General features: G+C 44.8%; 1 long non-coding RNA gene across 1 annotated transcript; it reads left to right on the top strand.

The window, feature by feature from the left end:
• The first annotated feature begins 8,169 nt into the window (after nt 1-8,169).
• On the top strand, nt 8,170-96,184 carry LOC138285592 (uncharacterized). Its single transcript, XR_011201622.1, has 3 exons — nt 8,170-8,237; nt 92,550-92,609; nt 95,395-96,184. It is a non-coding gene; the product is annotated as an uncharacterized lncRNA (long non-coding RNA).
• Nucleotides 96,185-144,179: the final 47,995 nt, after the last annotated feature.

Raw genomic sequence — 144,179 nt, forward strand, 5'->3', positions numbered from 1 at the left:
TCTTTGCGTAGCCATGACCTCTTCGAAGTCAAAAGACATTGTGCCACCAAGGAAATGCTTCCACTGGGGCCAGATCAATGCATCTTTGGCTCGACCTGGCCACCTGTACCACCATACTCACAAAGCTTTCAATCCTCTCTTCGTCCTCATGCGACGCACCCAGCTGTGGTACCGGAGAATGCTGTGACAAGTAATCTGCCGGGTTGTTCACTCCTGGCCGGAAGAGAACGTTAAACTTGTATGGTTGGAGCAGGACAACCTAGGGGGAGCCAGCCATGTGTACCCAGCAAACACCGACACAGGGGGTTTGTGGTCCCTGACCACTTGGAACTCATGTCCATACAGGTAGAGGTGAAAGTGTTGACAGGCCCAACAAATGGCCAGTGCCTCTCTTTCCATCTGTGCGTACCGAGCCTCTACTGCTGACAAGGCCCTGCTTGCATAGGCCACTGGGGCCCACTCTTGATTACGTTGCTCCAAAAGCAAAAGAGCTCCCAGCCCAACGGGGCTGGCATCCACCACCACTTCTGTCTTTCTCTTGGGGTGGAAGCTGGCCATGGTCACTTTATCCAGCAGCGCCTCCTTCACAGCCTAAAAATGCGTTATCAGCTTGTGGGCTCCAGCCCCATTTGGTGTTGACCTGCTTGAGTTGTCTGCCATTGTAGCCAATTGGGGAATAAACCGTCCACAGTAGGTTTGACTTCCATGGCATTTTGCGGAACTGGGGCACTGCGAATAGCATCCACCTTCTTGGGGTCTACTTGCAACCCCTCTCGCGAGAAAATGTATCCGTAAAAGTCAACTAAGTTCTTGTAGAATGCACACTTCTCTCTTTGAAGTGTGAGACCAGCATCAGAAAGTTGCTGGAGGGTGGCTCTCAGTTGGCGATGATGATTCTCAAGGGTCTTTGAAAAAATTAAACTCAGATTAAGCACCCCTTCGAGGCCAGATAGCGTTTCCCTGATGACATTTTGGAAGATCTCGGCGGCAGAGGATACACTGAAACTGAGCCTCTTGTACCGTCTCAACCCTACATAAGTGGAAAAGGTGGTAATATTCCAGCGTTCGGGGTCCAGCTCCAGCTGGTGGTAGCCTGAATCCAAATCTAGCTTCGAAAAACCTTGGGCTCCATTTAAATCTGTAATAATATCATCCATTGAGGGTGTGATGGCACAATCTGGCAATCGCATGTCCACACAGAGGCGAATGGCCCGGGCTGTTTTGGCTTTGGCGTGATCACCAGTAGTGACACCCAGGGGGTGGGCCCAGTGACCTTCTCGATCACCCTTTGATCCTCCAGGGTTTGCAGTTCTTTCTCCACCACAGGCCGGAGATGAAAAGGAACTCTCCGGTGTTGCAGTGCCGTGGGTGTCACAGCTAGGTCAACATGCAGCTTAACCTGCTTACCTTTGAGCTTTCCCAGTCTTACAAACAGCTGTGGGAAGCCATTGAGGATGGACTCTGCATGTGTGTCATAGATCTGGAGAGGAAAGTAAACAAGTTCAAGGTCTTCAGCAGTGTGAAACCCAAGATAGGTATCTAGGTTTCCCTTCACGATGTAAAATTTTGCTTTTGTCCTGTGGTCTTGACTGGCTATTGTCACTTCAATGGTACCTTGTAAAGGGAGAGGATCACGCCACCATAGGTGTAGATTTTCATGTTTCAGGGCGACAATTATGGTTTCGGTGACAGCTGGTGATATAACACACTGTCCATAACATTGACTGATGCGCCTGTGTCAATCAACACAGTCGCATTGTTACCATTGATCTCGCCGCTTTTGCTGTCGCAGTCGGGTGAACAAGATGATGAAGACGTCTTCCTCGTCGTACTTTACAGTCTTGGCACCCACTCCCCCAGCATGTGCATTGTCGTCAGGCCTTACATTCTTCATTGTGTCAGTCTTTCCTTTTGTCTCACGCTGCTTGTGCCGCATCATTCGACACATCTTGGCAAAATGATTCCCTTTCGACACTTATTGCAGCTTTTCCCACTTGCTGGGCAAACGCTGGGTGTCTTGTGTTCATATCCACAGCTGCAAACTCCATCTCCTTGCTTCTGGGCCCTCGGTTTAGCTGGGGGTCGAAATACCTGTTCAAAGCTGCTCCCACTGCATCAAAATCACCAGCTCCTCCTGTTTTGGGAAGTGTTGCAAAAAGCTCATACAGTTCATCACCTCTCATGTGTAGCATGAGGGACCTTCGCACTGCACCATCCCTCTCTCTGGTAGCAGAGAAGTAGTTGTCAAGGTGGCCAAGCCAGTGACCCCATTGTGGCGCCGCCGTGGTGGGATCCGCTAGCTGGCTGAAGGGGGGTAGTGCAGGGAGGCAGAGGCTGCTGCTCTTGATTTTGTTGCAGTAAGCCCATTTTGCTCTCTGAATCTTCTGCACATTGCCTACAGTCTGCACAGATAAATGGTGCCTAGTGGCCTAAACAACTTGAGTCTCTGTGGGTAGATTCCTGTTTGGAAGCAGGTGGTTTCCTGGCTCCTGCTTTACAGTCTTTTTTTTTCAGCTAGTCATTGCTTTCATGAATGCCCCACTATTTTTTTTTTCAGGGTGGAGCTGAGGCCTTACCACGTGGCAGCAGACCTCCAGCACGAGGGACACAGCTTCAGCATGCCGGGTGCACCGGGCCTTCACTGCCTTCTGCTTGACAGGCACTCTCCAAGCAGCCTCCGGGCAGGGTCCTCCACTGCAGCCGTGGAACGACATTGCATGTGCCAGGGCCGGCACGATCAGAACTCCTCGGGCATGCTCTGAGGCAGCCTCTCTCTGGCAGGCTTCCGTACATGCCCCGGAGCAACAGATGGGCGCGGCGACACGCTCCACTGAAAGGAGCGACAGCTCCTCTGACAAACACCTGTACGCGCTGCAGGGTCACTGGTGCACGATCCGCCGGTAGGACGGAGCACAGGTAGGTCACGTTTGGGGCACTGGTGTCACGCGGCCGTGGCAGAGCTTGCGCACTAGGTACATGTTAGGTCCATCACTGCCAGGTCAGCAGCACCGTCCTTATTATATCGGCTCTGCCTTCGGCCCAGCCCCATGCCCTCACTTTGCAACATTGTATAGGAGAGCCCGAGTGGATCTCAACAGTTTGCAGTAAAAACGCCGGTGCTTGCTTGGGTGTATCCACATAGTTTAAGAACTGGAATGAGGAAGGATAAGTGATGTGCTCCGATTCTTTCTTTCTCTTCACAGTCTTTGTGGCGGAGTCACTTCATAGTTTTATCTGATTTGGCACGAGGCACGTGAGTGAGTAGCCATTTTGGAGGCTTTCTCTGGTGAGTTGGGGCAGCTGTTAAATGTGTTTAAGGTAAGAGGGTTGGGACCTTTGTCGGAGGTTCGGCCTGGAATCATTGCTCAAGAAATAACACAAAGAAAGAGAAAAGTATGAATATGTTTATTAGTACAGTCTTGTAAAATATTCTAGTCATGTGCATCCTCATCCTGAGCACTTGAGCTGTAGGCTGCTGTCCAGTTATACACAGTACTACCCTAATATTCTTGTAGTATAATGCAGCGGGAAGCAGAGTTTATCAACTGAAGTTTATTCAAGCCGTAGATGCACACCAACACCTCTGTCTGCCACCCTGGTAATCTCCAACTGCCCCAACACTCCAACCCTTGACATTCCGTCCCATCCCATTCTTTTAATTACAAACATTCCGCTAAGTTCTACATTCTAAGTAAGGAAAGACATTACATGACACATCCTCTCCCCTTAGAAAATAAAGCAAAGCGTAAAACACAAAACAAAAACAAAGAAATTACAAATAAAAACAACTAATTTACAATATAGTCCTTTAAATGCAAAGGTTTCTTAATAATTCTACCCAGTTTGCTCCTGTAAGTTTAATTCCTTTCAGGATTGTCTGGATGGTCCTTGGAAGCTTCCACTTCCTGTGTTGGGCTGTCATATTTAGCCATGGTATCTTCTGACGCAGAATCTGTTCCCAAGATGTTTTCAGCTCCAGAGGAAGTGTCTTCATATACAGTATCTAGCCACAAATTCATAGCTACAGTAGAAGTATTCCCATTCACACCAGTAAAATCACCTATTAACTTCGCACAACGACTCATATGCCACACACGACCATCACTTAATTTGGCAGAATTTTTGTATACTGTTTTAGGTTCCGAAAACTTTGTATCTCCTTTCTTAACTTTACCTGGTAGTTTGACTCGAACAACATCACCCTTCTTCAACCTAATATCCTTTGCACCTTTTTTTTAAATCCACATAGGTTTTATAAAGATCCTATGCTTTTTTAATATTTGCTTTAATCTCAGTAGGTGACCATTCCTTCACTCTAGATTTACTTAACCAACCCCTTATTATCTTTCCTAAATGGAATTCTTCCTCTCATGACAGTAAAAGGAGGGTGGCCTGTTACCGTCGGGGTGGTTCTGTACATCCATATCATTTTCTTAACACTGGTTTTCCAATCAACATTCCTAAACTTACCTAATTGCACTGAATCTTTAATAACTCGGTTAAACCTCTCCACTTCTCCATTCCCACTAGGGTGGTAAACGGAAACCAATGTGTGTTCTATGCCATTTCTCTCTAAAAATTCCCGAATCTCCTCACTCTTAACTTGCACACTATTATCAGTGATTATTTTTCTAGGTAGCCCTTCCCTTTGAAAGAGTTCATCCAAGAATGTTAGAACGTTCCTTGAATTAGCTTTGGAAACAATTTTAATCTCTGGCCATTTTGAGAAGTAATCTACCGCTAAAATAATGTACCACTGTACATTCTCCTCAACGATTGGTCCCATTATATCAAACCTATAACTTTCCAAGCCATCTCAGGGAAAGGTACAGGATGTAAAGTTGGTTTTAAGGTTACCAGAGATTTGTCAGCATTCATGCATAGATCACAACTCCGAACAATCCTCTCGATATTAACATCCATACCGGGCCACCAATAGTTCTCTTTAATTTTCTTTTTAGTCTTGACGATGCCTAAATGTCCTTCATGATTTATTTTAATAATGGAGTCCCTTAATTTCTCAGGTGAACCATTCTATTACCCCTCAACACCTTATCATGGTCTACAGCTAATTCATCACGTAACTCAAAGAAAATTATGAGCTCAGCTGGCATCTTTTTTTTCTCTGGCCAACCTTCTTGAATATATTTCCTTAACGTGGTTAATATGGGGTCATTCAAATTTGTTTCATTCCAAATCTCAGGACTAATGGCCTTCCAATCATAATTCCCGGACCAAGGAACCATGAGCCCCTCATCATCATTCACCAATTCTTGAAGGGGTAGGGGCAATCTGCTCAAACAATCCGCCACCTTATTCTTAACTCCTGGAACATATACTAATTTATATTTGAAGTCCAACAATCTTATGGACATTCTGGCTATTATTGCCGGGGCCTTTAACAATCCTTCCGTAGTCAATACCTTGATTAGAGGTTTATGATCACCTCTATTTTCAATGTGAAAGCTCCACAGAAAATTCCTGAAATGCTCTAGACTCCAAACGACCGCAAGAGTCTCTCTCTCGATAACTGAATACCTTTTTTCTGTGGGAGAAAGTGCTCTAGAGGCAAAAGCTATACTAACCTCCTCGCCAGTGGCACCTTTCTGGCTTAACACAGCACCAATACCTCTATTTGATGCGTCTGTGGTGAGAATAGAAGCAAGATTAGGATAAAATCCTGCCAACGTCTTATCCTCACAAATTTCTTGTTTCATACATTCAAAGTCTTCCTGTAATGCATCTGTCCATACAAACTTACATCTTTCCTTCAACAATTGTCTTAAACTAAACGTTTTCTCTGAGAAGTTCTTAACGAACCTCGCATAGAATTCCGTTAAACCAAGGAATTATCTTAATTCGTCCTTATTGCTAGGAGCCGGGGCACCTCTAATGGCAGACAACAACTCTTTTTTAGGTTTAATCCCACTCGTAGTGATTTCATGACCCAAATAGTTCAAGCATTGAACTCCAAATTTACACTTCGAAAATTCAGCTGTCAGACCTTTCTCTCTTAGGATACTTAACACACAGTTAACTCTCTCATCATGTTGCAACCTGTTCTTTCCCATGATTAAAATGTCATCTTGAAAGACAACCACACCTTCTGTATCCTTGAACAGTTTATGCATCAATTTCTGATAAACTGCTGCAACTGAGGCCAATCCGAAAGGCATACAAACATAACAGAAACAACCCTCTGGGGTCATGAAAGCAGTCAGATTTTTACTATCTTCATGTAATCTAACCTGATGGTAAGCGGATGATAACTCAATGGAAGTGAACCATTTCATGTCCTTTGTCAGGGCAAGCACTTCAGAAATTTTTGCCATAGGAAATCTCTCCACCACTATGTTGTTATTTAAGTACCTCAAGTTGATGCACAAACAAATCTTCCCATTGTCCTTACGTACTGCCACCAATGGGGAGATCCATTCAGAGGCATCCACCTCTTCAATTATACCCCTTCGTAAGAGGGATTCTAATTCTCTATTCTCTTCGTCTCTTATTACCCACGGAATGTCACGCGATTTGTGGACTTTCGGTACCGCATTTTCCTTCAAAACAATTCTATGTGTGAAGTTCTTAAGCGCACCAATATTTTCAGAAAAGAGTTCTGGAAACCCGTTCCTCAATGTGAGACTATAATCTTTGTAGTCACTCACTACCTTAACCTGTTCCATACCATTAGGGTCCAACACAATGTTCAAGGCTCTTTGATCCAACCAACCCAATACCGCTGGGCCTTCTTCGGCAACATATAATTTACCTACGGTTCTCCTGCCCTCAAATTCAAAGACTACTTCTCTAAATCCGATCATAGGAATGGATTCACCTGTGAAACTCTCCGGAGACACATCTGTGGGATTTAAGGTGGATCCAAGAACCTTTTTGAATTTATTCTCCCACAGATTCTTGTTTATAATTGTGTACGGGGAACTGGAGTCTGTTACAATCAGTACATGCACTCCCCCCAAGAGAATTTTGCATACAGGCTTGTTCCTAGATTGCATACTTAAGTGTGAGACACAAGAATTTTCTGTTTTATTTACTTCCTCGCAATCTCCTACAATTGAGGTATCAATATCCCTGTTAATACCTAAGACACACTCATGGACTTTTGAATCAACGCTAGAATCAGAATTGCATTCTGAATCAGATTTACTGATAACTGCCTGCAACCTTCCTGCCTTTCTTACATACCTTGGCAAAATGGCCCTTAATACCACACTTAGCACACTGTTGGTCACGCGCAGGGCATTTCTTGTAAAATGCTAAATTCTACTTACTCCCACAGCGAAAACACTTTCGTTCAATATTCTTTCTTTCAAGTTGCTTTCTTTGTGTTTCTTCCTTATTCTTTTTAAATTTAACCTTGCTAACTACTTCGTTCTGTACCTCTTTTTTTTCACAAGAAATAGCCTTTGCACACTTATTCGAAATTTCAGCTTTTTTGACTAGAGCCACAACTTCCTCCAACTGTGACTCTCCATGTACCCACAATCTCTCTTGAATGTGAGAATTGTTTACATGCATAATAATCTGATCCCTAGATCAATTCATTATGCAACCCACCAAACCTACAGGTAAGTGCCAGGTTATTTAGTTCCGAGACATATTCTTCAATAGATTCTGTTTTCTGTTGTTTCCTACTAAAAAAATTGTATCTGTCAATAGCAATACAGACCGACGTCGAATAATATCTATCAAGGTCTTCTAAGGCATGAGAAAAAACATTTGAGTCCCCATCTTGTTGAACTTTCTTTTCCAATTAGTTATACACCTTAAGACCCATCAGACCCAAGCATTGTAACAAAATCTTCTTCTTTTTAATTTGAGTTATGTCTTCGTCATCAATAGTGTCCAAATAATAAAAAACATATTCTTTCCACTCCAGCCATTTAACGTGTTGATCACCAGTGGAACTCAGAAAAGGTTGTGGAGGAGTAAGGGTAAAGGTTTGAGCAGCACTCTTTTTTTTTTTACCCTGAAGGAAAAATAACAAGACAAATGGAAAAAAACATTTAAAAAAAAACTGTGAAGGAAATCTTTTACAGTGACAAACAGTACATCCAAGATGGCCGCTGAAAAGATACCTCCAGGAGTACTAGTCTACCAAGAGGAAGTAGAACTTAGTACACGCCCTAAACACACACCATGACTGCAAAGAGACCAGAGAGTGTGTGAAGGATACATTGAATAGTCGAGGCGGCACACTGCGCAATGTGCACACGAAGGTAATGTTAAATAAAAATTCTTTATCGACAGAATTTGCCAACGGTAAAAGCCACTTGCCGAAGTCAAGTGTATTACACTAATGATCCAGGACTTAAGCGGAACTTGCGCTTGCAGTAGTAGATGCGAGTGCGATGGCTAGCCTCGCGCCCTTCTTCCGTTACATGGGCGCAAGTGTTGGAGGAGCTGTGGGCGAGCGTGCAGCGGTGCGCAAGAGTGTGAGCCTCGTGCCCCTCTTCACCGCCTCGCACCACTTTAAAGTTCCTTGGGCGCGAGGGCGGCGGTTGATGCCTCGCGCCACTCTAAAGTTCCTTGGGCGCGAGAGCGACGGTTGATGCCTCGCGGCCGTCGCGCTTAGTTTAAACAGGAATAAGGTAAAGCAAAGCGTGAGTGCAACGTCCCCCAAAAATGTCCAAAAGGGGGCAGCGCAAAACAGGCTAGAGCGGCCCTGTGGATGGGCGTCCTAAGGCAGGACAAACCCGGTTATTGGAAGCAGGAGCTGTTGGCGCGCTACTCACTCCGTGTGGCCGAAGAGAAGGAGTTGAATCAGCGAGGGTTTAAGACTTCGAAGATGGTTGAAGTCCTCGTCGTCAATATTCTTGGAGTATAATGCAGCAGGAAGCAGAGTTTATCAACTGAAGTTTATTCAAGCCGTAGATGCACGCCAAAACACCTCCATCTGCCACCCCGTAATCTCCAACTGCCCCAACACTCCAACACTTGACATTCCATCCCATTCTTTTAATTACAAACATTCCTCTAAGCCATGGGTACTCACAAACTTTTTCTTCGGGGGCCAAAATTGCAGTATGGTTTGCGGCCGAGGGCCGCACTGAAGTGACAGCGGGGCGGGGCTTAGAGGGGCCGGGGCTTAGAGGGGGAACAACCACACCACCCCCTTTTTCAAAACAATGCCCCTACCCCAGTAACACACACAGCGCGCACACATACGGCGCCATCTGCTCTCACCCCTACCCCAGTAACACACACAGCGCCATCTGCTCTCACCCCTACCCCAGTAACACACACTACGCCATCTGCACACAGCGCCATCTGCTCCCACTCCTACCCCAGTAATACACACAGCGCCATCTGCTCTCACCCCTACCCCAGTAACACACACTGCGCCATCTGCTCCCACCCCTACCCCAGTAACACACACAGCGCCATCTGCACACAGCGCCATCTGCTCTCACCCCTACCCCAGTAACACACACTGCGCCATCTGCACACAGCGCCATCTGCTCCCACCCCTACCCCAGTAACACACACAGCGCCATCTACTCTCACCCCTACCCCAGTAACACACACTGCGCCATCTGCACACAGCGCCATCTGCTCCCACCCCTACCCCAGTAACACACACTGCGCCATCTGCACACAGCGCCATCTGCTCTCACCCCTACCCCAGTAACACACACAGCGCGCACACACACAGCGCCATCTGCTCTCACCCCTACCCCAGTAACACACACACACAGCGCACACACACAGCGCAATCTGCTCTCACGCCTACCCCAGTAACACACACTACATTAAAAACAAATAAATAAATAACCAAAGAGCCTTACCTGACTCAAAGCACTGTAAAGATGCCACAAATGTGGAACAGCAGGCAGGCAGGCGGGCAGCAGATGTGGAGCCGGTGACAGGAAGCAGACGACCAAAGCCCCATAAAAGCTAGCTGCAAGCGCTGACTTTTATGGGGCTTTGGCTTCCAGGATCATCAGGGCAACGCCATAAACTATGGCCGCCGTATGTAAACATAGAGGAGGGCCGCGGGAGCATGCTCCTGCGGCCCTCTTCTATGTTTACATACGGCTGCCATTATGATGTGGCGTTTGGTGTGCGTCTCGCGGGCCGCCAAGCTAGGTCCGTGGGGCCGCTGGCGGCCCGCGGGCCGTACTTTGAGTACCGTTGCGAGTCTAAGCTCTACATTCTAAGTAAGGAAAGACATTACATAACACCTTTCTTTAGTTTGTAGCACAGCGCACGAGCGAAAACATTTCCTTGTTGCTGTTTATATTGTTACCATGACAAAAGCGGTATTCTTTTGTTGCTCATGGTGAAGTGAATTTCATACGCATTTTTTTATTTATTTCAGTAGCTCCGCCTCGCTCCACTAGTTTCTCTTTAGGTTCTCAAGATATAAAGCATTTGCTGCACTTAAGGCAGGTTTATTAATCAAACAAAAACATTGAAACATAATAGTTATAGCTTTTTATGTTTTTATCTGCGTCCAGCAAATTTCTAATCGCACCTTCATTGCCATCTAGTGGCCATGTCATATTGGTACATCAAACATGTCATTCCAGCGAACCAATCAAGAATGTCACGTGAGGTGACACAATGAAAGATTCTTAACTCTCATATTGCGGGTGTAATCTTCACACAACACCCAAAGGATCGCAGAGTCCATTATCGTCAATTCACCAAAATGCCAGGGGTAGCGGAAGTGATATAGGACACCCATCACACGCCCTTTGTCCTTAAATTTCACTCTCAAACACGTGCTTGTGCGCACACACACAGACACACACTCTCTCATGTAAACACACACACTCACCTGCAAGCACCAACACAATAAACATGTAAAAACATTTTGTAAAATACGAGCTGCCCTTGCGTTCCAGTTGACTTTGCCACTACTGAAGCCAGAGGTCACAAAGGCAGTCTTAGGGGTCGCAAGGGGCAAGACATGGGTCGCAACTGCGACCCCTGGCAACCTCTGAATGACGTCTATGACCGTTTCTCGTCCAGTTGGAGAGATACCTGTGTGCAAGCAGTTAGATAAATTACCATAAATTGTGAAGGCCACAAGGCTCCACAGGAAACAACAAAGAGAGTCGTATTACGTTTCAAAGGATTAAGGAACAAGTTTTGGATAAATTAAGGTAATTCATTGATTAATTATTCAGATTTAAGTATCATCATTGCAGGTGTAAATAGTTCATCAGCTTATATTTCAATATAAGGAAAAATAGAACATTAAGAAGAAATAGAAAAATATGCAGCACATCCAAAAAGTGCGTTCCAGGAAGGAAACCCCTAATCTAAATTAAGCAAAATAGGTAGGGAAAGGGCGTTGGTGTGACGAGTAAAGTGAGATGTCAGCTTCTCACATAGGAATGCTTAACCGTTTAGCCTTGGAGATCGGTAGAGGTGAGAAGGGTCTTCTCAGTTAAAAGTCAGCAAGCATCTCTGTCCCTAGTCTAAGGAACACACACACTATTATTATTCAACAAGACAATAGTTTGCATTATTTCAGCTTGTCTCACTGTGGGGAACCAATCATTTTACTTTGAACGATGGGAGCAAACTCCCCTCTTTCTCAGGGTAACACAATGGTCGATGCATGGCTATGTCCTCGGATTGTTCCTGTGGAGAAACTGTTGGGTACAGTCAGCTCTTCCCACGAGTTGCACTCCCATCCTGGCATCTTTGTCTTCTTCCAGTGATTACCTCACTATCAGTTGTCTAATGCATGTTTTTCAACAAACTTTATTGCGTTTTGTTAAGTGTCTATTATCACATACATGGCAGAAATATTTGGACACATCATATAGCATTGGACAAAAAGAAAAAAGGGAGCACACTGCCTCACACTCCAGCAAAAAGTTAGCCCCAATGCATCATGGTAAATGCAGTCACTTCGTTTTGTGTTGAAAAAGTAATCAAAAGTCTTTCACCTAAGTAGGTGCAGCAAGTGCTGTGTATCTCTGGACACGTGTTTCTAGGTTTAGCCCGTCATCAGCAGAGAGCAGCCAAGTCTGTGGGGTTGCTTGAAATGCCGCCAAAAGTCTTCTCAGGTTTATGTACCACTCACTGGCGCACAGGTGCCTCACCAGAGCTCGTCAGCTCGTTAGCTCAAGGGAGCAGTCATTGGACAAAAAGAAAAAAGGGAGCACACTGCCTCACACTCCAGCAAAAAGTTAGCCCCAGTGCATCATGGTAAATGCAGTCACTTCGTTTTGTGTTGAAAAAGTAATCAAAAGTCTTTCACCTAAGTAGGTGCAGCAAGTGCTGTGTATCTCTGGACACGTGTTTCTAGGTTTAGCCCGTCATCAGCAGAGAGCAGCCAAGTCTGTGGGGTTGCTTGAAATGCCGCCAAAAGTCTTCTCAGGTTTATGTACCACTCACTGGCGCACAGGTGCCTCACCAGAGCTCGTCAGCTCGTTAGCTCAAGGGAGCAGTCATTGGACAAAAAGAAAAAAGGGAGCACACTGCCTCACACTCCAGCAAAAAGTTAGCCCCAATGCATCATGGTAAATGCAGTCACTTCGTTTTGTGTTGAAAAAGTAATCAAAAGTCTTTCACCTAAGTAGGTGCAGCAAGTGCTGTGTATCTCTGGACACGTGTTTCTAGGTTTAGCCCGTCATCAGCAGAGAGCAGCCAAGTCTGTGGGGTTGCTTGAAATGCCGCCAAAAGTCTTCTCAGGTTTATGTACCACTCACTGGCGCACAGGTGCCTCACCAGAGCTCGTCAGCTCGTTAGCTCAAGGGAGCAGTCATTGGACAAAAAGAAAAAAGGGAGCACACTGCCTCACACTCCAGCAAAAAGTTAGCCCCAATGCATCATGGTAAATGCAGTCACTTCGTTTTGTGTTGAAAAAGTAATCAAAAGTCTTTCACCTAAGTAGGTGCAGCAAGTGCTGTGTATCTCTGGACACGTGTTTCTAGGTTTAGCCCGTCATCAGCAGAGAGCAGCCAAGTCTGTGGGGTTGCTTGAAATGCCGCCAAAAGTCTTCTCAGGTTTATGTACCACTCACTGGCGCACAGGTGCCTCACCAGAGCTCGTCAGCTCGTTAGCTCAAGGGAGCAGTCATTGGACAAAAAGAAAAAAGGGAGCACACTGCCTCACACTCCAGCAAAAAGTTAGCCCCAATGCATCATGGTAAATGCAGTCACTTCGTTTTGTGTTGAAAAAGTAATCAAAAGTCTTTCACCTAAGTAGGTGCAGCAAGTGCTGTGTATCTCTGGACACGTGTTTCTAGGTTTAGCCCGTACTCAGCAGAGAGCAGCCAAGTCTGTGGGGTTGCTTGAAATGCCGCCAAAAGTCTTCTCAGGTTTATGTACCACTCACTGGCGCACAGGTGCCTCACCAGAGCTCGTCAGCTCGTTAGCTCAAGGGAGCAGTCATTGGACAAAAAGAAAAAAGGGAGCACACTGCCTCACACTCCAGCAAAAAGTTAGCCCCAATGCATCATGGTAAATGCAGTCACTTCGTTTTGTGTTGAAAAAGTAATCAAAAGTCTTTCACCTAAGTAGGTGCAGCAAGTGCTGTGTATCTCTGGACACGTGTTTCTAGGTTTAGCCCGTCATCAGCAGAGAGCAGCCAAGTCTGTGGGGTTGCTTGAAATGCCGCCAAAAGTCTTCTCAGGTTTATGTACCACTCACTGGCGCACAGGTGCCTCACCAGAGCTCGTCAGCTCGTTAGCTCAAGGGAGCAGTCATTGGACAAATAGAAAAAAGGGAGCACACTGCCTCACACTCCAGCAAAAAGTTAGCCCCAATGCATCATGGTAAATGCAGTCACTTCGTTTTGTGTTGAAAAAGTAATCAAAAGTCTTTCACCTAAGTAGGTGCAGCAAGTGCTGTGTATCTCTGGACACGTGTTTCTAGGTTTAGCCCGTCATCAGCAGAGAGCAGCCAAGTCTGTGGGGTTGCTTGAAATGCCGCCAAAAGTCTTCTCAGGTTTATGTACCACTCACTGGCGCACAGGTGCCTTACCAGAGCTCGTCAGCTCGTTAGCTCAAGGGAGCAGTCATTGGACAAAAAGAAAAAAGGGAGCACACTGCCTCACACTCCAGCAAAAAGTTAGCCCCAATGCATCATGGTAAATGCAGTCACTTCGTTTTGTGTTGAAAAAGTAATCAAAAGTCTTTCACCTAAGTAGGTGCAGCAAGTGCTGTGTATCTCTGGACACGTGTTTCTAGGTTTAGCCCGTCATCAGCAGAGAGCAGCCAAGTCTGTGGGGTTGCTTGAAATGCCGCCAAAAGTCTTCTCAGGTTTATGTACCACTCACTGGCGCACAGGTGCCTCACCAGAGCTCGTCAGCTCGTTAGCTCAAGGGAGCAGTCATTGGACAAAAAGAAAAAAGGGAGCACACTGCCTCACACTCCAGCAAAAAGTTAGCCCCAATGCATCATGGTAAATGCAGTCACTTCGTTTTGTGTTGAAAAAGTAATCAAAAGTCTTTCACCTAAGTAGGTGCAGCAAGTGCTGTGTATCTCTGGACACGTGTTTCTAGGTTTAGCCCGTCATCAGCAGAGAGCAGCCAAGTCTGTGGGGTTGCTTGAAATGCCGCCAAAAGTCTTCTCAGGTTTATGTACCACTCACTGGCGCACAGGTGCCTCACCAGAGCTCGTCAGCTCGTTAGCTCAAGCGAGCAGTCATTGGACAAAAAGAAAAAAGGGAGCACACTGCCTCACACTCCAGCAAAAAGTTAGCCCCAATGCATCATGGTAAATGCAGTCACTTCGTTTTGTGTTGAAAAAGTAATCAAAAGTCTTTCACCTAAGTAGGTGCAGCAAGTGCTGTGTATCTCTGGACACGTGTTTCTAGGTTTAGCCCGTCATCAGCAGAGAGCAGCCAAGTCTGTGGGGTTGCTTGAAATGCCGCCAAAAGTCTTCTCAGGTTTATGTACCACTCACTGGCGCACAGGTGCCTCACCAGAGCTCGTCAGCTCGTTAGCTCAAGGGAGCAGTCATTGGACAAAAAGAAAAAAGGGAGCACACTGCCTCACACTCCAGCAAAAAGTTAGCCCCAATGCATCATGGTAAATGCAGTCACTTCGTTTTGTGTTGAAAAAGTAATCAAAAGTCTTTCACCTAAGTAGGTGCAGCAAGTGCTGTGTATCTCTGGACACGTGTTTCTAGGTTTAGCCCGTCATCAGCAGAGAGCAGCCAAGTCTGTGGGGTTGCTTGAAATGCCGCCAAAAGTCTTCTCAGGTTTATGTACCACTCACTGGCGCACAGGTGCCTCACCAGAGCTCGTCAGCTCGTTAGCTCAAGGGAGCAGTCATTGGACAAAAAGAAAAAAGGGAGCACACTGCCTCACACTCCAGCAAAAAGTTAGCCCCAATGCATCATGGTAAATGCAGTCACTTCGTTTTGTGTTGAAAAAGTAATCAAAAGTCTTTCACCTAAGTAGGTGCAGCAAGTGCTGTGTATCTCTGGACACGTGTTTCTAGGTTTAGCCCGTCATCAGCAGAGAGCAGCCAAGTCTGTGGGGTTGCTTGAAATGCCGCCAAAAGTCTTCTCAGGTTTATGTACCACTCACTGGCGCACAGGTGCCTCACCAGAGCTCGTCAGCTCGTTAGCTCAAGGGAGCAGTCATTGGACAAAAAGAAAAAAGGGAGCACACTGCCTCACACTCCAGCAAAAAGTTAGCCCCAATGCATCATGGTAAATGCAGTCACTTCGTTTTGTGTTGAAAAAGTAATCAAAAGTCTTTCACCTAAGTAGGTGCAGCAAGTGCTGTGTATCTCTGGACACGTGTTTCTAGGTTTAGCCCGTCATCAGCAGAGAGCAGCCAAGTCTGTGGGGTTGCTTGAAATGCCGCCAAAAGTCTTCTCAGGTTTATGTACCACTCACTGGCGCACAGGTGCCTCACCAGAGCTCGTCAGCTCGTTAGCTCAAGGGAGCAGTCATTGGACAAAAAGAAAAAAGGGAGCACACTGCCTCACACTCCAGCAAAAAGTTAGCCCCAATGCATCATGGTAAATGCAGTCACTTCGTTTTGTGTTGAAAAAGTAATCAAAAGTCTTTCACCTAAGTAGGTGCAGCAAGTGCTGTGTATCTCTGGACACGTGTTTCTAGGTTTAGCCCGTCATCAGCAGAGAGCAGCCAAGTCTGTGGGGTTGCTTGAAATGCCGCCAAAAGTCTTCTCAGGTTTATGTACCACTCACTGGCGCACAGGTGCCTCACCAGAGCTCGTCAGCTCGTTAGCTCAAGGGAGCAGTCATTGGACAAAAAGAAAAAAGGGAGCACACTGCCTCACACTCCAGCAAAAAGTTAGCCCCAATGCATCATGGTAAATGCAGTCACTTCGTTTTGTGTTGAAAAAGTAATCAAAAGTCTTTCACCTAAGTAGGTGCAGCAAGTGCTGTGTATCTCTGGACACGTGTTTCTAGGTTTAGCCCGTCATCAGCAGAGAGCAGCCAAGTCTGTGGGGTTGCTTGAAATGCCGCCAAAAGTCTTCTCAGGTTTATGTACCACTCACTGGCGCACAGGTGCCTCACCAGAGCTCGTCAGCTCGTTAGCTCAAGGGAGCAGTCATTGGACAAAAAGAAAAAAGGGAGCACACTGCCTCACACTCCAGCAAAAAGTTAGCCCCAATGCATCATGGTAAATGCAGTCACTTCGTTTTGTGTTGAAAAAGTAATCAAAAGTCTTTCACCTAAGTAGGTGCAGCAAGTGCTGTGTATCTCTGGACACGTGTTTCTAGGTTTAGCCCGTCATCAGCAGAGAGCAGCCAAGTCTGTGGGGTTGCTTGAAATGCCGCCAAAAGTCTTCTCAGGTTTATGTACCACTCACTGGCGCACAGGTGCCTCACCAGAGCTCGTCAGCTCGTTAGCTCAAGGGAGCAGTCATTGGACAAAAAGAAAAAAGGGAGCACACTGCCTCACACTCCAGCAAAAAGTTAGCCCCAATGCATCATGGTAAATGCAGTCACTTCGTTTTGTGTTGAAAAAGTAATCAAAAGTCTTTCACCTAAGTAGGTGCAGCAAGTGCTGTGTATCTCTGGACACGTGTTTCTAGGTTTAGCCCGTCATCAGCAGAGAGCAGCCAAGTCTGTGGGGTTGCTTGAAATGCCGCCAAAAGTCTTCTCAGGTTTATGTACCACTCACTGGCGCACAGGTGCCTCACCAGAGCTCGTCAGCTCGTTAGCTCAAGGGAGCAGTCATTGGACAAAAAGAAAAAAGGGAGCACACTGCCTCACACTCCAGCAAAAAGTTAGCCCCAATGCATCATGGTAAATGCAGTCACTTCGTTTTGTGTTGAAAAAGTAATCAAAAGTCTTTCACCTAAGTAGGTGCAGCAAGTGCTGTGTATCTCTGGACACGTGTTTCTAGGTTTAGCCCGTCATCAGCAGAGAGCAGCCAAGTCTGTGGGGTTGCTTGAAATGCCGCCAAAAGTCTTCTCAGGTTTATGTACCACTCACTGGCGCACAGGTGCCTCACCAGAGCTCGTCCGCTCGTTAGCTCAAGGGAGCAGTCATTGGACAAAAAGAAAAAAGGGAGCACACTGCCTCACACTCCAGCAAAAAGTTAGCCCCAATGCATCATGGTAAATGCAGTCACTTCGTTTTGTGTTGAAAAAGTAATCAAAAGTCTTTCACCTAAGTAGGTGCAGCAAGTGCTGTGTATCTCTGGACACGTGTTTCTAGGTTTAGCCCGTCATCAGCAGAGAGCAGCCAAGTCTGTGGGGTTGCTTGAAATGCCGCCAAAAGTCTTCTCAGGTTTATGTACCACTCACTGGCGCACAGGTGCCTCACCAGAGCTCGTCCGCTCGTTAGCTCAAGGGAGCAGTCATTGGACAAAAAGAAAAAAGGGAGCACACTGCCTCACACTCCAGCAAAAAGTTAGCCCCAATGCATCATGGTAAATGCAGTCACTTCGTTTTGTGTTGAAAAAGTAATCAAAAGTCTTTCACCTAAGTAGGTGCAGCAAGTGCTGTGTATCTCTGGACACGTGTTTCTAGGTTTAGCCCGTCATCAGCAGAGAGCAGCCAAGTCTGTGGGGTTGCTTGAAATGCCGCCAAAAGTCTTCTCAGGTTTATGTACCACTCACTGGCGCACAGGTGCCTCACCAGAGCTCGTCAGCTCGTTAGCTCAAGGGAGCAGTCATTGGACAAAAAGAAAAAAGGGAGCACACTGCCTCACACTCCAGCAAAAAGTTAGCCCCAATGCATCATGGTAAATGCAGTCACTTCGTTTTGTGTTGAAAAAGTAATCAAAAGTCTTTCACCTAAGTAGGTGCAGCAAGTGCTGTGTATCTCTGGACACGTGTTTCTAGGTTTAGCCCGTCATCAGCAGAGAGCAGCCAAGTCTGTGGGGTTGCTTGAAATGCCGCCAAAAGTCTTCTCAGGTTTATGTACCACTCACTGGCGCACAGGTGCCTCACCAGAGCTCGTCAGCTCGTTAGCTCAAGGGAGCAGTCATTGGACAAAAAGAAAAAAGGGAGCACACTGCCTCACACTCCAGCAAAAAGTTAGCCCCAATGCATCATGGTAAATGCAGTCACTTCGTTTTGTGTTGAAAAAGTAATCAAAAGTCTTTCACCTAAGTAGGTGCAGCAAGTGCTGTGTATCTCTGGACACGTGTTTCTAGGTTTAGCCCGTCATCAGCAGAGAGCAGCCAAGTCTGTGGGGTTGCTTGAAATGCCGCCAAAAGTCTTCTCAGGTTTATGTACCACTCACTGGCGCACAGGTGCCTCACCAGAGCTCGTCAGCTCGTTAGCTCAAGGGAGCAGTCATTGGACAAAAAGAAAAAAGGGAGCACACTGCCTCACACTCCAGCAAAAAGTTAGCCCCAATGCATCATGGTAAATGCAGTCACTTCGTTTTGTGTTGAAAAAGTAATCAAAAGTCTTTCACCTAAGTAGGTGCAGCAAGTGCTGTGTATCTCTGGACACGTGTTTCTAGGTTTAGCCCGTCATCAGCAGAGAGCAGCCAAGTCTGTGGGGTTGCTTGAAATGCCGCCAAAAGTCTTCTCAGGTTTATGTACCACTCACTGGCGCACAGGTGCCTCACCAGAGCTCGTCAGCTCGTTAGCTCAAGGGAGCAGTCATTGGACAAAAAGAAAAAAGGGAGCACACTGCCTCACACTCCAGCAAAAAGTTAGCCCCAATGCATCATGGTAAATGCAGTCACTTCGTTTTGTGTTGAAAAAGTAATCAAAAGTCTTTCACCTAAGTAGGTGCAGCAAGTGCTGTGTATCTCTGGACACAGACACACACTCTCTCATGTAAACACACACACTCACCTGCAAGCACCAACACAATAAACATGTAAAAACATTTTGTAAAATACGAGCTGCCCTTGCGTTCCAGTTGACTTTGCCACTACTGAAGCCAGAGGTCACAAAGGCAGTCTTAGGGGTCGCAAGGGGCAAGACATGGGTCGCAACTGCGACCCCTGGCAACCTCTGAATGACGTCTATGACCGTTTCTCGTCCAGTTGGAGAGATACCTGTGTGCAAGCAGTTAGATAAATTACCATAAATTGTGAAGGCCACAAGGCTCCACAGGAAACAACAAAGAGAGTCGTATTACGTTTCAAAGGATTAAGGAACAAGTTTTGGATAAATTAAGGTAATTCATTATTCATTAATTATTCAGATTTAAGTATCATCATTGCAGGTGTAATTAGTTCATCAGCTTATATTTCAATATAAGGAAAAATAGATCATTAAGAAGAAATAGAAAAATATGCAGCACATCCAAAAAGTGCGTTCCAGGAAGGAAACCCCTAATCTAAATTAAGCAAAATAGGTAGGGAAAGGGCGTTGGTGTGACGAGTAAAGTGAGATGTCAGCTTCTCACATAGGAATGCTTAACCGTTTAGCCTTGGAGATCGGTAGAGGTGAGAAGGGTCTTCTCAGTTAAAAGTCAGCAAGCATCTCTGTCCCTAGTCTAAGGAACACACACACTATTATTATTCAACAAGACAATAGTTTGCATTATTTCAGCTTGTCTCACTGTGGGGAACCAATCATTTTACTTTGAACGATGGGAGCAAACTCCCCTCTTTCTCAGGGTAACACAATGGTCGATGCATGGCTATGTCCTCGGATTGTTCCTGTGGAGAAACTGTTGGGTACAGTCAGCTCCTCCCACGAGTTGCACTCCCATCCTGGCATCTTTGTCTTCTTCCAGTGATTACCTCACTATCAGTTGTCTAATGCATGTTTTTCAACAAACTTTATTGCGTTTTGTTAAGTGTCTATTATCACATACATGGCAGAAATATTTGGACACATCATATAGCATATAAGGATGAGATGGTAATTACATCATGTCATAGATATTCCATAGCATACAACATATTTATCATACCACATTTTTCAAATCACTTCAAAATGTGTTTCTATCAGAAATATAGATCACACTTATCAGGTGTTTACAATATATAAACACATTAATAGCAACAAATGGAACAAAAGGAAAGGAAACAAGGAACCACTGATTGAACCCCAAACCTCCTCCTGCAGCCCCAAGCTTTCATTTCAACACTCTGCCTCTGAGGTCTATGTTGTATCTAAGTGGGGAGTTCATATGTACGTACCTCCTGTGCATGAATATATGAGGATAACACTGCGTAGGATTAGATTGTGCTACGGATTAGCAAAATAAGATCAAGAACGTGTATTGGAAAAGTACCATATTGATCAGTGGGACATGAGGCCACAAACATGTTGATGTGTCTGCAACACAGCGATAGGACAAACCTTGCACAGTAGACTCCCTCAATCCGTTGTCTGAAACATAGCAATATGTTATTCATTAGCTAAAGAGGCATCTGGGAAAATACAGCATCTGCAGTGGAAAAACACATAATCGTGCAAAAATAACGAAAGGGAAATGGGCACGCGTCTTAGCCTTAAATGTGTATTACACAACAATAAAAATGGCACTAACAATGCAGCTAACTTAAGTTGCATAGTATGTCAACTCAAATGCTGAATATAATGGCTTAATGTGGTTATCTACTACACCTTATATGAATAATATGCACACAATATGTAAACCACTCTGTGCTAATAATTATGCAAGTGAACATTTGCTCTCTCAATTCTCCCCTCTGATATCCTCAATAGCCATCACATTAAACACAAATGTATCTTCAAGAAACATTTTGGCCCTCATTATGACCCTGGCAATGAGTGATAAAGTTGCAGTAATACTGCTAACAGGCTGGCGGTAATTACCACCAAATTATGACCATGGCGGTGCTTACTCCCATAGACAGCCAATGTATTACACCAACCGCCAGGGTGGAAACAACACTCACCACGACATTAGCCGTCAACAGCCAGGTGGAAGACAAAGTACCACCCACCATATTTTGACACATCAATCCGCCACTTTTTCTGGGGCGGTATTAACGCCATCAAAAGCCTGGCGGAAACGCTTCACAGAAGAGAAAGGACTCACCATCGAAGACACAGGGAAGAACATCGCCGCCATGGAACCAGAACTGCAAGTCTTCCTGATTCTCATCTACGTCATGCTCCACCTGGAACACCAACGCTGACGAAGACGATGACTGTGAGTACAGCCACCTAGCACACAAGGGAGGGAGGCAGGGAAACAAGAGTGACACACACACGCACGACACACACCCGACACACACACGCACGACACACACCTGACACACACACACACCATACACACACACACCATACACACAGCCAGCTGTACACAAAAAACAATGGCACACAATACACGTCACAATAATGCAAGGACAAGAATGCACTAATAAGACTGTATTGATATAAACAGCTACCTAATAATCCAATTGTACGTGAAACCGATATGTACAAATATACACAAAGGGCCACTGCCAAGTCCATTGTACAAAGGGCCCACATGGCCAAAGGGCACAGCCCAAAGCCCAACTCAAATTCTGACTTCATCCAGATAGAACTCTGCAGGGACATCAGTTTGCAAGTGGGAGGCACCTCAGGGGGAAGAGGGGTGGGGGGCACCTCAACCGAATACAGGAATAAGCCCACTGGTTCTGGAGGGTGCTCCATACCCACATCTCTCTGCTGAGGAGTGCAAGGTCACAGTCTCTGGAGTGGGTGACTTTCCCACTGGTTCTGGAGGGGGGTCCTTGCCCATTTGTCAGTGATGGGGAGTGCAAGGCCACAGTCTCTGGAGTGGGTGACTTTCCCACTGGTTCTGGAGCGGGCTCCATGCCATTACTCTGTGCTGGGGAGTGCAAGGCCACATTCTCTCAGGTGGGGAAGAGGCCCACTGCTCCTGGAGGGGACACCTCGTACAGCAGCCCCTGGAGGGTGGTGGTGATGGCTGCACTGTGTCATCTGGAGGTGAGGGCTGAACTGTGGTGGCTGGTGGAGGTGCCTCCTGGGCAGCCTCTGCTGGTGGTGAGGGCTGGACTGTGGTGGTAGGTGAAGGTGCCTCCTGGGCAGCCTCTGCTGGTGGTGAGGGCTGAACTGTGGTGGCAGGTGAAGGTGCCTCCTGGGCATCCTCTGCTGATGGTGAGGGATGCACTTCCTCAGCTGACGGTGGGGACCCCGTGACCACTGGTGGTGGTGGAGGTGTCACCCTGACAGCCTCCGCTGGAGTTGAGGGCTTCTTCCCCTTCATGGCATGAGGCGTGGGATCCTTACCCTTCCTGGCAGGGGTTGAGGTGTTCTTCCCCTCCATGGCAAGTTGTGCGTGTTTCCTAGCCTTCCGGGCAGGAGTCGAGGGCTTTTTCCCCCTCATGGCAGGAGATACAGGCTCCTTACCCTTCATGGCAGGAGGTGTGGGATCCTTCACCTTCTTGGCTGTGGACTGGGATTCTTCACTGACTTGCCACCACGACTAGGTGGTGCCACCACTGTCCGCGTGGACTGTTTGGCTGAGGTGCTCGGCTGGGTCGTTGGGCCCTGCTTCTACAGGCAGGACCAGGGGTGAGGTGGAGGGAAGAGGTCAAGTTGGGCAAGGAAAAGCTTCTTAGGGACGGTGGGGCTGGAGGAGGAATGGGAGTGGAGGTTGAAGGAGTGGTTGTAGGAGGTGTATGTCAGCTGGATTTGGGTGCAGGTGCATGAGCAGTATGCTGATGAGATGGATGGCTGTTTGGTGTGTAAGTGCTTGCATTTTTGTCCTTTGGGGGGGACAGACAGGGTGGGAGAGGACAAAGGGGATGTGTGCATGGATGTTGTGGAGGTGTCTGCTAGTGAGGTGTGTGTGCTGCTTGGTGTGGTGATGCTGGTGGTGGATGTGGATGCAGTGCATACAGGTGTGAGTGTGTACATGATTGTGAGGGAGGTGGAGGAGGAGGAGACAGTGGAGGCAGTGGATGTGGTTGTGTCTCCAACTGTCTGGTGTTTGTGTGAGTGCTTGTGGGAAGAAGTGTGGTGCCTGTGTTTGCCTGTGCCACTCCTGGGTGTTGTCTTGTGTGCATGCTCGTCTGTATGTGTGCCTGGGGATGGGTTGGGGTTGAGAAGACTGGGAAGTGGTAGTTGGAGGGGGGATGGTAGAAACAGGGACAATGGCTGCCATCAGAGAGGGGGCCAGAGCCTGAATCGATCTCTGTTGGGCCGCCAATCCACCCTTGATGCCCTCCAGGAATGCATTGCATTGCTGCATCTGGGATGCCAGCCCCTGGATGCCATTCACAATGGTTGACTGCCCTACAGAATTGGATCTCAGGAGTTCAATAGCCTCCTCACTCAGGGCAGCAGGTCTGACTGGGGCAGGGCCTGAGGTGCCTGGGGCGAAGGAGATGCCCACCCTCCTGGGTGAGCGGGCATGGGCAACTCGCTGGGGGCTACTGGGAGGGCGGTGCTGGTAGGGGTATGACAGCTGTACCTGCAGCTGTGGTAGTCACAGAGGTGTCCGCCACCACCAGGGAGCTTCCATTGGAGGAGGTATCTGAGTCTGTGTTGTCACCTCCTGTTTCCTCCGTGGTGCTCCCCTCACCCTCCGTCCCACTGTTTCCCTCTGCATCGGTGGACTCGGCCTCCTGGGTCCTGTGGGATGCAGCTCCCTCTGTCGCCGGTGCCTCTGCTACTCTGCCAAATTATGCCAATGCACACATGGACAGGATGACCGAAGAAAAAAAGGGGGGAGAGAGAAAAAGGAAACACTGGGTCAATTACTGCACCAGCACCACAGTTGACATACACAGCACCATCACACACAGGGATCAGGCTTCAGCACTATGCATTGCACTGCCAGTGATTTGGGTAGATGCCACAGCAAGATGAGGGCCACACACCACCAATTGCACCCCTCCTGGGACCCACAAAGCCCTGACTGACATGGAATGCTAACACACTAGATTACCTGCTTTTGCCATACACCCATTACCCTAGAGTTGACTCGCACTGCAAAGTCTGGCCTGGCCTTAGGGGCACCCACTAGCTCACATCCACCACCCGAATCCCATGCTACATGCTCATTTTTTTAGTAATGCCCACTGTACTCACCCCTTGTGGCTGCTGTGATTCCGTCAAGCGCCCATCCAGCTCTGGGTAGGCCACCACCAGTATGCGGGCCATCAGGGGGATCAGGTTCTGACGGGCACCCCTTCCTCATTGGGAGGCCATCCCCAGCTGGGCCTCTGCGGTCTTCCGTGCCCAGCGTCTCAGGTCCTCCCACCGTTTCCGACAGTGGGTGCCCCTGCCTGCCATAGACCCCAGGGTCCGCACGTCCTTGGCGATGGCACGCCATAATCCCTTCTTTTCATGGGCACTGGCCTGCAGGGGTGATACAGACTGGAGGACACCATTACACATACAATCCAGCCTGTCACACATGCGGCCCACCAATCCCGTTTCCATCACCATTGGCACACACATCGACTGGCGTACACCATGTACACCCCCACAAGACATTCCCCCCAATGACATGATGCTTGCACACACATCTCCATGCATCCTTCCCACATGCATCGTGCCCAAAGTGTACTCACCTGTTGGTCTGGAGGTCCATACAGCAGTCCGTACTGGGGTAGGACCCCATCCACCAATTGCTCCAACTCCTCCAAAGTTAAGGCAGGGGCCCTTTCCCCGGTCACATGGGCCATGGTAGGTTCAAGACACAGGTCACAGCAGCACACGCAGTGTAGGTGTTCTTCTGTTGAAGGCCAGGAAACAAGTGAGGAATCAGATAGAAAATGGCAGTCACCTCCGCGTGGTGTACACCATTACTGCTGACGCAGATCCCCATTGCCCGCTGTAATCCATAGAGCCCCATATTATCCAATGAGGAATTGCACGGTGCAAGACCGCCTTCCGCCACAATGCCCAACGTCGGCAGAGTTACCTCACTTCCACCTGTCCCTACATACAGGATAGGCGGTCGCCATTTCATGGGGTAGGACAACAGTCATATTGACATTAACTGCATCACAGCCTAGATTTGCACATACCTCGCCATTCACACTGTCTCATCACATAAATGCACTATGCACTATGTACACTGAAGTTGTGTTTCCATTGTTCAAATTGTGACAGCCTATTCACTCTTGTGTCCCTTAGATACCTACCGCTGCAGATGAATAGGAGGTGGAGACATATCCCCGTGTACAGAGCCTTTGTGGACTTGGCTATACTGGAGGACAGGTACATTATACTCACCTATGGAGTGGACAGGGCCACAATAACTGAGCTGTGTGCCCAATTGGAGCCAGACCTGATATCTGCTATCCGTCATCCCACTGGGACACCCCCTCAAGTGCTATCAGTGCTCCATTTCCTGGCAACAGGTTCTTTCCAAGTGACAGTGGGCTTGGCAGCAGGTATGTCACAGCCAATTTTCTCAATCGTGCTGGCAAGAGTTTTGTCTGCCCTGGTAAAACACATGTGCAGCTACATTTCTTTCGCCCAAGGTGGAAGATTTGGTCACAATGAAGGCCGGATTCAATGCAATGGGACACATCCCCAATATTACTGGGGCGATTGACGGAAAAAATATTGCATTTGTCCCCCCCGCCAAAATGAACAGGTGTTCAGGAATCGTAAGAGTTTCCACTCACTGAATGTGAAAATGGTGTGCCTGGAGGATCAGTACATCTCCCATGTCAATGCTAAGTATCCTGGGTCAGTGCATGATGCCTTTGTTCTGAGGAATAGCAGCATCCCAAATGTGATGGCCCAAGTACAGAGGCACAGGGTGTGGCTAACAGGTGAGCCATGGTCCCCACCCACTGTATGTTAGTGTATGCCTTCAGGTGTCATGCCTATAGCATTATGTGAGGCTAAATGTTGCTCCTCAGTACTTGCAGGTGACTCTGGCTACCCAAACCTATCGTGGCTGCTGACCCCTGGGAGGAATGGCAGGACAGGGGCTGAGGAACATTATAATGAGGCACATGGGCGAACCAGAAGGATCATCGAGAGGACCTTCGGCCTCCTGAAGGCCAGGTTCAGGTGCCTCCATCTAACAGGTGGATCCCTGTTCTACTCTCCCGGGATGGTCTGCCAGATAGTAGTGGCATGCTGCATGTTGCACAACCTGGCCCTCAGACAGCATGTACCTTTTCTGCAGGAGGAAGAGACAGGAGATGCCCCTGTGGCAGCAGTAGACCCTGAGGACAGTGAGAATGAACATCAGTTATCCATCAATACTTCCAATGACTCACAGGTCAGAGAGTGCAACTGATCATTCCTCTGACTATTGGTGTATTCTGTGTGGCTGTCGCTTGATGGCATTAATTTCCTTTGCATCTCAACTTACTGTCACCTATGGTTTGTCATTTTACAGATGTTGGTGATATAACAACTGTGTACTGATGTGCTGACTACAGACAGCTACAGGTCATTATTTATATGCTTTCACAGTGTTCAGATCAATTGCACTAGATGTGACTTTTTCCATAAATGCACATTTTCAAAACATAAAATACTAGTAGTCAAGTTGTGTTCAAGGGTGTTTATTGTAGTGCTATGAAATCGAGGGAAAAGTGCAATGGGGTGATGATGGAGGAAGGTCCAGGGTATTGTTCCAGTATGTCTGTAACACAGGTCTAGTGTCCAAGGGGCCATAGGAAGGGGAGCAAAGGCAGTTCAAAGTGGACAAGGTGATGGGGTGGGACACAAGGGGGACAATCAGGAGATTCTCATTTCCTGGCGGTGGTCTTGGCAAGTGTCTCTGGCTTCTGTCTGGTTCGCAGGGAACGTTTGTGGGGTGGTTCACCTTCTGTAGGTGGAGGGGTGCTGGTGGCCTGTGGGTCCTGTGGCGGGGCCTCCTGTCCACTAGCTGCAGCGGAGGTGGAGGGCTGGTCAGTGGACTGGCTAGTGGTAGGGGCCTGCTGCTGTGCTGTTGCCTCCTTCATGATGTTGGCCATGTCTGCCAGCACCCCTACTATGGAGATCAAGGTGGTGTTAACGGCCCACAAGTACTCCCTGATCCCCTGACACTGTCCCTCCTGCAGCCACCTGCTCTCCTGCACGTTGTCAAGGATGTGGCCCATCGTGTCCTGGGAATGTTGGTAGGCTCCCAGGATCTCGGAGAGTGCCTCCTGGAGTCGGTTCCCTGGGTCTGTCCTCCCCCTGGTGCACAGCAGGTCCCCAGTGCCCCTTTTGGCCTGTGCTTCTGTCCCCTGAATGGTGTGCCCACTGACCCCAGGTCCCTGATTGTCTTGGGTATGATGTGTGGCCTGGGGTCCCTGTACAGGTGGGCACACTGCTGATTGGCGTGTCCTGGGGACAGAGGTGTGGGTACGCTGGGTGGGTGCTGTGGTGTTGGATACTGATGGGGGAGGCTATGTGATGGACTGTGAGTGGGCTGGGGTGACCGACTGTCCAGTGATCCCTGATGGGCCAGGTTGTTGGTCCAGATCCTGAAGGCCAGAGTTACTGTCATCACTGGGGGCATCTTCTGTTGGGGGACTGGTTTGTTGTGGCACCTGCTCTCCGCTGACATTGGCTGGGGCACCTGTTGAGATGTAAGTGATGTATTGTGGTTCATGTCTGTGACATATTGTATATCCCTGACTTCCCCTCTATTGTTGTTGTTGCCCTGACAACTTTTTCTTGTGTATGGTGATGTATTGTGTGACTGTTAGTTTCCCTATGCTGTGCATGCTTTGGTTATGGGTGTCCATGCTGAGCTGGGAGGGGTATCCATGCAATCGTATGGCATGCATGGCTTGGTATTGTGGTTAGTCATATGTGTAGGTGCAGTGTGGGATGGAGTGGAGTGATGGGAGTGAGGGTGAGGGGGTGAGATGGCATGCAGGTATGGGGGGTGATAAGTAGTAAATGTTGACTTACCAGTATCCAGTCCTCCAGCTACTCCAGCGAGTCCCTTAGGATGCAGTATTGACAAGACTTTCTCCTCCCATGCTGTGAGCTGTCGGGGAGGAGGTGGGGGTCCACTGCCAGTCCTCTGTATGGTGAGCTGGTGCCTTGCTGCTGTGGAACATACCTTCCCCCGTAGGTCGTTCCACCTCTTCCTGATGTCGTCCCTTGTTCTTGGGTGCTGTCCCCCGGCGTTCACCTGGTCCACAACTCTCCGCCATAGCTCCATCTTCCTTGCAATGGATATTTGCTGTACCTGTGCTCCAAACAGCTGTGGCTCTACCCTGACAATTTCTTTCACCATGACACTTTGCTCCTCATCAGTGAAAAGGGGGTGCATTTGTGGGGACATGGGTGTTGTTTGGCGTGTGTTGGTGAGAGTGTGTTGAGTAATGTGGCGGGGTGTGTGATGTGGGGTGGGTGAGGGATGTATGGGTGTAAGTGGTGTGTGTGTCTAGTTGCCTCTGTGCTGTTTGTGTCAATCTCCTGTCAGTAATTGTTGTTTGTAAAGGGTTGTGGGTACTGTGGGTGTGTGTTTTATAGTGCTGTGGGTGTGTGTGGTGTGTGTGTCTGGGTGTCGGGTGTGTGTTTTTCATATTGGCCAATGTAGTGTTGTTTTGTATGTGCATTCTGAGCGTGGCGGTGTGTACCGCCAATGGTTTACCACCGATGAATGTTCGCCCTGGTGATTCGTGGGTCATAATGTGGTGGGCATTGTTTTGTTGGCGTAACCGTATCGCCACTTTATTACTGACCTATGGGCTGGCGGATTTGTGTATGTGGCAGTATTCTGTCGGATTGGTGTATGTGTGTCATAATATGGCGAACTGATATTTGCCACCACGGCGGTATGTTGGCAGCCATAACTGTGGCGGTAAGCGGGATTTACCGCCAATGTCATAATGAGGGCCTTTATCACTCTGCTGAGCCCTTCATCTTACCCTAAGAATTTTCCAACTCAGTCATCTCTTTGTAAGTTTTACTCTTTTTCTCTTCCATTACTTTTTTCTCCTTCCTTTTCTTTTGTCTGTCTCCCTTTTCCTTTCCTGCTTGTAAACGTCTAACTCTCTTATATAAAGAAAATAAGGAAATTAAATCAAGTACCAATGATATTAGTAGGCCTTAATATGGCACCTAAAAGTCGATTACCAATGCTTCCAAGCCAGCTATATGTAGCAGAAACTATATATAGCAGAAACTCCTTTTCCTTAGGTTCCTGAAACACTAATTGCTTCCAAATCCTCTAATTCAGATATGAGAAATTCATTTTTCACTACTGTGAGGCCTGCTCCTTTCATAGACTAGGATTAGAACTACCCTCATACATTTTTGAGTGGTAGATTCTGATCTGGAAGGAGTGGCCCTGTCATGTATTGCTAGAATGGTAATTGAAAATCCTGCTTACTGGTGAAGTTCGATTTAATATTACTATTTTAGAAATGCCACTTTTAGAAGGTGGGCATTTTTTCTTCACTTACTGCCATCTATGCCTTATAGCCCTGTCGCCAATCCATGTCTAGTCTGTGCTGGTTGAGAGCTCCCCTTGTGCATTCCACCCAGACAGCCATAAACACAGGACATTCAGTCACATCCGCATTCATCTGCTTACTGAATGGGTCTCCCTGGGCAGAAAGAATGGAGGGGCTCTCTCTTACATATCAAAGGCCAGTGGCCTGCCCTCACACAAAGGACTGATAACCCCTTCACAGGGATCCAGGCAGACAGGACTCGGCTGAAAGGGGAACTTGTGCACTTCAACACCACTCTTTGAAGTTTCCCCCACTTCAAAGGCATTTTGGTATATAAACTGGGTCTATGACCCCACCAGATCAGACACTTCAGGATTTACACCTGAACTCTGTCAGAGGAGCTGCCTGGCTGCCCAAAGGACTTATATGGACTGATTTGCTGAGAAGGACTGCTGCCCTGCTGTTGCCCTGATGCCTGCTGGCCTCTGACTGTGCTGGAAGGACTCCGTCTTCCCCAAAAGTGCTCTCCAAGGGCTTGGATTGAACTTGCCTCCTGTTCTGAAGTCTCAGGAACTGAAAATACTTCATCTACTAGTTTTGAACTAGTTCTCCGACTTCAGTGGCGCCCGGACTGAATTCAGGGATGCCAGCACCAATACCGCAGCCTGCTCCAGTCCAGTGGATCTCGCTGCACGCAACAACCGTAGTCTGCAACTCAAGTCTGGCCTTGCCGCAATGCCACTGACGCCTCGTTGTGTTGTTGCAAAACTGTGAAGTCAGCACATTGTGTCTTGACTGACTGGATACATCGACCCTGCCACGTTGCAAGGGACCAATGCCTCACCGCAGATGCTGCACCAGCTCCCCCCTGCAACCAGACGGAACCAATGCCTTTCCTCCCCGGATGCCGTAAAGGGACTGACGCCACACCCACTCAACCAATGCATCATAGGTGTTGTAGTACACTCATTCCCATGCTGTACTTTGTGCCAATAGCCATATTTAGCAAGCAGCTACATCTCCTAAAGCACATACACAATATAACAACGTCACAACATTGTTGTGGCCAAAGCAGTAACATTTATTCATTTTTAAAGTGTGCATACGTGTTCAACAGATCCCAGCCAGTATTTCACAGAACCAGCAGCAGGTAGTGATGTCCAACTGAAGGCAACAACTGCAACATAACCCACCCCATGCACCTCTATCCCAACAGCCTTGAGATGTAGAACCACAGCACTGCTCAGCTTTCGTGAGAGTGATGATGAGCACTCCTCCACCAGGGGCCACATCAGAGCGGACCCTAGGCCCATCAGCCTGTCAACTGTGTCTACTCTTGCAGCTGCCGCAACACCAGGCAGCTATGGTGGCTTGGAGAGGGCGATCATCAGGGCATAGCACCTGCAAAATAAGAAAATTAGCAGGCTAATCAGAGAGCTGCAACGCCTGACAAAAACAGTGTAGAAGTAGGATGAGTGCTGGCACAGTGTGATGGAGCGAAGCACAGGCTGCAGTGCATGCCAAGGCGTACCATCAATATCCAAACGGATATCTCACACTGCTGCCAGGATGTTGCCAGGGGGCTGGTGCAGGTGACATCGGCATTAGAAAGCATTCAGACAGACAACAAATGTTTGCCGCAAAACCCACCCCCACCTGGGAGTGAGGATGGCTCCAGTATGAGTGGTGTGTCTGCTCAGGAGACGTGTATCACTAGGCATGATCCCAAGCTACAGTCAGAATCTGATACAGCCGCAGGACCGGAGAGCATTGTACCTGGCAAGAGAAGCAGAGCAAGGACTTGGAGAAAATAAGCCCACATGGCACATCCCAGTTCCACTACGTGTGGCACAAATGCAACATATTTATTTAACCCCTTGGATGCCCTGGACGGGTCCGCTGCCGTGGCGCTCAGGCGCCAGGGATGTAACCTCCTCGTCCAAGTATAGGCCCATGGGAAGCGCAATTGCTCCCCAAGTGCCTCGTACCCCCCTCCCATGGGCAGGGATGGAAGGGGAATAGCTTATCCTTCCACCCCAGCCCCCCCATCCTCCCAGTGACATCTGATGAGGTCAGCGCGCTGACCTCATCAGAGGTTGCCTCCCATCACGCTGGAAGCATGCTTCCAGCACGATCCGAGGATAAACAGATTAGTTTCTCCTCTGTACAAGGGAGGTCAGAGAGACATGAAAAGGGAAGGAAAGGCTTTTCCTTTCCTTTTCATGTCTCTCTGAGCATTCCTGCAGCACAATCACAGCGATCGTTCCGCAGGAATGCCTACTAGACACCAGGGATTTTGTTTACTTTGTGTAAACAAATGAGGGGAGCGGCCCCTTGGGTAAGGGTCACTCCCCAAGCGGGGGCATTTTATCTAAGGCCATTTCTGCCCCCACCCCCGGGGGCAGATCACCCTTTATTAATTAGGCCGATCTGACCCCGGGGGCAGAAAATTCCCCCCTGGGTCGCGACCCTTGCCAAAGGGGTTGCACCCCTTATAAACATAAATAAAAAAATATATATATCCCTGGTGTCTAATGGCTTCTGCCCTGGTGGCAGATCGGTCTATTTTTACCAGGTCGATTTGCCCCCGGAGGGGCAGAAGCCACTAGACACCAGGGATTTTTTGTTTTGTTTACATTTATAAGGGGAGCGACCCCTTAGGCAAGGGTCGCTCCCCTGGGGGTGGGTGAAATAGTTTTTAGGCCATTTCTGCCCCCTTGGGGGTAGACTGGCCTATTTTTATTAGGCAAATCTGCCCCCAAGGGGGGAAAAACCACTACACACCAGGACTTTTTTTGCAACAATTTAAAAAAAGGGGAGCAACCCCTTAGGCAAAGGTCGCTCCCCTGAGGGGAAAATTTATTTAATGCCATTTCTGCCCCCCTTGGGGAGATATCAGCCTATTTTAGCTGAATTGCCCCCAAGGGGGGGGGGGGGCAGAAACCTCTAGGAACATGGGACTTCTTAAAAATAAAAAAATTCCAGCTGGGGAGCAAACCCTTAGGCAAGGATCGCTCCCCTGGGAAGCAATTTTATTTTAGGCCATTTCTGCCCACCCTTGGGACAGATAGGCCTACTTTTCTTAGGCCAATCTGTCCCCAAGGGGGGCAGAAACCAATAGATACCAGGGATTTTTATTTGAGCCAATTTCACGCAAGGGGAGCAACTCCTTAATGAAGGGTCGCAAATTAATTTTAGGCCATTTCTGCCCTCCTTGGGGCAAATAGGCCTATTTTTGTAAGGCCCCTCTGCCCCTAAGGGGGGGGGGGGCAAAAATCTCACCAGACACTTGGGAAGATTTTTTGTTTTTTTGAAAAGAGGGTGGGGGTATGGCCATACCCACACCCCAAATAAATGGGGACAAAGTTGTTCTGCCCAGGCAGATGGGGCAATTATCCCCATCCACTCCCCGGGGGGCAGAAAGCCTACTAGATGCCAGGGAATTAAAACAGAAAATAGAGGGGTGGTGGCTGCCAACCAGTATGGGCATGTTTGTGCCCCCAACCCAACTAAAGGGGGTAATAGTCTTTCAGCTCTCCCCCCACACACTAAAACATCTTATCCCATGGCAAGCGAGAGGACATTTGAATATTTTGGCTTTTGGTTTCACATTTGGGCCATCAGAGCTTGTCTAACTCTCAAAATCATCCCACTTGGAATGGTGAGGGCTGCACTTTTTGGAGTTTGGGACGCTGCCATGTAGAAAAATCTACAAGACTTAGACACATCTGAAAACTAAACATCTGGATGAGTCCAGGGTGGTGTGCTTCACATGCACCCTGCACCATTTTCTTACCCAAAATGCCCCGCAAACCTCCAACTTTGCTGGAAATCATACATTTTCCCCACATTTTTGTGATGGACTGTCCTGAATCTGCAAGAATCCACAAAATTCCTACCACCCAGCATTGTCGCATCTATACCGATAAAAATTCTGCCCCGCTTGTCAGCCTAAATTTTTTTTTTTCAAACTGCCCTTTTGAAACCGCTTTGGTTCCCCCTCATTTTCGACATGTTTTTGGCTCTTCCCTGACACAGGATCTTGTCCCACCTACACAAGTGAGGTCTTTTTACCAGAAGACTGAGGGGAACGTTGGGTGGTAGGAAATTTGTGCTGGTGTGGCGATCCAACACAGAAATGTGGAAAAAATTTGATTTATTTTTAACTAAATCTGAGGTTTGCTGAGGATTCTGGGTAAGAAAACACTGGGGGATCAACGCAAGTCACACCTCCCTGGGCTCCCTAGGGTGTCTAGTTTTCAGAAATGTTTGGGTTTGGTAGGTTTCCCTATATGGCTGCTGAGCCCAGGACCAAAAACGCAGGTGCCCCCTGCAAAAACAGGTAGTTTTGTATTTGATAATTTTGATGTGTCCACATAGTTTTTTGGGGCATTTCCTTTCGCGGGCACTAGGTCTACCCACCCAAGTGAGGTATCATTTGCTTGGTGGATGGTAATGTGTTGCATCTCTCAGATTCCAGAACTTTCTATCTCCAAAATGTGAGGAAAAGGTGTTTTTTGCCAAACTTTGAGGGTTGCAAAAGATTCTGGGTAACAGAAACTGGTGAGATCCCCACTTGACACCCCCATCTTGGATTCCTCTAGGTGTTTAGTTTTAAAAAACTGCACAGGTTTGGTAGGTTTTCCTAGGTGCTGGCTGAGCTAAAGGCTAAAATCCACAGCTAGGCACTTTGTAAAAGAATGGGTCTGTTTTCTTTGGGAAAATGTGATGTGTCCATTTTGTGTTTTGGGACATTTCCTCTCATGGGCTCTAGGCCTACCCACTCAAGTGAGGTACCATTTTTATTGGGAGATTTGGCGGAACGCTGTGTGGAAGGAAATTTGTGACTCCTCTCAGATTCCAGAACTTTCTGTCACTGAAATGTGTGGAAAATGTGTTTTTCTTTGCCAAATTTTGAGGTTTGCAAAGATTTCTGGGTAACAGAACCTGGTGGGAGCACAACAAGTCACCCCATCCTGGATTTCCTTAGGTGTCTAGTTTTGAAAAATGCATAGGTTTGGTAGGTTTCCCTACGTACCAGCTGAGCTAGAGGCCAAAATCCACAGCTAGACACTTTCCAAAAAACACGAGGGATTTCAGTGTAAAAATATGATTTGTCCATGTTGTGTTTCCTGTTGCGGGCATTAGCCCTACCCACGCAAGTGAGGTACCATTTGTATCGGGAGACTTGGGGGAACACAGAATAGCAGAACAAGTGTTACTGCCCCTTGTCTTTCTCTACATTTTTTCCTTACAAATGTAAGATAGTGTGTAAAAGAGACGTCTATTTGAGAAATGCCCTGTAATTCACATGCTAGTATGGGCACCCCGGAATTCAGAGATGTGCAAATAACCACTGCTTCTCAACACTTTATCTTATGCCCATTTTGGAAATACAAAGGTTTCCATGATGCTATTTTCCCCACTTTATATTTCACCAAATGAATTGCTGTATACCTGGTATACAATAAAAACCCATTGCAAGGAGCAGCTCCTTTATTGGCTCTGGGTATCTAGGGTTCTTGATGAACCTACAAGAACTATATATCCCTGCAACAAGAAGGTTCCAGGAGACGTAACGGTATATGACTTTTGAAAATCTGACATCGCAAGAAAAAGTTACAGAGTAAAACGTGGGGAAAAATGGCTGTTTTTTTTACCTCAATTTCAATATTTCTTTATTTCAGCTGTTATGTTTTGCAGGAAAACCTTGTAGCAGCTACACAAATGACTACTGGCTGAACTTAGAATTGTGTCTACTTTTCAGAAATATTTAGCTGTCTGGGATACAGCGCTGGTTTTAAACCCATTTCTGTCACTAACTGGAAGGAGACTAAAAGCACAAAAAAATTTAAAAATGGGGTATGTCCCAGTAAAATGCCAATTTTTTTTTAAAAATGTGGTTTTCTGATTTAAGTCTGCCTGTTCCTGAAAGCTGGGAAGATGATGACTTTAGCACCACAAATCCTCTGTTGATGCAATTTTTAGGGAAAAAGCACACACTTTCTTCTGCAGCCCTTTTTTCCAATTTCTTTTTTAAAAAATTGAAAGGCTCGCTTTATTTTGGCTAATTTCTTGGTCTCCTCCAAGGGATCCCACAAACTCTGGGTGCCTCTAGAATCCCTTGGATGTTGGGAAAAAAGGATGCAAATTTGGTGTGGGTAGCTTGGGGGACAAAAAGGTATGAGGGCCTAAGCGCAAACTGCCCCAAATAGCCAAAAAAGGGTTGGCACCTGAGGGGGAAAAGGCCTGGCAGCGAAGGGGTTAAACAGGTTTTGTTTTGTTTTGCGTATGTTACCCCCTGAATAAAAGGTGGGCACAAATTGTGCATCAAGCACTGAGGCATGTGTGAGTTGTTTCATTGATACCATAACATGTCATGCCTTACCTCAGAAATAGTTGTTTGTGATTTCTGAGCATCTTGCCCATCCCTCAACCTCATGACTGCGATCCTGTTGTCCATGTTGTGGCTGTTGGTCATCATTAGAGGTTTCATCAGATTCTGGTTCAATGATGACATTGTCTAGTCCACTCCGCATGACTATGTTGTGCAAAATGGCACAGGTCACTATAATTGTATGGCATGTATGTGGCCTGTAGAGAAGTGCACCTCCAGTCTCATGGACGATCCTTAAGTGGGATTTGAGTATGCCAAATAACTGCTCAATAACTGAGCGTATTGCTTTGTGTGCCTGGTTGTACTGTATTTCACTTGGTGTCCGGGCGGCCATGTAAGGTGTGAGGATCAATGGGCATAAGGCATATGCACTGTCCCCTACGGAGCATGAGTGGGGAAACAATGGGTCAGTTGACACATGCACTCCTGGCTAGTGTGTGCCATGAGTATGGGGTACACTTACCAAGCAGGAATCCATATCCAAATTCCCCCTGTGTTAGTCGGTTGTAAATTCCACTGGGGGCAGAACATGAATGAGTCGTGTCCTGCCTGGTTACCTGGCCATAAGGTCTGTGATGACAGAGGAAGCGTCACACGCCACCTGCACATTTAGTGAGGGTGTGCTCTTCCTGTTTCTGTAGGTTTATTCTGATGCTGAAGAGGGGCATATGGTAATATGTGTGCCATCCATGCTGCCAATTACATTGTGGAACTGTGCCATTGTATAGAAATTGAGTTTGTCTGTTGCAATGTTTGGGGGCTATTTTGAAAATAGATGTATTAGTGCAGCTTACCAGCCATTACATCCAGGAATTCATGGCGGAACATTGATAACCCTGCCACTGCTATGACTGACTGGTTGCTCCCTGATGCAAGGAGATGTAGGCAACATAATACCTGCACATGGTGTGGTATGGGGTTGCTGCGCATTGTAGGGGACTATAACTGGGGCTGAATATCAGCTATCAGGTCAAGCATGACCAGGCTAGACAGTCTGTATCTGTCTATTAAATCCTCCTCTGTCAGGTTAAAGAGGGAGACCCTCACCCTAAATAACCTCTCCTGTCTCCTCCTCCTCCTCCTCCTGCCCCTCAGAGCCTACATCCTCATCTGCCTTGCTCAGATGTATAATGCTGCCAATGTGAATGAGCCATATGCATTTTAGGACTTTTTAAAATACTTGGCACATGGTTACCACCTGGGTAATGTTAGTGGTAATTGCATTTCTTGACAGGCCTTTTTTTGTTTAGTCGCAAATTGCGATTTCTTGGTAAATGTGGTTGTGAATCACAAATATGGAAGCAGTAATAGCGATTCCCTATTTTTGTGATTTCCTAAATTTAGTTCCTTCAGCATAGGAATAGCATTTTGTGACTGGTTTTTCTGCATTCGTAAATAAGGAGTGCAAATTTTGTGTTTCTTAACTACCCGAAATTGCAATTTGGTCTGTTAAGAAATGCAAAATTGTTTCATACATCTGGGCTAATATATCTAAAACTAATCGATCTTGCAAAGCCGTAGACCTAATAGCTACCAGTTCTATATATACTGCTAGCAAAGCACCAAATATACTAGCTGCAGATTTGTCCACTACTGTAGAAAGCTTTCTAATCTTCTCATCATTTAAGACTACTCTTACTGAAGAAATAATGGCACCAAGAATACCGTCTTCTAAATGTGAATCATCATTAGTACTAAATCTAAATCTGTGATGTGAGTTCTTCACAAAAGCCTCTAAACTATTCAGGTGATACAGCTTCAAAAATACTAAAGCTTAATAATAGATAAAGTACCAATCAATGCTCAGGGCCTCGTGTCCACACACAAAATATACTCCAGAGATAATAGAATCTTTTCCAATGCGAATGTGAACAGGTCCTCCAGGCACTTCAGATGTGTGCTCACATCCGCTTAGTCCCATGTATTGAGTTCTAGTGTAAGTCCTTCTTTTATAAATTCTTGGGTTTCGTTTCCGTCGTCTATGTTCAATCTAGGATCCACCATGGACTTCATTTAGGGGTCACCATAAGTCACAGCTGTGATCCCTAGCGTGCCTCTTGCAACCTCTGGCACTACCTTTGTGACCCCTGGCCTCAGAAGTGGCACAATCAATGCCAAGAACACAGGGGTGATTCCACATTGTTTTTTCTCTGTCTATTTTGTGGTATACTATTAGTGAATAATATTGCATTATTCACTATTAGTGTAATAAAGAGTGGACCACAAGTCATTGGAATGGGACCTTTGGTGGCAGCTACGGTAAGTAAAAAAATATTTTAAATGTTTGATGTGTCCCTGCTTGTGGGTGGGAGTGTGTTTATGTGAGAAGGAGTATATGTGTGAGCAAATGTGGATGTGTGTGTAAATGTATATGTGTGTGCGAGAGATTCAGTGACATGGAGTGAGTGAGAATGTGTGAGATTGAGTGTCAATAAGTCTGATGAAGTCATAATGAGTGAAAATAAGTGGCTGCCAGTGAGTGAGTAGGAATATGAATCAGATTAAGGGAGTGTTAGTGAGTGTGAGTGAGAATGAATGAATGGTGAATGTGAGTTAGTGAATGTAAGTGTATGTGAATTACAATGTGATATTATGCTTGCAAGTCTGTTATTGGCCTTGGACTACTAAAGGTCATTTTTGTCATATAGAGACGGCCATGATAAAATACCGGTGCTGGCATTCCTGAGGCAGTTCTCAGCATGACAAACACCTGTGAAAAAATTCTAGAACAATAGAGGTAATTCTTGACATAATATAAACACATGGTAAAATCCAGGTAATTGCATACTAGTAGTAATTCATGGACAAATGCACTAAGAAACCCCTTAGTAATGGTCTGGATTTCAAACGTCACTCCCTGACCACAATTCAAAGCAAGTGTTACATTCCAGAATTTTCAAAGATCAAGTCAGCAGAATGACAGATGGTGCCTAAAATAGACCTTTGTGTGATTTGTTGTATTCATGATGCAGATTAGACCTGGCATCCTTGGCGTGGTTTTCCCCTAACATTTTCCCTTCAGGCCTACTGCTGTTGCTGACTTCATTTTTTGCTGGCCTTAAGACTCTGCACAATTTGCGACTGCTATCCAGTGCTAAAGTGTCTGTGATCCTTCCCTAAAACCTGCTAACATTAGCTCATACCTGAATGACATCTTTAAGTTACTTGTAATTTCCTAGTAAAGGGGTGCCACCTGTGCCTAGGGCCTGTAAATTAAATACTACTAGTGGGCCTGCATCAGTGATTTGTGCCATCCAATTAAGTAACACTCTAAACATGTTCCAGGCCTACAACTGCAGAGGCTGTGTGTGCAGTTTTAAACTGCCATTTCTACCTGGCAAAATAAACCTTTTGCCAGACTCAAGCCTTCCTTTTTTTGGTATCTGTAAGTCACTCCAAAAGTAGACCCTCAACAGCTACAAGGGCAGGGTGCAATGTATTTAAAAAGCACGCAGACGAGGGCTTCTTCTGGCTTCAGTGACATCATGTGAGGTCACCTACAGAGGCATGGGCTTTGTGTCATCCTATCCAACATGGGAGAGCTCTCAAGAAAAGTTTCTGTGGAATGCTGGTGCACTGGGGATATTCAAAAGGTGAGGAATCCACGGGTAGATACTGTATCCACCAGAAAGGCCATTACCAATGGTAAGTAACTTGTTTGCCTTCACCCAAAAGGCTGCATATCGCTTGTAGGCAGCCTGGAGCCAGGGCCAGGAAGGCAGGACACCTGTGCACTTCAAAGGCATGCCGCTAGAAGCTTCTCCCCACTTCCAAGGCACAACAGGGTATAAATACTGGACATCAGACACCAACTCCTCAGTACACTTCTGGACCTGTGGATACTCTGCCAGGAAGAAAGACTGCTGTGCTGCTAAAAGAACAACCACTCTGCTGGGCTGCTGTTCTGAAGGAACTGTTTCCCTGCTGTGCTGACCTGTGGTCTGCTGCCCCTTGCCCAGGTAAGAAGGAGTAGACTTGCATCTCTTGAACCCAGAACCTAGAGTGACTGTAAGGGCTAGTTGGCTTGCCTTCTGACCTAAAGCTTCTGGGGCACACCAGGCTTCCATCAATCTTGTCTCTGCACCTGGACTATGCTGTGAGTCTACCCAGCCAAGTTGTGCTACCCCAGTCCTGGGCCCTTGGAAGTGGGCTTAAGGTGCTCTGCCAACCTCTGTGGATCCTCCGGAACCATTACCTCTCCTCAGTTGCGAGGCGCAACTTCTGAGCAGAACTGATGCATCTTCGCTGCTGCATGGATTGAACCTATCACAAATACTCACATTGTTGCCGCAAACGCCTTTGGAACCGCCACTGTCCGAAGCATCCTCCGTGCAGGCCCTAGTATCCCTCATCGACGTCAGCCTCGAAGACAACACCGGACTCCATATCGCAACCTCACAGCTCTTCAGAACCTAAGCATCCCCCAGACTGCGTGCTGCATCCCTAATGCTGGACTTCTCATTGCAGTCCCCGTCGTTGGGATCATTGACGATGATGTAGGCCTTCGCACTGCAGCCTTGCTGCATCTTGGAACCGATGCATCGCTTCCGCAGCACAATGCATCTTTGATGTGGATCCTCACAACTCTCTGGAAACCAGGATTTAAGATATTTTGTTCACCAGGCCTAACTGGGTCTCTGTAGCCGGCCCATGCTCATTCGCGGTTTACCCAAATCTTGAAAATGTATTTCCTTCCCTTTGAAGTCTCTCCCAGGGTTTCAAAATGCCGGATTGCTTGCAATCCGGCTTTTGAAACCCCACTAGACACCAGGGATTTTTCTTTTTTTTTGTGAAGTTGACGTAAGGGAGCGACCCCTTGGGCAAGGGTCGCTCCCAGGGGGGGCATTTTTTCGGGAAGGCCTTTTCTGCCCCCCCCTGGAGACAGATCGGCCTATTATTAGGCTGATCTGCCCCCAGGGGGGGCAGAAACCTCTAGGCACAAGGGATCATTTTTATTTTTTAATTCTTTTTTTTTTTTTTAGGTGGGGAGCGACCCCTTAGGCAAGGGTCGCTCCCCTTGGGGGAAAATTATATTTAGGCCATTTCTGCCCCCCTTGGGGGCAGATTGGCCTATTTTGATGAGGCCAATCTGCCCCCAAGGGGGGGCAGAAACCACTAGACACCAGGGAGTTTTTTCTTTGCATAAATTTCACTCAAGGGGAGCGACCCCTTAGGCAAGGGTCGCTCCCTGGGGGGGGCAAATTTATTTTAGGCCATTTCTGCCCCCCCTGGGGGCAGAAACCTCTAGGCGTCAGGGGAATTATTTTTTTGTTTGTTTGTTTTTTTAGAGATGGGGAGCGACCCATCAGGCAAGGGTCGCTCCCCTGGGGGGCAAATTGTATTTAGGCCATTTCTGCCCCCCTTGGGGGCAGATTGGCCGATTTTAGGTCAATCTGCCCCCAAGGGGGCAGAAACCACTAGGCACCGGGGATTTGTTTTTTGGCGCCAATGTCACGCAGGGGGAGCGACCCCGTAGGCAACGGTCACTCCCGGTGGGTGGTGGTTGGGGGGGCAAATTTATTTTAGGCCATTTCTGCCCCCCCTGGGGGCAGATCGGCCTATTATTAGGCCGATCTGCCCCCAGGGGGGGCAGAAACCTCTAGGCGCCAGGGCAAATTTTTTTTTGTGTTTTTGTTTGTTTGTTTGTTTGTTTTTTTTAGAGATGGGGAGCAACCCATCAGGCAAGGGTCGCTCCCCTGGGGGGCAAATTGTATTTAGACCATTTCTGCCCCCCTTGGGGGCAGATTGGTCGATTTTAGGTCAATCTGCCCCCAAGGGGGCAGAAACCACTAGGCACCGGGGATTTGTTTTTTGGCGCCAATGTCACGCAGGGGGAGCGACCCCGTAGGCAAGGGTCGCTCCCGGGCAGGGGGCTTTGGGGGGGGATTCTGGGTAACAGAACCTGGTCAGAGCCCCACAAGTCACCCCATCTTGGATTCCCCTAGGACTCTAGTTTTCAAAAATGCACAGGTTTGGTAGGTTTCCCTAGGTGCCGGCTGAGCTAGAGGCCAAAATCTACAGGTAGGCACTTTGCAAAAAACACCTCTGTTTTCTTTCAAACATTTGGATGTGTCCAAGTTGCGCTTTGGGGCATTTCCTGTCGTGGGTGCTAGGCCTACCCACACAAGTGAGGTATCATTTTTATCGGGAGACTTGGGGGAACGCTGGGTGGAAGGAAATTTGTGGCTCCTCTCAGATTCCAGAACTTTCTGCCACAGAAATGTGAGGAACATGTGTTTTTTTTAGCCAAATTTTGAAGTTTGCAAAGGATTCTGGGTAACAGAACCTGGTCCGAGCCCCACAAGTCACCCCATCTTGGATTCCCCTAGGTCTCTAGTTTTCAGAAATGCACAGATTTGGTAGGTTTCCCTAGGTGCCGGCTGAGCTAGAGGCCAAAATCTACAGGTAGGCACTTTGCAAAAATCACCTCTGTTTTCTTTAAAAAAAATTGGATGTGTCCACGTTGCGCTTTGGGGCGTTTCCTGTCACGGGCGCTAGGCCTACCCACACATGTGAGGTATCATTTTTATCGGGAGACTTGGGGGAACGCTGGGTGGAAGGAAATTTGTGGCTCCTCTCAGATTCCAGAACTTTCTGCCACAGAATTGTGAGGAACATGTGTTTTTTTTAGCCACATTTTGAGGTTTGCAAAGGATTCTGGGTAACAGAACCTGGTCCGAGCCCCACAAGTCACCCCATCATGGATTGCCCTAGGTCTCTAGTTATCAGAAATGCACAGGTTTGGTAGGTTTCCCTAGGTGCCGGCTGAGCTGGAGGCCAAAATCTACAGGTAGGCACTTTGCAAAAATCACCTCTGTTTTCTTTCAAAAATTTGGATGTGTCCACGTTGCGCTTTGGGGCGTTTCCTGTCGCGGGCGCTAGGCCTACCCACATAAGTGAGGTATCATTTTTATCGGGAGACTTGGGGGAACGCTGGGTGGAAGGAAATTTGTGGCTCCTCTCAGATTCCAGAACTTTCTGCCACAGAAATGTGAGGAACATGTGTTTTTTTAGCCAAATTTTGAGGTTTGCAAAGGATTCTGGGTAACAGAACCTGGTCCGAGCCCCACAAGTCACCCCATCTTGGATTCCCCTAGGTCTCTAGTTTTCAGAAATGCACAGGTTTGGTAAGTTTCCCTAGGTGCCGGCTGAGCTAGAGGCCAAAATCTACAGGTAGGCACTTTGCAAAAATCACCTCTGTTTTCTTTCAAAAAAATTGGATGTGTCCACATTGCGCTTTGGGGCGTTTCCTGTCGCGGGCGCTAGGCCTACCCACACAAGTGAGGTATCATTTTTATTGGGAGACTTGGGGGAACGCTGGGTGGAAGGAAATTTGTGGCTCCTCTCAGATTCCAGAACTTTCTGCCACAGAATTGTGAGGAACATGTGTTTTTTTTGCCAAATTTTGAGGTTTGCAAAGGATTCTGGGTAACAGAACCTGGTCCGAGCCCCACAAGTCACCCCATCATGGATTGCCCTAGGTCTCTAGTTTTCAGAAATGCACAGGTTTGGTAGGTTTCCCTAGGTGCCGGCTGAGCTGGAGGCCAAAATCTACAGGTAGGCACTTTGCAAAAAACACCTCTGTTTTCTTTCAAAAATTTGGATGTGTCCACGTTGCGCTTTGGGGCGTTTCCTGTCGCGGGCGCTAGGCCTACCCACATAAGTGAGGTATCATTTTTATCGGGAGACTTGGGGGAACGCTGGGTGGAAGGATATTTGTGGCTCCTCTCAGATTCCAGAACTTTCTGCCACAGAAATGTGAGGAACATGTGTTTTTTTAGCCAAATTTTGAGGTTTGCAAAGGATTCTGGGTAACAGAACCTGGTCCGAGCCCCACAAGTCACCCCATCTTGGATTCCCCTAGGTCTCTAGTTTTCAGAAATGCACAGGTTTGGTAAGTTTCCCTAGGTGCCGGCTGAGCTAGAGGCCAAAATCTACAGGTAGGCACTTCGCAAAAATCACCTGTTTTCTTTCAAAAAATTGGATGTGTCCACATTGCGCTTTGGGGCGTTTCCTGTCGCGGGCGCTAGGCCTACCCACACAAGTGAGGTATCATTTTTATTGGGAGACTTGGGGGAACGCTGGGTGGAAGGAAATTTGTGGCTCCTCTCAGATTCCAGAACTTTCTGCCACAGAAATGTGAGGAACATGTGTTCTTTTTTGCCAAATTTTGAGGTTTGCAAAGGATTCTGGGTAACAGAACCTGGTCCGAGCCCCACAAGTCACCCCATCTTGGATTCCCCTAGGTCTCTAGTTTTCAGAAATGCACAGGTTTGGTAGGTTTCCCTAGGTGCCGGCTGAGCTAGAGGCCAAAATCTACAGGTAGGCACTTTGCAAAAAACACCTCTGTTTTCTTTCAAAAATGTGGATGTGTCCAAGTTGCGCTTTGGGGCATTTCCTGTCGCGGGCGCTAGGCCTACCCACACAGGTGAGGTATCATTTTTATCGGGAGACTTGGGGGAACGCTGGGTGGAAGGAAATTTGTGGCTCCTCTCAGATTCCAGAACTTTCTGCCACAGAAATGTGAGGAATATGTGTTTTTTTAGCCAAATTTTGAGGTTTGCAAAGGATTCTGGGTAACAGAACATGGTCCGAGCCCCACAAGTCACCCCATCATGGATTCCCCTAGGTCTCTAGTTTTCAGAAATGCACAGGTTTGGTAGGTTTCCCTAGGTGCCGGCTGAGCTAGAGGCCAAAATCTACAGGTAGGCACTTCGCAAAAAACACCTCTGTTTTCTTTCCAAAATTTGGATGTGTCCACGTTGCGCTTTGGGGCATTTCCTGTCGCGGGCGCTAGGCCTACCCACACAAGTGAGGTATCATATTTATCGGGAGACTTGGGGGAACGCTGGGTGGAAGGAAATATGTGGCTCCTCTCAGATTCCAGAACTTTCTGCCACAGAAATGTGAGGAACATGTGTTTTTTTTAGCCAAATTTTGAGGTTTGCAAAGGATTCTGGGTAACAGAACCTGGTCCGAGCCCCACAAGTCACCCCATCTTGGATTCCCCTAGGTCTCTAGTTTTCAGAAATGCACAGGTTTGGTAGGTTTCTCTAGGTGCCGGCTGAGCTAGAGGCCACAATCTACAGGTAGGCACTTTGCAAAAAACACCTCTGTTTTCTTTCAAAAATTTGGATGTGTCCACGTTGCACTTTGGGGCATTTCCTGTCGCTGGCGCTAGGCCTACCCACACAGTGAGGTATCATTTTTATCGGGAGACTCGGGGGAACGCTGGGTGGAAGGAAATTTGTGGCTCCTCTCAGATTCCAGAACTTTCTGCCACAGAAATATAAGGAACATGTGTTTTTTAACCAAATTTTGAGGTTTGCAAAGGATTCTGGGTAACAGAACCTGGTCCGAGCCCCACAAGTCACTCCATCTTGGATTCCCCTAGGTCTCTAGTTTTCAGAAATGCACAGCTTTGGTAGGTTTCCCTAGGTGCCGGCTGAGCTAGAGGCCAAAATCTACAGGTAGGCACTTCCCAAAAATCACCTCTGTTTTCTTTAAAAAAATTGGATGTGTCCATGTTGCGCTTTGGGGCGTTTCGTGTCGCGGGCGCTAGGCCTACCCACACAAGTGAGGTATCATTTTTATCAGGAGGCTTGGGGGAACATAGATTAGCAAAACAAGTGTTATTGCCCCTTGTCTTTCTCTACATTTTTTCCTTCCAAATATAGGAGAGTGTGTAAAAAAGACATCTATTTGAGAAATGCCCTGTATTTCACATGCTAGTATGGTCACCCCGGAATTCAGAGATGTGCAAATAACCACTGCTCCTCAACACCTTATCTTGTGCCCTTTTTGGAAATACAAAGGTTTTCTTGATAGCAATTTTTTACTCTTTATATTTCAGCAAATGAATTGCTGTATACCCGGTATAGAATGAAAATGCACTGCAGGGTGCAGCTCATTTATTGGCTCTGGGTTCCTCGGGTTCTTGATGAACCTACAAGCCCTATATATCCCCGCAACCAGAGGAGTCCAGCAGACGTAACAGTATATTGCTTTCGATAATCTGACATTGCAGGGAAAAGTTACAGAGTAAAACGTAGAGAAAAATTGATGTTTTTTTCACCTCAATTTCAATATTTTTCTTTTTCAGTTATTGTTTTCTGTAGAAAACCCTTGTAGGATCTACGCAAATGACCCCTTGCTGAATTCAGAATTTTGTCTACCTTTCAGAAATGTTTAGGTTTCTGGGATCCAGCATTGGTTTCATGCCCATTTCTGTCACTGACTGGAAGGAGGCTGAAAGCACAAATAATTGCAAAAATGGGGTATGTCCCAGTAAAATGCCAAAATTGTGTTAAAAAATTGGGTTTTCTGATTCAAGTCTGCCTGTTCCTGAAATCTGGGAAGCTGCTGAGTTTAGCACCGCAAACCCTTTGTTGATGCCATTTTCAGGGGAAAAACCACAAGCCTTCTTCTGCAGCCACTTTTTCCAATTTCTTTGAAAAAAACGAAATTTTCAATGTATTTTGGCTAATTTCTTGGCCTCCTTCAGGGGAACCCACAAAGTCTTGGTACCTCTAGAATCCCTAGGATATTGGAAAAAAAGGACGCAAATTTGGCTTGGTTAGCTTATGTGGACAAAGAGTTATGAGGGCCTAAGCGCGAACTGCCCCAAATAGGCAAAAAAAGGCCTGGCACAGGAGGGGGAAAAGGCCTGGCAGCGAAGGGGTTAAATAACTCTGATTCTACTAATTAGAATTTTGTCATTTTTGCCTTGTTTTATTTATTAAGGAAAGTTCTATTTCTCTAACTTGTTGTGGGACCCTTTTTTGTGGTATTTTCACTTCATTACTGTTTGAAGTGTTGTACAAATACTTTACACAATGCCTCTAGGTTAAACCTGATCGCTCTGTGCCAAGCTACCAGATGGTTGAGCACAGGTTAATTTAGGATTGGCTTGTCCCTAACTCTGGCAAGCATTGTGGTTGCTGCTTGGTCACGGCTCACACCTCAGTCATCAGGGTTAAAGTCATATGACATGTTTTCCAGGACAAATCATGGTAAAATGTCATATGACGTCACATCCTTTGATGTTATTAAGTTCCAAGTGTATGCAAAGTCACTTCCACTACCTCTGGCATTTTGGTGAATCGACTGCCATGGGATACACCAATTTTTCTTTAAACTCATCTTCCTCCATTTTCCACATATTCTTTAAAACATCTTCCTTTTCTTCTTCTGGTATGAAATACATGAGCTCTCCTTTCCTTTAACGCTTGTGTGACTTTCTTTTCTAGTGGGTTTATGGAACATGTCAAATTGCATTCATATAGCTTAACAGTGTCTATTCTAGTAGGGGACCTAAAGAAATTCCAAGCTGTTTCCACACCCTCAGCTTGTGGGTGAAGAATCATTCTCTTATGAAGGGAACTTCTGGTAGTGTAAAATCATAATTGGAAAAAAATACTCAAATGTTTCTGCCTATAGAATAAACCAAGCAACATGTCAAAGGTGATTCCAAAGGCCATTGGAATATGATGATAGGTTACGTCCTCAACAGCTGATGCAGGTAGGTGGACACAAACACATCAATCCTTAGCATCTAGGGCATGTGTGTATTCCTGCACTAATCTAGAATAAACATTTGATGTGAAATCCCACTCTGAAGTATCTATATTTGAAGCATTACGTTTTATCTGATCTATTGCAGGTGTAGGAGTAGACTGAAGGGTACCTATCGCAGGAGTAATACTCATACTAACTAAAAGTGCTATTATTGCTGGCACGACATCTAATAGTGTCAGAGCAATTAGTATCCTTTACCTAGTCTTGGTAACAAAACACATGTTTCTCTACAGTCAGACCTGAAGAAGAATATAGCAGCAAGAAGACTTGTAATATTCTGTGATTTGTTCTAATTGTGTGAAAGGAGCAAAATTCAAAGTTGTTAATTTGTGGTTATTTCATTCAGCTTATATACATCAGTCTTTGTGTGGCATCCCTAACCCTACTCCATTATCTTCTAGAATGGCAACCCTGCTCTGCTACTGCAGCCTTGGCCCTATGGAATCTTTATTCTTTAGAGGATACATAATCATTCCCACTCCTTTAGGCTATGCATTTAACTACAGCCACTTCTCGGGCAACTGTAAAGCCTCTAACAGGCGATCACGTATTCCCCATTCTGGATGGTTGATGAGGATGAAGCCATGATTCCCCTCTGTGACCACAACTGTCCAAAGTCATGAACCACACCAAAGCCATATTGACTGTCAGTAAATATTGTCACCCTTAGTTGGTCTGAAAGATAACAAGCTCTGGTAATAGTGGCCAGTTCTTCTACTTGAGTAGAGATGAAGTTTTGGAGCCATGAGGCCTCCACCACTTCCTTAACCATGCAGATAGCATAAGCTGCTCTCAAATTCTCTGTGTTATCGCTTAAACATGAGCCGTCAACAAACATTACATAGCCAGGCTTACTAAGGTGTTCATCTTTAATATCATGTTTTTGCAGGGTGCATAAATCTGTGACATCGAGACAGTCATTCTCAATCGCTTCATCATCAATTTCATTTTCAGGTAATGGTAACAATGTAGCTGGGTTAAGGGTCTGACACCTCTTCAAAGTAACATTTTCAGCAGTCAGAATTAATTGCTAATTCTTCATGAGCCTGCTACTAGTCAGGTATTGAGTTTTAGAGAGGGTAAGCAAAATCTTCATCATGTGTGGGATGATCACTGGAAGAGGATGTCCTAACACTTTACGTTCGCTTCTGTCAATACTGACTCCAAACACCGCAACTGATATTAGGCAGTCAGGCAGTCCTGCGGCTATAGGTTCAAGGGTGTTTGAAAAGTAAGCCACCGGTCATTGAGAGTCTCCTTGAAGTTGAGGAAGCACTGAGAGAGCCCAGCCATCCTCTCACTGCAAAACAGAGTAAACATTTTACTTTAATCAGATATTCCTAGTGCAGTGGCACCACAGAGACTTTCTCTCAGCTTTAAGAATGCTTTTAAACAATAGTTGTCCCATGGTAGTGGATCAGACACATCTTTGTGTGTTAGCCTCAGTAAATGTTTGGCCATCAGTAAAAAGTTGGGGGATCTACTGTCTACAGTAGCCCACCATTCTCAGAAACATTCTGACTTCTCTCTGTGTGTTAGGTGAATGAATTTTCAATATGGCAGTAATCCTCTCATCTGACACTTTCTTTGCTCCTTTCTCGATGTGATGTCCAAAGTACAGGACCTCTTTTTTGACAGTACTGAAATTTGCTCGGGGGACACCTAGGGACACATTTATGAGAGGCTTGTGCCGCTGTTGAGCCAAAATATTTCACGCATTGGCAGCCCAACTACTACTCCAAATCTGCGGGACGACACCTTTGCCCAAATGCACCGTTTTTCAAAATTTGTATTGTCTAAAAGCTGCGCCACAACCCACTACACTCGCAGAAATTATTACATGCCAGGTTGATGTTCCCCTGCATAAAGTCAAGGAAAACTAACACAGCAATACTTATGGTTTTTGCAATGTGTGCTGCATCATATGGATGAAACATGCAAAGCCCAAAGGTGCCAACATTTCCTGTGCTTTGGTAACCTGTGCATAGGAAATGATGCAGTAGCTGTGCTATACAAACCTGAACATCCAGAAACACTTAGACAAGCTCATCTACGCCATGGAGGTGGTTATTCTGCAACTATGAGTAGCGAGGAGACCACCACTTAGGCAGCAAATCAGGAGGAAGCGTGTGTTCTGCCAGCAAATCTCCCTCATGAACCTCAGGGAGGACGAGGTCATCATGTTCTATAGGCTCAAGAGGCTCATAATAGAATTGCTGCAGAAGATTGGGCCACATCTGACTGCTAGGCACTCGAATATTCCTCCCCAGGTGAAACTGATATCTGTGCTAAACATGCTGACCTCTGGGTAATTCCAGGCTACAACAGCAAGAGTGGAAGGAATATCTCATGCAACATTTTCTGCCTTCTTGCGCACTTTCCTGACTGCCATCCATCGCCTCACACCACATTACCTCCTCTTCCTCAAGACACAACAACAACAGCTGGAGACCAATCAAGGCTTCTGTGCCATTGCGAGGTTTCCACATGTCTTGGGGCTATGGACTGCACACATGTGCAATTGGTTCTCCCAGCAGAGCGCACACCTGTTCTGCAATAGAAAAAACATATTCCATCAGTGTCCAGGCCATTGTGGATCATCTGGAGAGGTTCCCCAGTATGCTAGCAAAATACCCAGGGAGTGCACATTTTGCATACATCTTTCATTCTTCTTCTCCACCTAATTATGGCTGCCACATTTTGACTCAGGCCATCAGGATTCGTCTTTCACACATGCATGCACCCTCCGCTATCTCGAGATTTCTTTCCTTGCTGGCATTCGGGCACTGGAAATTAGCTTTCCACCTATGTGGGTCCGGACGCCTGGCCTTTGGCAGCACGCACCTTCTTTGTGCAGCACGCTCGTTGGCTAGACGAGTGTGGGTATCCTTCCCACTTCACTCCTGCTGCATTTGGCACCACCGTGGCTTATTCTGCATGGCATACTCAACTTCATTGTATATGAGGCTGCTTTTATTTCCTCAAGCTTGCTCGGGTACGCCAGCACACCTCTTGGCTATCTTGTAAGTGGACTGATTTGTTATAATATCGGTTATATGCAGCCATTCCCATTTGATTCCTGCACTATGTGTTATTTGTTGTTTACATTCAGGCCCCACATCACCCTAATCAGGGTGAGAATATAGCTGTTGGCGCCATAATTTTCTGGTTTACTGATTTATGGTGTCATTGATTAAGGTGAGTTCTATTTGCCGCTAGACACCTTGTACTGCTTGATTATTGTAATCCACTCACTTGCCCGGGCTTGTTTTATTGGGTATTCTAACAAGACTTTGTACTCACAGTTGCCCTTCCATGTTATCACATGGGGCCTTGTTACTTGCTAGTCTCTTACAGGACATGGAGTTAATTGGTATTTTTTAATTCCTCACTATCTCCCTCACACTGTGAATGAGTCTGCTGCTCACTGGATGCTGGGTTCAGGTGATGATGAGTGATATTCTTCATCATGGACATTCCCACTGTTTGTTTCACGCATGTTGTACTTCACGCATCCGACATTGGGTGGCCTGGCATGCATCCTTTGTTGATTATACCTACATTCGTTAATATATGTCTCTTTTTCTCTTCTTCCTTTATCTTTTTCTGCTTTTTCTTTCTCTTTCTAGATTCTTACTTAAACAGGCATTGGGTTATGTGCTCTGTAACCCTGTCATCTCAGGCATAGATTTTTTGTCCTGATGATGATCCCAGCATTGGACTAAGGCATTGAACCATCATCGACTGGAGTACCTTGACTCGTTCTCTGAACAATTTTTTAAGTACACATGCGCAAGGTTAGGGTATTATTGTGACTTAATCTTTTGAATTGTAATCTCTGTCACATATGTAATGTACTCTTACCTTCCTTCTTACATGATGTTTATTATTCTTTTTGTGTTCTTGTTTCCCCACTACAACTGTCTTGAATTCGAATACATGGTTCTACTTTTACATTTGTATATTGAGCATAGACCCAGTGGGTTTCTATGGGATGTTTGACTCTTACACTTTCACTTCAGGTACCGTTGTTCCCTCTAATAATACTTTGACTTCTGATCCCTAAGTACCCGGGGGTTTCCCTTGTCCTTAAAAGTAGTACATCTTCAGGCAGAGCATCACAAATGAGTGTTTCCCGAATGTGCAATATGGAAATGGCCTACTTGTTGATAAGTAAATCTGAACTATACAATACACCAACTAAAATGTAGAAAGCCATGACAGAATAGCCATTTTTGTGTCTGTTGATGGAGCTAAGGCCATCTGTAGGAGGGGTGTGCCTCAAACTTACACCATGCATCATGGTACATGTGCAATGCAAATCCATAGCTCTGATATTTCAAGGCTCACAGAGCAACTTTTTTTTATTTTTTTTATGTCAATGCATGTAGGACTAATGCAACCCTGTGCAAAATGCTGTGTTTCATTACTGTGTGCAAGAGAGATGTCCCATGTGTGTTGTATAAGTGTTTCCATTAAACTGACATGGTTGATGACTTATGTCATCCATACCAAACAAGGGAAACCTGGGAATGTGTACACAAACATAGTGCTCCCCAACTGATGTGTGAAAAGGATAAATAATTGAAGTCACTACTTCTTTCTATGGTGCAAGGGTGCCTATGTTTGTGCTAGGCAGCCCATTGTGTGCCAGTGCAGGGTGAAAGGACAGGAAAGTGCTTTTTGTCCAACGTACTGTGCAACATTGCTCTTTCTTAGTAATGCATTGCAGTGTAATTCAGTGATTTGATGGTCTGCATTGTGCCACCTTTCTAAATATCTGGCCCCTAGTGTCATTGGCACACAGTGGAAACAACGTACAGCAACATGTTGCTAATGATTTCACATACTGACATTCCTACACAAATCTGTCACTGCCAGTAGCTACAGAACATCTTTGAGCAGTAATTTGTCACTCCATTTTGTGTGGATGAACTGAACCACATCATCTGCACTGGTTAAGAAATCACATCAAAAACATGTGTATGCCAGACAAGTCCATGTGAGTATGAAGGCTACAAACTAGATAATTTTGAGATGAGTGTCTCTTCACTTGTGTACCTACTCATGGTATCAGTCAAAAGTCCACATTTTGAATGGTATGACAACCATATTGAGATAATGAATAAGTGTGTCACACATGCCGGTATACTTATATGGTGTCCAAAGTGACAGGACTAACACTGGAAGACGTATAGGCAAAGTCCATGTGTGGCATGCAATGGAAGTGCATGCCACAGAAAGGTTAAAATATGATTATTGTGTAACTCTGTGGCACCAACATATGTCTCACCCACACTGACAGTGTAGGTACAGACATATACAAAGTGATTAGGCCACACTAACAGATGTGCGCAATGTGTTGGTTCATCAGTTTTGTGGTGTCAGTTGCCTAAATGAAATGCATATCAATACAGAAATTGTAATTGTAATTTATTTATATAGTTCTTACTACCCTGATGAGGCATCAAAGTGCTTTTCGGTGAGTAGCGCGCTACTCCGGAACAAAAAAGGATTAATGGTGGATTAGTATAGTTAAATATGAGTTAATTTGAGCAGTGGAGTTTTGAGTCTGTTAGTTGGATTGAATGGGATAGTGGAGGGATAGAAGACGGAAGAGTTTTGAATGTGTTAACTGGGAGAACATATTAGTAAGATGAGGTCTGTGATGAGTAAAATGGAGGGATGGAGGAGGGAAGAGTCTGTAGAAAGGGATTAGGGAGATCATAGTAGTAAACTGTGGTTTGGGATGAGACAAAGGAGAGTGAAACATGAGGAAATAATTTATAGATGGTTCTTTGGGAGATCATAGTAGTAAACTGAGGTGTGGGGTAAGCCAGGAAGGATAGAGACGGGAAGAGACTAGAAAGAGATCATAATGGTAGAATAAGGTTTGGTATTACCCAGAGAGCGGAGTTAGAGGATATATTGAGAGAAGTATAGGATGAGACAGAGTAGTGCGTCAGAGAGCATGAAAGTTATTTTTTTCTCTTTTCTATAGTAGGAGTAAAGTAATAAATATATAGATACATGACTAGTTAGAAAGGGCATATATGCATAATGGAAATAATAGTTTGAGATTTAAAGTTGTATTGTATAAACTCAGACTTTCAAGTGTTGCTGTACTTGGAGATAATTTATTTGTGTACTTTTTATTTCTCTTTGTTTTAATTTAATGTTTTCCTCAGTATTTCAATAATGAAGCACTTGAAGATAAAATAGGTAAGACAATATTTACATACTGTGATAGATAAATAAAACAGAGACCCAAAAGCATCTAATTAGACAACTTCTATAAAAACTATTCAGTGGCCTGGAAACATGTTAAGCGTAGAATAATATATATTTATTTTGAATGTAAGTATTGTATGCATTTGTTAAGCAAACCTAAGGCATACTTACATATTTTAAAATCCATAGTTCCTGTACATATGTGTTGAAAGAAATACACTTATCTAGATACATACATATAATCAAGGTGTAAATGTTCACATTCACAGGGATATACTGTACATTAGTGTTTGAGTATGGCGGTTACCGCTGGCAAGAGCTAATTCTCGAATAGTCTTCTGAAGTTAAGATACCTATCCGTGAATCTTATATTTGAAGTTAAGAAGTTCTATAGTTTGGCTGCTTGAACAGAGAAAGCTGTACCACCTATGGTCTTTTTCTTACATGGTGGGGTTTTGAGGCGAGGTGCCAATCTTGAGTGGAGGTTCGTTGTTGAATGTATTTGGTGATTTTATTCCTGCTGAAAAGTGGTTCTGTTCCATGTATTGCTTTGTGGGTGTTACAAAGCAGCTTGAAGGTGACTCTTTTGCCAACCGGTACCCCATGTGGGGCTCTCAAGGCAGGACAGATGTGGGCTTGTGGCTTTAAATGTAGGAGTAGTCTGGCAACAGAGTTCCGAATCCATTGTAGTCTTTTCATAGAGAGTATCCATGGTAGAGGCCCTTTGCATAGTCAAAGTACAAGAGAGATAGTAGCCTGTACCTTGTGTGGAAATCACAGGTGCATGAAGATGTGTCAGACATTTTTCATGCTCATGAAGCTTAATCTTTCTAATTTTTCCCCTTGGGCATTCATTGTTAACTTGGAGTCCATGGTAATTCCAAAGTTGCTTACTTCCTTAGATACTTTAGGAAGTGGTTCCAGATCATCATGCCAGGCCCAGAGAGAGTCATAATTTTTCGAATCACCACATATGAGAAATTTCCCTTTAGTAAGCATTTAATTTGAGATGGCTCCATGTCATCCACTGATCAATGCTCTGAGGCAACTGTAGATTTTTGAGTTTCCAATCTCTTTGGGGCTTCCCAGTCTAAGGAGTATTTGAGTGTCATCTGCATATTTGTCGCATGTGAGCTGAAATTCATTGATATTTGCCAGTAATGACTTCAAGTAGATGTTGAAAAGCATGGGTGAGATGGTAAAACCTTATGAGATCCCTGCTTTTGTGAAGTACGGTTTATGTGGGAAAGGAGGAGTGTGAATCACATTTGTTCTGTTTTGAAGGTAGGATGTCAACTGGTGGAGAGCAATCCCCTCTATGCCAGCTTCATACAGTCTTTGTATTAGGGTGTCATTGTCAGCTAAGAGGTCCAGGAGGAGTAGTGCATCAACCCTGTTGTGGTCTACTGTGTTATAAGGTCAGCCGAGATGGTGATGAGGGTAGATTCTGTGCCTCTTCCTGGACGGAATGTAGTTTTGTAGTCTGAAAGTATGGTGTTATCTTCAATGAATTGTGACATTTTGGCAAATGCTGCACTTTCTATCAGTTTGCCCAGGAAAGAGCCATTTGTAATTGGTCTGTAGTTGTTGGGGGTCATGCGAGTCCAGGTTTGTTTTCTTTAGTAATGGGCATCTGTAAGCCTTTTTTAGATCTTCTGGAAAAAATTTCATAGCTAAGTAATGATAGATGATTCTTCTTACTGATGTGTTAGATAAAATAATGTTCTTGAAAATTTGTCGTGGACAAGGGTCACAAGGGCAACCGGAAGGCCTGCTTGCTTTGACCAGATCCATAAATTCACTTTGTGATATTTGTTTGAAGGAATGCAGAGGGATTTTTGGAAGTGGGTTGGTGCTGGTGGTTTCCCTTTGTTTTAAATAGGAGTCCAACAGGTCTGCTTTGCCTGTGTAATGATTTGCCAGTTTGTCCATGAATTATTACATTATTAAGTAATGGGTTGAGCTCCTTCTGTGCTTTTTGGTTTACGAAATTTAGTGAGAAATTTATACAATTATTTATCTGCACATTTAGCATTTTGATTCTGTATGAATGGTACCTATTTAGCTTTTTTGATTGTTGGTTTGTATATTCTGTGAAGTTTGCGTACGCAAAGTTTTGCCTTGATTTCTGTTTCTTTTGAGCCAGGTTCATTGCAGCCTTCTAATTTGTTGTTTTATCTTTTTTTAGCTCTGTATTTCTCCAAGATGCTTGTGTTCTTTAGTCATGTTTTGCTGTTCTTAGTGGTATTAGGATATCAAAAGTTTCCTGCAGCCACTCATAACGTTTTTTGAATGGAACTTAATGTGTCTAGATCTCTGTTGGATGTTAGTTGTGTTTTTAAGTACTCAAAATTTAGTTTGTTCCACGGTTGATAGGTGGATGAATGTAAGGTGGTCTATGGTGTGTTGATTTGTGGTGTTTTATGTTGGAAAGCTACCAAATGGTGATCTGACCATGTGACTTGGAGTAACACTTTGAAAGGTAACTAGTTCTGTATTTGCAAAAATGACATCTATGATGTGTCCAGTGATATGTGCATGTTTCTGTACAATCTGATGTAGGTTCAGTATAATTTAGCCAGTGCTTTATAGTTTTTTGATGGTCCATATTGGGCTTGTCAAACCAAGGCCCATATTTATACTCTGTTTGCGTCGGATCTGCGTCATTTTTTTAAGGCAAATTCTGCGCAAAGCTAACACCATATTTATACTTTGGCGCTAGACCTGTCTAACGTCAAAATATCCAAGTGTGCGTCATTTTCTGGATGCGTGAAACCGCCTTGCGTTAATGAGATGCAAGGTAGGCGTTCCCGTCCAATAAATGACTTAAACACCCGTGCGCCATATTTATCCAACCACGCAAAAATGGCGCACGGCTGGGAGGCGGAGCCGGAATATGGCGCAAATCCCAATTTGGGTCAAAATTTAATGCCTGGGTCAGGGCAGGCGTTAGAATGGGGCAAACACACGAGTACTTAAGGAAAACCCACAGAAGCAACATCAGAGCTCAAAAAGGAAGACGTGGAGGTGCTATTCATCCAGCATGCACGAAGACGCAGAGCACAGGAGCAACAGCAGCAGCTTCCGCCACACCAACAGGGACCCCAAAGGCAATGCCGAAGACAGGAAGGATATTCAGGAACAGGACAACCCTTCAGGGCCTCAGGGAACATGACATCATCCAGAGGTACATACTAAACTGGCAAGCCATACAGCAGCTGCTGCGCCACACTGAGCCACAGTTGGCACCCAGCTTGCAGACACCCCAAATCATTACACCAGAGACCAAGCTAGCTGTCCTGCACATGTTGGGAAGTGGCTCTTTTCAAACCACTGGTGCCCTGGTTGCCGGGATCTCACAGCCCTCATTCTCTGCCTTCCTTCCCAAGGTACTGGATGCCATCACCTCCCTCACACCCCGTAACATCAGCTTCCCCAACACACAGCAGAAGCAGCAGGAGACCAAACAGGGTGTCTATCAAATCAATGGCTTCCCGCACGTGCGTGGTGCCATTGACTGCACACATGTACAGAATGTGCCACCTGCTGCAATGGAGCATCTATACCGCAACAGGAAGCACACAAACTCCATCAATGTGCAGGCCATTGTTGATCACCGTGGATTGATCACCAACATCGTGGCCAAGTATCGTGGGAGTGTACATGATTCATTCATCTTCTGCCACAGCACCATCAATCAACACTTCCAGGATGGACGATATGGCAATGGCCTACTTGTTGGTAAGTACAGAAACCTAGTAATATGCACACAGCACAGCAACCCTGTGGGACACATAACACATACACCACTACAATGACACGTGGCCAGGAAGACACTGGTGTTGTCACACTGGTAGTCATGTTTGATATCCTGAGCCAATGGAATACACACCTATGGACAAATGACAGATGCAAATAACAACAGATGCCACTCCAGAGCCACAAGGGGCCAATTTAAAACCACACTGTGACAATGACATGGCCTTAACTGGCAGTAGAACTTGGAAGATGAATCTTCCAATACCACATCAATAACACTCAATCACACACCCTTCCAAGCAATACGTACTGTGTAAGGGGTGTGTAATGTGTCTAGCTGCAGGTTAAACACCATGAGACACATAGCATGATGATGCTGACTCTAATGAAGGTGACATGGAATCATTGAGTCAGTACCAACATCTCACATCACTCCTGGGGTGTCATTGCCCGCTAGCAATAAGGAAGTGGACTGTGCTATGAACACATGTGGATGTGATACTAATGCAAAGTGCACACTGCTACACATACAGATTGAGACAATTCCACATATACATAACAGATCTGCAGGCACATGGACCTTCTGACACTAAAACCTTCACCCCCACAGCCAAGTTAGCCAGCTTACCTGGAGCAGGTTCAGTAGTGTAGGTACACGTTTGCACATGAGCCAACTCGGTGAGGGCACAAAAATAGGTTTGCATAGAACTTGTCACACATGGGATAATTGTGCATTGTCAATTCAATTGTGAACACTTCAGTGCTGCCAACCTTTGGAGAGGTGTTGTACATTGTCACCTAGCCAAATCATAGGGCCTCACTGTTGCATTTCACATGCAATTACATATGTCTAATTGGATGGGATGTTCAGCCCATATAGTGCAACCATGTTACCACCACAGTGGAATCGATTGTGTGTGTGGAAGAATCATGTCACCTCCAGTGAAAGCACATGAACACTTCTTTCACATGACACAATGCATGGGAGATACACAATGAACTGCAAGTCTAGAAATATACTGCTGATATCAGGTCAATCAGCCAAACACCAGTTTTGATAGTTAAACAACCCAATGCAGAAAGAACATCTTAGAAGCCTAGGATCCCACACAATACCACAAACACAGATGAGTCACAGATGACACAAGATAACAACTGTCATGCAAAGTGATAATCAAGGTGCAACCAAATATTTACCCTCATTTTCTCTTTCAGCTGATCAGGGTTACAGGATCCAGCCATGGATCATGACCCCATTTGCCAACCCAAGCACAGCAGCAGAGCGTGCCTATAGGGAGGCAAATCGTATGACACGCACCATAGTTGAGAGGACTTTTGGCATCCTGAAGTCCAGATTCATGTGACTCGACATCACCGGAGGCAGCCTCCAATATTCACCTGAAATGGTCTGCAAGATCATTTTGACCTGTGCCATCCTGCACAACATTTGTGCAAGGAGGAACATTCCCCTCTAAGAGGAGGAAGAGGAGGATGCTGTCTGTGAAAATGAGGGGGAAAATCCAAACACTGCTGCAGGATTGCATCGCAGACAACACATCGTACAAAATTTCTTCTAACTATAGTCACCATCACCACTTTATCATATGTCATTAAACACCATCCTTCATCACTCAATCCTGCTCTGGGTAATTTTTATGCATCACATGATCCCTAGGAATCATAGTCAGAGTTTAGCCTTGTGGAGCATTGCAGAAATATAGATTAGGATACTGAAAAAGCCACATCACATTTGATGGGTATGGATGTACAGCCAACATCACACACAGTGTAAATGACATTGATCCTGTCTATATCACATGTGAAGGGCAATATCAGAGGACCACAGCTATGAGACACATCCATGTTGCCAACATGGTCCATTGCAGCACATGACACACAACTAAGACACCATCAATCATAATGAAAAAAAGTGTCTCATACCTGAGGCAGTGGATGTGCTATTGCATTGGTAACCGAAATGTATGACCAGACCCTTGACAGCAGTAAGTGTGACATCAGCTATCACTGCAAGGAGCATGTGTGACAAGCAGTCCATCTAAGCTGAAAATGGATAGCACGAGTGCCCCAACTATGACAAGCATTGCTCACAAAACATGCCCTGCGCAATAAGTCCTGCCACTGCCATGTTTAAAGTCTTTCCCCACCCTTCTCTAGGGGGCCCTGTAAATGGACTAGTTGTACCCTGAGATTCCTCAGCTCCACACACCCAGACTCCCATTCTGACTCCTGTGTGCTTCCCACTTCAGGATGGCGTGCCATAGTAATAGTTCATCAGTCTGCATGGACTTCAGGTAAAATAATGCACTGCCTGGTAGTTGGTAAGACCTGTGATCAGCTGTCCATTGCTTCCCATGTGAAAGGTCCACTTGGCCCTTTGAACTTGATTCTCAACTCCACGACTTGTGAGAGACTGAAGCTGCACACACCTGTGAGCACTACCATGCAGACCAGCCATTTGAACCTGCCCTGCCCTTGCTGCTGCCTGGAACTGCTTAGAAGCTGCCAGTTTCAGAATTTCCTTGTTTTGCATTGGCATACAAATCACTTGTTTTCCAGAGCCCTTGGGGGATTGTGTAATGTTGCAGACCACAACACAAACTGTTTTTAGTTCCCACAGTGTTGATCCTGCTTGTCCCAGTCTGAGTCTGCTCACTGTGTATTTGCCTTGTTCATGTTTGTTCCTAACAGAGCCTGCATCCTGTTAGCCAGACTGGTTCCAGTCTTTGCGTTAAACATAGAGGTTCCCTGTGGCTACATTTGTCTTATAGTTGCTTTCCATGCCCTCTCTTGCCTCATGGGTTATTGTGTGTGGTAGGTCTACAATGAATCCTCAAATGGATAGTATATTTTGATCATTTTACTCATCGTAATCAGTTCTGGGACATGTATTCAAATGGCCTAATCCAGCCCCCATCCCTTGTCTGGTATTGCCTGTAAATATGTTTGCCAAAAAGTGACAGTGTGCTATGGCTGTATGCATGGATTCGGTATGGTGCCTCCAGCATAACAAACAAGGCCTGCCAATGTTTATGTGAGGATAAAACATGTTTGTGCCTTGACGGTCCACACACAGAATCACTTCTGCCACCACCTTTTGATGGTGCTTGCATGGTGACTAGCTGTGAGATTAATTAGCACAAAGGCACTGATGTTCCCTGTTGCAGTGGGAATTTTCAAGACTACCCTGTGTACAAATGTTGTGATGAAAGCTGCCAGTTACCTATTACTCATCCATTACGTTTTTGAGCACAGCAAGGTTGCCCTGTCGTCAGCCTTAATAAAGTTCTGCAGTGCCATAGCTGGGCTATCACCATGTGTGTCGTTAGTTGATCTTTGGCTTTAGGGCAAATCTGCTTTGAAGGATGCTCTGTTAATTGGTGGAATGGCTCCACAGACTTATGACTAGACCTGCACGTAACTGTGACAACATGGAGGCCAATACTGACACAGGGTACACATGGCCACACACTTGAACTGGACACCTTTGTGCAATGAACCACTGGAAATATGTGAATACATGCAGCATGGTCTGTTGGTCCTCCACAGCCACAGGAGAAACATTGGTCATTTACATTCGTCAAACTGTGGTGTACCAAAACATTTTTGGATTGGATTTGGGACTCTGTGTCACAAACACTGTACCTACCTCTCATGTTCAAATGGCTGACTCATGGGTAGTGTATACACAGGTGACCATGAAGTGGTATCCAACATTTCATTAAGTGTGATGGGTTACATTTCTGGTATTGCCATTATCAACCGTACTCTATCTAACCTGTGTATAGTTTGTCATGGGAGATGTTTTATCCCCAAAGTCAGGGAATTTCACACAGCATAAGATGCAACAGATATAACAAACACATATCATGACTGATGTACCTCAATGAATGGCATCTGATGGTTATCCACAATTACAACACATTCATACAAGCACATTATGCAAAACACTTCTTGTGACGTTGACACAGAGACACGAAAACAATTGAAATAGGCAATTCACAGACATCAACACACAGGCCATGAGTGATTTTTTAAAGTTGCGTAGCCTTGCTAGCCTCTATTGATGCAACACCTGCTCAAACTAGGAAATACCAATTTTATTCCAAAAGTTTATGTTGCTGTTGTGTCAGTTAAGAGAGCTAATCCGGCACAACAACATGAGTCTCATGGTCCGCAGTAGTGTGGTCTGCCATATGTGCCCAAACACTAGAACACACACAGCAGGTCATAACGTCCTATATTTGTTTAGTTATAGTCTTCATGTATGTTAAAAAAAGTAAAATGACACAAACACAGTTATAGACAGATATTTTGATGCAAAAGCATAAAAAAGATGCATATGCGTCAAAAGATGACGCATATGCGTTAAAAAATGCCGCTCACACCCATTATACATCGATTGGTCCCTAACGCTAATTCCAACACTGCATCCCATGAAATCGGTTACCCATTAAAAAAATATTGATCCTTGAACGCGGGGGAATCTTTAAGCAGATGCGTCAAAAAATATTGACGCAAAGCCTGTAAGCGTCATAAAATTTCACACATCATAATAAAAACGCACCACATTTGAGACAGGAAGTGATGTAATAGGATATCCTGTTTACAGAAATGGTACATTGGGTGTACTTTCACTTTGCAGTCTGTGATTCTTCTAGACTGTGTGGCTGTGTATAGAGTTGTGTCTGGCAATATTGTGCTTTTGTCTCCTGTGTGCCATTTCCATTGTCATCTGTTGTTTTTGTAAGTGTCTGTGTAAATCAGTGTAAGTGTGTATTTGTAATTTTTTGAGATTAGATTTGTCTTTATACTGTTGGGAGTGTGTTAGTGGTTATTGTTAGTTGGGGTATTGTTGGGCTGTTTGTGGGTTCTTTAAGTTTCCTTTCCATACCTCCTTTCCCTGCATTTCCCTCTTTACCCTTTCCTATCCCTATTATTTCCAAGATGTTGGGAAGGCCATGTCTGGGGAAAATGGGTGAGGATGAGCTGGGGGCTTTTAGTTGGCTGGTGTGCCACTTCCTCCCCCTGATGTTGAAGGCTGGTTGCAGGGTGATACAGGGGTATCACACCGAGGCTAGGAGGCTCAGGTGGCCAAAGGTGTTGTTCCACCTAAAAAGACTGTTCAACAGCCAGTGCAACAACCACCAACTGAAACATCGCTTGGCTGACCTGGTGGCCAGAGAGCAAGACCTGCTGGACCACCTGGGTATGGTGATTGGTGGCCCTGTTGGTGGGTACAAATTGGACTAAAGTGTACAGTTAAATGCTCTGTAGTGACAGTAGCAGATTTTGTGACATTCTGCATGCAATGTTTGTGGACATGTGGAATGCAAGTTGAACAAACTGTGGCCCTGATGAATTCTATTTTTGCTACGCATTACCGTCATTTGTTGACGCAAAAGCTGCACAAACTTACATAAGACAACTTTATCTTGTTAATAAGTGCTGCTTTGACGTCAATAGGTGATGGTAATGCAGCACAGACAAAAGTATTATTCAGGGCCTGTGAGTGTACCAGGAATGCGATGTATTTCACATGCTAATGCAAGTAACCAAAGTCGTTCCCAAATTTTTTAATACATGTCTGCACATTATTCATTGCCCTACGTACAAATATCTTCATAACCTCTGTTAATGTCATAGGCTGATATTTCGACTTGGTTTGTGCAGCATTTAAATTTATTATGGATGCCAATGTAATGCACACTTGATAATATCTATTTTTTTGTGCTACTTTCCATAGTTGTAGTGTAAACAAATGAAGCAAATGCTACACATTAAAAAAAATATATAACATCTGGCCCTAAATTCATTGTTTCTGTGAGTTTACGTCTGGACAGGTAATCTTTCACATGGCCAAACGTAATTGTGCCCGGATTCTACCAGATTGCAGTAGCAGTACACAGGTTCCTTTTGTGGCTTTTCGGAGTAAGCGCAGAATTCCTATCATTGAGTAGCATGGCCCAACATAATTTTTGCCTTGGGCACAATTGCTGGTACAGAGCTGGTGCATTTGCAATCTGTGTCACTTTATAGGCAAACAATTTTCTAAGGTTAATGGCCCATATTTATACTATTTTAGCGCCGCATTTGCGCCGCTTTTTAATGCAAAAGCGGAGCAAACTTACAAAATACAATTGGATTTTGAAAGTTTGCGCCGCTTTTGCGATAAAAAGCGGCGCAAATGCGGCGCTAAAAAAGTATAAAAATGGGCCAATGTGTCATCATGGGATCCCTGAACTTTGCGAATGCATGGTCAGAAAATATTTATTTGCATGATGTTGTTCAAGGGACCACTGACTGCTTCCATCATACATTTAAAGTCACAAAATAGTTCACTAGTTTACGTTTGGTACACCCCTGCTGATCTAGTGCAGCATATGTACAATCATTAACTTCTCAGTATGAAGGCTATCACAGACATGGTTGTATGCTAAGATCAGCAGGCCAGCATTCCTGTGAGTGCCGCCATTCCCAAGGTGCTTACAAATAAAGACCTACATCATCAAGATTACAGAAGTAGGACATTTGCTAAACCATGTTTCATTTAGGGGAAGTGTCAGTTCGGATGTATAACCACAGATCACCCAACTTGGCAAATGTAAGCTAATGAATGTGCAAACTGTGATCTACAATACCTGATATAGGTACACTGGGCCCAGAGTAACACATTTCAGGTGCAATGACTACCCCTGTGCCCATGCATTTTGTCATGGATGATCAAATTAGACACTGTCAGCATATATTTGTTAGTTGTTTTGATTTAGATAAATGGCCAGCCCATGTTTAGCGTAACATTGTCATCAAGTAACACACAGGATCCCTGCCATCATGGTGTTATAGGGGGCATATACGGCTCTGGGTACACTGCCAATGTGGCATATGTAACCTACGTACAACACAGGCACACAAATAATGGACCATTGAAAGCACAATAATTCAAGAACTTAACTCAACCCACATGCGCATCACACAGTAACTCATTGTCCCTTGATGCACAAGCCACAATACCTGAGTCACTGGTATTGCAGTGCACCAGGAATGTGGCTTTGCATGTCACTCATAATAACAAATGATGAAATGGAGTACCCTCTAGAAATAATTCTGCACTAAATTGAGTAATCATGTTTGGCACCACATGATTGTTAGGGCCAGTGCATGTGTGCATATGTGTGTCTATCACTCGCTGGAGTGACAGTGTCAATGCATGTTTGCAGTAGTATGTCTGTTGGGGTGTCTGCATGCCTGATGTGCTGCTCTATTATATAAAATGTCACACACAGTAATTTGTTTATCCAGGTTTTGTACAGGAAGCAGACACTGAGCACATTTCACCCTTCCATGTTTTACAGGTGGACCAGCCCCCTACACAATTGGTGAAGTGGCTCGATTTGCGGACACAGGCGTATCCAGTAATTGTTGATATGTTTGTCCTGTGTTGTGTTTGCAGCTGTTGTGTGATTGACTCTTGTGTGTTGGACTCATTTCAAGGTATGATGTGCTGGCACATGATCTGATATGTGACTTGACTGGAGGTTGACATTTTGTTCCATGTTTGATTTGGACATTCTGTGGCAGAAAGGCATATATTGGGAGTTGAGTGCTGCGCTATAGGCATGGCCGGTGAACAGGGTGATTTTTTGCTACATGTATGCCAATGATTAATTTTGAGGTGGCCAGTTTCATGATTCAGTCAGCAAGTCATACCCTGATTCACACAGACCAGTGATGCCGAAGTATTACCCACAGACTTGAGCATCCCTGTCAACTAATGAACATGTAGGACTGTATGTTTGACTTCCTAGCAACATCTAGCTCCACATGTTGTGCTCCATTTCTGTGGCACTTGAGTGAAATGTCATAGGTGTGCATGCAGCTCAAGCCCAGATGGGTGCTTGCATCTATGTGTTTGTTTTGGAAAGGTATCAGTGAGATCTAATGATGTTGACAATTGTCCACAAATAGAAAAATAAATGTGAATGTGATTGTCCAATGTTTGAGTCAATCCTAGTTGGCAGCCCTCCTTACCTGTGGTGGACTGACTAAACCCATTGACAGCTGTCCAAAGCTTCCTGGCTGACCTTGATGTTTGAAAGTATGTGTTGCATGTCCAACCCCCACCCGAGGCACAGGGTTAGGGTTAGGAAATATGTGTACCTAGGTGTGAGGATCCCAGTGTAGAAGACAGACATGTAATTCAAACATTAATTTGTTCCAACCTAGGATGCCCCCTCATGATTAGCAACTGCATACCGTCCAGGCAATTCCATTTACAAATCACAGGTCTTGGGGGCCTTGATTGTCATCCAGAAGATAGTCATTAGTTGGCCTGACACATGTGGATTACTTGCAGCATTTATTATGTGACTAATAGCAGTACAATGATGCACAGATCATTTAAGTAGGTACACACCTTTTTGTGCATTGCTGTGCTGTTAGATAGTAGATGTGTAGGCTGCGTTGGCCTGTCATTCCTCAGGGACATTCTATAATCTGTACTGTGATTTGGACTGTATCAGCTATTTTTGAGGAAGTGTTACAATATCATCTGTAGATGTATCACATGATGATGTCACTAATGTTTGGCTTTCTCTATTTTTACATCTGCCAACATGAATGCCCATGAGAACAGGGAATTCCAGAGACGGCAATGCGTTACCGCCAGATACTGGGGCCCATATTTATACTTTTTTTGCGCCGCATTTGCGCCGCTTTTTGATGCAAAAACGGCGCAAACTTGCAAAACACAATTGCATTTTGTAAGTTTGCGCCGCTTTTGTGTCAAAAAATGAGGCAAATGCGACGCTAAAAAAGTATAAATATGGACCTAGATGTGGAGTCTGGGTTCCGTAATATGGCACGCCGGTATCGCCATGAGAGAGCCACAGGGGTCTGGAGGGCATTTGCCCAAGGGGGGGCCAGCCTTGCCCACAACAGCCACCACCACCACTACAGCTCAGACCACAGACACCCAAAGGATGACAGCCACTGTTGCAGGTCCCTCAACTTCATCTGCTCCAGGCCCACAGGTAGCAGCTCCTGCACCTCCCCCTCCAAGCACGGCACCAGCAGTGGCATCAACAAGTGGAACACAGACAATCCCAGCTGCTGTGATAGACAATGTTGAATTTCAGAACATGTGACGTGACATGCAACGGATGTTGCGCAGGATAGACAGGCTGCAGCAGGAGGTGTCCCTCAATAGCAGGAGACTGTGGGGTATTAAGAAGATCCTGCGGAGGCCCAATTTGTGACTTTTGGATCCTCACCCATGGTTCCCTCCCCTCCCTCCTCTTTCCTAGTTCTTATCTTTAGTGGGTTTAGGGGGCTTATTGTTAGGTTAGAGTAGGCTGTTAGTTTAGTTAGTATAAGTGGGTTGGGGGCTGGAGAGGGTTATATTATTACATGTTTTTTGGTGGGTGGGTGGGTGGGGGATGATGTTGGGGTTTATGTGTAATAAAAATAAATAAAAATATATATATTTGTTTAGGATAAGTTAGTATGTGTTTAGGTTACTATTGCCCGTATTTATACTTCGTTTGCGCCGAATTTGCGTCGTTTTTTTCGACGCAAATTCGGCGCAAAACTAACGCCATATTTATACTTTGCCGTTAGACGCGTCTAGCGCCAAAGTATGGGCAAATTGCGTCATTTTTTGGCGTGAACGCCTTCTTTGCGTTAATGAGATGCAAGGAAGGCGTTCCCGTCTTAAAACAGACGCACATAGCGGTGCGTGGTATTTATGCTCCAGGGCAAAAATCACTCCCGCGCGGCAGGCGGCGGAAAAAAATGGCGCAAAGCACGAATAGCGTGAAATGTTAACGCCTGGGTCAGGGCAGGCGTTAAAATGGGGCAAACACACCTGTACTTAATCAGAACACACAGAACAAACAACAGAGCAGCAGAGCAGCAGAGCAGCAACAGGGAGACATGGAGGTGCTTTTTCTTCAACGTGCACATAGACGCAGAGCCCTGCAGCAACAACAGCAGCCACAACAACAACAGCAGGGACCCCAAAGACAGCGCAGAAGGCAGGAGAGGATATTCCGCCCAAGAACAACCCTGCATGGCCTCAGGGAACGAGACATCATCCAGAGGTACCGGTTGAACTGGCAGGCCATTCAGCAGCTGCTGACAAATATTGAACAGCAATTGGCCCCCACTTTAGTGACTCCACGCACTATCCCAACAGAAACAAAGCTGCTTGCCGTACTTCACATGCTGGCAAGTGGCTCGTTTCAGACAACTGGTGCCCTGGTTGGTGGAATCTCACAACCATCTTTCTCCGCATTCCTGCCTAAAGTACTGGATGCCATCATTGGACTGACACCCCGCCACATCTGCTTCCCTAACACAGTGCAGAAGCAGCAGGAAACAAAACAGGGGTTCTACGCCATCAGTGGCTTTCCGCACGTCCTTGGTGCAATCGACTGCACACACGTACGCCTTGTGCCACCTGCTGCGAGTGAACACCTCTACCGCAACAGGAAGCACACACATTCCATCAACGTGCAGGCCATAGTCGATCACCAAGGACTGATCAGCAACATTGTGGCCAAATATCCTGGGAGTGTACATGACGCATTCATCTTCCGTCACTGCACCATCAACCAACACTTCCAGGATGGACAGTATGGCAATGGACTACTTGTTGGTAAGGAGTAAAATCTACTTATATACTCACTGCACAGAAACCCTCTAGGATAAACAACACATACACCACAATAGCAACACCTAGACAGGGACACACTGAGGTACTCACATCACTAGCCATGTGTCACAAGTCACCATTGAACCTCTCACACATTTGAATTTACTCCACAGCTTAGTGTGAAGACATTCATGACTGTGGTTGCCTAAATGTCACCTTGCAAATTGGAAGTCTCACAATAACCTGTACACTAATACAATGCATAACTTTTAAGGGATGGGATGGCCTGGCTATGTTCATATGAACGTTTCTAATACCCTTTCATGTTTCAACTCTGCATGGAACTATCATCACACCCCCACACCTGTGTCACAAGTCACAATGCAAGGGAGGGCACACTGTACTTGAGAAACCAATACATCCTGCTGACAAACAGTTAGACAACAAACACTTGCTCAGCCAAGGAAAAAAAACAATGCCAAAGTTTCCACCAACAACCATAGGTTGTCACATTAGTACACAAAATAGTCACAGACAACACAACACAACTACTGCCATCAAAGATACGTACAACAGTGCCTCCTACGTCTAATTGATACCATTCTGTGTTTCTCTTTCAGCTGATCAGGGGTATGGCATCCAGCCTTGGCTAATGACACCATATGGGAACCCAAATACTGCTGCTGAGCGGGCATACAATGACGCCCACAAGAGGACACGCAGCATTGTGGAGAGGACCTTTGGGATCCTAAAGTCAAGGTTCCGCTGCCTTGACATCACTGGCGGAAGCCTACTATACTCCCCAGAGATGGTATGCAAAATCATACTCACTTGTGCCATATTACACAATATTTGTGTACAAAGGAACATTCCCCTCCTTGAACCGGACCCAGACATGCCTGAGGATGATGATGAGGAGGATGCTGGCCTGCAACAGGAGGGGGAACAACCTAACACCGCAGCAGGAGTGCGTAGGCGCCAACAGCTTGTGAACAATTTTTTTACTTAAGTCATTATAATCACTTGTATTCCACACTTGTAAATAAACACAGATCACAAACACCACATCATGCTTTGGCCTATTCATTTCTGACCACCTTTAGTTTGAAATAGCTGAAGATGAATGTCGTCTCATTGATCAAGAATGCCATTAAAATTCATCACACCAAAAATAAACATCACAACTGTATGCACAGAGGGTAGGATGTGACATGTTACATTACCATACACAGAGCCCAACAAGAGTACAAATGTGACAATTAGACATGCCGGATCCAAACAACTGAAACAGTCTCTCATCCAGCCCAAAATTGGAGATCATTTGAAAGTCACATCACACGTGTTCAGAGACAGGGTGGGACCATCCATGTGTACGTGAACATGTCATCAATGGCTTCTCTCAAGTGTATGATGTGAGCAATACACAATTGGAACAACATCAGCTGACACTAACTCAGGAGGAGACCTTGAAGTTACAGTGACAACATACACACAGACAGGTCATACTGGATCCACATTCCCACACACATGTACACATATGTCATACAACCAACCTAATATTTGAAAGTAGACCATCACAGTTGTGTCCCAGTTTGAACCGAGCAGGAAGATTGTAACATGACACTCAACCAGTTTATGCAGAAAGGGACACAGACAAGCAAAACAATCTTCGCATTATCACATCGTGAACGCTGAGAGTCTTGCAAACTTAGGGGGTCATTCTGACCCTGGCGGTAATTACCGCCATGGCGGAGGTCGGCGGTAGCACCGCCAACAGGCTGGCGGTGCACCGATGGGCATCCTGACCGCGGCGGTTCAGCCGCGGCCAGAAACGGACTTCCCGCTGCCCTTGAGAATCCGCCATGGCGGCGGAGCGCGCTCCGCTGCCATGGGGATTCTGACACCCCCTACCGCCATCCTGTTCCTGGCGGGTCTTCCGCCAGGAAGAGGATGGCGGTAGGGGGTGCCGCGGGGCATGGGCACTGCAGGGGCCCCCGTAAGAGGGACCCACAAAGAATTTCAGTGTCTGCTTTGCAGACACATAAATTTGCGACGGGTGCAACTGCACCCGTCGCACCTTCCCACTCCGCCGGCTCCATTCTGAGCCGGCGTCCTCGTGGGAAGGGTGTTTCCCGCTGGGCTGGCGGGCGGACTTTTGGCGGTTGCCCGCCCGCCCAGTGGGAAAGCCAGAATGACCGCTGCGGTCTTTCGGCGGGAACCGCTTGGCAGGCGGCGACCGCCGCCCGCCGCGGTCAGAATGACCCCCTTAGTCATATGACAATGGTATGCAACTTAGCTCCAAATCATCAATACTGCAAACGTCAAATGGGCTAATGAGATGAATGAATGGTCAACAGTCATTCATACCATATGGCCTTACATTCGCCCGCTGCTGCAGGTTTGCCAGGATATGATAAAAATACTCCATGGATACAGTAGCTATTCTGGATGGTCAAATCCTAGGGTGCTGGGGGCCTAACTCCACCTCTACCACCCCCAAAACATACAGCAATCATGTACTTGTGAACTAAACACATGCATAAGGCACATATGTGGCCTCCATGTCACAAGTCCTACACAAATATGAAACACAAAATCATAATGGGACATGGTCAGCCCCCTAAAAACTGAAAGTGACTCTCCCACTCCCTGTTAGGACTACAGATAAAAGCATCCCCATCATAAAGGTGGGGACATTTTGGAGACGGAATACATAATGGTATCAAAAACCTCATTTCAAAATAGCCATCAGTAATTACACCAAATATGTTGTCAAATATGGTCAATACATTAGTTAACGTATCCCAAACATCACAGTGTGAAGGCCGTCTATACATAAAAGTAGGGACATTTGTCATATACAAACACAAATGTGTCTCACATTGCACCGTTGTACCATGACAAATCACCTTTCCAAAGCTAAACACATGAAGACATTTGGATAAATTTGCTCCATATTCGACGCATACAGCATGGCCGTCATAATTTGTTCATGTACATGAGTGCACACAATGCAGAGTCAGATACAAATGTATCCAAAAGTGTCTTGATATTTCACCTTCAAATTATTATTTACATCCACAATATTTTTGACTCTGCATCATGTGCACTACTGTACGTGTAATAAAAACAACGCCCATGATGTATGCGTGGTCAAAATGACGCTATATGCACAATATATTGCTCATTTCATGTACAGTATTAATTATTAATATTCATACCATTTTTTTTCACTCCGCATCATGTGCACCACTGTACGTGTAAAAAAAACGACGCCCATGATGTATGCGTGGTCAAAATGACGCTATATGCACAATATATTGCTCATTTCATGTACAGTATTAATTATCAATATTCATACCATTTTTTTTCACTCCGCATCATGTGCACCACTGTACGTGTAAAAAAAACGACGCCCATGATGTATGCGTGGTCAAAATGACGCTATATGCACAATATATTGCTCATTTCATGTACAGTATTATTTATTAATATTCATACCATTTTTTTTCACTCCGCATCATGTGCACCACTGTACGTGTAAAAAAAACGACGCCCATGATGTATGCGTGGTCAAAATGACGCTATATGCACAATATATTGCTCATTTCATGTACAGTATTAATTATTAATATTCATACCATTTTTTTTCACTCCGCATCATGTGCACCACTGTACGTGTAAAAAAAATGACACCCATGATGTATGCGTGGTGAAATTGACGCTACATGCACAATATGTTGGTCATCTCATGTACAATTTGAAATATTAATATTCATAGCATATTTTTACACTCCGCATCATGTGCACTGTAATGCGTCAAAAAAATATGACGCACATCTGTGTATGCGTGAAAATATGACGCATTACGCGAAAATAAAAACGGCGGCCATTTTATGCAGGAAGTGATGTAATAGGATATCCTGTTTACCAAATCTGTACTGGGAGTTGACTTTCACTTTCACTTTGCAGTCTCAGAGTTATCTAGACTGTGTGGTTGTGTGAAAGGTGTTGTCCTGTGTTTTACTGCTTTAGTGTCCTGTGTGCCTTGTATTTTGTCTTTGTGTCAATCTTTTATTGTTGTCAAACATTGTCTCAGTCTGTTTAGTGTTGTTTTGTCTATACCTGTGAGAGTTTGTATTGTCTGTGGGAGTCTGTTGTGGGTAGCATAGTTTGGGGGGTTAGTTGGGCTATTTTTCTACTTCTTCTTTTTCTTTCACACCTCTACCTTTCCCCATTTCCCACTTTTTCTTTCATTTTTCTTTGGTACTTTTTTTACACCTCGCATCATGTCAGGTAGGCCTCGTCTGTCCAGGATGGGTGAGGACGAATTGGGGGGCTTCATATGGCTCGTAAGCCATTCCTCCCACTGATGCTGGAGGCTGGGGGCCGTGTGATACAGGGGTATCACACGGAGGCGAGGAAAATCCGTTGGGAGAAGGTGCGCCATCACCTGGTCCGGGTCTACGGGAGTCTGAGGAATATCCAGTCCTCAGGGAACCAGTTGTGGAATGTTTCTCTCTGGGATGCACATGCTGAGATGTATGGATCACATGATTGTTCGGGCCTACTAATGGAGGAGTAACTTGGACGACACATGACTGTCCTGGCCACTGCATGAGTGTAGTAGGGTGTGTCACTGGAGCAGGAGACTCATCCAATGATAATCTAGAATACAAAGTCAGCCAGGCAGGATGAGCATGTGTGAAAGTGTATCATTACCATGCAATATTCACACACTGTCATTGTAACAGAAATTATTTGTCTGTTCACCCAGTCTGAGAATAATCTTCCTTTCATGCTTTACAGGTGGACCAGCCCCGTACACCGTTGGTGAGGTAGCCCATTTTGACGACCCCGATACCTACAGTGAGTGTTGCCTAAGTGCTATTTACATTGTTTGGAAATGAAGCATGATGGATTACTGTGTGTTCAGGACAATTCATGATATGATGTGCTGGCCGTTCATTGGCTTTGTTGTTTTGGTGTGATATCAAATTGGAATAATGTTTCGGTAAAGCAATACCTAGTCATCTCTCAGATTGAGGGGCAGTAGGTCATTCAATTAGTGCGACAATTGGGAATAGCATGACTCATTTTGAATACACTGGTCAATGTTAGACTTGGTCAGGAACTTGCCATTAACTGAGTCAGCATATCAGACTGACAGTCTCCCAGATAGCTTAGGCACATGGCTTCGATGACAAGTGCTTCTTCCTAGTTGAGGATGGACTGTGTACACTGTAGGTCGGATCTTCCGGGGGCATGTACTTCCACAAGGTGACCTCGAAGTGTGTGTGACTTGAGTGCAATGGCCTAGGTGTTCTGTTGAATCATGTGAATGGGTGTTCTACCTCCTCTGTGTGTGTTGTAAAACATGCCTCACTAATAGTATGTTATGTTGGGCTAAGTCATATCATTTTGACATGTGTGGACCTGGGATGTGACAAGGTTGGGCTGACTCCAACGTGTTGCTAGCCCTTCATAGGTGTTGTGTGTGAAGGCACATGCTTGTTGAACTTTCTGTACACTCCTGGTTGTGCATTGATCATGGGATTGTTGTTTGTTCTTCCCACACCACCCACAAAGACTGGGATGTTACTGTGAAACAGGGTACCTAGGACTGTAGCAAACAGTATGTTACACGTACTTAACACCTTTTGTGACTTGAGTTTGTACCTCGGTCCAGATGTAGCAAAATGTCGCCACATTGCAAATAGCATAATTTGATGTTAGTGAGTTGCAAACGTCTGTTTCCTAATCCAAAATGTTTTTGGTGGTCATGTACATATTCGCAAAATGGTTTTCTAAAGTAAAAAAATAAAGGAGTTTACCAGCCCTACTTGCAAATCACAGTGTTAGGCAATCCCATTTGCTAACGAGTACGTGGTTGCAAAGTGAGTAGCTGTTATCATCCACTTGAAGTGGATGCTAACCAACTTGCTGACTGGAAGGGGTCCTCATTGTGAACCTTCACCTTTGTGAGTGGACCAAAATACTCCTGCACAAAACAGCCAGTGGTCTAGGGGAGCAATAATTATTGTGTAAATTACGAACAATCAATTGTTGTGAATTTAAACAAATCGCAGCTCATTTTCCTTTCAGATAAAGGGCCTACACTTGGTGAAAAATAACTTGCTTCATTTAAAAGCAGTCACGTCTATGGAGTTCTGCTGTTCCCAGCAGGCCTCCATCCCCGTGAGTGCCCATAGTTGCTAAGGTGGTGCAAGTTGGAACCCACATCATTGATGTTCATGAGGTGGGATTTAGGGACCCCATAGTGACTCGCAGACGGTGTCAGAGACACCGTTCAGCTTTGCAATTTGCTAGTTGATTTCCCATCAATTCCTACATCTGGCCCATAGTGTCGACATATGATTCATGGCCAGGGGTTCAATCTTAGCACACAACTCTTTCGAAATGCCATTGAGTGAGGAGTGTGATTCTTATCACATAGAATGACATATGTAGTGAAGTCAGTATGCGGACGAGCTGGTGCCATAATGTATAATGGCTTAGGTATGAATTGTAGGAGTAGTTTAGGGTGATGTCATCCATCATGTAGAGACATGGATATGCTATATGTGATATGCCCTTCAGTATGCATGATTCACATGTACTTCCTCTGAGCCTTCCCGTGAACTATGTTGTAACAATTGCTGCAACCAATACCTTGCTAGTAATGGACAAATTACCCATTGTGGTATTCAACCCACTGTAAATTCTATGCTCAATATTTGCCTTTTCCCTTCACAGCTGCAAACCTGAGTGCCGCAGCTCGCAACCAGTTTGAGCGCCGGGCAATGAGGTACAGACACATCCTGCAGGTGCAGTGTGGGTATCGGAGGATGGCCCGCAGGTACAATTCGGAACGGGCCTCCGGGGCGTGGTATGCCACACCACAGGCTCCCCCAACGGTGCTCCCAACAACCCCCGCCACTACATCCACCAGGTCTGGCCAAGTGGACCCAGCAACGGACCAGGCATCCTCATCCAGACCTGGACCCAGCCGTGTGGTGGGAGCAGGGCAGTCCCGTGCCCACACCACTCCACCAACACAATCCACCTCCACCGGCACCCAGACCTGCACTGACCCGCCGATCAACCTAGCGGACTTCCACGCATTGTCCAGGAAATTGGACAGGTTGATAGCAAAAGTTGACACCCTGACGGAGGACATGGCTGAGGTGAAAAAGAAGGTGCGCTCCATCCGGCGAACAGTACGGAGGCAAAATCCGTAGACATTTTGCCCTCCAGAACTTTTACCCCTCCCCTCTCACCTCTTTCCTATTTCATACTGTTAGTTGGGTTTGGGGGGTTAGTTATAGGATAAGTGTAGGTAATTAGCTTAGTTAGTGTTAGGTAAGAGGGTGGGGGGTCCTTCTTCTTTATATCTTATCTTTTTGTGTGGGTGGGTGGGTGGGGGGCAATGTTGGGATTCCTGTTTAATAAAAATAAAATAAAATAAAAAGTATAAAAACAAAAAAAATAAATAAAAATATATGTTTGTTTAGGATAGTGTAGTATGTGTGTAGGTTAGTAAGTGTTGTCCTGCATGTGTCTTGTCTCATAATGGTGGGTGGGGGGTTGATGTTTAGATCGTTTCGTTACATGTGTAGAGTAAGTTTAGCTTAGGTTAGTTAGGGACAGTTGTGGGTTAGTAGTAGTCAGGTTAGATTAGTATAGGTTTATCTTTCCCTTAGTTGCCTCTTTTCTTACTTATTGTAAATAAAAATTTTGTTAACCCTTTACCTGATGCGTTAGGTGCTACCTTTTCATGGCCTTGACATCGGTGTAGCAGAAAGTTTTAGTATGACATTTGTGTCCTATGCTCGCTATCCCCAGGCTATTGAGGTTTAACATGCCAGCTACCCGTGTGCTAACTTGGTAAGTATCCACCGTGTGGGAGAGCCACCATTGGTAGTGTGCATAGATCATCAAGATTTGGGGTTGGTATGTATCCTACTTCACAAAGAGTGCTTCTAGAGTTGATTTTGTAGGTAAATAGATAGGTCGGACAGCATTGTGAAGTTCAGGGAGAGCTTTGTAGATGAGTATTTGTTCACACTCTTGTCTTGTTGCTGTCATTGCTGACCTACATCATGTGTGTACTGCTTGAGCATGACTTTCCTTCATGGTAGTATACGCTGTAAGGGTGATTGATGCAGTGTAATTTGGTTATCATTCCTTTCATTTTACAGCATAATGTATTGTTTTAGTATCGCAAGGTGCCTACATTTCTCATCCACCATTAGTTGTCTCGAATGGCTATGGATGGGGCCTCATTCTGTCCAACACAGCATGATTGTGTGTGCTTAGTCCCTACATCAGTTATTTTCCTCAGTCTAGTAAAGCTATGATGCAATCCTGGCCACTGCACAGATGTTTCAGTATACATGAAATCAGGACAGTAGTATAGAGAATCAACATGGTTGCCACACAGCCACTTTGGAGTTATGTACTGCACAGTTGAAGTGTGAAATGACACAGAGACACAATAGGTGTGCAAGTGATATTTATTTTTAGGTGGAGTAGTGCAAAAAGTCCATTGACAATGTTAGGTGAGTCCGTTCTGGTGCATTCTTAAATGGTGATCCTATTTACAGGGTGTGGATGATGCTCCTGACATGCTGGGGTGATGTCACAGACGGTGCAGAGGAACAGGAATTGCCAAATGGTAGGAGAGAAACATTTACAGCCAATGTGGACAAGTTAAACAGTAGATTGCCGAACAGTCATTGAGGGTAGTTGGAGTGAGGCTGGCATGTGTCAAAACGTAGGACCTTGGTCAGAGTGGGGCATGGTGCAGGGACTAGGGCTTCCGGGTACTCTTGCGAGTGAATGTTATCTGTTCCATGTCTTCTTCTTCTGATGTGTGTGTTGCCTGGTGTGTCCTTGTTGTTGTTGGTTTTGAAGGGGCAACACACACCTCAGTGTCAGAAGACATGGAGGCAGACATCCCGGGGGCTGATCCCTGTCCAGTTATGAAGGGCAGTACTGCAGCAAGGAGAGCGTGCTGGTTTTTCAGAATGGCAGCCACATCCCGATGGTAGGCAGCCAGGTCTGCCCTGAGGGGTTCGATGTTGCATTCGTGCACACGCTGACTGGCTTGCTGTTGGAGTTGTTTGGTCAACTGGATGACAGCTGTGCAGATTGCCTTCTGTGTTACTAAAAGTTCCTCCAACAGCGATGTTCTGGCTTGCATTGCAGCTGCCTGATCAGCAGTTGACAGCATGCACGAACGCACCCCCTCAAGGCTGGCTGCCATAGTTTGCATCCCCACCCGCACCTCCTTGGCCAGCTCCCACTGGACCCCAACGACTGTTCTTTCAAAGCTGGTGCCAGTGTCGTCAGAGTCCTCAGCTGTGTTGGAGCTGGCAGGTCTTACAATTGGGGTGGCGGGTGGTTCTACTGTGGTGGCTGCTTCTTCTTGGCTCCTCCTTGTTACTGAAGGGGGGGTTTGGAGGCTTTCGAGGACCATGTCAATGGTCTCTTGTGTGAGGTTGATGTTCTCGTCATCCATGTCATCAGGGAACTCATGGACAGGCATATCGGCAGGAGATTCGTGTTCCTCTGCAAAGAAACAGGGTACAATTAGTGTGTCTGTGTTGAGATCATTTAGCACTAAGATACAAGCCTTTGGATGCCTTAACTTTGTACTCTGATTTTGTCTTGGTATCTGCTGTCTGTCATAGGGCATTGTTGTAGGCCTATGGCCCACCTGTGTGTCACATAAATGATATGGAGCTATCAGACATGCCTGCCAGGTCATCTCTAGGTGTTGATTTGTAATTATTTCGGAATATGCATTTTTTTGTCCTACTCCTCCCTCGGTGTTTCACTATTGTTAGGGAGGGACATTTGTTTGGGTGGGCTCTCATTATCCTACACCTGATTCTTGGCTTTCTAGGCAGCAGGATAGCTAATGGTGTGGGGGACTAAGTTTGACCCACTTGTAAATAACTCGGTCACCCAGATATTCAATTTAGCTCAGACAGACTAGCAGTGCCTCTGGTCTCCCACAACAGAGGAATGTTTAGAAGTCCAAGCCCATGACATCTTTGGAACTTCTCAGGGAAGTGGTGGTCACTCAGGTCCTACACATTTCTATCTTTTCCGGTATGTTCCCATACACAAATGACACAGACAGTATTTGTTTGATATGAGGTTTCATTGTACAACTGACTTGTAGGAATTTAGGTGTGAGCCCCAATAACCAAAACAATACACACAGTTAGAACTGAAATAGTCCGCAGGAGAGTAATACATTGGTACACAGCTATCATGGTGCCTAACAGTTTCTACTCTCCCTCTGCTTGTTCTATATATAGCACAGCATGTTAAGTTTTGAGCTTGGCTGTCTGAATCACAGGGGAGACATCATCCCTCATATCAGAGGAATGGGCTGGGATCTGGTTGTGCATCAGCAGCAAGGCAGGCAGCATCTAGATGTGATTTTCTGTTTGTAAACTCCCCCATGCGTGTCTTGGGACGAGGAAGTGAATTTAAAAGACATATGACATTGTGATGACAAAGTTTCCCTACGCAGGAATGGCAAACCTTAACCCCTACCACATCTATCATCAACGAACCAGACGGTATCCTTGACTGGGGCACAGAGTGAATATGTTCTGGCAAACTCCAGTGCAGAAGTAGGCAAAACAGGGTGATTTGACTAATTGCCAACACCTTAGGACTGACTATTTGCTACATTAACTGATAGGAAGGGCAATGAGATTCATTTAGTGCAAAGTGCTCTGAGGCACTTAGATGTGAGCAAATGAGTATAAGTACATTCAAGGTAAGATGCACAAAGGCCTCCAGCCTGAGGATATTGCGCAAAGTATACGTTTCACTTGCCACGCTACACTTTGACTGACTGTGGGTGTTGTGACTGCCCTGCCAGCACACTTGCCTCACAGGCCCTGCACCATACACTTTTTATTCACATTGCATGATCTGTACATGTTAGGGGGCATGACCTATGTATGTCAATGTTAGGATGTGGTATGGATGTAAACATTGTTGATGTTTGTATCTGATGGGGTCTCATGTGTGTCTTACTGGGTTGGCCTGTTTATCGTATGAATGTCCTATTTTTTGGTTAGACTGTGCAGATGTGTTTCATTGACCAGTTGCCTGTGTCCTCTCGTCAATGTTGTTGTCTGAGCAGTGTGACATTTGTGATGTAGCATTGTTAGGCAGGCACGTGAGGGACCCTGACGTATGCAGCATGTGTGTGTCGTTAGTGCTGTGTGGCTCCTATTGCTGTTTACTTAGGCTTATGTATGTGTCAGTTATGGACATTCGGCATTTAAGTGTACTGGTACCTTTGTCTTATTTCTAGGAGTAGTTGCAGATGTCATCCTCACCCCCTAATTTAGGAATGTATGTTCCAGGGTGGGGTTCCTGCCATTTGGTACTATAGCTGCCCAGAGATGAGAGGTGTTATTGTCAACTGTGGTGGCAGTTAAGTTGCAGTTGTTGTATTTGCTACTGCATTACAGGTAGGGACCTAGTTGATGGGGAATAGTTTGTGCAAAACAAGTGCCTGGATGTGGATTCAGGGTAGTGTCCTTCCCACCTGTCACTGGTTTCCCTTGGCTCTCTTGTTGTAATTACAGGATGTCCCCATGGGACTGTAGTGGTGGCAGTATTTTGTCGTGCCCCGGCTATGGTCAGTACTGGGCATTCCCCCCTGCCATGCCCCTTTCCCCATGCCACTTCATATATGTGCTAAGTTACATGCATTGTGTAGTAGGTATCCCCCCCCTGCTTACAGTCCCCATTATTGCATTGTAATTCCCCATGCGACTTACCCTGCATGTGCGTTGTGTCGTGGTAGTCTGCGCTGTCCAGTCCTTGTATCCCTGTGACGATCTCCTCCGGGATGACGGCTGCGACCATCTCCTCCATGTGGTCCAGAGCCTCCTGTTGTGCTGGACTCCCCCTCCAGTCTGCATTGCTGCCTTCCTGTTCCTGGCCATTTTCTCTTTGGTCCTACGTTTACAGTCATGCCAGCGTTTCTTACACTCGGTGACTGTCCGGCGTTCTTCAGCCACACTGTTTATCTTGTCCACAATTTCTTTCCAGATGGCCTCTCTCCTACTGAGTGGCAATTTTGAGGATATGAAAAGTTGGTGCTGGTGTTCCGTCACCTCTTTCACCAGGATTTCCTGCTCCTCTGCACTGAAGCGACACTTTCTTTTTTTCTTTAACATGTCCTGGTTCCTGTATGCTTCCTCCTGGCTGGGTCCTGGTCTGCTCTCATCCTCCTGGGGTCTGTTGGGGCATCTGGGATCCATTTTGGGTCTCCTCTCCTGCAAGTGCAGTTTTCGCGCTAAAATGTCACGCAATAGCGTGAAAAAAAAACGGCGTTTTCACGATTGCGCTGTCGTAAATCGACCCACAGTGATTTGCGTCCCTTTTACGTGGGTTTCCCTTACGACAGACTGACGCTGTTTGTGTCACGAAATAATGACTCCCACCTGTTGGTTGCGCCGCCGTACGTCAAAGTATAAATTTGACGCCCGAATGGCGCATCCAAATGGCGTTAGACGGTGCAAATTTTTTTGACGCAAAACTGCGATAGCGCAGTTTTGCGTCAAAAAGTATAAATATGGGCCTATATGTTGTCCTACATGTGTCCCGTCATATAAGGGGGGTGGTGGGGTTGATGTTTAGAGTGTTTAGTTAAATGTGATAGGTAAGTTTAGCTTCGGGTAGTTAGGGCCAGTTGTGGGAAATGTGTAGTTAGGATAGGTGAGGTTAGTTAAGGTGTTTCCCCTAGTATTAGTTTCCTTTATTACTGTGAAATTAAGTTTTAGGTACTCCTTTACAGTATGTGTCATATGCTTGGGGATCAGGGCCTTGGCATGGGTGAACAGTGTCAATTTAGTATTTGCATTTGTGTTCCATCCTGCATCAGAATCCCATTATTCACATGGTTATTCCCAATTCCTAATGTGCTGTCACATTGGCAGCTACACCAAAGCTACTTCTCCGTGCATCTGCCATCCATTGCACCCATCACTCAAGGTTACTATGGTTCCCAATGTGTTGTGAAGTTTGGATGTGTTTTTAAATCTGTCATCGTTTGAGTTCTGATTTGGAATCTTGGGCACTGTGGTACGTCTGCCTGCAGCCTGACCCCTGATAAACTGAGTGATGTTATAATCTTATCTAGTATTGTATACGTAAATCACACCTATCATTTCTTACATTGTACTCCCAGGTTACGTATTTGTCCATACACTCGTACACATCCATTCCTGCTGCTTGGTTTAGGTGTGTGTGATGAAAGTTTATAGTCAGATGTCACATACATAAAGATTGTCTTGAAGGGAATGTTGGCCACTTTGAGTTTCAGCTTATACATACCTTGAAGCTGACTTTTTCTGTTCTACACAGCACTATACTGTTTGTTTTCATTTAACTTCAGAAATAAGCCTCAGGAAGTGCAGATGATGATACAATCCAGACCCCAGTGCATAGTTATCATCCCACAATCTTTCAACGCAGTTGTATTGACATTCTATGGCCATTGACATGAGACATACATCACTAATCTCCTACACAGTTGATGTGTCACATTACACAGAGACAAAGTGGTTGTGTAAGTGCAATTTTTTTCTTCCAGGCCTATGCCCCACCTGCATGTCACATGTAGTGTGGGCAGTTTGGGAACTTGTCTGCATCACATCCTCTAGGTGTAGGTTCTGTTCAAATTGTATGTTGCCACCTTATTGTCCTACTCCCTCCATCTACTTCCATTATTATGGTGAGGCCTTACACTGGCTGTGGGTGTTCTGATGTCACTTGCACCACACTTAACAATCTGGAACTGACCCAGTCTCAGATATTTCACATCCACCTATATGTTGCTGAGACCTAGCATATACTATGAATAGCATTGGCATGGCACGATACAGGTGGTGTGTAATGTTGATGTTGGGGAATGTGTGCTACATTGGATTGCAGTGATGGTCCTGGCAGTGTTCCATTTCCTCTTATGACTGTGTGGGTGTGTTTAACTAGCTAGACACATATGTCCTCCCCCTCAATGCTGTTGTCCTAGCAGTATGACAGTTGGGATGTTGCAAGGTGGCGTTGCAGCTATTGTAACGCAGGCATGGGGAGACCCTGAAATGTGCAGCATGGGTATGACATTACTGCTGTGTACTTCATAATGTAAGTAACAATACCTGATGTTTATTGCTCCTATAGACATTAGCATTTGACAGGATTTGCACTTTAGGAATTACAGGGGATTGATAATGTTGTCATCCTGAACCCTCTATTTTGGGTGTGTTTGATCCATGAGCACGTAACTGCCATTAGCTACTTGACCTGCACACACAGCACAGGTGGTAGTGGCAACTGTTGTCAATGGTAAGTACTACTTGCGGATATGGTGTGAGACTGGTAATTGAGCCCTAGTTCATGTAGCGACAATACCAGCTGTTGTGTGACAGCAGGCTAGTTTTACGTTGTAGCCTACCCTCCTGGACTGCCTTTGTCTTTCCAACAGCCTTGGCATGGCAGAGTACTCCCATGCACAGGTTGTTGGTGTAGTGTTGTGCTGTGCCCCTGGTTTCCCCTGCACAGCCCATGCACCCGTGCCATGCCCTTTCCACTACCTGATTATCATGGCTGACATGCATTGTGTAGTAGGTATGTCCTCCCCATGCTTACAGTTAACATTTAGGCATTTTTGTCCCCCATGCAACTTACCCTGCATCTGTGTGGTTTCCTGGTAGTCTGCACTGTCCTGTCCTTGAATCCCTGTGACGATCTCCTCTGGGATGACGGCTGCCACCATCTCCTCCATGTGGTCCAGGGCCTCCTGTGGTGCTGGACTCCCACCTCCAGTCTGCAGTGCTGCTGCCCTGTTCCTTGCCATTTTTCCTTGGTCCTGTGCTTGCAAGTCATGCCAGCGTTTCTTGCACTCAGTGACTGTTCTCCGTACTTCTGCTACACGGTTTATCTTGTCGACAATTTGTTGCCAAATTGCCTCTCTCAAAATTGGCAATTTTGAGGTGACAAAGAGTTGATGCTGGTGTTCGGTCACCTCTTTCACCAGTATTTCATGCTCCTCTGCACTGAACGGACACTTCCTTTTCTTTTTCTCACTCTCCTGGGTCTTGTCTGGGTCCTCTTGGCTGGTTCCTGGTCAGTTGGAGTCTTCCTAGGGTCTCTCATGAATTCTGGGATCCATTTTGGGGCTCCTTTGCACATTTTGCTGTGTTTGCGTCACTTTTTGACGCTATTGAGGGGAACAAAGGTGCGTATCCGTCGTTGCGACGTCGTAAACCGGACTAAAGTCATTTTCACCACGTTAACGTAGTTTTTCTTTACGACGTGGCGTAATGGTTTGAGTTAAAAAAAAAGACTCTAACCCGTGGTTTGCACCACAGAGCGTCAAAGTATAAATTTGATGGCCGAGTGGTGCAAAGAAATGGCGTTAGCCGGTGTTAAGCTTTTTGACGCAAAACTGCGTCAGCGCAGTTTTGCGTCAAAAAGTATAAATATGGCCCCAAATGTTTAGGTTCATCAAGAATGCACAGTTTGAAGTGTAGTGTTTTAAGGTTTGAAACTGTGTCTAGAAACATGTCTGGGAATGTTCTATTGCCAGGTGGCGGTCTGTAAAGGAGGAGGAATTTACAGGAGGAGGTTGGTGTATGGTTGCATCTGGTGATGAGGGCCTCACAACCTTATATGGAGATGTTGTCAGTTTTGGTGAGATTTATTGTCTGCCCAAATATAATAGCTAGTACACTTCTTATTTTGCTTATGCGATTTTATATGATAGTTTGATAGCCTCAAGGAACAGCTTCATGCAACACTAGAGCCATGTCATCTCCCAACCATGGTTCAGTTATGAAGAGTAGGTCAGGTTGTGTGTCAGTGAGTAGGTCATAGATGTGGTGCTTGTTTTTAGAGAGTGACTGAGCATTCATTAGTAGGCAGTTGCGAGATTGTGTTTTGGTGGTGGTGTGACTTTGTTTTCTAGAAGAATGAGCAGTATATTCTGTGCTTGTAGCAGATGTGTCATTAGTGCTGGTATTAACTGTATGAGAGTCACAACAGTGTTGTTTTTCTATACCGTATTCCTCATCCAGCAGGCTTAGCAGGCACTGTGTTGGGTCTGCGTGTGTCGGTAGTGGAAAGGGTGGATGAGAGTGAGGTGGTGAACTGTGTTCTTTTTTGTAGAGTAGCCCTGTTGTGTAATAGAGATGGAGATGTGAAGTTCTGAAGAGTGGCATGTTATTTATTTTATTTGAGTCTGTTTAGGGTGGAGGGTGTATGGGTTAGAGGTAGAGCCTGTTGGCCATATTTTAGGCCTAGAGGCTTAATATATAATTGTGCAATGGATGAGAAACAGGTGAATGAGCATTGTTGTGTTGGTGTATTTGTGGTAGATGTTGGTGACATTTGAAAATCTGGTAGTACAAATGGTTTAGAATGTGCATTATTTGTGTAGTCATGAGGGTGGGAGTGGATGTATGTTTCTAATTTGTGATGGAAGGAATTATGGAAGCAATGTGAAACTCACACAATCTAACACAGGCTATGAAAATGTCAGACATCAACCAAAATATTGTGTCTAGGTTTTTAGTAGACAGGTTCTTGTCACAACATCACTGTGTCCCACATAAAGACGGCCCACTGTGCAAGACATATGTGTCAATCAAAGTGCAATATGACAACTTCTCAGTCAAAAACAATAGCCAAAGGCCAACAGTAATTGTAACAATTCATCTGACATGTTTGAACTGCACCACATGTATGCACCAAAATCACATGTGAAAGTAAGTGAAGCATTAAAAATCTGGGTCAGTGTCATGTGGGCCCCCCACAATATCATTGGTTTTACATGGACATATTTATGTGCGAGTGTTCAACATGTTGGCCACCTCGCTGTATACTCGGATTGGACCAAATGTCTAAAAATTCTGATCAATAATCTGTCATGTAACACATGTAATGAGTGCACATAACATGGAATGAGCAAAAACTTCTCTAACTACCCATCACGGTAAGCTACTGGGTAGACATGAAAGTCAGGATGTAGAATTGTCCAAATTATCAGGCCATGGTCATGATTTGCAATTACACAGAGAACTTGAAGATATATGTGTAAACCTGTCACCAACTGAATATGTAATATATGATGTAAACTACTGTAAGAAACAAGCATGAGTTATTCAGTACCACACATTGATAGGAATGTCACTGAAACAAAGAGCAAACTCATTTACATATGTCATTTCATTTTAACTTTCAGCTGACCAAGGATAAGTTTCAGCCTTGCGTTATGACCCCAATATCACATCCCCAGACGGACCCGCAACAATACTACAACCAGGCACTGGTGAAGACCCACAGTATTGTGGAGCATACTTTTGGTGTGCTGAAGTCCTGGTTCAGATGCCTGGACATATCAGGGGGCAGAATGCTATACTTGCCTCCTCTGGTCTGCAAGATCACAATAGTCTGTGCCATCCTCCATAACATCTGTGTAAGGACAAATGCCCCTCGGGACGTTGACCCAGATGAGCAGGATTCAATAGAGGAGGATGAGGATAATGAAGGGACCATATAGTGGCTGGTAGTCTGTGATGCATCCACATAGGACAACATTATTTTTCTAAAAAACTTGGACTTTGATGAACCAAAAATCTGATAATAAGATAAAAGTTCAACCTGGAAATAAATGTTTGAATACAATATTTATTTATGCTTTTACGTCACAGTCACTGTAAACATCAAGGCACCCACATCTTGTCAACTAGAAGTAGGGTTCAACAGGTTGCAATCATGTCATCAGGCCCATTGAGTAACATGGGGCCATGCCTCTTATTAATCAGTTCCATCTATACAAAAATGCAATGTAATGTATTGGGGGGGGGTCAGGACAGGCATGCCACATTATCAAAACAGAATTGATCATAAGTTTCCTCATGCACTTAGGGAGTGCCTAGCTGCTCAGCTAGCAGACTTGATGTGTTCTGAATCAGCAAGGTGTGTTACAGATGGTACTCAGTGAAGTTTGGAACACAAACCAACAAGTACCATACCTGTGACAAACCTCACACTGAAGTGTGTTTCGCCAATCCGGGAGCATGCACAATGGCTGCATTTTGCCTAAGCTAATGACGTTGCAGATCAGATCAGATATAATGAGTGACAGTTGTCATTAACAAAGGCCTAGTGTCATGTAAACATGTAAATGCTTTCACTTGTAAATAATGCATACACATATGTGCAGCTTTCCTAAAAAAACTGCACATGTGCCCAATGCCTGGCTACATTTTCAAATATACCACATAATGCTACAGTACATATTTGACACATTTGCCTTGCTTTGCATAGCAATGCAATTAGGAACAAAGGCTATTAAAAAACACAATATGAGATGATTACATTGTACAGTGAGTAACTAGCCTGAGAAATATGAAATTGGAAATGTTTGATGCTAACATCTGAGCACCTGAAAAATACTGAGATGTCAAGAGTTTGTTTTCACTTGGATTAAAAGTCAGACAAAACTGTATGTGCATACACACTAATTCATTGCCACGAGCAAAGGCCTAGTGTCATTTGAACATGTAAAAGCTTTCACTTGTAAATAATGCATACAGGAATGTGTAGCTTTCCTAAAAAAAAAACACATGTGGCCCAATTCCTGGCTACATTTTCACATATACATCATGCTACTGTATATAATTGACACAATAGCCATTCAATGCATAGCAATGCAGTTAGGAACAAAGGCAATTAAAAATCAATATGAGCTGATTACATTGCAGAGTGAGTAACTAGCCTGAGAAATATGAAATTGGAGATGTTTGATGGTAGCATCTGAGCACCTAAAGAATACTGAGATGTCTAAAGTTTGATTTCACTTAGATCAAAAGCCAGACAAAACTGTGGCCCATATTTATACTTTTATTAGCGCCGCATTTGCGCCGCTTTTTTACGCAAAAACGGCGCAATCTTACAAAATACAATTGTATTTTTCAAGTTAGCGCTGTTTCTGCGTCAAAAAATTATGCAAATGCGACGCTAAAAAAAATATAAATATGGCCCTGTATGTGCATACACACTAACACATTGTACATAGTCAGATTAAGTGATTTGGATATGAACTTACCTTTGCATGGCAAGAGTTACTTACTTCTGACCTGAGTGTACAAGTGCATAGTTGATGGGTTCACAAATCTTTCATCACCCTAAAGGGGAAATGTGAGTTGAGTGTGTGCCATAACATATGCCTGTGTCAGGGAATTCAGTATCCTTCGACTACGAGGCGCAAACAAAGGCCTGCACTCAGAGTAGATGTACTGCTACCAGCGTTGACAGGAGTAAGACAGACATAATGTGTGTATGGCAGCATTATGTTAATTGAACATCACCAGTTAATTTGACTATTTGACTATATTACACTTCAGTGGTGCCTAAGGGCTCATTCACCTATTTCAAAGGGCTGTTGCTGTGTGACACACTCACCCCTGACCAACGTCATGTTTTCTGAAATAGGCATGCATGATAATACAATGTGCAGAACATGTGTTCCTGTGCAAGACATACACAACATAAAGAGACATATTTATACTTGGTTTACGCTAAATTTTGACACTAAAATGGCACAAACTTAACTCCATATTTATATATTTATATTTTGATGCTAGACCCGTCTAGCGTAAAAATATTGTAGTTTACATCATTTTCTGGATGCACAAACTCACCTTGCATCAATGAGATACAAGGTAGGTGTTCCCGTCCCAGAAATGACGCTAAGCCCTTAGCGCCATATTTATACCCCCATGCAAAAATAACACCCGGGTGTGAGGCAGACCCAAATACTGATGCTAAGCCTGCTTAACGTCATTATTTAACGCCTGGGTCAGACCAGGTGTTAGGGTGCCTGAGGACCCATTTCCATGGCCAAACACCATGGAATGGGCCCACAGATGCCCACCCCAAGCCCCAGGAACACCCCCACCCATGCCAGAGGGACGCCATAGGATGGGGACCCCGTCCTGGGTAAGTGCAGGGTAAGTATTTTCTTTTTTCCAATGCCATTGGGGACCCCTTACATGGCGCCCCTTGCCTGGAACTGGGTGTTATGGCCTTGCCCAGGGGACACTGGTCCCCTGGGCTGGACATCGGGGGTGGTGGTCACGACTCCTGTCTTTATTAAGACAGGAGTCATTTTTGGGTGGTAGTGTGTCAGAAAATGACCATAGGCTGGTTAGCGGCATAATTATTGCCGCTAACCGGCCTAGCGTAATTTCTGAACGTCTAATCCCTTTTCCCCTCTCCCCATCCCCCCCGATTAGTGCCTTTTCTTTAGACGCTATCCTGTCCTATGGGCCACTGTGCACCATTCCATAAATATGTTCCCCCGGTGACGCTATGGAATGGTGCTATCAGGCGCTATGGATTTTGCCGCAAAACACAGTTTTGCGGCAAAATCCATAAATATGGGCCAAAGTGTGCAATGTGCAACAGTGTGTACATGCAGAGATTGTGAGTGCTGCTACAGTGTGTTCAGCTTCAGACCCTCTACCACAGTCCAGCGGAAATGTAGTTCCAAACAGTGTGCGATGACTGAGTGTATGTGTAGGTCTTCATGATGCTTGTCCCTGCAAATTGCAAGAAATGTACTGTATCTTACAAAATACTTCAACATTTTGCATTTTGCCCTGTGCTGGAACTGCATTGGCTGCCTAGGCTAAACTCAGTCACACTTGCACCATGAGGCAATGATGCAAATGTTACATTCGGGAATGTATGTGACCATGATGTTTCATCTTTCGGCTAACCAATATATGCTGTGAGCCACAGTGCTCCATCCATGTGGGCTGCTGTACACAGGAAACAAATACATATAAAGTAATGAGAAGATGTTAAGGTCTAACGCCATGTAATGTTACTCCTGAGAAGGTACTACTTACTGACGCATTTGCAGGTTTGCCTGGTGTTGACTGTTTGTAAATGCATGTATTACCATCTGATGTGAATGGCTACCCACATGCAAAGGTCAAGGAGCCCCTCTCTGGTGCAGAATAATGCAATGCGGGGATTTGCTATATATTGCGGCACTTGTGATTAATCATACTTGCCAGGGCTACTCAAGCTGGACTTGTTCTGCTCACACTACAGGCAAACAGATTTGCTAAATACATATACCAAGGTGCATTGTGCCTGAGATACAAATATTGCTTCAGACATATAGGCCAGACTGATGTGTCTGTATCACATCTGCTGGACAATCACAGGTGTCGTAATGCTCTTTCACCATATCGATCATACTCATCCAGGTAATCTGTAAGCTGGAATGCCAAATATACTGGACACTGACTGAAGCAGCCAGTAGCTGTGCTTTCCTGAGAGTGTATTGCGTCTGTAACACATCTTATGCTAGGAATCCAGAAAGATGGTCTGAATGGCAATAATGTGCATAATAGGGAACACAATAGTGTTGCTCATAGGCATAGTAATGTTATATAATTGACAAACATCTGCCTTGTCTGCAGCTAACTATGTTCACCGAAGCATACAACAAGACATCAGAGAAATAGAAACTTAGCAATGTCTCTACACATTACAATATTTATGTGTTATACAAATAAATATTTTGTCAATCTATATGTCACCACTAAGAAAGTAAAAACTCGTACATAGGCACACTATAACCACTGATAAATCACATCTGTAAAAAACAACCTGTCAGGTAAGGAAGGAGGAGCAAGGAAAGGGAGCCCAAAGTGTGTTTTCCTGCATTGAGCAATTCCCTACAGTGCATCCAAGACAATAGGCCAGTTGCCTTGGTCAGAACCCACGCACCAATCCATTTGCACGTCACATTGCCCCTGTTGCACCGGTTATAAAATGTGCATCAATGCCAATGCATTGAAAACAATGCATTGTGGCTGATTCGTTGTGTGTTATTAATGAATTGGCTATTTCAGTACCAATGCATCAGAAAACATTTGTAAAAAAATGGGTGCGATACACCCAGGAAGTTTGTTAATGGGTGTGGCAGGCTGCAAACTAGGCAGTGTGAAGTTATTTTCACTTTCTCTTATTTTCTCTCTGTCTGTGCTTGGTGTTGGAGGTGTTTTGAGAGTGTGTGAGAGAATGTCTAGCATTTTTGGTCTTGTTAGTGGGTGTTTTGTCCATATTTTGTCTCTGTGTCACATAGTTGGACCTGTGTTATTGCCTTATACTAATATTTGTCTTTGTATTGTCGGGAGTTTGTCATTTTGGGGTTTGTTTGTTGGGGTAGTTAGAGTTTGTTGGGGGTTTTGTGTTTGGGTGTAGTGTTTTTGGGAGGGTGTTGAAAATGTCTGGGAGGGGTATGGATTTCACAGAGGCGGAGTTGGGAGGGCTTATCTGGCTGATAGTCCATTATCTGCCAAGGATAATTGCAGCTGGTGGCAGGGTGAGCCAGGGCTACCTTTCCAAGGAGAAAGACAGATGAAAGAGTGCACTGGCACCATAACAAAATCTTCAGAGTAGGCTGAACTGTCGTACAGATAAAGCACTGATGGGCTGGTGTGATAGCACGGGATACCATTGTAATCAACTACCTTGCACTAGAGATTGCTGAACCCGTAGGTATGAATGTATGCTCTGTCTGTATTTTGTGATGTACCTTTATCAGTAATGCCAAACATAAACCTGGAATGTATTTCTTTTGTGTTTTTCCCATATTGCAACATGCAAGATGTTTTTCAGGATATATTTATATAAGGAGATGATGTAAAGTGTGGCCAGCCACAAGGGTCAATTTAGTGGTTAGTAGGTTGTACTTATAATAACTGAAATAGCAAGATTTACGGGCATTTCCTTAAGTAACTTACAAAAATGACAAGATAATGCTTAAAAAACCCAAAGCACCCTATGTGGAAGGCTAAGCTGCAGATCTATTTTCATAAAGCATTGCATTTTGCAGCACATGTACACAAATTGCTATGCCTCATGAATATCTACTGTGAGTTTTACAGTTCAAATAAACATTATACATGCTGATTAGCTATGCAGCCTTACACAAAGATGGAACTTACAACAGCTTACTGCTACCCAGCGCTCTGTGCACCAGTACCAGTACACACTTATATTGCTTCTATGATGTTACATACAGGGTACACCTGTCCTTTTCCATCATAACTACACTTAGGTAAATCTACAGTCAATCATGTCACCGATGTTTTATGGTACACTGAAGTCTGACATTATGCTGCCCAGTATTACTATGTGGATCACATCCTTGAGCCGTGCTTCAGACTTGTTGTCACACACTCACCTGGTCCTAACCACTGAGATAACACTGGAGCCAGTGCTGGACCTCCTATCCCTCTCAGGATGATAGAAGATTCAGAGATGCAACTCCAAGATCCTGCACTGTCCCAGGAGGTAAGAGAAAATGGGGCAAAAAAAGAAAAAAAACTTGTGGTATTGGATCTGCTCAGCGACACTGCTTAACAGGATACGTTGCTCCTGAGACCTTCTGTGTTTGCGAAGGTGAACGTGTACGGGACCAGAACCTCTGGTTTTGTGAGTGTGCAATACAAGAGGAACAACAAGAAGAGGCAATTACCATCAATATACTAACAAGCCTCTACATCCATTAACAATTCATTAACTTCAGTAACAAAAATCACAACATGAGACCTTGTAGGTGGTAGGTGCAAACAGTAATTGGCAACAATTAACAAGTATAACAGAACCCAAATATATGATTGTACAATTCAATGGGTCACAGTGGATAGCGTAATTTGTCCTATGTCCATGTGATAATGTGCAGGTGCAAAACAGACTAAAGTTGCTTAGCAACTGAACAGGAGGGTCAATGGTTCAGGCTGCCTGGGAGTGGGACCAAGGATTGCTTGAGTCAGGAAGGTGCCATAAGGGAAGGATGACTTGGAGTGCTAGGGACATCCAGGTGCAACAAAGTAACAGTGACATAAGTAAACCCACAGTACATAGGGCACAAGATGGATTTGTTGCACATCATGATGGGTACATCTGAACTTCTGCATCCAGCCAGCTCAGGCCTGCAACCGGATTAGATGTGTTGAATAATCTGGGAATATTGACATATATGTGTGTTTAAGCTGCTGTGTACTTCTGAAATAATGGGATAGCATATTTTGTGAAAATGTAAACATATGTGAAAGCATTATTTCCAATGCCATGTTCTCATTCATGTTTCCTAGGTGGACATTTTCCATTCACCCGGGTAGAGGTGGACTCCTTCCAGGACCCCAGTGCTACCAGTAAGTGTTATAAGTACATGTACGTAGCATTTTGATGTTTAGGCCCACAGGAACTAAAAATCATTACATTTTTTGGATAGTGGCACCTCTGTAGTCATGTTGCTTTTGGCCACAGTGCCATCATCTGTCACAAACGCTGTATGCGCTACACATAAAGACATTACCTTGTACAACAAATGGCAGAAACCCAAAACATCTGGAGTCAACGTATGTTGTAACACAGTGATTTCTGTAGTGCTAAGCAATTCTGGACAGGGCTCAATTGTATATGTCCAAAATTATGCATGACACAGAGGCAGATGATGGGCAGTATTTCTACACAGGCACTGTTACCAAACATGGACATTATAAGTATCATGGAATCATATTCACACACTGTGTGATTATATAACATATGCTCCATCAACATGCAGCACAATGGATTCAGACAAGCTGCATGTTTTAGCGCTCTCCATATAAGAAATTTCAGTTTTACTGGCTATAAGGGTGGGCAAACATACCTGCTGTGTTACACATAATATGTAGAAAGCAGGACTGTTCCTGTAGTAGTATGACAAAACTAAAGCAGACAAGTATGACAGTGGCATCTGAGTTGCCGTCACAATATAAGCAAATTTGAAAATGGTAGTTGCATGGTGTGGTTTTTGTGATGGACCTTCATTTTGATAAGTAATGGCTTTGAGCCATGACCGACAACAAATGACATACCTACATGTACATCTGTTCATGTGTTTGTTCACTATTGTATGGACATTTAGATTGTCGATGTACTAGCCTATCCCCAAGGCATTCTGTTGTAATACAGCCTCAGTGGTACTTGAGCATCTCTCTGAGTTATGGTGCATCATATCAAACATATTTTAGGTCAGACGAGTAATCTGACAAACACACACACACTACTGAGATGTCATGTTTTAGAAATTGGATCTCTACAGAGAGCAGCAGGCAACAGGGCAGCAAGCAGAAAGGCAGTCCAGTTGAGTCCTTTAAGCAGCACAGCGGTTCTTCTGACAGAGGTTCAGTTCCGGATCCAGAAGTGTCTGATTTTAGAGGGTCAGAGACCCAGTACTTATACCCAAAAGTGCCATAGAATTGGGGGAAACTTCAAAGAGAGGTTTAGAGGTGGCCCTTTCAGCCCAGTGCTGTCTACCAGGCTATCTGTGGGGGGGATCAGTCCTTTGTGAGGGGTCTGGCCACTACCCTTTGAAGTGTAAGCATGAGTCCCTCCCATCCTTCCTGCAGAGGAAGACCCATCAGTATGCAGATGAAGGCAGATGCACTTGAGTGTCCTATGTTTGTGGCTGTCTGGATGGAATGCGCAAATGCAGTTGAGACCCAGCCCATTCCACACGTATATTGGAGACAGGCTGTAAGGCACACAGAGCAGTAAGAGCAGAGAAATGGCTACTTTGCAAAGTGGCATTTATAAAATAGTAATTTTAATTCCGACTTTACCTGTAAAGAGGATTTATTGTTACCATTCCAAAGATATGAAACATGATGGCACTACACCTTTCTAATCAGGATTTTCAGCTTAAAAGTATATTAAAGAATTCCCAATGCTGGGCTATGATAAAAAAATTACTTTGGATGTTTTTGATTACCAATACATGTAAAACGTCAAAGTACATGTCCTGCCTTCTGTTTACAAAGCACACTGCCCTATGGGCTTCTTAGGACTTAACTTAGGGGTGGCTTATATGTAATAAAGGGGAGTTTAAGGCTTGGCAAGTGGTTTTAAATGGCACGTCGAGGTGGCACTAAATGCACGCACAGGTCTTGCAATGGCAGACCTGAGACATGGTTAAGGGAGTAATTTCATGCATGTAGCAATCAGTGCTGCAGGCCCACTAGTAGCAATTAATTTACAGGCCCTGGGTACACATAGTGCATTTTACTAGGGACCTATAGGTAAATTAAATATGCCAATTGGGTAGGAACCAATATTACCATATTAAGGGGATAGACACAAACACTTAAGCACTGGTCAGCAGTGATAAAGTGTGCATAGTCCTAAAGCCAGCAAAAACAAGTTTGGAGGGAGGCAGGTGAAAAGTTGAAGGAAGGCCACCCTGAGGCTGTCAGGTTTAACATTATGTAGAATTAATGATGTATGCATTTGAATACAGCCTTGAAATGATGTGCGTATTTAAGTATGACTCCTCATGATTTTCCCTACACGTCTGAAGCTGGAGATACTTGCTACATTTCTGTACAATTGCCTGAGGCTAAATGTTAGTAATGTTCCCCAATTATGGTCTACAGGAGGTACATGACAAACCCCTAGCAATTTAATAACTATCTGACACAGAGTACGTGAAGACAGCAATGTGTGCAGCTTTGCAATACTCCAGATGGGGTATGCAAGGCCAGGCCACACTGCCAGGACTGTAGCTCCTTATCCACTTACACTTATGTTGATGATCAATGATCAGGACCTTTGCATGATGCAACTCTAAGTTCCAAATTTGGTGAAACAGGCCCATGTCTTGTCTATTTTTAATATGGACATGAGTGTGATTTTTAGTCCAGTATGATATGGTATTTATCTCATTGTGACTAATGTTACATTCCGTGCACCTATAAAGATGGTATCTGACTCAGATTTCCTGGCTCAAGTAATGGATGTCTATGTAGTAAAAATATATTGTCCATCAGTCCATATCTATTACTGGTATTGGTCTCGTCAGGGACATATGATTGTGCTACATTGTCAGACTATTTCTCACACACATCATCTACATGTACTGCATGTGGTAACTATTTTTTCCCATTTTCACCCTAGACAACATGACAAAACCAGAACATTTGAGATGCAACGTGATTGTTTCCATCATGTCAGGAATGTTTCTAAGGCATACAGAAAGATGCACAAACTATATGAACGTGCAAAGGCAGCGGGGGTCTGGGGACATCCCGCGACCTACCACACCTGCAATGTCTACATCTGCCCCTTGCCAGGACAGAGCAGGCCCAAGCCAGCAATATCACTGGCTACCCTTGCAGCCACACAGCAGGCAGCCACACAGCAGAAACCCACACAGGCCAGGAGGCCTAGAAGAGGGTATTCAGTATTCCACTACATTGTCATTAAGGAACTCAGAAAGGTCAACCAGAAACTGGATGGTATTCATCAGGAGCAGGCCAGCTGACGTGTGCAGATGACAAACATTGAGGATGACATGGACCAGCTCTCCCAACTTGTTTGAACATTTTTAAATAGCATGTTCCGTCATTTTTTTAATATTGTAGTATTTCAATAGCTAAGATAATTGTTGATAGGATAGGTTTAGATAATTAAGGTTTTACATTTGTATGATATTTTATAGATTCACGTTTTTATATCTATTTCTAAATGTATACAGTTTTAGTTGGTGGAGGTTAATGTTTAGGCTTTGTTAAAAAAAATTAAAAATCGAAAAACAAAATAAAAAACAACAAAAATATATTAGTTCAGGTTTAAATGTGTAGTTATTTTATGTACAGGTGTAGTTTGTTTGTATTGCGTCACTCTATATGTGTTGGGGGTTAACATATCATTTGTGCTTAGTATGTTAGTAACTGCAGGATGTTATGTTGGTGTTAGGTAGTGTTAAGGGTAGTTAATTTAGGATACATAGAAGCAGTTAGAGAAGGATAAGTGTAGATAATTTAAGTTAGTGTTTATGTTTGGCACGTTTAGCTTAGGTAGATTTAATTTTCTTACATTGACAACATAATACAAGATATGGGCTGTGCTGGTACAACCACTGGCCCCTGCCACTAACACATAAACACCCTTGCACCATTTTACACGTAGGTACTTGTTAGCTGGTGACAAGTCATTTATGTGGCCTCCACCTACCTGGAGAACCAAGAACCACAATAATCCTTGGTATTGAGTACTTGCTAAGTTTGGCACTGCATGCACTTCCTTTTGGCGGCATTTCAAGCAACCCCACAGACTTGGCTGCTCTCTGCTGATGAAGGGCTAAACCCAGAAACAAGTGTCCAGAGATACCCAGTACTTGGTGCACCTACTAAGGTGAAAGACTTTTGATAACTATTTCAACACAATACGAAGTGACTGCATTTACCATGATGCATTGGGGCTAACTTTTTGCTGGAGTGTGAGGCAGTGTGCTCCCTTTTTTCTTTTTGACTGCATGCATTTCACTTTGTGCAACTAGTTGCAATATTTTGAGCACATAAGGCTACCATTTTCTGTTAACCCGGAGAGGTGTTACTTTGTACCTTTGGGCTCTGTCTTCAAATCAGTAATATGTGTGTATATTGTACAATTGATGTTATGTGTGGTTACACTCATGCTCAACACATGCGAGACCTCTCAGGTAATTAGAGGAAAACCTTTGTCACATATCCCAGTGGACCTTTCCACACCATTTATCATTACTAAATGGAGCTCTCATAATATGTTTTTGCATTTCATAGATACTGACACACAAAGTGTTGGACTGACCTTGTATGTCCTTGGGCAGCATAGGTATGATGACAATTCTGAAGGAGTCTGGCTATGAATACCTGCATATTATCAGTGTTAGCATATTTAAAGATGTTTAGGGTCTCCTCAGTGTAAGCATTGAGACTATCATATATGGTTTTTGACATTTTAATGTTCCCAGAGTTAGAACTATGTGGATGTGTGAAACATATTCATTGGGTCACATTCCTCACAGGCCCCACTTTAGCAATGTACACTTTTGTCTGTTTAATCAAGCCTTTTCACGGTGTGCCAGTCCACTAACTGAAGCTTCGTTTCACATCATGACTTTGAATTGTTATGCAAGAAATTCCACATTATGCAATGGCAGTGGATGTGCATGATATTTGGGCATATACAACAAAAGCAGCTGATAGGTCAATCTCTTTGAGATGCTAAAAGGTAGGCTGTGTATGTACACATATACCGTATCCCAAGTAGTCTTTTCTGGAACAGACATCCAAAACTCAGGTTTGTAGGAGTAAATGTATTTACATGTTTGGATTGGAACCCATGTACAATTTTACATGTGTTCGAGGCAACAACACAAAAATTGATAGTCAGCAAAGGATGATCAGACACAGTCCATTTGGGAGACATGTCAGATGACATGTAGCGATGTTGAGAATGTCAGTGAGGAGATACAAATTGCCACTAGGAAAGGTAGGGCACTTCACAAGTCCACAGGTGGATAAGATTAACGGGGCACAAACAAAAGTGACAGTTCTGGGTAACAAAAGAGGTAGTGTGATGGTAGACACAGGACATCTGGGGAAGTGTCTATGGGGCACAGACAAATATTACCTGACAGTTGTCCTACAGAAATTGGAGAAATCAACATCTTCCTCCTTTGATGGGTGTTGTGCCTCCCCTGATGTTGGTGGTGTTTGTGTGAGAGTAATCTGAGGCACACACACAAAAGAGGCAGAGGATGTGGCTCCTCTGTCTCCAGCAGCATTTGTTTGAGCAGAAAGGCAGCCAGCAAATCCCTGACAAGGGTCTGGTGGCTTGCCTACAAAGCAACAATGTTGAGATTGAGGCCCCCCATTGTTGTTATGTAGGAGTCCAACTTGTGCTCCATGGATTCCATGATGTTACAAATGGCCCCCAGCTGCGTGGCTACTTCACTGGTGTTAGAGATAGAGGGCTGATGATGTTCCCTCTGCCTCATGACACCCACAATGTCAACTAGGTACTCACCCATACTATGGAGGCAACTATAGGTGTCTTTTATTGCCTCAGCTGTATCCTTATTTAGACTGAGTCACCTACACACTCCTTCTAGGGTGCCTGCTATGGTCTCCATCCCCGTATGCACTTAATCAACAACCAACATTAGGTACAATATACAATTGGCCAACATACCTATCCTGTATGTCAGAATTATGTATCATGCCAAACCTCACAAGAGAGTGGTGATGATAATCTGTAATATTTACCTACCCTGGTTGCCAACACGACTAGGCCCAGACACTTCACCCTCCAACCATCCCCAAAACCTGCCCATCATCCTGGACAACTGACTCATCGTGTCGCTTCAAACTTCCCTGTTTAACAGCCTCCTGCTTTGACATATAAAGCATAGTCAGACTTTTGTGCTTACACCTCCCTCCTGACTCCTCTGACACTTTCTGCCAGGCCTACATCACATGTCAAGTGTAGTGCACTAATGCCCTCTTCTACTGAATCCCTTCCAAGCTATTACACATGTGCAACACTATCAAAAAGAAACAGTGCCTGACTGTCACTCAGGCTACCTTTCGGCACATACATCACCCCCCTCCTCCTTGAGATCCAATGCCTGCCCATTCAGACACACTGCCAGTTCATTTTGCTCTGTCACACCTACATGACACTAGGCTAACAGGGACGCACCAAAGTCTCACACCATCTATGCTTCTGACAAACACTCATGGACCTCTGGTGTGCATTGTTGAGTGGGTAAATACCCTTAGCCCCAATATTTATTGGAACCAGACAGGACATAGAGTTGTCTCTAACATGGTAGCCGACACCTGTGAGATCTGACCCAGTACATCAGGAAAGGTACGTGCATTGTGGTTTCATGTTAGTGACTGTACACATGGCTATTCACATGATCCTACTTGGAGATCCTTCACATACTGAACCCTTGGATTCCCTCTCAGGTGAAAAGGTGATAAATTGGCAACCTCATTCCATTCCATTAGTTCACCCTCCACTATTGGCAGTGTAGCCACAGGGAAAACACATGTGCCTCACGGTGCAAGGGGCTATGTTGTGACAGTCAGGTTGTGCAGGTTTCTCACATCCCAGCATGATGTGCTGCTCCATTCCAGGTTTTTTTGCTTTGTGTTGTGGGACTTGTAGTCCTGGTCACTCATGTAAAACATTAGCCCACAAGCTGCAGTATTCAAAGGACAATCTGGACTGGGGCTGCATATCACACATGGACATGGGAAACTTGCCTGAGCTGGACTGGACTGTACAAATTGTCACTTGGTAAAACGACTTCCATTAATGTGATCTATGGGTTGACATGTTAGACATTCCTGCCCTTTCCCATGGACACAGCACAGTGCAGCGCATTGCAGCAAAGTGTTGCTGCACTGCACAACATGACGTGTTTAACAATATTGTTAATTGATGACACTTACCCTGTAGATCATTCCGGTCCTCAACTGCAGCACTCTCCTGTCTGGCAACTCCTGCCACCAACTCTGTTGGTATAAGTGACGCCACCTGCTCCTCCAATGAGTCCAACTCCTCCTGTTTGTCTTGTCCTCCTATGGCCCACATGGCTGCTCTTGGCCAGTTTCTATTTTGCCCTGCACTTAAAATCATGCCACCTTTTTTCAGCTCATACACAGTCCTTTTTGTTTGGCCAACACTGTTTATTTTATCCACTATGGACTGCCAAATGGCTTCCTTCTTCCCTAATGGCAATTTGGAGGTTACAACGAGAAGGTGTTAATTTTTTGCCACCTCAACTATTTATATTTGGTTCTCCTCCTCACTGAAATTTCTCTTTTTCTTCCCTTGGACTTCTGTCTGGATATTTTGGCTGATTTTGAAGTTGTTGCCCTAACTGCTTGCTGTTTCCTCCATTTCTTGTAGTTGTTGCTTGCAGAACTTTTTGTTTTATATGTGTCGTTTTTCAGGCTTTTCCGGTGCATGATGGACTCCAGTGTGATGCAAATCTGATTTGCGGCACAAAAACATTGTTTTACCTGCCGCAAATGAGCAATCCATCACTTTTGAAGCAGATGTGTACGATACTGTGCGCCACCCTTCCTACCGATGTGTCAAAAGCGTGATGAACACTAGGACCATACGACATGGTGCTCCGTACCATAAATACGGCGCATCCATGTCGCTTGAAAATGTAGAAACACAAAGCAAGATTTTCTAATGCATCGTTGCGTTGCCGCAGCGCTGCATTAGTCCTCAAAAATCTGGGCCTTAGTATTCATTTTTAGCCCATTGATTTAACAGGGAAATCGTATCCTGTTTACAGCCTTCTTGTGTAGTTGACACCACTAACAAGTTGTCAATATATTATACAAGAACATGGTTACAGTGTGCGGGTTGATGAAACTACTCCCACTTTGGCACGTAAATTGTATATTCACCTCAGATACAAGATCCTTCCAACAAAAAGGTTCTGTAGTAAGTGGTCAGCAGACGATTTTGGGGTGACCATTGCCCTGCCTGCATAGGGTGCTGGAATCACTAACTCGTATCCTATTCTTTTTCTCAGCTTATCGCAATCAAACAGCAAAGTGGATACCCCCTTTATGTAGGAATTTGTGTACTAGTCAGCATATGGAGGCTTTTAGGCATTCTCAGTGCAGACACCAGCAGAGTGGTGGTCTACTCTACTGACATATTTTTGATGTCGCTTCGATCAGGTGCTGTAAGTGGATCCAAGGCAGTGAGCAGTCATCGCATTTATGTATACAATGAAGCTGGTTTGTAGACTACTATTTTGTACACTCCTAAGGGCTGGTAAAAACTTGAGATCTTTGGTGTGTATAGTCCTGTTACATTGCGTTTTTGCACACTGTCTGGTACATGCTAATTCTAATCTGAGATCTCTAGCTGAACATTTGTTACATATTAATATCTCACTTTATTTCCTTTTGTACACCCAAACAAGGGATCTTTCAAGTCAGTTTGACATTGTTAGTGTTGACGCTAATGTCTTTAATCAGGACCCCACACATCAACCCATTGTCTAATGTTGAATGTAGCCTGTACTCTATTATTTTGTATTTGCCTGTTCACTTCAAGTGAATAATTTTTAAAGCACCTGCATTTTAAATGTGGTTACCATACATCTCTGTATTTACTGCTAGAACTAATGTAATTTATCTTTTTAGGAGAAGAAGACCAGTAGTGTTTATCGAAGTGTTAAGTTTTACAAGTTGCAAAAGTGATAGTCGAGTGTTTTCAAATACCGGAGTTTTTAACCCATGTTTGTAACCAATGAAATGGAATATTTAACTGAGCAAGATATATGAAATACGTTTATTGCTGCTTTTGAATCATGGTCTTCAGATCCGTCTTAACGTAAATTAAGAAATGACTGCGCAGGTTCACTTTTTGTCTTTAATGTATAATGGTTTTATCTGACTTTTTGAAATGTTTATGTATACTGATGTGATGTATTTATGTCTGTTTAAACTTTTATGATCCTGGTGATTGAAATTAAGTTTGTATGATGATGGTCATAGTAAAGGCTAAAGATTTTTTTTCAAGATCTGATTGAAAATCAAAGGGCCCTCTGTATACCCTTTTGGGAGTCGACACCATGCTGGAACTTTGCTCTGTAACCAAAACAAGAAAAGGAACTAGCTTTCCTCACGCAAAGGGATAGAGAAAAATGCCTGACACACACAGAACACTGTGAACCATATTGCATAACAGGGTATCTGAAATAATATTGTAGCTGGATTTGGTACCACAGGACAACATGGAACAATGATATTATTAATCTTCCTTAGATCCTGTATGATCCTATATGTGCCGTTTGGCTACTGCAAGCCATAATCTGTGAGGATCTGTTTCACAAAGGTATTTACATGTAGTAAACTTATGACTGCAGAGTCTCTGCACTAGGGGCAGACTCGCTGCAATGAGAACTGCACTACGGAGATTCCACCTGAGTATGAGACTCCGCAGTGGTAACTTTACTACAAGCAAACACCTTTGTGAATCGAGCCAGAGTTACATGGGCTTCCTACTATCTCCTTCAAAATCCCCTGTTGTATCTGGACTAAATCACTTGGGTAATTCTAGCCACTATCTCAAGTTTGAGATTGTATGGTGACGTTCTCGGATGCTCAGCTTCCGGTTTTATTGTTATTCAGACAAGTTCTACACCTTTGATAAGTCTGATGTTTTTCCCTCAGAAATCCCATAATTCGAGTTTCACAGTATCTCTTAAATTGGAAGGCAAGCCCTCTACCATTCTCACAGGGAACAACCCAAAAGCAATCCCTTGTCTAACTATTTTGAATTCAACATCCTCATCGTGTGTTTGGAACTCATCACTATCTGGTGTACATTAAATTGTGCAATTTAACTTTCTCAAAATATCTCTCCTTAACACATTTACAGGACTCAAATCACATGTGCCTATTTTAACAGCGACTTTCCTTGACACAGGGTTAGTTACCTGTTTATTTGTAATGCCTACAACTGGGATCTTCTTTTCCGAAAGGGGTAGGTGAGGGATTTCCGCTCTTCTAAGAGCGGAGCGGTAGCACCAATGTGGATCAAAAATTACCCTTGGTGGCCAGTCACTTTATACAAATGGATTATGCTGAGCTACCTCCAAGACTGCCCCAAGCATGCAATCTTTCCTCCCCTCAGGAACCGTCCCTGTGATTGATCTAAAATGAAACTATCGTCCTCAAACATGAGGTAGTGTTGAAATGGGGTCTGATTTTAGAAAGGATTCGGATTTACTCTTGAGGCTTAATTTGCAATGAACCTCAAGTTTCCCATGTTCTGTTGGAACACTAGATTTTGCAGGACTTGCATTACTGAGGCGTTTTGGCTGATTTGGGTTTTGCATTCACTGGTTCGGCGACATTCTGCATTTAGGGAGAATTTATATTTTGCATTTGCCCATCACTGACTATTATATTTGGGTTTGGATGACACTCACTCTTCTAGTTCCCAAACTTGTTACAGTAATGACAGGGTGTCGATTGATTAAACATAGCAATATCTAAGCCAGAAGTTGGATCAATCGCAACTCCTCAACCTCTGCCTTGTGAAAAACCATTGCCACCTTCCACCATTTGGCCTCCATTCTGATGACCAACATCTTGCATTCTCTCAACATTACCTACATACAGATGATTGTGGAATCCCTTTTGGGCGAACTTCTTGTGGGCAAGCATACATTTTTCCTTAAGTCTCTTCCGCTTCACATCTTGCTAAGCACTGCAGTCTTTGGCGTGCCTCAAGATCTCATCCAACACCTCTACTCTTGGGGGATACCTCAAACCATGGAGGCAATATTTCATTGTCAAGTTGTTCCATCACACCATGAATAATTGGTGTTGAGAAAATATATTTCCTTCCTTCTCTCAGGGATTGTACGTTTTCTGGTGGGCTCCAAGAAATAATCTGTAAATTCTGCGACCCTGATGTGTCCACTCCTACTTCAGCTCATGACACTCTAGGAAGAGTTACTGTGGCAGATATAAAACAAACAGCTAAAGTCTGAGCCAATATAACTAGTTGCATTGGTGCAGGAACAGGCACAACAGGGGCAGGAACAACCAAGGCAACCACTGTAGTAGCTGTCTCAGTAGGTGCAGGTGCAACAGAAAGAGTTGGAGGTGTTCCGGCAAACAGAGTTGCATTTGGGTCAACAGGGACTCTGGCAACACCATAAGTAGTAGCAAAATCACCATCATGATCTGTGAACTGGGCAGCATATGGCAGTGGAAGTCAGTGGTGTGACAAAGGCCCTCGCAGCCCCTGTGCAGCAGGGAGGCCCCAAGCTCCAGGGGGCCCCCTCTGCACAGTGCTCAGGCTTGAGAGCTCCTGAGTAAGTCCCGAGGTGGACACCTCCATGTACTATGATGTGCTTTGCAGGGGGCCCCCTGAAGTTTCACTAACCCACATGTAGACATGAGGGCAGCAAGGCATATAAGAGATCATCACTAGAGTCACTATCAATGCTAGACTTCTCTGTGACATCGGCATCTTCATTTCTATGCTTTCGTTTCTTTTTAGACTTCTCTGTCATCAATGTAAGGTACTTCCTAGCACTCTCAATTATATATTTCCTCTACCTATGCTGTTCTTTATCCCACTTAGCATCCACATAATTTCTCTGGTATTTCTCCCAAACATCCAAAGCCTCATACTGTGCTGGTCTAGGGTGAGGTTTCATGCTAAACAAGACTCCCTTCAAGTTCTCAATGACACTCAAACTGCAAATGCCATATTGTGTAAATCTTAATGGTCCTTATCTTTCAGTGATCTTATGTCACTGACAAAGACACAAACGTGTGGAGCCCTACATTTGTTGGAATACATTTACATGGTGTACCTTCCGGTGGAGCTGCTTCTCCATCACAGACATCAGCTCGTACATCACCTCTCATCAGATCTCTAAAGGTACTGAAACATTTCATGATGATAATGGTTTAGCAATGAAAATGGATACATTGCAAGTCAAACATGCAGCATTTTAGTCTGAATCACAATTCAATGCAGAGCGACAATGGCATCCAATCCCAGGGCAGTGCTTTACTCTATGGACCTATCACAGCATGATACTTGATGACACAAAAGACAATCCTTTGCACCAATTGACCTCACAGCAGTTCACCATCCTTTACAATTTTCTCATACGTCAACTTCCACAAACAATAAAGGAAGCACAAAAAACAAATAACTCTTGTCTGCTCTGCTAAAGAATTAAAAATATTCACTCATACAAGAAACAGCCAGAAAAAACACTTGCCAAGCTCTGTTCAACACAAATGAAATCTCAACCAGCGGAAAATCACCCGAACTAATCCAGCTTCCCTTCTGCACAAGAGGATTTACTAGCACCAATCACTATTATCACATTCACAATAATCACTTAGAGGTGCCTATCTCAATTGTGCAGTCAATGGTTCCTCACGAAACAACACCCATCTTAGCCAATATTCTCTTATCTATCTTCTCTTATCTTATCCCAGGATCTTTGCTGTGATGAACCTGATAGCAACTTCAAGTGTTCATCCTGAAGCACACATGCACATTTACACAACCCCTAACCTAAATTAAGCAATATAGGTAGGGAAAGGTGCATTTGGATCGAAAAAGTAAGGTGTCAGCTTCAGAAAATCAAATAAATGTAACTGACGAGAGAATATGAATGATTAGCCATTTAGCCTTGGCCGTGGGACAGAAGAAATCAGCAGGGGTGTGTCTGAATTCAAAGTCAACAAGCATCTCTGTCCCTTTTCTAAGGAACATAACCTAATATTATTCAACTAAGCAGTAGTCTGCAAAATTTCAGCTTGTCTCACTGTGGGGAATCAATCATATTATTTAAAACTAAGGGAGCAGATAAACTCCTTTCTTTCTCAGGACAGCACAATGGCCCATGCAGGGCTATGTCCTTGAATTGTTTCTCTGGAAAGACTGGAGGCTACAGTGAGCTCTTTCTTCGCGTCGCACTCCCATACTGGCATCCTTGTCTTCTTCCAGTCAGTCAGTCGAATAACTTTATTCGGCAGTTGCCATAAAAGTACAAACCAAAACACATTTACCGATCTATAAATAGTAAAAAAAAAAAAAAAAACTTAATACCATTGCTGAAAACACCATATGAGCATCCAATCTAAAACCCCTTGACATACATAGATAAATATACAAGACATAATTAAAAATCACAAAGTCAGAAAAGTACAAATATTAGCTTTAAAATGATATACTATAGGTGCATAATTTTTTTTAAAAGGAGTAGGCCTTTTCCTAATACTTAAGGAAGCTGTGACAAAGTCTAATACATGATGACAAATTTGAATATCAGTCAATCTCTGAAGATATAGTAGGGCTTCCTTAAAATAAATGGGTCTAAGAAGACGTAGCGTAGGTAAAATAAAAGCCCCTCTAGGAGTAGCGTATAAAGGGCAAAAAAGAAAAAAGTGCAAAGTGCTCTGAGTTGATTTGGAGTCACAGGGACAAAGTGGTAAATCCTTTTTCCAGAAACATGGTTCGGGGAAAGCTACCTTAAAATGAATTAGATTAAGTCTAAAAAGTGTTAAAAAGGAAATTGTTCTAAAACTCGAAAACCAAGTCAAATAGGGTTCAAGGCATGGAACAGTCACGATCCGAGAGTAGGAATCAAAAGATTTCAATTTCAGGGAACTATGAAATCTCAGCTCTGATATATGCTTGGAGTAAGTAGACTTCAAGACAGACCTAGAGTTTATAGTTAACAAATGAGGGTCATCAAACATGTATCTAAGCCCTAGGTTCTCAAAGGAGTTTTGCAAAAACATAAGCCAGGGAATCCTATTTGAATTTTCCAAATGTAGACAATCAGAGATACAGTCTTGGACCAAACTTGCCATAGGGTTTGACCAACATCTGATCCAGAGCAATAGTGGGGCCATAAAGACCCTGTCCTCCAAAAAGCACTGACCAAGTTCTTCATGGCAGATGATATTTGCGGTGCATTTTGGAACCAACAATAATCTGCGCAGGAATTTATTTTCAACACTCTGAAGAGACGGTATTTTATTATAGCCCCAGACGCCTGCCCCGTAAAGGACTGATGCAGTGCATTTGGAATTGTAAAGAGTTTTCAACTGTGCAGGGGGTCTGTGACCTAATTTATTTGAAAAGCGAAAAATTGCTTCGTTGTTCCTTATCAACTGTTGGAGCTTAAAATTAATGTGTGTCTTCCAGGACAAAGAGGAACTCATGTACATGCCTAGATAACAAAATTCTTTGACCTTAGTAAGGGTGTGCCCTCCCATAGTAAATTGTTTAGACTTTGTATTGCGTGGGCCACAAGTCATAACAAAAGTCTTGGGGTAATTTACTTTCAGATCAAGGTTCAACATAAAATCATAAAATACATCCAATAGTCCCTGTAAACCGTTTGCAGTACGAGCAATTAAAACTGCATCGTCTGCATATAATAAAACTGGAAGTTGTCTCTGGCCCATCTTCGGTATATCCTTTGCATGTTTTAACAGTGAATCATAGAGCCCATTAATGTAAATCAGATAGTGGCGGATCGCAGCCTAAGGCCTCCAAAATTTGCCATAACTTTGACCTATTAACCATATCGAAGGCACTGGTTAGATCAATGAAAGCCATGTGAATCGACTCTTTTTTGACTGTCACATATTTGCTGAGTATCAGCTGCAAGTTTAAGACTTGCTCAACTGTGCCTACACCAGGTCTGAAACCAAATTGAATAGGAGATAAAATCTGGGCCTCGGACACCCAATCTTCCAAACGGGACAGGATCACGCTACCTAAAATCTTTGCCGTCGAATCGATAAGAGAAATTGGTCTGTAGCAAGAAGGTTCTTGTCTATTTCCTTTTTTAAAGATAGGAACAATAATAGCCGATTTCCATGAGAGGGGCACGTTACTATTTACCACACTATTCAACACATTGGTAACTAACGGACCCCAAAGATCAATTTCTGATTTAAAAAGATCAGCGGGAACCCCATCGGGGCCAGGAGCTTTTCCCTGCCTTGATCTATCAATGGCATTTGTGACCTCATAGAGGTCAAAAATGATGTTTGGGGCCTTAGTTTTGGAGTCTAAAATAAAAGGTGCAGAGGAATTTACATACAAATTCTCATAAGTTTCTGAACAGAAGACTTTCCTGAAATGAGTTAGCCAGACGTCCTCAGCAATAAGACATTCATTGGCCAAAGAGTGGTTATCAGAAAAGTAAGAGTGATTTATCACTCTCCAGAATTTAGAAGTATCCTTCTGCTCAGATGCAGCCAAAAGTTCGCCCCAGGCCCTAGACCTAATTTCTGATTTCCGTTTGTCAATGGCAGCCTTATAATCGGCTCTTGCTATTTTGACTAATTGACGGGAGAAAGGAACTGCTTTAAGTAGAACTTTGAGTTTTTTATGAGCGGATGAACACGCAGAATTGAACCATCTGTGGGCCACCGGCCCCTTCGTGGGCCTGTCCGCCGCCAGGGCGCGTGAGATATCAATGCTTAAAGATTCAAATTCACGCACTATGCGGTCAGAATCTAACTGCTGGGACAGACACATATGAATCGAGTCAGACCTACTTCTTACAATTTCCTTGTTAAACATTTTTGGATCTATTTTGTCCCATTTTAGACGTATGCCACAATTTGGATTATAAACAGTAGCAGTGCTCAGGCTTTTAATCTTGGGTGCCTGGAAATGTTTTAGGTCCAATATAATGCTAAGGGGGTTATGATCGCTTGCACAATGAGGCGTAATATTAAATTCTTGAATTACATATAAATCAGAGGAGCTGATAAGTATGAAGTCGATAGTGCTCCCCCTCAAATTCCCTGTAAAGGTTGGTGTATTACAGGCGTCGGGGGTCAATTTCTCGGTGACATGAACCAGATCAAATTTAGAAGTAAAAAGGTTTAAGGCATCTCCTTCAGATGTATGGTTAAAATTAATTACTGACTCTCTGCCCTCGGCAGGAAAGGCACACAGATCCATGTGTTCTTTGCTGCACAGAGGAGTATTGAAATCGCCCACCCAGATAGTAATTAGATCACTATTCTGCAAAACATGTGAAGAATCTATGAGATCCGATACCTCTTCCAGATGACCCATAAGGAGGCCCAGAGGGATGTTATTGTAAAAATTTAAAATTAGGATATCCTTTAGGCCACTAATAGAGACCAAGACAACCATAAAATAAAGAGAAGACCAATTTAAAGACACATTTAAAAGCGGAAGATGTACGGAGACAAGAACTAAAAGGCCGCCACTAGCTCTCCCCATTTGGGAGGTTAGTGCTGGCTGACACAGAGAGGTGAAACCATTCAGGAGGAACGTATCTTTGGACCAGGTCTCCTGTAGACAGATTATATCGTAGGAAGAAATAAAACTCTTCCAGTCCGAATTGTCAGATTTGGATTGCAGCCCTGCTACATTCCAGCTAAGCAGAGTTAATGGTCTAGACACAGGGCATGACATTAGAACTTTAGTATTTATAGGAACTTTCAGATCCAATTCAGGGTTTCCTGTGTCACAGGTACATTCCACGTTGACGTTCCCAGCCTTCGGTCTCTCCCTGTTAGAAGAACAGGGGTGGAACGCCGATAGTCAATCGTTCTCGTCAAGACGACTAAGAGTCGAGAACCGGTTGCTAGAGGGTACAGTAACCTGTAATTGAAGCCTTTCTGGGTCTGGTCTGTAAATACTTGAATTAGTGACAGTGCGGTTTGGTAGGAGCACAGGGTTGTAAAAATGACACAGGGGATGTATTTGAATCCTGTTAGTTGACATATTACAATGGCCCAAATTGGTCAAAAAAAGGTCTACTGAACGAGGATTAGCAAAATTTAAAACGACATAGTCTCCCTCCTCCAATACCTTGGAATATCCTACCCTCTTCACTCTTCGGGCCATGAGAATCTTATCATTATAAAAACAATTAGGTTTGAAATTAGAGTTCAACCAGTGACCAGCTTTTCTAATTAGGGAGTGGGTATCTTCTTGTTTGGAGCACTCCAGGGGAGGAACATTTGAGAGAACCAGAACGTACGGATTGCAGGCAGGTGGTAAATGTAAAAAGTCTACATGGTTAGGAAGTTTATTTGGACCTTTGTCGTGTGTCCTAGAGGAAGAAACTTCCCTTGTCGACCCTAATACAGGGTTGTCAACATGAGTTCCTTGGCCAGAGACGGCTTGTGGATCAAGCGAAGAATTACTTACACCTTGGGGTACCAAAGTAGAGGGAGGAGTGGATTGGTGGGCTGGTTCGGGGCTATGATGTATTCCCGTACATAGAGGACCTGGTTTTAAAAAACTAGATAAGAACCTGGTCATGTCATTACAAAAGCAATCAAGCTTCCTAGCGATCAGAGTGGTAATTTTTGCCTCTACAGTTGCGCAAAAGGATTTGAGTGTCTGGTCAATGAAATTAGAACAATCTTCAGGAGCATCCTTACTCTGAGGGCATTCAGGGAAGGAGACCAGGGAAATTGGGGGTTGGTCACTTTGAGCCGGGAAGGTAGGTAGTTTCTTTTTGGAGCCCAGGGCCTTTTTTGTGTTTTGGGGCTTTTTCCCGGCTCTCCTCTTCTTCAATGGAGGAGAATCGGCCTGAGAGCAAGAGGAGAAGTAGCTAAACGGGGAGAAGAATTGATTCGGTCTGTAGTGGGGAGTATATCAACGCCCAACTGACTGGTATTCAGAGGCGAAATCAGTGATAAAGGACCAGTTCTTGGAAAGTTGGAAATGTGAACGATAGGTTCCAAGGGGGGGTGTTGAACAGTACTTTGAACAGCCCCAATCCTTTCTTCTACATGTTCAAGTTCTGATTCGATGGCCCCCATCATGGAAGATAAATAGCTAGTAATGGAGGACTGAAGGGAGCTGGACCCGGCTTCCCCCTTCTGAACATTAGTCTTTCTTTTCCCCATATTTAATAACAAACTCACGCAGTATCTGACACGGCTCCCAGATGGAATTACCCCAGATGGAAGGAGTAGACGTTAGGGGGGGGGCCCAGCCCGGCCTCTTCCGGTTGATGACGGGCGAAGGACGGGCCCGCCCTTGGCCCGGGCTTTGCCTGGGCGCCGCCTGCGCAGCGGGGCGCAAATGTAATTTATAGGGCTCCTGCCCTTCAATCAGTGGTCCCCGGCAGCAGCGTGCACTTCCCGCGACGGCGGGAGCGCGAGTATGATTTAAAGGGCTCCTGCCCTTCAATCAGTGGTCCCCGGCAGCAGCGTGCGCTTCCCGCGGCGGCGGGAGCGCGAATGTAATTTAAAGGGCTCCTGCCCTTCAATCAGTGGTCCCCGGCAGCAGCGTGCACTTCCCGCGACGGCGGGAGCGCGAGTATGATTTAAAGGGCTCCTGCCCTTCAATCAGTGGTCCCCGGCAGCAGCGTGCGCTTGTCTTCTTCCAATGAGAACCTCCCTATCAGTTGTCTAATACATCACGATATACTATTCAATATCTAGAAATGCACCTGGGAAAAACACAGCATCGCCAGAAAAAAAACATGCAATTATGAAAACACACAGAAAGGAAATGTACAGGCCTCAGCCTTAAACTTGTACCACATGACATTCAAAATGACAATAGAAATGCTGCTGAGTTACATAGCATGTTAACACAGATTCTGCATAAAATGGCTAAGTGTAATCACCTACTACAAATTATATAATTGATATGCACGCAATATTGAACAATGGAAACCACTCTTTGGTAATAAATGTGTTAATCATGCAAATGAAAAATCCCTATCACAAAATCAAACAGAATAAAATTATCTAATCTTCCCAGGAGTTTCCTTCAGGTGCCAGATTGCTTGGAGACTAGCATAAATCGAATTGAATGGCAACAGCATGCTTTAGAACATGGGTCAACTGTCCAGCACTTTGTGGGGCTTTTTAATAAAGGGAGTGAGAGTACTGTTTATGGCTATATAGTATTATTTGGAAAAATATTAAAAAATATTTTTGATGTTATTCAATTGGGGTTTAGCAGTGATGCAAAACTGCATAAAGTGTTAATATGGGATTTGTTTTGCAATGCAAAATGTGTATAGTACTTGAAAATAGCCCTAATATACGGATACATTGGCCTTCCCATGCAAAGGTTTTTGAGTCAAAGCACTGTCTACTATACTTCATAGGCAGGATTTTGTGTCAAAAATGTGTGTCTCATTAAGACAGAAGTAAAGTTTCAGAAGAGTTTTATTTTAAAACTTTTCAAACAGTGTATGTCTCCTGCACTGTACAGCACATATACAAAGTGGGAAAAGTTTGAAAGTTAGTGAAAGTATATATTTTGTACATAAAGGCTAACCTTCTAGTACAAAACTTATGCTGGACTCATGCACGCACATTTGCACTATCGGCCAAGGGTGTGCGTGGCTCTAGGCAGCTACAAATGCACCAATGCTTGGGAAAAACGCAGCAGTGCCATATTGTGGTAGATTTGGTGCAGTCCTGCTCTCTCATCTTTGTGCAATGCAGTGCATTAAGTTTAGTTGCCACACTACGTTGCATGAGCAGATAGTAACTTTGACCTTAAACATTTCACTCATCAATTTGAGCTTGCGTCACCAACCCTTTACACATGACAAGCAGGCAGGTTTGAAGAAAGATCAGTCATTCCTGCAGGGATGGGCTGAATGTTATGTAACAAGTTATCTTATGTAGCATTTGTGTAGCACATTTTTATAATTTGTTCAGACTCATAGCACTTTTGGAGTTCAGTAAGGGCTCATAATAGTTAGTCACCTGCTTGGACACACCATTCACCTGTATAGTGCATTATGAATGTGTTGTTGAGGTGGCAATGCTTGCGGAGTGCTTTGGTGCCATGTTGTGCACATAGTGGTGTCAGATGATGTGTCTAATATGCCCTGTAGTGGTGGAGGAAGTATGAATATATCTTGATGTTGAAAGGCTGGTGTGGTGTCAGTAATTGTACAACCTTTTGACTTAGAGTCTGATTTAAATTTCGGCAGAGGGGTTATTCCGTCACAACGGTGACAGATATCCCGTCGGCCGGATTCTAAATACCATTGTTTCCTATGGTTTTTAGATTTTGATGGGCTGGCTATTCATCAGCGCTTTGACAGAGTAAACCCTCTGCCGAAACTTAATCAGGCATTCTGTGCAATTTCCTAAGTGTGAATGCGCAATGAGGTGTGTCAACTGTGTTTTGTTATTGCAGGGCATCCTCTAAATATTTATTTTTTATTGTTTATGTTACCAAGAAGGTACAGAAAATAAATTTGCACAGTATACATCAGCAAGTAGATAAGCAGTGATGAATAAAGACTCACATAAAATCAAGTATATGATGGCAGATAAGTTAATATCACAGGTACATTGTATTAGGACATATTGCCAGGGATTCAAAAATTACATACATTGTCAGGTCTACCATATTGGTGGTGCACTCGCTTCATCAAGACATAGACATCCAGTTCCCTGGGTGATGTTCAGACCAGTGTATGAGTATGTCTGTAGAATGAGGAGATTGGGTGGCCTGGAGAGGTAAACAGGGTGAATACACCTTATGCTGGTGTCTTGTCTTCCAATTAATCTATATCTGCTGTTTGAATGCTGGCTATGTGTGTTCAGAAAGGGCCCCAAACATCTTTAGGCCTCGGTGTATGGAGTAGCATCACGGCATAAGTTTCAATTCGATCAGTGCATATAGCCGTATCTTTCAGCTACACCGTAGTTGCAGGTACCCTAGTTATCCCCCAGTTCATGTCCACTCTCTGTTTTGCTTACAAGAGGGACATTGCAGTTAAGCACCATACAGTCCGTGGTGTTTTTAACATACCCCAAAGTAGTAACACAGGAGTCAGCTTCCACAAGGTTTGTCATCATGTCCTCAATAATCCCCAGAACATCCAACCAGTAATTATGTATCAGTGGTCACTCTAAGGGTAGCTGTAAGAAGCCAGCATAGACCCGTCCACAGCAAGCGCATTGGTGAGTGTGGGTGGGATCTATTCTGTGTTGCTGACCGGTAGCATGTACACTACTGTAAATATTTCATGATAAGGAGTTTCTGACGAGGCGGAAACATTTTGCGAACTATATGATTTACATGTTATACTGACGTGGTGCTCAAGTTCACAATGTGTGTATTGGTAAAGGATTCTTTCTGTATGCATTCATATGTCAGCTAATCGGTGGCAGTGGATACTTGCTAATATATTTACTGAAACTGGGGGATGTTCCTACTGTAACCATCTACTATTGTTCATAAGGAGTTACATGGAATAGGAGTGGTTAAATATGCACTCATTCACAGAGACAGGACTGTCGGGCTGTGGGCCATTTAACAAAAAAAACATAATCTCTGCATCTCATTCTCCATCTCTGTTTCTTCAAGTATGGTGTTCAGGCAGCACTGCAAGGAAACATGTAGCCAAATCTGCCAGTTTCTATGTGTTTTGGTCTAAGTTATACTCCGAACTTCAATAAGGGCCCTGAAGACGCATGAGGTTGGGTGCAGTCACAATCAGTGTGGTTCTTGTCACACTTTTTGCGATGAATCCCCACCTTTACTTTGGAGTGGGCCAAACACACACCCAGGAGGAGGAGTGCTGCCTAGAGATGGTTAAGCCTATCTAATATCCATGAGCAAGTCTAGGATTTCCATTTGTCCTCTCAAATGGTACTAAATTTTGCCATGTTGACGGCAAATAGTTAGTGGACCCCTCAACATTATTTTTACCTTTCTGCATATAGCACAGGAACACAAATTAATGAGGCCAGGCCTGAATGAAAGTAAAGGAATCCCCCATTATAGTGTGTAGGTATTCACACACTATGGGGGTCATATTACAAATTTGGCAGTCTCAGGACCACCATGTTAGCGGTGGTGGTCGTACCGCCAACAGGCTGGCGGAGAAGACCGCCAAATTATGACCGTGGCGGTACTACCAACAGAATACAGCATAACCACCCCCGGCACGGCTAGTGCGGGTAGGCCACCTCAGATGACGGTAGCCACCTGCAGGCCAGCGGAGACCATGTTTACGCCAGACTGGTTGCGAGGCTGCCCACTGCCAAGGGTTCCGCTGTGGTTGCACCACCACAGAAACCCAGGTGTATAGAAGGAGACACTCACCTTCTGGAAGCCATACTCGTCTGGAGCTGCCATGGAGTAGAATTACACGCCTTCCCGCTCCTCCTGCTCCTCCTGCTCCTCCAACGACTTTGGAACTAGAAGCGACGGAGACAACAGCAACCAAAGGAACACACACTTACCTGTCACTGTTGTAAAATGTCAAAGCACCTATGCACACACAACATACAAATTGGGAACGGGTGGTGAGGGCGACACACACATGTAACCTCACACACGCACACCCAAAGACAGCCACATACACACCCGCACATACATAGTACACACACACGTCAAAAACATACACCAACCCCCAGATACACAGCACCGGCACAGGCTCACACAACAACACACAACACCACTACACCACAATCATTGGCAAGCACCCACAAAAGAGATTACCCCTTGACAATTCATACATACAACACTACGTACCAACACCAGGGAACGAACACACACAATCACACATCCAAAGAACGCAGCATACGACATACCCTGCAAACACACATCACAACGGATCTTACATACCATTCTCTACACACAATCACACACACAGTCCAACCACACAAAGGCACACAGCACTGGAACTAACAAATGTCAACAAAAACACCACTCAATACCATCACAACATGTCACTAACATACACATGCCCATCGCACAACACACACCCATCACTGGGGGACAAATTCTCTGCACACAACCACACATGCTGCCCAGACAAAACAGGTAGCACAATCACCACTGACACACAAATGCTCACACACAAACAATGTCAGGCAAGACCAACTCTGTCCTAAGTAAAGAAATGCAGGACAAAGATATAACGTTGAAACCAACAACAGGTTGGTCCAAATATATATTTGTATAAATATATTAATAATGTCCAAGGCCAGAGGCCAGTCCATACAACTAATGTGCAACATGCACACAAAGCACATGTGTGTGTCCCCAACTCAACTCCTGACTGCCATGTAACCTTCACAGGTAGGGCCATCAATGGGGCATGGAGGCACCTTAGGGATTAGGGGGGCTCTAGAGGGAGACTGGGAGGGGGACCTTTGGGTTTTGGCTTGGGAGGGGGTGCTTAGGTCCAGGCTTGGTGAGGTTTGGGTACGCTTGGGAGGGGATGACCTTTTGGTGGGAAAGCAGCATGGGTATTTGCAGGGGGGCAAGGGAGGTCTTGGAGGTGGAAGGGCCGGACCTGGGGAGGGACACAGCCCATTTATGGGTATCACAGGGTGGGAGAGGAGTAAGGGGAATGGCAAGCTCCGAGAGGAAAGCTTTCTTTGACACACAGGGATGGTCATAGCAAAAGGGTTTGGGTGTGCAGGGAGAGGGAGGGGTTGTCTGAGGTGGTGTTGTGGATGTCTTGGGTGCATGTTTGTGCGAGGTATGCTTGTGGGTGGTGGGTGTCTGTTAGGTGGGTGACTATGGGTGTTTATGTGTCTTGGGAGGAGGGGGGTGGAGGTGCTGGGAGATGCTGTGGTGGATGGGTGACTGTTGGGGTGGTGACTGCTGCAGGTATGGTGGATGTGCTGCATGTGGGCATGCCTGTGGTTGCGGTGCCTGCGGATGTGGTGAATGGGGTGAATGTCTGAAGGTCTGCTGTCGAGATGTCTGTGAGTAAGATGGGTGTAGTGGCTGGATCTGTGATTGTTGGGGTGTTGTCTGCAGGTGTATCAGGTGTTGTGTCTGTGATGTTGGGGGTAATGGGGGAGTCAGGGAAGGTTGTGACTGTTGGTATGTCTGCAAGTGTATGTTGCTTGTATGCATGCCTGTTGTGTGTCTTGTGGCGCTTGTGTTTGTCAGAGCTACCCTTGGATGTTGGGTTGGATGCATGCTTGTCTATTTGTGTGCTATGGCTGAGGTGGGGAAGAGGGGTTTGGGATTTGGAAGAGGAAGGTGGAGGGGGGGCGGAAGACAAAGAGTGACTGGCTGCCAACAGTGTGGAGGACAGAGCCTGAATCTCTGTAGGCTTTCCAGTGCACAGTGAGTGCCCTCCAGGAACACATTGCTCTGTTGGGCTTGAGTTGCAATATCTTGGATGGCATTCACGATGGTCAACTGACACACAGAGATTGACCTCAGGAGGTCAATAGCATCCTCACTGAGGGCAGCAGGGCTGACTGGGCCTGGGGCAAAGGTGTCTGCAGCAAAGGAGATGCCCATCCTCTTGGGTGAGTGGGCACGGACAACTGGGTGGGGAGCTACAGGGAGGGTGGTGGTAGAAAGGGGGTGGCGGACAATGATGGTGCTGGGGTAGTCCCAGAGGATTCCGCCACAGCCAGGGAGTGTCCAATGGAGGAGGATTCCGAGGATGATGATGTAGATTCTGTCTCCCACATGGCACCTCTTCGCCCTCTGGGCCACTAGGTCCCTCACTGTCAGTTGTCTCAGCACTGCGGGTGGCAGCTTCCCCACTCGCCTATGCCCCGTCTCCTTCACCTGCTGATGCTGATGTATATTTACAGAGAGAGAGGGAGGGTGGGAGAGGGAGAGAGTGGGTCATCACATTCTTCACATACATACATTACAACATGCACAACAGTAGGTATACATCTCCTGTTAGGGAACTCCCAGTTAAAAACCCTTCAGAGCCTACATCATGTCAAAATATGATACTCCCAACTACCCCATTTGTCATCTGTCTCACCAACACCATAAGCCAAGTACTTGAGCACCACTTGTCCATCCAATCAAACCACTTGTAACTCTAAGGCATCATGCTCATCATGGCCTGGCTAAAGCAAAGATTTCATCCCCATACAGCTCATCACTATCTATTGTCTTATCAGTCTAAGGAAATGCAGGTGACAGATAACACCATATCATGCCTACTCTGACACCTGCCCAGTCCATCAACAAAAGTCATGTTCCATGAAAGTAAAGTCGTACACTTCTCATACGACACAGCACCTAACCTTCCACTCACATGCCTAGCTGATCCATCTGTACATAACTGACACAATGGCAACAATCTCTGATGAATATACAGCATGTGGCAGTCCCATACAGTGGCCATCACAATTTGACATTCCATGTCTAGAAACAGGTATGTAAATACTTGTAAAAAAGTGTGCAGGATTTTCTGCAGTCACTATTCAGAGACATTTTCAAATACACAGTAACTCCATGTACTTCAATTAGAGGCTACCGAGCACACATGATACATCCACAGACAATCACAGAGAGCATAGTTACAGCAACACAACTATGGACAGAATACAATTTGCAAGGAGGCCTCATAACATTCAACCTGACGTGCTAATTCAGAGCCACTACATGACAACATGAGTACACCTACATCACTTAGAGCTGTTCTGACATGTGGTTCCCACTAGCTACGTCCCGAGAAAACACTTACTCAACTTAAAAGCAATGTACAGATGAATTACACCTGCACCTACACAACTGCTGTTTTACTGACAACATATCCCACAACACCAACAGGTGTATGTGATATGAAACGTCAGCTAAACCATTAAATCAGGTTAATATGAGCTGAGACAAAACCAAACCTGTCCAAACAGCCCAGATCAGCTGAGGTAAATGTAGGAAAAAATAGCCTACTATACATGATCAGCCACAAAGTATCCATTGAGACATGATGTAGGTAGCCAATACCATATGTAGCACTCTTATAGGTATGACATTGGCATATTTAGCATGGACAATGCACATGGGCAAAGGGTCAAAGAGCCTAGCCACTTGCCTTCTCTACAACAAAGGCATTGGGTACAAGTTATTTTCTTTAAGTCAACTCGCTATGTCAAAAAAAATCACCCATCCCCAGTTTCAGGAGAGAGCTCCTTAGGAATCACAAGTAAGTGACTGCCTCTCGTTTTTCAACTCCCCTAAGGGTTTGTAATAATTAATGTTTTGGAGAAGTTGTTAATTTTTGTTTCGGTCCTCATGAAGCGTCAATGGATCCGGCTGGACCACTAGACGCGAAACATGTAGACCCACTACTAAAGGTACTATAATAGGTTTAGCCCTTTCGTGTTTTGTTGAGAGTAAGTGAGCATTATTACTCACCTTTCTACTCCCACTCTGGCTTTAATCTTGGTCTCCATCCTATTGATACTGATTAAATTAATGATGTATTCCCAAGATGGATAACCAATTTTGCTCTTTCCTTCTCTCCATATTGCTCAGGTACCTGGAATAGGGTATCCCACCTATATGACCTGATTCCATTAGCTACTACAAGAGCAACACGGTCAAGAGCCCCCTTCGGGGAGCCCGTCGGGCATTGCAGCGTCGGCCTGGCGAGGAGCTTACCCGATGATGAAGCCAGTCATCCACTGTGATGCATGAGGATTCTTGCCCCTGTAGGATTAGTTCCCCTGGTTTCTTTCTCTCTTTTTGGAACAGTGTACCCTTTCACCTCTTATGGGCAAGAGTTAGGTGCCTGGACTTATCTGGAGGAGCCCTCCTCCACTCGCCCCACAAGGTTTGTCAAATAATAGTTGCCTGCTGCATGCTCCACAATCTAGCCCTGAGACTTCAGATACCATTGATAGCAGATGAGGGGGAGGAAGCTAAACCTGTGGGTGGAAATGCTGATATGTCAAGTGATAAAGAGCCAGAGGAAGATGAAGCAGGAGACTCTAGGGTAGATCTCATCAATCAGTACTTCAACTGACAGACAGGTATGTGAAGTAGACCTATTGGTGCGATGTAATTATAGAACCAGATGTAGATGGCCAGCATCACACCTCCTTTCTTGCATTATTTGTGGGGGTGTATTGAGTTCAATTGCCTATGAGTGAGTTTTGAATGCAGACCAAAATTTAGTATCGTATACAGACTGCAGTCTCATGTATTGTTACTGCAGATGCAAACTTACACTTCTGGAAATTACTTCTCAGATGTGAGGTATGTTTTGTTCAATGTCTTATCCTTTTTCCCTTTTACTCACAGGTTTTCCTATATCATGTTTGGCTCTGCAACCTTGGCTTGAGAAATACTGTGCCTGAAGCAGATGGGAATTGCTGACAGACATGAGAAGTGTACATGACATATACCTGGTAATATCAGTCTTGTTTAAGTGGGGTGTAACCTAAATTGTTTAACCATCATAACACTGGGGTGGAAAAGACTTTAACCATTTCTTTCACCTGTGGGGTAGAGAAGGATGTCAAATGGTGTACTATGTGTCTGGAGAAGTATCTGGCATGTGTGAAGGATGGATCATAGCCTCTCGCTTCACAATGGGTGGAATACTTTGTGATCAACATTGGACCTAGCTGTCATTTTGTTCTTAATTTGCAGTCCAAGGTGAATGTCACTGTAGACTGGCATAGATGAGTGACAATCCTACAGGTATGGGACCAATGTTAGTGAATGGTTTCAGCACTGGGTACCTCAATTATCATCTTTGTATGTTCCTTGGGATATGTAATATGTGAAGCTATGGTATGGGTATGGGAAGAACCTACACCAGGTGATACAGAGGACCTATCAGTGTGCCCCTGCTTTGTAGGTTGATTACCTTGAGCCTGACTTCTATATCCTGTGTATTTGCCTTGTATGACAACATTGCATACATCCTGATGGTACTCTCAATCATGCTCTATGTGCAGATTGCAATACTAACTATAATTTTGTGTAGAACTGGATTTCAACCTCTTTGACAACTGTCCTGTAACATTTCTATTGTAATGAGTCTCCTGCTGATAAAGTCCCTGTTTGATGCCCATTACAATGGCTGTTCAATACATGGGGACATGACCACAACAGAATTGGCATGCATAACTATTGTTAATGGATTATAAAGGACACATACACAGGGCCTGTGTTTAAGTGTGATTTATTGTACATATCAAAAGGAAATCTGTAACGATTCTACTAAAATAAATAAACATAACAGTGACGGGTGAAGTCGTGGTGGATGATTTCTTCAGGGTAGCAGCTACACCAGTTGGTAACACAGGTCCAGTGTCCTTGTACCATGGGAAAATGGAGTTAGGTTTCAGAACAGTCAACAGGGTGTATCTGTGGCATGCAAGGGGGAACTAATCAGGAGAGGTTCACTTCCTGGCTGTGTGTTTGGTCTTGGCATCTGCTCCTGCTGGATGTCTGGGTGGACATCCATGTTTGCAGGGGGTTCTTCAGCTACAGAGGGAGGGGTGTCTGAGGCATGATCTTCCCCTGGCAGGGCCTTCATTCCACTAGCAGCCGCAGATGTTGAAAGGACAGGTGTTTCATTGCTAGTGCCAGGGGCCAGATGCTGTGTAGAGAAAGTAATCAGGGTGGTATTGATGTCCCTCAGCACTCCTGCAATGGTAATCATGTGGGAATGTTGTGCCTGCCACTGCTGTATGACTTCCTGTCCTGGTGGTGGTCCCTCTGCAGCCTTTGATTGTCCCCCAACATAGTGATGATTTGGCCCATCCTGTCTTGGGAACACTGCTAGGCTCCCAAGACTTGTGATACGGTTTCCTTGTCAGCTGTGCCCCTTTGAGGGCCCATCCTCTGGCCCATAGCATCCCTCCCCCCATGTACCCAATCCACACATGCCTATGCCCCTGGAACAGTGTGCCGACTCCCAGTGGGTGCAGGTCCATCATTGTCAGCTGCAGCAAAGGTTAGACTCAGGTACCTGTACCGTGGGGCACACAATAGATAATACAGTCCTTGGGACACAGGTTTGGGAGCGAATGGTTGCCTGTGATGTTGATTCAACAAGGTTGGTAGGAGTTGATGTGGGCAGGGTGAGGCTGAGAGTCGTTGACTGACCAGGTGTCCCAGATGGGCCAAGTTGTTCGGCAGTGTCCAGACATTCAAAAGTGTTGTCCTCACTGGAGCCTCCATCCAGAGGGGGACTGACAGTCTCTGGTATCCTCTCCATGGTGGCAATGGCAAGGTTACCTGTGGAGGGAGTAAGGCACAGAGTTCTGGTTAAAATGTGTGTTTTTTGTTACATTTGTGTATGATGCAGACAGTGCCTTAACATGATTCCCTGCAATGACATTGGCAGCTGCGAGACTGCATAGCTTAGTGGTACATTCAACTCTGTGACTTGATTTCCATACTCCATGTTAAGAGTTGTTAGAATAGGTTAGCACAGATTGCACTGCAGATGGGATCTGATATTGTCTGAATATTTAAATGCCGGTTAACCTCTGTTACCTAGAGAATAGTCAGGCTTGCTAGATGTCACACATTAGAGCTGCACAATGGTGTCCTTGTAGGAACACAGTATGTGAGTATGCAAGGAACATTGACCTGTATCTAAATGTAGTTCATGTGCATCGACTCAGCCATCTGACTTTCCAACCCAGGTCAGTCTATTTCCGGCGTGGGATATTTGATCTGTGGCCATCATGAATGGTAACTCAGCTGTAGCTGTGTTTTGCTTTGTTTGCTGTTGTGAGTGTGCCTTCCATTGGTGTCATTGCCATGTACTGTTCCACACTAGAATAATCTAGATGGTGTAGCTAGTTATTTAGTTGTACATGCATTACATGTGATGTTTTGTGCACATTCAAGGTTTTCACAATGATGGGTTAGTGCGTTCTGGGAGTCGTAGTGATATGATTAGTCAGTAGTTAACATGCAATTTCCAAGGGCTGTGAGGGCAGTTGGGCTCAGTGGAGAAGTGGCATGCCATAGAGGGGCATTGGGTGATTTGGTGAGAGGTGTAGTGGCTAAAATAGTTCATTTGGGTGGGTTTGGGTGGTGAAGGAGCATTCAGGACAAGACAATTGTGTGACATAAATGTTGTGGGTAGTTACCAGACTCCACTCCCCCAGGTATACCTGTAGGGCCCTCAGTATGCAGTATGTCCAAACCTTCTCCTCCAATGATGTGAAAGTAAGGGGAGGAAGTGGGGGCCCACCGCCAGTCTTCTGTACGGCTAGCTGGTGCCTGGATGCCATGGAACGAACCTTTACCCCCGTAGGTCGTGTCACCTCTTCCTGATGTCCTCCCTTGTGTGTGGATGACTGGCTACAGAATTGACCTTGTTGACTCTCCTTTTCCACAACTCCATTTTCCTGGCAAGAGATGTTTGTTGGACCTGTGCTCTTAACAGGTTTGGCTCTTATTTCATCCACCATGACTCTTAACTCGTCATCAGTGAAACATGGGTGTTTTTGTGGGGACATGGTAGTAGTTGTGTAGATGGTGTGTGGTAGTGTTGTGACTGTAAAGGTGCAGTGTTGGGTAATTGGTGAGGTGTGGGTCTGCAATGTAAGTGGGAGACAGTTGTATCAGATTGTGTGTGCTAGTGATATGTGTATTGTCAATGTTGTGCTGATGTGGAGTGTGTGCTGAGTGAAATGTGTATGTGTGCCTATAGTGTACAAATACAAATTATTTTCTTTTTGGCACCTTGTTGTATATATATGGTGTTCTTGATGCAAAGGATTGTGAGTTGTGTAGGGGTGTGTTATACTGTGCAGTGAGTAGGTGTGCCTGGTGTGTCAGGTGTGGGTTAGTCAAACTATCCAGTGTGGTGTTGTGTCCTGATAGAAGTGAGTTGAGACTGCCACGTTTCGCACAGCCAATAGTTTTCTGCATGGAAAGACCGCTGCGATTTGTGGTTCGTAATTTGGTGGGTGGAATTGTGTCAGGCTGGCGGTGCTGGTGGTGGAACTGCCTCTTTTCTGTCCTCTGTGTTCTGGCAGTTTCTGAAATGTTGATGTTTTTTGGCTGAATTCACAGTGCAACTTTTAATACTGTGGTCGGATTACCATCAACATGGCGGTCTTTTGGCAGCCGCCACTGCGTCGGTCTTACCAAAATACAGCCAAAGTCGTAATGAGGGCCTATATGTCCTCCCAAGGAATATTAGAGGAAGGACACTTAAAGGTCTAAATCCCCTCTCTAAAACCAGCATGTCTGAGGAGTCATAAAAATGGACCCATGAAACTGTTGTGCCATCTGCATGTGAAATCAAGGTATAGTGCTTTTACACTAAGCAGGCATTATTACAGTGCCCTTACTTGAGCGCAGACCTGCCAACCTGCAAAAAAGAATCACAGTGTGAGGAGGGGCAGTGATTTGGAAGGGGAAGGGCCTTATGCCTACAGCTACCTGAAAAGCAATGTGCCCTCCAAAAATCCTCTCACACCCCCTCCCCACACCCCAAACAAAAAAAAGGGTTGCTGAGACTGTCGCCGAAGTCCTGTTTTTTTTTTCACACCTCTTCTAGTGCGTTGGCTGTTTACAGCCTCCAAAAAAGAGCTTAAAAGCCTCTCTGAGCAGTGCGTTTCAGCTGTCTTTCCTGTCACCGTGTGATTTCGGCTCCTCACCGGGTGACCGGGCGAAGGGAGCTGAAATCATTTGACAAACGGTGGCACCATGTCAGTTGGCAGCTCTATTAGTCTCTTTTGCAAAACACTGCCAGACGGTACGGTGAATGTAACAATAAATGCAGATCAGCAGTTTGATAACTGTTTAGAGATGGGGGTTAGAAACTCTGGCATATGAGTAAAACCAAACAGATACTGAGGGCTAAGTTAACTAACATTTTGCACTGGGTTTGCATCACAAAAGTGATGCAAACCAGCACAAAATGTTTTTCAACTAATCTACTTTTTAGTGCAAAACTTGATTTGCACTGGAAAGTATCCTGAAAGTAACGTAAACCAGATGAAAACACTGCTTTGAGTTACTTAGGGCCTGGGGCTGTTCCATGGGTGGTACCTGGGTGTTTCCATGCAACCACTAATGGTTTTTGATGCAAAACCCTCTCTACTAACAATAGTAGACAGGATTTTGTGTCAAAAATGAATGCCAGTTGAAACGGCAGGCATTAAAAGGAGAAATTTTTTCATTCCCTAATCCCTGGGAACGTGACATAAAACAGTCAAGCTTAATTTAGAGGCAATGCATAAAGTTTTTAAGCATGCATACACAATAGAAAAAGTCAAACAAAATATAATAATGATCTACAACCATTTTAAATTAAAGATGAAAATATTACGAGAACAAAAATCCAATTAGGGGAACTAGAGGTATGAACCTGTAAATACTGAATTGAAAAAAATGCCAAAAATCACATCAGCTAATGATAGTGATAGGGCGTAAGCTAAAGGGCCCCCTTCAGCACAATACCCAAGTGTAGGAGGTTGTCCTGGTTTGTAGTGGGTACCTTGGGTACTTTCACCATATACCAGGTCCAGTTATCCCTTATTAGTGAAATGTAGTAGTGTTCTAGCAGCTTAGGCTGATAGAGGTAGCTATAGCAGAGCAGCTTAGGCTGAACTAGGAGACATGCAAAGCTCATGCAATACCACTTATAGTTACACAGTACCTATACACAAGCAAAGACAATACTCAGTGTTACCAAAAATAAAGGTATTTATTTGGGGTGGCACAGTACCAAAAATATTTTAGAGACAATACTCCTTCTGGAGGTAAGTATTATACACAATATACACTAGACACCAAAATTACACAAGTAAAAAGTCACAGAACAATGCAAACAGTAGGAATTCCTATTGAATGCAATGGGAGAAAATAGGTCTAGGGGCAACACAAACCATATACTAAGGAAGTGGAATGCGAATCATGAATTCCCCCCTAGACAAGTGTAGTGTGTGCAGAATTGCTGGGAGAGTAAGAATACAGTAAAAGTAAGTAAATTACCCCACCCTAGAGCCCAGAAAAGCAGGAGTAAAGTACTGCAAGTTGACCTATATGTAGTGCACGCGTGTAATGGCGTCCCCGCACTCACAGTCCGGGGAAATGGCCCTGAACTATGTGGGGGCACCTTTGCTAATGCAAGGGTGCCCTCACACTTAGTAACTTTGCACCTAACCTTCAGACATATAGGTGAATTATAAGTTACTTAAGTGAAGTGAAAATGGCTGTGAAATAGTGTGTGCACTATTTAATGCAGGCTGCAATGGCAGTCCTGTATAAGGGTTTGTCTGAGCTCCCTATGGGTGGCAAACGAAATGCTGCAGCCCATATTGATCTCCTGGAACCCCAATGCCATGGTACCTAGGTACCATATACTAGGGCTTATAAGGGGGGACAGTATGCCAATTGAAATTGGTGAATGAACCTCAGTGACACAGTTGGGCACTACACAGGCATACACATTAGGCCACTAACTGAGCACGGGGGTCCTGGCTAGCAGGATCCCAGTGCGACAGTAAAAATGCACTGACACACACTCACAAACAGGCCAAAAGTGGGGGTAACCATGCTTGAAAGAGGCTACGTTCTCACACCAGGCATGAGAGCTCCTGAGTAAGTCTGCAGGGGGGCCCTTCATGTACTTTGCAAGGGCACCCCCTTACATTTTGTCACACCACTGGTCACAGACAGCAGGTTAAGTCTTCTTATGATCTTCGGCAAGTCCATGATGTGCTCTGAGGAGGTGCTATTGGGTGCCACATTTATGTTTAGGACCAGCTACTGTTTGTGACTTCTGGGCACTTCCTAACCAAAGCGGTAAACGTTCCCAGGGGCAACCCTACTAACGTTTCAGCAGTTCTTGCTTGCCATACTACAAACAATCCCAAAGTGCAGCTCACTCTCAATATCCAAGATGGGAAAACACTTTTTCCCCTGTGAAAAGCCTGGGTGCGCACCCAGAGGTGTGAACCGGGTAATGCGCAGCCCCCTCCTCTATTGTCACTCAAAACTGATTCCACTGTAGCTTCCCTTCCATTGGGGTTGGTGCCAGCCTGACTGGGGAAGAAAACACCCCCAGACACACCCACACACACACTGTCCTAGGCCATTGTCTCTACTGTCGGAGCAGTTTTCTCACTTCGTTCACACTTAATTCAGACCAGGTGCAGACTGGACAATTAGAATTTTCCCCAGTTGCAGCCTACAATGTCTTTTTTCGGGGGCTGGTCACTAGGGGAACATGCCATTTCTAATGTCACACTTTAACATCCTCCTGCATGTTCTGTTTTTTCAAATCTATTGCAAGTGAATAAAACAAGCATTTGCAATGCAGTGGGTCTTGCGTTTGCTCGAGTGAGAGCTGTTAACGTAAATTCCGAACTTGACTTTTCTTGCCACGTTAATTGAAAGTGAAAAGTAAAACAGTTGACATAATGAGCCAGTACAAAGTGCCATGGTCATCATGAGCAATAACCCAATAGGTCTTGCCTCTGAGTCATCCATTGGCTTTGTCAATGTTTTTTTAGCCATATTGTACAGCAGTGCAGCTTCAGTGCAGCATGACAAAGTACAAAAAACAAAAAAAACTCTAAGACGCGTTCAACACTGGCTGTGTCATGCAGCTTTTTTTCTTTTTTTCTTTACTTTCAGGCATGTTGCAACATGGCTCAGAAACATTGTCAAAGCCAACAGATCTCACATTTGCCAGACCTATTGCCTTTGCCAATGCTTGTTAGAGGGTGACGTTCTGTTCTTACCCAAAACGTCGATGTTGTGCAACCTGTAGTTTATAACAACTGTCGTAAGTGCGAATGGGCAAGTATATCCGAGGCCTCTCCGTAGAAAATGTGAGAAACACCCCATTAGCATTCCTGCCTGCTGCGTGTCCAGCTCAGAGGGACAATATGCAGGACGTACACGCTCTTGTGCACTCCAAAATAAACTATTTATTTATTTATGCCCATATCCTTGCATGTACACCACCAGTCGTCGGTGATGGACAACGTGCACGACACGCACAGTCTTGGGCAAACCCCATTTATTCATGGCACGTGTAAGCGCACATGCAATACCAGACTTCAGTGATGGATAGTATGAGTGATTTGTACAGTCTTGTAAACCTTGATTTATTTGTGGTACTTGTGTGTGCACATATATCACAGGCGTCCATGACTGACAGTGTGCATGATGTACACAGTCTTGTACAAACCAATTTATATATGGCACTTGTGTGTGCACATACAACACCAGGCTTCATGGCGCTAGGATCCCAACGATGTAGATTGTTCTCAGCTTCTCGCTCACCCATCCTATTTAAAACATTGAAGATAATTCCAGTCTGTAGAACAAATGGTGTTTAGTTTCCTTGTGCAATGAATGTTTTGCAGCACGTGTTGCACATGTTGTTTTGTTGATCTCACTGCACCCCTCCAATCTGATTGACCAAAAGGGGCGGGGCTTTGATGGACTACCCCTATACAAGGCTTATCCGTTGCCAGTGGCATCGATAGGTAGGGTGGCATTAGGGCACAGTGGCATGTACAAAAGCATACCGACCTTCTGAGAGCCGTAGCCTCCTCAGGCCTCTTTTAGACTTCAATGTTAAATAAGGAGTAATGCATGTCGCAACATTTAACGCCATAAATAAAGCCCCACCCCAACACACACTTAAAGCAGAGTTCAACTTCTAGGGGTAAATCTGTATTCTTCGGGAAATTCTCATCTTATTTCACAGAATTTCATCTGGTGAAGTGGACGTGAATTCCCCCGATTTCTCCGGTCCTAGCAGGCATATTTATGTATAAAAGACAATTTGCATCACCATGTCCGATGATTCTAGTGTAGACTTGCGACCCATCTACCCTCCCATCATCCCTGGCCCGTATCATGATAGGCTGAGCACCTGTTTGTGTGCGAGGTGTGATGAAGCAGAAAAAGAAAAGACTAACAAACATTCATATATCATGTAACAAATCGTATAAGACAATGTGATTTTAGCAAAGAAAAATAATGTATGTAGAAAATGTGCCCACAAAGTAGTTTGCCATTATTATAAAAGAGCTTAATTAATCATGAAGAATCGACAATGTAGTAATCCGTCATAATTGCAGATGTGTTTTATGATTTTCTTGTTGAAACTATTATATGCTTAGCTTAAATTTAGCAGAGGCTTTGGCCTAGTTGCCTGGTCTCAATTTTAACTGCGTAGTTTTCACTTGTATTAACAAAGACGTGTTTTAAACTTTAAAGGCTGTATTTTTCCAGTAGAATGACTAATACACTTATCTCAAGGTTTTGTGCTAGGCAAGTTCCATCCCCTTTGAAGCAAGGTCAGTTTCTGCAGGTGCAGACAATAAAGACACTGATGCAGAACTAATTGGCACCTTTGTTGCTACTTGTGTTCCAAAACTTCAAGGACACCTAGGGGCATATTTATACTCTGTTTGCACCAAATTAGTGTCATTTTTTTTAACTCTAATTCGGTGCAAAACTAACTCCATATTTATACTTTGGTGCTAGACCCCTCTAGCACCAAATTTATGGAGTTAAAGTCATTTTTTGAAAGTGGAGTCCTACTTTGCCTTAATGAGATTCAAGGTAGGCGTTCCCGTGCAAAAAATGACTCTATGGCCTTAACACCATATTTAGGGGCATATTTATACTCTGCGGCGTATTTATACTCTGTTTGCACCGAATTAGTGTCATTTTTTTTAACTCTAATTCGGTGCAAAACTAACTCCATATTTATACTTTGGTGCTAGACCCATCTAGCACCAAGGCCCTTATTTAAACTTTTTTTGCACTGCATTAACGTCATTTTATGACACAAAAGTGGCGCAAACTTACAAAATATTGGCCCTTATTTATACTTTTTGCTGCAAAACTGCACTAACTCAGTTTTGCACCAAAAAGTTGAGCACCGGCTTGCACCATTTCTGTGCACCAGCCGGGCACCATATTTATGGAATGGTGCAAGCCGGTGCAAAGGGTAGGCTAGAGTTTAAAAAAATGACTTTAGTCGGGTGGGGCTGGCAGTATAGAAGAAGAGGGTTTAGCACCAAAAAATGGCTTTAGGCAGGTTAGAGTAAAAATAAATGACTCTAACCAGATTAGCGTCATTTTATGGTGCTAAACCTACCATGCCACATGACTCCTGCCTTAGGAAAGGCAGGAGTCATGCCCACCACCCCAGTGGCCAGCACAGAGGACAGGGGTCCCCTGGGCATGGCCATTGCACCCGGTGCCATATATGGGGGCCCATTTCAGGGCCCCCTATGGCACTTTCAAAAATAAAATGCACTTACCTGTACTTACCTGGGATGGGGTCCCCCATCCTCGCAGTCCCTCTAGTGTGGGTGGGGGTGCCCCTAGGGCCTAGGGAGGGCACCTCTGGGCTTATTCCATGGTGTTCCACCATGGAAATAGGGCCACAGGTCCTCTAAGACCTGCCCTGACCCAGGTCTTAAAAAATGGGGCAAAGCAAGCTTTGCCCCATTTTTTGACCCTTCCTCCCTCCTTTGCACCATTTTTACATGGGAGTATAAATATGGTGTTAAGGCCATAGAGTCATTTTTTTGCACGGGAACGCCTACCTTGCATCTCATTAAGGCAAGGTAGGTTTCCACTTCCAAAAAATGACTTTAACTCCATAAATTTGGTGCTAGACGGGTCTAGCACCAAAGTATAAATATGGAGTTAGTTTTGCACTGAATTAGAGTAAAAAAAAAATGACGCTAATTCATTGCAAACAGAGTATAAATACGCCCCTTAGCGTCAAAAAATGATGCTAATCTGCTCAGAATCATTTATTTTGACTCAAAACTGCCTAATGTAATTTTTTTTTTAAGCTAGCCTACCCTTTGCACCGGCTTGCACCATTCCATAAATATGGTGCCCAGCTGGTGCTAAAAAATGGTGCAAGCCGGTGCAAAACTTTTTGGGGCAAAACTGCCTTAGTGCAGTTTTGCACCAAAAAGTATAAATAAGGCCCCTAATGCGTAGGTGAACATTAAGAGAAGGACACTATTCATTGGTTAAAGAGAAACCACCCCATGGACCCTCCAATGGAAGACCCTGAAGAATTTGAAACGTTTCTTATTTAATCCCACCGGACGAAGAGAAGTCAGCCATTTTCTTTGATGCCATTTTGAAGCAAGATTCAAGAAGCCATTTTGATGACCCTTTGATGCTTCTTTTCTCTATCCGAGAGAGAGACAGAGAGAGACTTTGAGAATTCTCACCCTAGAGACTTTAACTTAAACTTTTCCCCATCTTGCCCATACGATAACTTTTGCTCCATTTTTCTTGCTGCTGCAAGGAAAACTTGCCTTAAACTTTGCCCCTTTGAAGTCTGCCCAATGCTGATCGAACCGGTACCTGTAGGACGAAGACTTACCTTGAATGCTGATTGTAATTGTTAATTATAAAAGGATAAAATGTATTATGCATTGTGTTTTCCTTCTTAGGTACCAACTGCTTATTTTGACAGAGCCCAAGCTAGAAGTTTTCTAAATTTATGTTGACTAAATTCGTTTTGCATGAAGCCCCACATGCCAATGTTAATCAGAAGTTAGTTGAGGTATTCATTTGATGCACCATGCTGAATTGAAATCTTGTTATGCTGACCGATGTATGCAATTTGTCAAATTCAGTTACTCTTATTAGTGATTTGCATTTCTATAACTGAGTGCATTATAATCCAGATTTTGCGTAGATTGCGTTTCTTCCATCATTATGGACAGCTAGTAATGTTCGTATATGTATATCATTTGACTTTGAGACTTACTTATATTGTATTAGCTTTGTTAATATAGGAAAATAAACTCATTAACTTTTATTAAACAGGTGTGGTTATTCATGACTGAAAGGTCATGGTGTGTCAAATTACTGATTATTATTGATTCCTAATTTGTTGCTTGATTACAAATAGAGTATTGGTTGTTGGTTATAAAGGGTTATTAATTATTGATATGAGGGACCCGACTATTCTTGGATGAGGAGAGCTCAACCCGGCCAAAAGGTTCACCGACCTCCGGCGTGTCCAAGTATAAGTAATTTATAAAGATTGGACGCGCTACCAGGTGCCTAAAATGTAAACACATAACTCGAAATTTCTCTGAGATATTGCATAACTTTAAGGACAAGAAGAAGGAAACAATGAGCAAAGTCTGCCTCTCTTGGTTTCCAACTTGTACTGTCTAAAAGTTATGCATTACGAATTTTGAGTTTTATATTTGAACATTACAGAGAAAAAACTGACGCTCGTCCTATTATGATACTGTCCCGGTTGTGAGTCTGTGTGCAGAGGAAGTCGAAATAGTGACAACAACAGCATTTTTCTTAGATAAGATACAGTGCTCCATACTCTGCGCTAAGGGATGAAAGGACCTTGTAGCAGCTTGTCTTTTGTTTCTGAATAGAGTAGAACACAAGGCGCCTGGAAACGGACAACTAGGCACACTAACAGCGAGTTTCAAAACTCCGGTACCAAAACTACCGACGTAAGATCTCGCATACATATCCATCTCCCTGTCAGGTAAACTGCCGTGCTTCAAAAAGCGTGCCTCCAAGGTCCGAGGTAGGCGCTACAGTGTCAGTTAGCGCCTGAAAGAATAGCTTGCTACACATGCCCGTATGTTAAGAACTCTCTGATTTTCCCTTCTCATAAACAGCAGTTGCCTGTAGTGACCGCTGCACTCACTAAATTAAAAGACAAGCATTTGCAATGTAATGAGTCTCAAGTTGCTCGAGTTAGAGCTATTAGCATTGTAAACTCCTAACAGGACTTTTCTTGCCACATAAACTGAAAAGTAAAACAGTTTCACATAACTAACAGGACTTTTCTTGCCATATAAACTGAAAAGTAAATGTTTCATATAAGTGAGCCGACGGCCGCCATCAACGCAAAGCAGACACACAAAGGGAAAAAAACGTTCACTCGCAGTGAAACCTATCAGCAAAAGTGCAATTATCCATGTAACCAGCAAAAGTGCAATTATCTATGTTCCCGGCAAAAATGCAATTACCTATGTAACCAGCAAAAGTGATATTCCCTATGTAACAGGATTGATGTCATGCAAAGCGATCAAATGCTGCCCAGCGAGATCGCACTGCGAAATAAAGAGAAAATGTAGTCCATAAACCAGATGGAAAACATCGCGCCTCATATGTTTTCAGTAGTTGATCGGTGCGCTCCAGGAGGGCTAAATACCAGAAAAGGCATGACATATGCATGCCTTTCACTAATGAAATCAAGCGAATTTAAAAAGGCAAACTCACTAACTTATGAAAGTGACTGACTTGAAATAGGCGTGGTTAGGAGCCCAAAGAGAGATTACAACACAGGACGGAGCGCTTTGCCCTCACCCCTAAAAATGAAAAAAAACAAGCAAAATTGCTTAATGATGTGCACAGCTTAGTACAGATACAACTTATTTCCAGGTTACTACTGGGTTTGACTAAAATATTACTTGTTATTAGTGACATTCTGACAGATGATGCTGTGCTTTGATCTTCATTTGAAAGGAGGTACGCTCACATATTACACTGACCAATGCATTTCAATAACACGTGGTTTGGTGTACTATATGTTTTCTTTTGCCCTTAATTATAATTAATGACATGCCCCCAGCTGGATATATTATAAAGATATCGAAAGTCACCTCAGAGTTCTTGCTTGAAAGAAGGCTTAAATATAACCATAATAAAAGAAAAATGGAACAATAGAAGGGAATAATATACAATCATTATTCCACCAGTGAAACTATAAATGAATCACTGGAACGTAATAACTTTATTTATTTCTTTGCATAAATTATAGATCAGACAATAAGCAAAACCTAAATAAACATATAACATTAATTCACAACATATGTGTCATAAAACAATATATATACACACACATACACTCATATCAACAAAAAATGTACCTCAATCATCCTTGTACTTTTTCAGAATGTGGTTATTAACGATATTGTACATATTAATCCACATAGGAGATGGTTGTATCATATCTACATCTCAACGTAATGGTTGCTGTTATTTATATTTGAAAAGAGATGTAACTCATAGGCCATCTTAGTAGGCATAAAGTCCAAATTTCTCACAATCCCTCCCTAAATTGAAAGGTCAACACGTTTTGGCCCTTATTGATTGTGGGCCTCTTCAGGACTGTAGGACAAAGAAGTACCTAAAAAAAAGACAAAGACAAATTACACAACTGTAAAAAAGATCACTTTTGACCAAATTTGCCCAAAGTCGTGTACAATACCAAATCCATATCGGTGTAGATTGTCACTTTCATTTAATCTGATAATTGACATGCTCCAGTAAGAGCCACCAACTCTGAAACTTGTGCAGATATCACTCCTTTAAGCCATTAAGCTTCTAATATGCCTGTGACTGTACACACTGCATATCCTGCTCTTAATGCACCTTTGTTGTCTCGTAAACAGCAACCATCAACAAAGAGAATTTGATCATTGTCTTCCAGGCAAGTATCTTTGATATTGTCCCTTGGTTTGGTACATAATTCTGTCACTTCTAAACAATCATGTTCAACATCATCTATGTTAGACAGATCTTCCCCTTCATTTGGTAATAGAGTTGCCGGGTTAAACAATGTGCACCTTTTTATTGTTACATTGGGTGCCCCAAGAATCACTGTTTCATATTGTTTCAGTCTTGCGTTTGTCAGATATTGCGAGTTTTGACCTGGTCAATAGAATTTCTATTGAACGAGGTACCATCACTGTCAGAGGAAAATCCATCACAATATTTTCACTTTGAGTTATAATCTGCCCAACTGCTGCCACTGCTCGTAAGCGTCCAGGTAAGGCTTCTGCAACATTATCCAAAGTAGCTGAAAAATATGCTACTGGACGATTGGCACCACCATGTTTTTGTGTTAAGACAGACAAGGAACATCCATCTCTCTCATGACAAAACAATAGAAAATGTTTTGTGTAATCAGGCATACCTAAAGGTGGTGCTTGACACAAACTCTCTCTTAGCTCAGTAAAAGCTCTCACACATTCCTCATCCATCATTATGGGATCTGAAACATCCTAATGTGTCAACCTTTGAAATGGCTGAAAAATCCGGGATCCACTGACGACAATATCCTACCATTCCCAAAAACATTCTCAGCTCTTTTTGTGAACGGGGCATTTCCATTTTCATTATTGCCGCTACTCTCTCTCTGGAAATTCTCCTCAACCCTTTCTCAGTCAACTGTCCCAAATATTTCACTTCTTGCTGACAATACTGCAACTTAGCAGGAGAAACTTTATCACCATTGTCTCCCAGAAAATTCAACAATGCAATTGTATCCTCTTTGCAGCCTTTCCTTATTTTTTATGCTATCAACAAATCATCAATGTACTGTACTAAAGTCGACTGATAAGGCATTACCAATGACTCTAGGCTCTTTTTCAGGACCTGATTGAAAATCGATGTGTATTCTGAAAACCCTTGAGGAATTCTACACCAACAGTAGACTTTGGTCAGGAATTTGAAACAAAAGCCATATCGGCTATCCTCATGTAGAGGTACTGAAAAGAAAGCTTGGCACAAATCACTGACTGTGAACCATTCTGCATCACATGGAATCTGAAACATTATTACTCCTGGACAACACTTCACCACTATGTCATTTATTTTTCTCAAATCCTGGACCAGACGTATTTTCCCATTTGGCTTTTTCAAACCCATTATTGGTGAATCACATGGACTGCTCATCACTTCTTTCAAAACTCCGTGCTCCAAGAATTGTTCTATCAATGGTCTTAGTCCCTCTATTATTTCATTTGTCATCATGTATTGAGCAGTTTATGGAAACACCACATTCTCTTTCACTGCTACTTTGACTCCTTCAACTCCTTTAATCAAACCAATGTCTTTTCCTGAAAAATCCCAAACTTTCAGTCTAACCCTTTCCTGCAAATCATTCGGCAAATCTTTCTTTTCAAAAACTGGAAAGAAATTGATTAAATCTTCCAAATTGTGCTCTTCGTTTGTCTCTTCTTCGTCAATTGCCTGATCATCCTCAAAATTCAGTAAAGCTAATTCACAAGACATCATCCCTTTATTTTTATCAAGTGGCAAATCTTTCTCATCGTCACTCTCGAGACGGGGCCATTCACCTGAAAAGCAGGATGTCTGCAGGGGCGATGGTATGCCCCCGACTTCCTGGAACACCTCTCACCACTTCCTGGTGGACACAGAAACCCCAGCAGGTGAACTGAAAGGAAAGGGGGAGTGGAAGAGAAAGAAACAAACACTGCCACGTCTTGCCGGTCCAGCCAGGCACCCTATATCTTCAGGGGGTAGGTCGTTGTTGACAGAGTGATAATAGAGTTAGTGCACTCAACTTTCTTGAAACTGAATCTCTCTTTCTGATATGGGCACGGGAGCGGTAGAAGAACACCGGGAAGCAAACAAGCATTGGTAAAACAAGCATTGATAAAACCAATTGTGTAACACAGCATATTATGTTTACTTAGAAACATGAAGGTTTAACCAAGAACAGAGATATGATTTAACCCTAATCCCTGGGAATGCTGATAGATAACGCAGGAGGCACCTTGGGGATTCCTGACAATCACTAATGGTCTCCATTGTAATTACCTTTCTTGAACACATAATCGAACAATTTATCTTGCACAGTAAGTCTCTTCACAATAATGATATTGGACTGGAATCACAAACAACGACACTATGATAATCTCTAAAATTTCCACTTTTCACAAGAACTGGTTCTCTAAGGGCATTAGCCAACTGTTTGTTTGCAACATCTACTATCTGCACTGTCCTTTCGGAAACAGGTATGTCTGGAACCTCTATTGTCCTTATTGTTCAGCGCGTAGCTCCTGTGTCAACTAATCAACCTCATGACCATGTACTTCACTCTGCACATAAGGACCTCTTTGATCCACGTCTAATGATGCAGCCGTCATATACTCCTCCTCATCTGAACTATCCAACGACCATTAAGCTTTTATTTCATTCTCACTTTGTCAGGGAAATTGTTCAACTGTCTTTGCACTTTTGTTTTTGTTCTGATTCGTGACCTCTTGCGAAAGCATAACCTGTTGCTGTGTTGCTGTTCCATTGGGTTCTGTATCATTTGAACCTGTCTCTGTACGTGCATTTGCTGTACAGGCACCATCTGCACCTGTGGCTGCATTTATTGTATTTGTGGCATTTGCACCTGTTGTACCTAAGGTTGTACATTTTGCATTTGTTGCACCGGCTATAACGGCTGAAAACCTTGCATATTATTCACATTGTTCTGGAAATTTTGATTTTGACCTCCCATTCTAGGTCCTCTCATGCCCTGAAATGAACTGACACCATTTGGCTGCTGAACCATTCCTCCCTGATTAAACATTGGACACTGTCTTTTCCAATGTCCCATCAGTCCACAGATGTGACAAGGTAACACTTTTCACCTTTGTTGTTCATCTTGCATCACCACTGAACTCAAATCTACATTTTGATTAACTACCGGAAGCATCATTCCACCTCGACCTCTACCTCGACCTTGACTCGGAAACAAACCATTTCCCTGTAGCAGTTGTTGAAAATGTCCTTGTAATCCTGTCTGTGCAACCTTAATCTGCATCACCATTGATTTCTCCTTCAGCTTTTTCTGCTTTAACTCAATTTCATCACTACAGTGTTTAGCATACTGCAGAGCTTCATCAATCGTCTTTGCTTGCCAGCAGATCAAATGATTCTTAGTCATTTGACTTACCTCTGGTTTCAACCTGTCAATCAATCTGAACACCAAATGATTCATGCTCTCCTTTTCAATTGTTTCTGCACCACTGAATTGTTGAATGCCTTCAACAATCTTTCATGATACGCATGAACTGATTCCTTCCCTTCCTGTGTTGTTCTATCTATGCGCTGCCAATCAACATTTTTTGGCAAAATTCTCGTTTTCAGAAACTCAATGACTTTATAGTAATGTTTCATTACTTCAGGAGATGGCGCACCTGTTTTTAAATCACTTTGCGGTTCATTTGTCGGCCAATCAATGCTTCTTTTGCACTCAATCTACAAATCTGCTGGAACAACAATGTCAAAAAGTGTATTCAAGTCTTCCCACAGACACTTCAAAAGTTTCACAAACCTATCTGTCTGCTTGTACCACCCCATTGGTTTCTCTCTTAGTCTTGAGTAATCATTCATAAAGCTTATAATATCACTTCTATTCCAGGGTACATGTATAAAATTCCCTCCTGGTGTTTCTCTCATTGGTAAATTTTTTACTGTATCCCCTGTCTGTGACCCTTCATCTTTCTTTGGTCTTTCTCTTTTCCTGTCCCATTTACTCTCCCATTTGCCCAATGCCCTCCAAACCTGCACTTTCTCAAGTAATTCTTTAAGATGTGTTCTCATTCCCGCAGATCTCATGTGAGTAAAGTCTTCTTCCTCTAAATTTAATCTATAACTTCTTTTTAGTGTTTTCATTTTTGTCAAATCAATGCCATAATTGTCTGTAACATCCTGTAACTGTTGATAAACCCTGTTTGCTCTCTTTGTAATGACTTTACATAGATATCTCAGTTGCCCTTCGGTATAGGATTCAAGTCTGTTCACCCCCATGGTCCCTTTTAAAAGTTCACTCCCTTCCATGTTTAATCTCACCTTGTTTATTGTCTCTTCCTCTTTATCCCTTCTCTCTTGTTGTTTTGAATTGTTTAAATCTTCCAACCATTTTGTGATTTCTTGTGCAGACAAGCCTTTCAATGATACTCCATTGGCTTGCGCACCTGCTCCTCGCTTTTGCCCTGAACTCGTACTCTGCTGCGGAGCCATTGTTCCCAAATCCTCAACAGGTGACAAATCTATTAAAGAACTTGGCCCTTGTCTATTCTGCACATTTATCAATGAATTCACTCCACTATTGTCCACACGAACATATAATGGAGTTACCGGACCCATCGTAACAGGTACAGTAATTGTATCTGGATTAATCAGTGTTCCAACTCTGCGTCTGTCCTGCACTTATGCTCTGCATCTGTGGAATCTGTACATGAACAGGTTCTCTTAAATGTATCCCTTGGTGACCTTGTGACAACACTAAATTAGTAGTTGTTTTCACAATCTGAGCCTCTGGCTGTATCTCAAAAATGTTCATTTCAAACTGCTGTGTGTTACTCAATGAATCATTAAACTACTCTGCATCTGAACGCTCTCATTGTCCAGGATACTCTTTGCTGATTCTGAAATCAATGGTGGAGTAGGAATTGTATTACTAATTCCGCTCCCATTTGATCCATTTTCATTCTGCTGTCTCACATTTGGTGGAGAATATGTTTCTAAAACATGAGTAACTATCTCATCTTCCTCCATTTCATCATCATTAAACATAACTGGCTCCTTCATGTTTTGTGAACCCTTCTTTTTTTTCTTTCCATCTTTTGTTTCAATCTCATCCCTCTTTGTTCTCGCAGGAAATAATCTGACCCCATGTAATGTTTATACTCTCCACCTTTTCTGCTCCTCATCCCATACAGCTTCAGATAACGTCTTTTCTACTCTTCTCATTTTCTTTTCAAATTTTAAAGCATGTTACTGTTTTGCTACCAGCTCCCATATTGCTAATACTTTGTATTGTGCTGGCCTCGGTGAATGTTGAAACTGTACATTTTTTACCTGAAATTATCCAAAATTCTTAAATTAAATGTACCATGTTCTGGGAAAGCTAAACAACCTTCTTTCTTTGTAATCTTGACCCAATGTTTCAACCAAAGACATGCCGCTGCACCGCTCTTCTCAAACACAATATATGCTGGAGTATTCTCTGGTGGACAGATCTCTTCTTTGAGTGCCGGAATGTATTCATCACCCCTCAACACACTTCTCAAAGCTTTGAAAAACTTCATTTCTGACTCAATTTATTTAAACCTGATGTCTACAACAAAAATTATTCTTAAACTCAATGAAACAAAGCAAATACAAACAGTAAACAAAGGATAAAGAAAGAATAACCAATCATAGAAAGTGACTCTGATCCCACAATTCTCTTCACCCCCCTCACCTTCCCGTTACTCTATTGTCGGACTGATCGACAAATCTGTGTGCGATTCCTTTTTGCTAAACAACCAATCCCACCTACTACTTCCCACCCACACATTCACCCCCTTTCACTGAGATGCTGACAAAGTCTGTCGTACCAATCTTTCACAACCCACACGCAAAATCAACGCAATATTAATTTGCGAGCTGTCTTAAAAATAAGAAAATAATTTACTCATTTACTACAGGTTGGGTAACGCAAACGCTTCAGAACCTTCCAAAGTAACCTTCAGCTTTCGTCTACTCCTTTTTCACAGTTCCCACAATCGTGAGCAAAATTCGACCTGCAAACTTCACTTCTCCACTGTTCCTTGGATTATTGTCTAGTGTGCTTAGTACTCACTAAGTCTTCAGTATAATTCCATTTGCATCAATTTCTCACAAACTCGACTTACCAATCACGACGGATCGGTCTACTGAATCAAATCAAATCAAATCATTAACATTTATAAAGCGCGCTACTCACCCATGCGGGTCTCAAGGCGCTAGGGGGAAGGGGGAGTTACTGCTGCTCGAAAAGCCAGGTCTTGAGGAGTCTCCGGAATGCGGAGTGGTCCTGGGTGGTCCTGAGGCTGGTGGGGAGGGTGTTCCAGGTCTTGGCTGCCAGGAAGGAGAAGGACCTCCCACCCGCCGTGGAGCGGTGGATGCGAGGGACGGCAGCGAGCGCGAGGCCAGAGGAACGGAGGAGACGGGTGGGGGCGTAGAAGCTGAGGCGACGGTTGAGGTATTCCGGTCCTTTGTTGTGGAGGGCTTTGTGTGCGTGGGTGAGAAGTCGGAAGGTGATCCTTTTGCTGACTGGGAGACAATGCAGGTGTCTCAGGTGTGCGGAGATGTGGCTGTTGCGGGGTATGTCGAGGATGAGGCGGGCCGAGGCGTTTTGAATACGTTGCAGGCGTTTTTGGAGTTTAGTGGTGGTCCCAGCATAGAGGGTGTTGCCGTCGTCCAGGCGGCTCGTGACGAGGGCGTGGGTCACGGTTTTTCTAGTGTCGGCGGGGATCCAGCGGAAGATCTTGCGGAGCATGCGAAGGGTGAGGAAGCAGGCGGAGGACACGGCGTTGACTTGCTTGGTCATGGTGAGAAGAGGGTCCAAGATGAAGCCGAGGTTGCGGGCGTGGTCTGAGGGGGTCGGTGAGGTACCAAGGGCCGCGGGCCACCAGGCGTCGTCCCAAGCGGACGGGGTGTTGCCGAGGATGAGGACTTCCGTTTTGTCAGAGTTCAGCTTTAGGTGGCTGAGCCTCATCCAATCTGCAACGTCCTTCATGCCCTCTTGTAGGTTGGTCTTGGCGCTGGCGGGGTCCTTGGGGAGGGAGAGTATAAGTTGGGTGTCGTCGGTGTAGGAGGTGATGATGATGTCGTGCTTGCGTACGATGTTGGCGAGGGGGCTCATGTAGACATTGAAGAGTGTCGGGCTGAGCGATGAGCCTTGAGGTACGCCGCAGATGATCTCGGTGGGGTCTGAGCGAAACGGTGGGAGGTAAACTCTTTGAGAGTGGTTTGAGAGGAAGGAGGCGATCCAGTCCAGGGCCTGGCCTTGGATCCCGGTGGAGCGGAGGTGGGTTATTAGGGTGCGGTGACAGACGGTGTTGAAGGCCGCCGATAGGTCGAGGAGGATGAGGGCGACTGTTTCACCATTGTCCATCAGGGGTCTGATGTCGTCTGTGACTGAGATGAGGGCGGTTTCAGTGCTGTGGTTGGTTCGGAATCCGGTTTGTGAAGGGTCGAGCAGGTTGTTGTCTTCCAGGAAGGTGGTAAGCTGTTTGTTGACGGTCTTCTCTATTACCTTGGCAGGGAAGGGGAGGAGCGAGATGGGGCGGAAGTTTTTCAGGTCGCTAGGATCAGCCGTAGGTTTCTTTAGTAGGGCGTTGACTTCGGCGTGTTTCCAGCTTTCGGGGAAGGTAGCAGAAGAAAATGAAGAGTTGATGACGGCCTGGAGGTGCGGCTTTATTGAAGATGAAGTGAGGGCAGGGGTCCGATGGGGCGCCAGAGTGGATAGAGTTCATGGTGGTTTTGGTTTCTTCAGTGTTGATGTGGGTCCAGGCGTTGAGGGTGATGGCCGGGGGTGTGGGTTCGGTGATGCTTGGTTGGGTCTGGTGTCCGAAGCTGTCGTGGAGGTCGCTGATCTTGCGATGGAAGAAGGTGGCGAGGGAGTTGCACAAGTCTTGTGAGGGCGTGACGGCGTTGGCGTTGCCGTTGGGGTTGGAGAACTCTTTGACGATGCTGAAAAGTTCTCTGCTGTTGTGGCTGTTTTTGTCCAGTCTGTCAGTGAAAAAGTTCCTTTTGGCTGCGCGGATCAGGTGGTGGTGTTCGCGGGTTGCGTTTTTGAGGGCGGTCATGTTGTTGGCGGTGTGGTCCTTGCGCCAGGCCTTCTCGAGGGCGCGACAAGTTTTCTTCGATTCTTTAAGGGTGTCAGAGAACCAGAGAGGTTTTTTGGTGATGGCCTGTTGATGCGTGCGTCTGAGGGGAGCAAGGTTGTCTGTGCAGTTGGAGATCCAGTCCGAGAGGCTGAGGGCTGCGTCGTTGGGGTCGGTGGTGAGGGTAGGTTGGTTGATGGCGAGTGCGGAGAGGAGTTGCTCTTCGGGGATTTTGTTCCACTGTCGACGAGGGATGGGTTGAGTGCGGAGGTGGCGGGTCTCGCGTCGGTATGTGAAATGGACACAGCTGTGGTCGGTCCAGTGTAGAGCAGAGGCGTGGCTGAAAGAGACGTGTTTGATGGCGGAGAAGATAGGGTCAAGCGTGTGTCCGGTGATGTGGGTGGCGGTGTTCACCAGTTGCTTGAGGCCGAGGTTGGCGAGGTTGTCGAGCAGGGCGGTGGTGTTGGGGTCGTTGTTTTGTTCCAGATGGAAGTTGAGGTCACCTAGGAGGATGTAGTCCGGCGAGGCGAGGGCGTGCGGGGAGACGAAGTCGGCGATGGAGTCGCTGAAAGGGGCGCGCGGTTCGGGGGGAAGGTAGACGAGGGATCCTCTGAGGGTGGTCCTTGGGTGGGTGCGAATCTGGAAATGCAGATGTTCAGCGGCGAGAGGGGTGTCTTCGGTGGAGGTGGTGACGCTGATGGAGTCTTTGAAGACGATGGCGATACCTCCTCCTACTTGGTTGGTGCGGTCTATTCTGGAAATCTTGTAGCCTTCGGGGATGGCAGTGGCAATGTCTGGGGCCGAAGAGGCGTTCATCCAGGTCTCCGTGATGAAGGCGACGTCCGCTGTTGTGGAGTCCAGGAGGTCCCAGAGTTCCACGGCGTGCTTGTGGACAGATCGAGCGTTGACCAGGATGCACTTGAGGTGGTTGATGGCGCGTGGGCTGGTGGTCGTGGTAGTTGCGTGGTGGAAGATGCGTTTGCAGGAGTTGCAGGAGAAGGGTCCATGGGTGCGTTTGGGGTGAGCTTGGAAGCAGGTGTTAGAGCGCCCTGGGTTGAGGGCATGGAGGGTGGTGGGGTCGTAGCGGAGCAGCGGGGTTTGGGAGAGCTGGGGACCAGGGGTCGTGGCGCTGGGCGCGGGCCCGGCACGTACGGGCGCAGACGGGCTTGCCTCTGGCGCGCCAGCGGCGGGGTCGCGCAGCGGCCGCCATAAGAGGGAGGGGGGGAGGGGTCAGCTGGGGCGAATGGGAGCTGGGGGGCGTGCAGGAGGTCGCGGCGGGAAAGCGGGAGGGAGGGGGGACAGGTAGAGTGAGAAGAGCTGGGGTAGGGGGGTTTAAGGGTGGAGGGGGTGAGTGTTAGGAAGTTTAGGAGATTAGGGAGAGAGATAGGAGTAGGGTTGGGAAGATAGGGGAGGGGGGGTTGTAGAGGTGGGTGAGGGTGAGAGGTAGAGTGAGAGGATAGGAAGATAGGGGTGGTAACAGAGGGGGTGGCGGGAGGGGTGGAGAGATAGAGAAACAGGTAGATAGGAGGAGGTGGTGAGTGAGGGAGATAGATAGTGAGATAGAGAGATAGGTAGATTGGTAGGTAGGAGGAGTGAGGGAGGCAGATAGCGAACGGGGTAGATAGGGGTGATAGAGAGGGGGAGGCGAGTGAGGGAGAGGGATGAGACAGGAGCAGGAGGGCAGGCGCGGGAGGAGCAGAAGACGGAGGACGAGGAAACAGAAGAACAGGAGACAGAAGAACAGAAGAACACAGAAGAAGATACAGAAGACGAAGAACAGAAGGCAGAAGACCACCGACGAAGATAAAGAAGAAGAGAGGCGACAGGAGAGGCTGAGAAGCACACAGATGAAGAGAGAAGACTGGGAAAAGAAGAGTACAGAAGAAGATTACAGAAGAGGAGCGAGGAGGAAGAACAGAGAGGAAGAAAAGAAGCAGGAGAGAGGGTGAGTAGTGCGGGGCAGGGCGAGGGGCTGGGAGGTGGGGGGTACTTACTGCGAGGTAGCTGGGCGGTCTCAGTAACCTGGTGGAGCTGGAGAAGCTGCAGCGGCAGGGGGAGCGACCTACCCTTGGGTCAAGGGTCGCTATCACTGTCGCGCAGCGGCCGCCATAAGAGGGAGGAGGGGGGGGAGGGGTCAGCTGGGGGCGAATGGGAGCTGGGGGGCGGGGGCGTGCAGGAGGTCGCGGCGGGAAAGCGGGAGGGACGGAGGGACAGGTAGAGTGAGAAGAGCTGGGGGAGGGGGGTTTA

This window comes from Pleurodeles waltl, chromosome 1_1, assembly GCF_031143425.1.
Source record: "Pleurodeles waltl isolate 20211129_DDA chromosome 1_1, aPleWal1.hap1.20221129, whole genome shotgun sequence".
Taxonomy (NCBI): Eukaryota; Metazoa; Chordata; class Amphibia; order Caudata; family Salamandridae; genus Pleurodeles; species Pleurodeles waltl.